We start from the raw sequence: 144,179 nt of genomic DNA on the forward strand, positions 1-144,179 counted from the left end.
GCATTTGTAATAGCGTAGTTAAAACTTTAAGAGTTTGTGAGTAGTTTGAAATTTATGCCATGTTTGTAACAAGTTTTTATCAACAAATGTGGAGTTTTGAAATGAGGTCATTCTTTTTGAAACACTCTATATACACAAGGTGACCAAAAGTCTCTTTACACACCACCAAATGCAGTCCCTGTGACATCATTACACAAATCCAAGAGGGGAAAAAAGAGCAGACATAGTGCAATAACATCACATGTATTTTCAGACTAAGTAAATCAATTGAGTCATTTGAATATGGTCGTGTAGGGTGTGACTGAATGGGGCCACAAGTTTAGGCATTTGATCAGACTGTTTATAGATGTTTCTTGTGCCCAGTCCCATGGTGGAAGAGTGATGTACTTAACTATGGCGGGCTGTTGAGAGAGGCAATAGAGATTGCCAAACATGAAAATATAATTTCAACCAGAAAGACTCCCAGTACTGAGGAAGAAGCACATCATTGTCCCACCTTTGTATGTTACTGGTAGTGTACACCACAACCAACAATGGCCAGCTGTGATCAAATCTCAGAAGCACAGTGAATCAGAAGGCTGATGGAAAAGGAAGACAAAAGTTACCAACAGACATTGGCAACACACGTAGTGGAGTCCTAGCAGCAAACATCAGCCTTCTTACTGTTATAGTTGGAGTCACGGACAATGGTGGTCGAGTTTAGGCTTGTTCTGCGCACCTAAATCACGCATTCTCTAAAAGCCAATGAGCATTCAGTAGCATTCTAAGTACTAAGCCATCAACGACATAGCTAATGCGACCATTAAACTTGATTGTAGTAGTTGTTTAGTGAATTTATATTCCATTTGTTGTGAGTTGTCATCGCTGATAGTGGTGGCATGGGGACAGTAAGACAGCAGCAAGCCACTGTGTGTAGTCAAATGAAGCTATGGCCTCCCTGAAGATACTCTCTACAAATGATGATGAAATAAATTTACCGAGAAAATACATTTGACCACTGCATAATACTTACCAAAAATGTTTAATATTTGCAATATATGGTAATGTCACACAAAATTTTTCTGTTTTTGGAAACAACAAGGTTTTGATGAAATATTAAGCAAAGAAAAAGAGTTTTCAAATAAAATAAATTATTGTATTGGTAAAATTTTATCTTCTCTCATGAATTACAATGATGAATGTACAAATATGGATCATGATTTGTTTTCCTTAGATACATACAACGCTTCAGTTTTGATCATCAAATCTTATGTGTTTTCCTAGTTCTCTCTCGACACGTTTCAGTAATTTGTCTCTTCCTCTCTGTTTCACTTTAATCTTCTGAGAGAATTTTTCTGCTCGGTCCTGTTTTATTTTATTCCAGTAGTTCATTTCCTCATCACCTGAAACAATTACATGAGTGTTACCAATGTTACCTTTTTTCATTGACTGGCATGAAAAATCACATCATGGAACTTGTGACAGTTCCCATAAGAACAAGCTGGACAATTAGTGCATTTTGATCATTTTATTGCGTGTAATATTAAACCTGGATATGAACTATGAAGTTTTGTGGTATGAGATGGCCGGCCATGGTGGCCGAGCAGTTCTAGGCGCTACAGTCTGGTGACGTCCTTAGGTTAGTTAGGTTTAAGTAGTTCTAGGGGACTGATGATCTCCGCAGTTAAGTCCCATAATGCTCAGAGCCATTTGAACCATTTGGTATGAGATGTGAGCAGGGCTGCAGCTGAGAGGCAGTAAGAGGCCTTTTCCACAGATAGCCGCACACAGGTGTCACCTGTTACTTTGAATGCCAGAAAAGGAATACTTTAATAACACAAATATTGAACAAAACAAGCGAGTGCCACAGATACGGACCAAGGGATCCCTCTCCTCTATTAATTCTACTGTTTATTACCTTAAAAATAAAAGTTTTATAAATACACTCCTGGAAATGGAAAAAAGAACACATTGACACCGGTGTGTCAGACCCACCATACTTGCTCCGGACACTGCGAGAGGGCTGTACAAGCAATGATCACACGCACGGCACAGCGGACACACCAGGAACCGCGGTGTTGGCCGTCGAATGGCGCTAGCTGCGCAGCATTTGTGCACCGCTGCCGTCAGTGTCAGCCAGTTTGCCGTGGCATACGGAGCTCCATCGCAGTCTTTAACACTGGTAGCATGCCGCGACAGCGTGGACGTGAACCATATGTGCAGTTGACGGACTTTGAGCGAGGGCGTATAGTGGGCATGCGGGAGGCCGGGTGGACGTACCGCCGAATTGCTCAACACGTGGGGCGTGAGGTCTCCACAGTACATCGATGTTGTCGCCAGTGGTCGGCGGAAGGTGCACGTGCCCGTCGACCTGGGACCGGACCGCAGCGATGCACGGATGCACGCCAAGACCGTAGGATCCTACGCAGTGCCGTAGGGGACCGCACCGCCACTTCCCAGCAAATTAGGGACACTGTTGCTCCTGGGGTATCGGCGAGGACCATTCGCAACCGTCTCCATGAAGCTGGGCTACGGTCCCGCACACCGTTAGGCCGTCTTCCGCTCACGCCCCAACATCGTGCAGCCCGCCTCCAGTGGTGTCGCGACAGGCGTGAATGGAGGGACGAATGGAGACGTGTCGTCTTCAGCGATGAGAGTCGCTTCTGCCTTGGTGCCAATGATGGTCGTATGCGTGTTTGGCGCCGTGCAGGTGAGCGCCACAATCAGGACTGCATACGACCGAGGCACACAGGGCCAACACCCAGCATCATGGTGTGGGGAGCGATCTCCTACACTGGCCGTACACCACTGGTGATCGTCGAGGGGACACTGAATAGTGCACGGTACATCCAAACCGTCATCGAACCCATCGTTCTACCATTCCTAGACCGGCAAGGGAACTTGCTGTTCCAACAGGACAATGCACGTCCGCATGTATCCCGTGCCACCCAACGTGCTCTAGAAGGTGTAAGTCAACTACCCTGGCCAGCAAGATCTCCGGATCTGTCCCCCATTGAGCATGTTTGGGACTGGATGAAGCGTCGTCTCACGCGGTCTGCACGTCCAGCACGAACGCTGGTCCAACTGAGGCGCCAGGTGGAAATGGCATGGCAAGCCGTTCCACAGGACTACATCCAGCATCTCTACGATCGTCTCCATGGGAGAATAGCAGCCTGCATTGCTGCGAAAGGTGGATATACACTGTACTAGTACCGACATTGTGCATGCTCTGTTGCCTGTGTCTATGTGCCTGTGGTTCTGTCAGTGTGATCATGTGATGTATCTGACCCCAGGAATGTGTCAATAAAGTTTCCCCTTCCTGGGACAATGAATTCACGGTGTTCTTATTTCAATTTCCAGGAGTGTAATTGCCTTCGTGTTGTCGCGCTGGAAACAGTCATTCATGAAGACTGTTGAAAATCTAATACTTAAATTTAGCATACCACATGGCCAGCCAAGGTTTGGGTTTGGTCTGAGAATAGTATCACCACTTAATGATGAAAGTGTGATTATATACTGACTGAAGGAGGGGGGGGGGGGGGGGGATCACTACACCAAGAAGGTGCTGTGTGACATAAACAAAAGCTGGTAGGAATGTTTCTACATGTGAAAGATGATGTCTATTCTAATTTCACATCAGTCGCATAAGAGTGGCACTAGTTGCACCACTATGAAGATACAAATCAGGTTTGCTTTAAATACACACTGTAACGATCTTGAATGTTAGTTACCTTTAAGACTGGACATAGTGAATTGCTGTTAGTCAAGAATGCCTTTAAGGCAGCAAAGATGCCATTATCAACACCTCACCGAGTTTGAACATTGTTGTGTAATAGGGCTAAGATTTCGTATGACAGCAGGAGCACTCTTGTGGTTAATCAACACATCCTGATTGGAAAACTGTGTCAGTCTGGTGATTTGAACTGTTGTGCTGCCATTCATGAACAGCATTCCAGGGGGTGTTTTCCAACAGGATAACTGTTGCCTACATATCAATGTTGTAACCCAACATGCTCTATAAAGTGTCAACATGTTGCCTTGGGCTGCTCAATCATCAGAATCTGTCTCCAATTGAGCACATATGGTCTGCTATCTGATGAGAACTCCAGCATCATCCACAAACAGCATTAACCATCCCTTTATTGACTGACCAAGTGCAACAGGTATAGAACTCCATCCCACAAATTGACGACCAAGTGCAACAGGTATAGAACTCCATCCCATTGTCACCAGTACAACACAATGCATGCATGTTTGCTTGCTTGCGTTCAACAGTCTGGCATATACAGCCTGGCAGATACAGCAGTTCTTAATGTACCAGCATTTCATGGTGCCAAATGTTTATCTCATACTTACATGAACCTGTGATCATGCAATGTTAATCACTAAAATATGACAAATGTATTCCTGGAATTCACTTAAGCAGACAAATGTATTCCTGAAATTTCATTACTCATTTTTTTTAGTGTTGCGATTTATTTTTTTTTCTGCTGGTGTACTTTGATGTTATGTGCCATTACATCGGTTGTTACTTGAGATAGAGAGATGGGACTAAAATTATGCCAAATTATGAGTGAATTTTGTACTATGTATCTAGTTAGCATAATGATCAGAGTACACAAAGGAATGAGAGTTCTGTACAAGTTTTGCCATGCATTTGGCTACCTCAAGTAAATATCAATTAATGACATCCATTTTTAATATACAAGTCACCTCCACCGTAACTCACCATAAAATATTAACCACATGCAACAAACATTATTTTCAGCCAATAAGTGCTAAATCTACAATGGGCAAGGAGTGGCAAACTGCTCCCTGTGCAATTAATCCACTAGAGTAACATCAATACAGCCTACCAAAAATGTGATAGGTGCACATTTGACCATGGAGGAAGCTTACAAATGGGACACATAAATGATCATTTACATTACACTTCTGTCTGGAAAGATTACCATATAATGGAAAGTAAAGGTAAATATTTAATGAATAGTTGACAGTGAGTGCTCATCAGGTAAATAAATTAGTGTGAAAGTTAGCTGTTGAACAGCAGGACGATGCAGTTTGCAGGGACAACGTATAGAGAGAGGGAGAGAGAGAGGGGGGGGGGGGGGCGTTCTCTCTATGGAGAAGAGTAAGTACTGCAACTGAACATGATGTTCATCCAGAATAACATTTCACATCTTCCTCACAAGCCAATGAAAGATGCTCAAGTAAAACCGTTATTTAATAAGTAGTATGTACAGAATTTCCCACTGTGAGTGCACAGGGCTGCTGTATTAGGTTGGTACATTAGTTCATTTTTTTTCCATATTGCTTTTCTGTTGTCATTGGTTTATCAACTGTCATTTTTATTTGTAATTCATTGTTGCTATCTGAGTTTATGTATTGTCATTTTGTGATTTGGAAATAGTGAGTGGAGCTGTGGACACTAGAAAATGGAGTGCTAAGTGGAGAAATCACATTTCCAACATATTCTTCTGTTTGAGTTCAGTGGAGGGGAGACAGCAGGGAGGCGCCAGAAATATGTGCTCCTGCCATTGGACAGAGCATGACAAGAAATTGGTTTTCTAGTTTTAAGGAGGATTGTTTTGACATTAGTGACTTTCCATTTTCAGGAAGACCTTCAGGGTTTGACAAAGATCGTTTAAACAATAATCCAAATCAGTGTACTCAAGAGCTGGCAAATGTGATGAACTGTGATCATTTCAACATAATGCAACATTTTCATGCAATGAGGAACATTAAAAAATCAGGTGTATGGGTACTGCATGTTCCAAGCCAAAAATCACAAAAATCAGTTGGTGGCCATATAATTATCTCTGCTTGCTCGTTGTCAATTGGATCGTGAACATCAACCATTCCTATCCTGTATTTACTAATGACGAGAATGGTGTCTCTGTCAGGGTGTATAAGTGGACAAGGAAAAAATATTCCTGGGTCTTTCCTGCATTTCCCAATTAAAAAGACACTTTTTCCTGAGTGAAAATACACTTTTCCATTTTAAGTGACAGTACCTTCCCTTGGAACTGGGAACTTCTCAATTCTTTGATTGGTCCAGGTTTTACACACCAGTGCAGAATGTCCTGGCACTTTACAAAACTAAGCTCAGCATAAAAAAAGATGCATTTTAGGAAGATCCTTGATCCACAGCAATATGTACACTGCATTTTTCGTATTAAGAATGTATAAATACGAAGTCCACAAAACACAGCATGTTAGTTTCTGAAGCACTGAGATAGAGTTAGCAATGTGTTTTTGTCAGCCAATCACAGCTGATATTCAGAGCATAGGGACATACAATGTAGTTAGCCCATAACAACATCACTGTTAAACAGTGTGAACACACAAATAGGAAAAGTTAATGTACATAGAGTCTACCAATAAGAAAAGCTACACTTTCACATATAATATCGATATTTTTTTGCATCCTCTAAGATATATCAAACACAAACGTGCCAGTAAAATTTTAAGTAATGATATAAATGTCTGGTATTATGGCTCCTCAAAGTGTTAAGTTCTGAATGAGATTCAAACACTCTGTAATTTAAGAAATTCATTGCACATTCTCACACAAAGCATAAGTCATCTTGCATAAAAGTAAATTTACTTTGAAAGTAACACTTCTCAAACCATCATTCACAATATTTTCCCACGACCTGTTAGAAATGTAAACAGTTGCAATGTCATGCTCATCGAAAGCAGTTTATCGTTATGAAGTACTGCATAGTCTTCGTCCTAAAGCCTTTGACACATTCTGCTGTCAGCAGATGTTTGTTTGTGCACTGTGTTCTGTTGCTGTAAATGGAGCAGTTTCTTTGCAACTTAAGTTTTATTTTGGTGTTTTTCTCTCATTTATGTTTTATTGCTAAATATTATTCTGTAGTGGGCTAAAGTGAAAATCTTCATTGGATTATCAGTTCTTACCAACCAAAATTACAAAAATTTAACTGAAAACTAAAACAATGAAAAATTCCCAGGGGTTTTTGCCAGTTTTCTCCCGGATGAAAAAGCTCCTGGATTGTTCCCTGATTTCCCAGTTGTCCCGGGGCATATACACCCTGCATTATGCTAATTTCTTTATGCTAACATAAGCAAGAGAAAACAATGGTTGAGCCCAAACAAAGCAGCAACTCCCCCTACAAAGATCTGTGTGCATCCACAAAAGTTAATGTTATGCATCTGGTGGCACAGCGATGGTATGGTGTGTTACGAATTGCTTTTCCAGGATGTGGCCATCACTGCTGACATTTATTGTCGACAACTGAAATGTATTGCAGGCACAATCCAAGAACAATGACCAGGAAGACTGCGTTAAGTGATGCTACTCCACAATAACACCCACCTGAATTCTGCTAGATTGATAAACACTACACTATAAAGGAATTGAGTTGGGAAGTCATTCCACACCCACTTTATTCACCTGATCTTGTGCCCTCACATTTTCACCTTTTCCACTACATATCGAACAACTTTCAAGGAACTTCCTCTCCAGATGTGAATGCACTCTGAAAACGGCTCGGCCAATTCTTCGCATCAAAACCAAGTCATTTCTAGTCATGAAATTGAAAATTTACCCCAGCATTGGCAGACTGTTGTAAACAGTGAAGAAGAATATATTCTGTTGTGTTTTATTTTATTATTATTTATTAAATTTATGGCTACGCACCAAGCCAATACATGCAGATTTGGAGAAAGTTGCGCCAGCACAGAACGTCACCAAGGCATGGCAGCAATTGAATGTCTACACCTGCTGTGATTGGGCTGCTTGGGCTTTGGCGCCACAGTCTGGCAGTGTATTGGAAATCAAGGAGCAGATGGGCAAGTGATAATGTCAATGCTCAATAAACAGTTGAAGAGATATATTGTAACATATCATTAAGTTTTAAGATTCTATTCAGAGTTGCTGCTCTAATCTATGAATTAATAAGAAATCTGGTTACCCAACATTGTAACTGTTATATACGAGCAACAAAACACAGAAGAGTTATTTACAAAGTGGATATGTCATAATGTAGCTTGCGCAGATCGGAGCTCTCTTACAGATGGAGAAGTGAAGTGGCATGGATCAGTGGCATTGCATAGCAGACTCACTACACCGAGGAACTTCAAAAAGGCGGCCATACAAACATAATTATAGTAAAAATTAGTGTCATATCATCAAGGTGACAGATCATTTGTGGAAGTAACACACCGTATTAGCTTCGGCCAACTACAGAAGATGGATCTTACATTCCAGCACACTTCTTATTAAACAATGGAAAATAGGGAATGGAATAACAACAATATGAAAAGGATAGATTGCTACTCACAACACAGATGGGGACACATAGAGGGGCAGGCAGACACATTGCAAAAGATTGCTAGATATTATTCACCTAAAGGACGCAGACCTTCATCAGATGTAGAAAAAACAGAATTCTCACGATTCACAAACCCCACACATATGTCCACTGCATTTCTGGGCAGTAAGACACGACTGCATCTAAGGTGGGAAATGACCTTCGCAGGAGTGGGTAGTGGGGGTACTGAGGTGGTACAGGGAGAGGGAGGAATAGCGAGACAGAGGTGGGGGAAGTTGCAAGAGGCCACATATGAGAGTTGTGAATGTGAATGGAGTTTTGTTTTGGCTAATTCTGATGAAGAACGAAGTCCGATAGCTGAATAATATCTAGCAATCTTTTTTAATGCAGCTGTTTGGGACTCAAAACTGCTTTTTATTTTCGATACAAACATATAATAACCGTAACTGATCTTGACCATACATTGGCCATATTTAAACCCATCACACTGTTCTGATATTGCCCCAAGGGGCACAGACGTCCCTCACCACACTCACAGACAGCTGTGGGTAGTGTTAGCTATCCACCAGGCAGCCCTACAGCACACATTATGTACATGCGCAAGCTGCTTTGTCACCACTACTTGCTTGCACTTGGCCAATCAGTATGGTACTCCACATTATGGCCTAGCTGCAGGACTGCCCTGTGTCAGCTGTTTGCCGACCTGTGCCTATGCCCATGCCCACTCGGGTGCATCTGTTTGCACATGTAAACTGCAACAGTGTACTATACATTGTAGACATCATTTGGCGATCAAAGCTTGACAATATCTATAATCAGACTAAATATACTCTTTAATACAGTATCTGAAGATGGCCAATGTATGGGTGTGATTGTTATCATATTATGTGATTGTACCTAAAATAAAAACAAGTGTACGTTTCTTGTAAGATTATTTTTAAAAAGAGACATGTTTTGAACACTCAGCAATATTTGTAATCTTATTTATTTGCTTGTCAATATCTAAAATATACGATGAGTGATAACTTTTACTGCTTCCATTATTTTTCAGTACCATATTGCAGATACCACAAAAAATGAAATTAATCAAGGTTCAGCTAGGATAATCAGCCAGGATTATGGTCTAAAGGTGAAACAGGACAAATGGGGCAGCAAACAAGAAATGAGCTATACTCCCTGACAGAAAAGGTGAAGCATCCAGAAGAGAAAGAGGAAACTAAGTGAAACTTCATGAGTTGAGATGCTAAGTGATGTTATAGCAATGACTGTAAAACTGAGTCAAATTTACAAAAAAACATGGCAATATTAGCCCACTTATCAATATGACATTACATCTCCTCTGGCCTGGATTCATTCACTGATTTGCTTCAGAAAGATGTCATAAAGTCATTGTTCTCTCCCCTGGGGCAAGCTAACTCACAACTGCTGTACTCGGTCCTCGATATCCGGGACACTGGCACTGGGATAGAGTTGACGTTCAAATTGGCCCCACCCTATCAGGGACACATCTGGGGATTTTGCTGGCAACAAGAGTGCCTCAGTGTCATGTAGACAGTTCATAAACACATCTGTTATATGTGGATGAGCATTGTCCTGTTGAAAAATGGCACCACGATACTGTCACATGAAAAAGAACACATGAGGAAACAGGCTGCCCATGAAGTACCACTGCACTCTCAAAGTTCCCCTCAATCACTACCAGCCATGGCCTGAAGTCATAGCCAATGGCTTTCCACATCATGATGCCAAGAGTAACACCACGGTGCTTATCCAAAACACTGGAAAAATGGGACCTCTTCCCAGGTTATCGACATACTCGCTGATGATGGTCATCCAGAGTAATGCAGAATCGTTCGTCGTCAATGAACACAATACGGTACCTTACATCAGTCCATGCTTCCCAGTTGCACCACTCCAAACACAGCCACTTTTGTTATTGTGTTAGTGACATTCTATGCATGGGATGGTAACTGCTGCTAGTCTTTGACCAATGGTGTGGAATGATACAGGATATTGCAGGGAGTCCAATACTTTTCTCTGACAGGAGGTGCACATGTCAAAGGATTGCAATGTGCTTGGTGCACAATAGGGTGATCCTCCTTTGTGGTCACACACGGTCAGCTGGAACCTTATGCGTATGCCTGCCAAGTTCCCATGCACTCCAACATCGGGCCACTATCACATCTGCATGCCCCTCAAATCTGGATACCGCATGGTTCGATCAGTTGTCCAAATGGAGAACCGCAATGAGACCACTTTCTTACTCTCTCAGGCACTAACAATGCTGTGTCACAAAATTATGTGGCATCTCTTGTGCTCTTCACAGAGACCCCCCAACATTGATTGCTGTCATGTTCCTTATATATTCTACCAGGCCAAGTAACAACACGCAACACAAACAATTCTAACACACCTTGTTGGCTACAGCAAATTGCAACTCTAACATACCCACTGATAGTCAATATTTGTATGAAGTTACACTGACAGTTGACCACGTCTTCTGGGTGGTTCACTGTTTTTGTCAGTGTATTTTGTTGCATACTTCCCTCTAGAGTTTTCCTCTTACTGCTTCCTTAATCTGCAATCCTATCTTGACTTTCCTAGTCAACCCATATTAGTCTTGCTCCCAAAAACCTTTTCCTTTCATTTGAGAAATGGAGTCCCTGGTTATGAAAGCTAGAATATTTTGGGACTGTGAGCGCATGCTTCTCATGCAATAAAAAAGCAAACATCTATAAGTATTACATTCTATTTTCATCAACATCTATAATTGCATACATACTCTGTAAGGCACTATACGATACATGGTGGAGCATACCTTGTACCATATCTGCCATTCCTTTTCAAGTCCCACTCACAAATGGAGTGAGAGAAAAATTATTGTCTATATGCTTCCATATGAACCTTAATGTCTCTTATCCTGTCTTCATGATCCTTAAATGCAATGTACAACGGTGGCACTAGAATCTTTCTGCAGTCAACCACAAACGCCAATTCTGTAAATTTTCTCACACAAAAATGTCGTCTTCCCAAAAGGGATTCCAATTTGAGTGCACAGAGCATTTCTATAATACTCACATGCAGGTCAAACATACTGGTAACAAATCAAGCAGCATACCTCTGAATTTAAGTTAATGTCTCTCTGTGATCCAACCTAGTGGGGCTCCGCAACCGTTCTAGCAGTATTCAAGAATGGGTGACAGTTGTGTTCTATACATGGTCTCCTTTATAGCTGAGCTACAATATCCTAGAGTTCTCCCAATAGACTGAAGTAAATAATATGCCTCTGCTATAACCAATCTTATGTGCTCAGTCATATCAATCAGCACATCACTAATATTGTATTCAAACACTTCAGAATCAAATTTCCTACTCATTTGCTAAAATTAAATTGCTGTTGTTCTCACACCAAATAGAAATTCTGTCTAACAAGGGGATCATCAGAAATGTAAATAACAGATTTTGATAGGTCTCGGATATGTTGTAGAGGGACATGCCCAAGTATGAGGCTATCCGCTTTTTTAGTGATGGGCCTTGTTTTTCGAGAAAATTGATTTTGAAGGTCACTGCGCGCTGTACTACGCATAACGTTAGCCATGTCCCAACCAAGTGAGCATGGCGCATTGATTAAGGTCTACAGCTTACACGCTGGAGGTACTGCGTTCGGGTCCTTTCCGTGTTTTTTTTTTTTTTTTTATTTTTTTTTTATTTTTTACAATAGTCCGACATTTTTCCATTTTATTTTACAGACTAACAATAAACAGTGTAAATTGTGTGACATTATTAAGAATTTTAAACTGTGTAGGCTCGATCAAACAGAAAAAGGACTGTCCGTGCAGACATCTCGTGCGAACTCTGTGTATTGTGACATTATATCATCCTGGTCATCGTCTTTTATTTGGTTATGGCAATATAATTTCATGATCCACAAAGTTTGCATGGACAGTCCTCTGTGCTTTATGAAAATGTATCATCATAGTCAAATAAACGACAAATGCCTAGCTCCTAAAGCACTAGTTTACATTTGTCTTCAATGTCCGTCGTTAGTGCTGTGCGTATTCGAAGAAAACAGTGAAATGGACGACCCAAATGTGTCTACGGAAGAGCAGCCAGAAGAAGATAAATCAGAGGTAGAGGAGTTGAATGAACAATTGAGAGGTGAAATCAGTAATGCCATCAAATATGCCGAAAAGTTGCTTCGTGATCTAAATCTTCTAACAAATACACCACCCAGCACAATCTCTGCTAATTCAATTGGAATTGGCAACGAGATATGTATTGCAATACAAGACCTGTTGGCCGAGACATGGATCATCAATGACAATGAGTTTATAAACATCAACGAACAAGGCAAGGTGCAGTAATATGAGGCGGTAAGTTTCACTTTTGTGTGGATGTTCTCTTCCTTGTGAACGAATCAACATAATATAAAGCTATTTACTTTGCAGTATACAGGAGTAGAGGGAGATGGCGATTTCATCGCCGATGAATGCACACATGAACCAGCAGATTACGTGCCTCTGTCATACAAAGAACGATCAGTCGCTCTTGCAGTAGTAGGCCTACATCTGAAATTGAGCCTAAAGAGTTTGCAGTCCCACAGCGTCTCTCGATTAATACATAAATCAATGCTATATTGATGGAAACAGGATGTGACATGAGGTGGAACTCGTTGTGATAAATTGAACAGTATTGATCATGAGATGTATGAATGGTTCATCGAAGCGAGACAGAATTTGGAACAGGTAAATCATATAAAAACATATGTCAAATACATTGTAAGAAAGAGACTGGCTTGTGAAAATAATATAATTTCTTCTGCGAGCATGTGACAACCAGAAATATAGCAATGGGCGATGAACACTGCTGTTCCACTTTTATTGGATACCTTTAATTTCGTAGCCAGCTCGACATGGGTCGAAAAATTTAAACAAAAGCATAAAATCAGGCAGAGGAAGATTGTTAAGTTCATCAGTTCCAAAGAATGTGCAACGATGGAAGAAGTATTAGTAGCTGCGGAAGAATTCCACACACAAATGAAAATACTTATTGGTAATTTTAACCTCAACTACATAATCAGCACCAATCAAACGGGCTGTCAGTATCGATCAACATACAATAGATCCCTCTCAGAGAAAGGGGCGAGAACCATTCTCATGCGGAGAAAAGATTTAAACAAGATAAGTCATTTGAACACAGCACAGTACACTCTAACTGCACCAGGAAAGGTGATCCTGTATGTTGTTTTATGTATGCAGGAACTGGTGGGAAAATTTGGCCCTAATGTTCAGAAAAGAGTGGATGAATTAGTCCTCAAATTTAAAACCGTAATTGTGTCCTGCACAAAATCAGGGAGGCTCAAGAAACTGGTGTATGAAGACTTTTTTAAAATCCGTGGTTTTCCATACGTCAGACACGAAACATTTCTGTAAATCATCGATACGTGTGGAGGGCAGACTGATCTGACTGAATACGATCACATCTTAGTGGATGAGAGGAAAGTGTGCACTTGCACCATAAAAGTTATTCCACCAAAGTGTATTGCACTTTGCCAGCCTTGCAATGTATACTTTTACTGACAGGTTAAAATTTTCATGAAGAAAATTCAGAATGCTCCTGATTTGTTGAAGACCAACACAGCAATCGTGTCCAGGGACAATTCATAAAACTACACTCATTAATTTTGCATCAATTCAGGGCACCTGCTTATTCAAATATGATCAAATACACATGGTTCGCATCAAAGTTAACAGATGAAAGAGAAACCTTTTTGAATGTAAATTAATAATGTTTTCCTGTATCGCTTTTAAAAACTCCATGTGCCTGCAAGACAGTAGCTTTTATGAAATGTGCTTGGTGCTGCAAAACATTGTGTTTTGGTTGCTTTTACGACAAATAACATCTGAATTTCTGTTGTGGCATAATAAGCGATGCAGGCGATAGCGAGTAAGATTTTGTAATAATGGCTCTGAGCACTATGGGACTTATTTTGTAATAATGATGTGAAAATTAAATTACTATGCAAACCTGAATATTTTTTAATAATTTCACACAATTTACACTGTTTGCTGATATTCTGTAAAATAAAACGGGCCTCACACTTGGGACATGCCCCTCTATAACATATCCAAGACCCATCAAAATCTGTTATACTTCAAATGGCTCTGAGCACTATGGGACTTAACTTCTGAGGTCATCAGTCCCCTAGAACTTAGAACTACTTAAACCTAACTAACCTAAGGACATCACACACACCCATGCCCGAGGCAGGATTCGAACCTGCGACCGTAGCGGTCGCGCGGTTCCAAAATCCGTTATTTACACTTCTGATGGTCCCCTTGTAAGTCATCCTGTATCATCCTACAGTCAATCAACAACAAAAAACTTTCCTGTACAACACAGTGTCATCCCCAAACTGTTGCGATTTGCTGCTCACACTGCCCATAAGATTGTTTATGTATACAAAGAACATGAGCACTCCTACCACACTTCCCTGGCGCACATCAGAAGATATCATTGTCCCTGATGAACACTCAATGTCCAGAACAAGGTACTGGTTTCTATTACTTGAGAAGTTTCCGAATCACTACCATATCTCAGAAACTATCTCATCAACATTCTGCAGCGGGGCACAGTGTCAAACTCTTTCTGGAAATTTAGGAAAATGGATTCTGCATGTTGCCCAAGATGATGTGGAAATTCATTCCAGACGTAGCAACTTACTTGTTTTCAACTTTTTCAGTTGCTTTTCAATGCCAGGCATATCTATTTATATGTCCTCCATAAGGAAATATGCATGGCAATGATAGTGTGACTGTACAACTTTGATGCATGAAAGATTTTTTTTTTAAATGCAAAATTTAAATTTTCAGCTTTCCTTTTATTATTCTCTGTTGCTACACCAGACTTATCGACGAGTGACTGAAATGAGCTGACCCACTTAGTTATTTTACATGGGGTCATAATTTCCTCAGATTATTGGCAAGATCCTTTGTTAACTTATAATGGTGGCAGCTGCATGCTTCACACATTCTGAAAATTTTGCCTCCTGAGATTCCCAATTATTTTTCCAAACCAAGAGTACAACAATCTCTACTTCCTCAGCATTTTCCAAATTTTATTATTAAACCAAGGTGGATCCTTTCATTTTTCAACCAACTAACTCAGCACACATTTCTTCTGGGCATGATTTACAATCAGTTTAAACTTTGTCCATAATTCCTCTACATCCATCATACTGGAACTAAATGGAAGCCATTCATTGTCTAACCAGGAAATATCACCCATATTTCAAAGTGAAAAGAGCGCACTTGCGAGATATCAGCCCTAGAAATCGATCCTGTGCTTTCTTTGGGCATGATTCTGACGTACGCAGTTACGAGCCTCTGAAGGTATAGCTTCTTAACTTTTCCATGCACCAATTGTTTGTCACTCATCCGCACCATTGCGGTCAGTTAATGCTGAACACAAAGTGCTGTACAGTGGAGTGAGTTAGAGGTTTGTGAAATACTGTTTCCATTTTGGTAACACACTCTGTTTATTGTATCAATGTGTGTGGTTTCTAACTGGTAGTTGTGTCAGAGATCTCCTTGCTCCGAAATTTTTTTGTTGAGATTTGTAAATGCAATCTAAATGAATAAAATGAGTCAGTGTGCCAATAAAGAGGTAGTGCAGCACTATTTAATTATCAACATCTCTGTTGTGCATTATTTTCTTTGGATTATATAGCTGGCATTGTTAAAGCAGAAGACATCTGCAGGAGATCTGCTATTCCTCAATGTGATAGGCATGATTAAACTGTAAACTGAATATCATTACCTTTATTTTATAATAATTCTTCAGTTACTTGGGTTTCTTAATTCTGATACTGAGGCATATATATATATCTGCAGAATATCAATACAAGAATACTGTTTCAATAATATTGAAGGTATATGTGTGTGTATGAGGTTGACGTATTATGTACTCATATTACTTTCGCGCAGATTTCAAAACAAGTTGATTAGATGTATCCAATTTCTCTCCTCCAATTCCCTCACCTTCAACATCCCATGAATAGGAGGGCTCTGTCGTCCACTGCACAGTACGTGGTGCGCAGGCATTAGGTGACAGCAGTAAGGTGGAATGAGTGACAAACAACCGGTGCACACGGGAGTTAAAAGCTGTACTTTCAGAAGGTCATAACTGCATACTATCAAAATTATGGCCCAAATTTTGGCACAGGATCGATTTGTGTGGCAGATTTCTTGCAAGTTTGCTTTTTTCTCCATAAAGTATGAGGTCAAGTTGATGATGTTTCTTTGTAAGTAGAGTTGCCAACAACTGCCCATCTGTTTCTTCCAGCATAAAGATTCTTCTAGCCTCTAGTGGCTTCATTAACTTCAGTACCCATCATCACAAAGATTAGTTCATGATCACTAATCCTAATCTCTATACCGAAGAGTCAAGGTCAGGCTTGATTGTAGCTACAAGATATAAAATGTAAGGGGGCAATAAAAAAGTTTCTGTTCGAAGGCCATACAGTCCAAAAACCGTGTGCCAATCAGGCAAAATTGCTGTGAGCACTGAGGTAATGATCCCACAGATAGCTGGTTGAAGATACTCATTTGGTAAAACACCATGTCCTGCTGTGTGAAGAAGTCTGTAACTGTCTGCTGCACATCCTCATCTGAGGAATTGTCAACCATTAAAGGCCTTTCTTAGGGGATTAAAGCCATGAGAGTCATATGAGGGGAGATCAGGGCTCTAGGGTAGGTGCTCGGTGTCTTCCACTTGAGTCCCGCACTTGAGGTTCGCTTCCCAGATTCACTGGCATCTTGTGTCTAATCGCAACCAGCACCAAACTCGACACCCCATTCCATAACTGTGCTTTTCAACAGGCATTCTGCACCACACCCATTCTTCATTCTATGACAGATGTCTACCAGTATTTATCAATGGAGTTGCACTATGTTGTACATACATTGAAGGAACACCCTCAAATAGAAACTTGATCACCCTTTATATTGCCGCCACTGCATGTGGATTGTCTAACTAGTTGCTCAAGACAGTTTTTAGAAAATGTGTTAAGAACTACTTCATAAGACTGTCTGTCTGTACTACCTAAAATGAATCTAATAGACGTCCCAATCTATACTCAGTAGTTAAAGTCACTCCCAACTAATACTGCATGTTCTGGGTATATCCACATTAGTACATGCAGACTTTCTTTGAATGATCCTACAAGTGTTACAGTGAAATCGGCTGGTGGGTATAAACATCCGATGATTACATTGAGTTCATTTAGACCGGGTAGTCGAGTCCAAGCAACTTCACAGACAGATTGACTTACAACCTTGATAGACACAATATTTTTGTTGACTGCAGTTTCATTTTGATGACAAATCTGTTCATGCATAAAGGTTGGCATGTTTAATGGAGAAATACAACAATCAGACTCTAATTTTGTACCAAATTTAGTGACAATCTTATTATTACAAGTAATACTGTGACTAAATTTAGCACACAATTCCTTACAGATACCCCCTTTTTTATCCACACATCTAATATCAAATAGGAACAACAATCTTACCTGGAATTCTGTGTTACATCATTACAGGCAACACTTACCAGAGAGGATCTCCATACTGCCAAAAGGCTTCTCTTGAACAAAATGTGCAGCAGATGATGGTGTAGAAAATCTCACATATGCTTCATTCGTCCCTTCTAAGATGTCAACGTACTGCACATCAGAATATCCTCTTACATCACTCTGTTCAGATAGAAATGAAAAAATATAAAAAAATGAAATAACAAGATTTATCATAATTTTGATGATTATAACTATGCAACATGACATGGTTTTGCCCCGCAGGTTTCAGAAGAAAGTATGGATACAAAACAAACTTACTTCTCTGTAGAGTGTACTGTTTTTTCCACAGGTGTATTAATACATTCTTTGGTTTTTCCCAACTTGTGCCAATACATTATGAGAAATGAGAGGTTTAGATAGTGGCAAACACGAGGTTTGGCCACAGTGTATCTTTGAAATGTATATAGAGATTTGGCCACAGTATCTTTGAAAGGTATGTGGCACTAAAATACTTTTTTTTTTATGAAAGTACAAGTTTTTCAGCTTGTACATATGACAAACATTGTAAAGCTTTGTATTAAACAATTAACCCAGACCTTGGTCAGATACTTGATCACTGATCAGACAATCAAACAAATATGAGGAGTCTTCTACTGAACGAATCCACCGGTTTGGACAGACACGATGAGATTATCCAGTCGAAGACACCATTCGGATACGGTGGGATGTCACATAGAGGACAAAGGTGAGTCGGAGCGTCTAGTGATGCACTGAATGAACAAACAAACATGAAACATCTCCCACATAAGAAGGTGCTAAAATTTAACAAACCAGGAAGATTTTTGTATTTTGCAACAGTAAATATTAATTCTTCAAGGAAAGTTGGTAAATTGAAACATTTAACAGATGTCTTAGATCAACAGAACATAGTTATCACAGCTCTTCAAGAGTTATGCAATACTGACCAGGACCCGATTGAATCAGGAGGATATCGACTTTATAAGTGACCACCAGGAGAAAGGGTAATAGAAAATGTTCCCCAATTCAGTGTGGGTTTCTTGGTACATAACAGAATATTGGATTACATTGAGAATTTTTCATCCAATTCCTCAAGAATGGCATTGTTAACAATTAAGGTGGAAAACACAAGATACACACTGATACATATTCATGCTCAAACTAATGTTAAAAACAGAACTGACAAGGATGCAACGGAAAAATTCTGGGATGAAGTTGATCAACTAGTAAGGACCATACCGGATACTAACATTAAAATTCTGCTTGGGGACTGTACTGTGAAGATAGGACGAGAGAAGAAATTTCGAGATGTGGTGGGGCGATGGCCAGCGCTAAACTTACAAACAAGAATGGGGGAACGGTTAATTGAATTTTGTACTACAAATGGATTGGTTTTGAAGACAACAAGGTTTAAGAGAAGACCACATAAGTTAATGACATGGAAGTGCCCTAACGTCAAGCTAGGAGAGTTCCAGATAGATCATGTGGCCATGGATCAGAAATTCCATAAGGAAATCTATAATGTTAAAGTGCTGCGTGGCATCAATGTTGATTTGGACCACTACATTTCAAAAACTAAAATCAAACTGACACCTAAAAGAAAAAGCTAACCTCAAAAGTTAGTTAGATACAAAGAGAACATATGACCCTAGTTATATTATTAATAATCAGATATATTACGAGAAATCAAGAATACCTTTAAGTGGCAATCTAGAAGCCACTGTCAACAGATTAAAAGCCTTGGCTGAAAAAGTAGCTCCTGTACGGAAATGCAAGAAACACGCTTGGTGGAATGAGAAATGTGATGTAGCAATTCAACATAGACATAAGGCCTGATTAAATGACCAACAAAAGAGAACTGAAAGCTACAGGGAGGAATTAATAAATGCTAGACGGTCCACTGCCAAAGAAATTACAAGGGTCAAAAGGCAATTTCATAAGACCTCGCTAAAATCTATCGAGGATGCTTTCTAATGCCACAAGACAAGAGATTACTATCAGACATTCAAACAGTACCAGTCAAAATACACTCCACCTACTCTTATGATGAAGGATACAAACTGAAAGGTAGCACATAACAATTATGACACTTCAATGACATAAGCTAAATATTTCAAACAGTTACTAAATAGCGGGGAACCTGAACATCATTTGGAATTTGACCCCTATCCAAGAAACAAAACGCATTTAGAAAGAGTTGTACCACCACATCCAGATGAAGTACAAGCAGCAATTAACTCACTTCGGAATTATAAAGCAGCTGGTGAGAACCAACTAGTGGAAGAACTTTGGATATATGCAAGTGTACAAACTATTCTGGACTTAGACAAACACCTTACTGACATTTGGAATACTGAGATGTTATGAATACTGAGAAGTTACCAGAGGAATGGAATGTTGTGATAATCCATCCACTACACAAAAAAGGAGATAGATTGGATCCAAATAATTATAGGGTTATATCCTGCTGGATATTACTAATAAATTTTTTTCCAAGGTTCTGAATTTCAGAATTCATTAACAGTTTGATGGTGAACTAGGCGAATATCAAGAAGGCTTTCGTCCAGGACAAAGCTGTCCTAATCAAATTATTAGTCTCAAATGGATAATGAAACATCAAAGGGCAGGATGCTAGTGATCACCTTTGTCGATTTTAAAAAAGCCTATGATAGTATCCATCATGAATATCTGCTGTCAATTCTTAAAGAATTTGGTTTACATCAGAAACTTGTCAACCTCACTGCAGTCACCCTTCGAAATACCAAAGCTACAGGGCTATTACAAATGATTGAAGCGATTTCATAAATTCACTGTAGCTCCATTCATTGACATATGGTCACGACACACTACAGATACGTAGAAAAACTCATAAAGTTTTGTTCGGCTGAAGCCGCACTTCAGGTTTCTGCTGCCAGAGCGCTCGAGAGCGCAGTGAGACAAAATGGCGACAGGAGCCGAGAAAGCGCAGTTTAAAGCTTCTGGATGCCTCTGTAAGGGGAAATCAACGGGTCGGTCTGCAGTGAGCGAAGAAACGGTTGAATGCGTGCGGGCAAGCTTCACGCGTAGCCCGCGGAAGTCGACGAATAAAGCAAGCAGGGAGCTAAACGTACCACAGCCGACGGTTTGGAAAATCTTACGGAAAAGGCTAAAGCAGAAGCCTTACCGTTTACAATTGCTACAAGCCCTGACACCCGATGACAAAGTCAAACGCTTTGAATTTTCGGCGCGGTTGCAACAGCTCATGGAAGAGGATGCGTTCAGTGCGAAACTTGTTTTCAGTGATGAAGCAACATTTTTTTCTTAATGGTGAAGTGAACAGACACAATGTGCGAATCTGGGCGGTAGAGAATCCTCACGCATTCGTGCAGCAAATTCGCAATTCACCAAAAGTTAACGTGTTTTGCAATCTCACGGTTTAAAGTTTACGGCCCCTTTTTCTTCTGCGAAAAAAACGTTACAGGACACGTGTATCTGGACATGCTGGAAAATTGGCTCATGCCACAACTGGAGACCGACAGCGCCGACTTCATCTTTCAACAGAATGGTGCTCCACCGCACTTCCATCATGATGTTCGGCATTTCTTAAACAGGAGATTGGAAAACCAATGGATCGGTCGTGGTGGAGATCATGATCAGCAATTCATGTCATGGCCTCCACGCTCTCCCGACTTAACCCCATGCGATTTCTTTCTGTGGGGTTATGTGAAAGATTCAGTGTTTAAACCTCCTCTACCAACAAACGTGCCAGAACTGCGAGCTCGCATCAACGATGCTTTCGAACTCATTGATGGGGACATGCTGCGCCGAGTGTGGGAGGAACTTGATTATCGGCTTGATGTCTGCCAAATCACTAAAGGGGCACATATCGAACATTTGTGAATGCCTAAAAAAACTTTTTGAGTTTTTGTATGTGTGTGCAAAGCATTGTGAAAATATCTCAAATAATAAAGTTATTGTAGAGCTGTGAAATCGCTTCAATCATTTGTAATAACCCTGTAGAGTAAGGTTCAGAAATGAATTCTCTGAACGTTTTGAGACACATACTGGCCTTCGACAAGGCGATGGATTGTCTCCATTATTCTTCAATTATGTGCTGGAGAAAATCATGCATGAATGGAACAAAATATGTCCACTATCTGTTAAGAGTGGAAAAAAGATTTGACTTAACTGCCTTGCATTTGCAGATGATTTGGCGCTGCTAGCAAACAATACTGATGAAGCAAAGGTTCAGATAGAACAACTAGAATGATTAGTGGCAAAGGTTGGATCGCAAATTTCATTTGAGAAAACTGAAATTATGCCCAGCTTCCCAGTTGATACATCCTGTATCATACTCCATAATGATCAAAATATTAAAGCAGTAAAAAAGTTTAAATAGCTTGGTGAGATTATTACCTGGAATGCTAATGAAACAGCATCAATAGAGAGTAGAACATTGAAACTACAGCAAGCACAGAGAATCACTTGGCCAACCTACAAAAAACAATTTCTCTCAATAAATGCTAAATTTCGACATTACTCCTCTGTCATTAAACCAGAAGCAACATATGCAAGTGAAACACTATTAAAACTAAATACTCAAGCAACAACTGACAAATTGCAGAAAGTTGATAAACAAACAATTACCAGTAAAAAGCATCAAGTTAATGGGCAATGGAGATTTCTGCCCAAATCAGTAGTGTATAAAGAAAGTGAATCCATTATTGATACGATGCGGAAAAGAAGGACTGCATTTTTCAGCCACACATCTGGCCTACCAAATACTAGAATCCTGAAGCAACTTTTTGACTACTTCTTCAACAGTAAAACCAAAAACACGTGGTTTAAAGAAGTACAAAGTGATCTGGACAAATTGAACATCACCACACACCAAATTAAACACAGAGAAGAGAAACTGCTTCTGAAGAACAAATACACACTGCTGACATTCAAACCACCAGAATGTAAGAAGTATGTCATATCTGCAAAAGATGTCTGGAGAGACGTCTACAGACGTTAAAGTAACCTCTGGCGTGCCACAGGGGAGTGTTATGGGACCATTGCTTTTCACAATATATATAAATGACCTAGTAGATAGTGTAGGAAGTTCCATGCGGCTTTTCGCGGATGATGCTGTAGTATACAGAGAAGTTGCAGCATTAGAAAATTGTAGCGAAATGCAGGAAGATCTGCAGTGGATAGGCACTTGGTGCAGGGAGTGGCAACTGTCCCTTAACATAGACAAATGTAATGTATTGCGAATACATAGAAAGAAGGATCCTTTATTGTATGATTATATGATAGCGGAACAAACACTGGTAGCAGTTACTTCTGTAAAATATCTGGGAGTATGCGTGCGGAACGATTTGAAGTGGAATGATCATATAAAATTAATTGTTGGTAAGGCGGGTACCAGGTTGAGATTCATTGGGAGAGTGCTTAGAAAATGTAGTCCATCAACAAAGGAGGTGGCTTACAAAACACTCGTTCGACCTATACTTGAGTATTGCTCATCAGTGTGGGATCCGTACCAGATCGGGTTGACGGAGGAGATAGAGAAGATCCAAAGAAGAGCGGCGCGTTTCGTCACAGGGTTATTTGGTAACCGTGATAGCGTTACGGAGATGTTTAATAAACTCAAGTGGCAGACTCTGCAAGAGAGGCGCTCTGCATCGCGGTGTAGCTTGCTCGCCAGGTTTCGAGAGGGTGCGTTTCTGGATGAGGTATCGAATATATTGCTTCCCCCTACTTATACCTCCCGAGGAGATCACGAATGTAAAATTAGAGAGATTAGAGTGCCCACGGAGGCTTTCAGACAGTCGTTCTTCCCGCGAACCATACGCGACTGGAACAGGAAAGGGAGGTAATGACAGTGGCACGTAAAGTGCCCTCCGCCACACACCGTTGGGTGGCTTGCAGAGTATAAATGTAGATGTAGATGAAAGAGCAGCCAGATCACAACGAATGAAGAAATTTTGGAAAACGAATAAATTGCTGACTACTAAGACCTAAACTTAATCATTGTAGACTCTATTGTATTATGTTTGATTTTAGTGCTACAATCTGGGCATAAACTATGTAAATAAATAAATAAACAAACAATTAAGTAGTCATGTCATACAAAACAATAAAGCAATCATTATCATTACAATAGCTATCATGTTTATATAAAGTATACCACCAAGTGAGAGAATGCTAGAGATGCAAAATAAATATCTAAAACCAAAATGTTTTTATTGATTTCTGCACTAAGTCGGATGCACAAATATAATAAATGAAAATTACAGTGCTTTCAAGAACACTGATGAGCAAAATTTAAGGATGAAAGTAACTTTAGCATGATGTGTAACTGCTAAGTAGTATAGCTCACTGAAACTTGGATCATACATGGAAAGAACTGCTACAGTATAGTGCAGAAGGTAACTGAAAGAAACACACAATGACACAAACAGAAATGACACTTAAACTGAAAGACAATAATTACACTTAAGCCACCACAATTTATGATGTTCCCCTGGACATTACAAAAGGCGGGACGTGGTTCTTAATAGGATTTGTGATCACCATGGGCAGCATTGTACCCTCATGCTGGCATAAAGTTGGTAAGTAGTTGTTACGATAGGGTGTTCCATTCCTCCACCATCGTGGCTGACAACTGGTGGATGGCAACTGATGTATGTGGTCATGTTGCAATATCTCTCTCTAATGTATCCCATATGCTCGAAGGGATTTAAGTTGGGGAAACAGGAGTTAATAGTATGCAATTAGCATTGATATTATGAACAGGAAATATCAAACAAGTGGAAGTCCATTTTATGATGAGGGGATTATGCGTTTCATAACACCATTTCAAATAGCTTTAGGATGACTACCAATGAACTGACTGACTTTTACATGAAAAATGTCTAAAGGTAATATTTGCGAGCTGAGGAACATTAATAATTCTATGTTATAAGAGCAAAATAAAATGTGACACTAATGTATGAGGGAGGTTCAGAGGAAAATGTATGAAACAATACTGTGGGTATAACTGGAGTCTTTATTCAGAAGTAATCACCAGAGAACTAAGAACAACTATCCCACGTTTCACGAGCCGAAATACTCCTTTTTCACACAATTCCTGTCGCCATAGCAGGAGCCAGTCCAGTGTGTCCTTCACTTTGTTGTCTGAAGTGAAGTGCTTCCCTCAGAGATGTTTTTCTAGCAGACCAAACTCACTGAAGTCGCAGGATGACAAGTCTGGGCTGTAGGACAGATGCTCAAGCTGCTGGAATGTTTCCTTAGGCTTTATTTCCCTAATTGGGCTGTTAGGAACAGGCCGCTGAAAAAGTCCAGTGATCGATCAGTAACTTCCGTATCTTGCTATATTTCATGCTTCTCTTCCTTCTTTCTTGCGGTCACCATTCAATACCAATGCTTCACAATGGCCCTGCTATTCAGTACCCTTGAACTGTGACACAGCTTCTCTCTATGGACTTTGATCTGTTGTGTCCAAGATGCTGAAAGAGACTTCTCTTGTTCCAAGGAAGTTAAACTCAATGTATTTCCTATCATGTATAACTAACTTCTCTTAATGAATTGACTACACATGCATTACATTCCAGCTACATGTTGTCATGTGTCCATCCCCTGCAAGTCTCAGAACATTAGGGTGATAAAATCTGAACACCAATGCTGTGATTATTTCTTTGGCATTATGGAGGTCACATGCACTCCATGTCTTTCCCTTGCGGCTCTACGGAGCAAGTGACTCACCCAGCATGTAGAAGTGCCAGTCTGTAGCCACAGGATTGGTACAATTCTGATCTGCACAAACCATCAAAAACTCTCACGAAAGTGGGTGCTTCCTGCTTACTAACTACCTTAATCCACGAATATCTTTTGTTGGCCAATGGATATCGAGGATGTGGAACAGGTCTTTCTATGAATGACATGTAACATCACTACTCCCACTCGAACTTGGTCATTATACATTGTGTTATCTTGGAGATATGTGGACATGCATTATCATGGAGTAGAATCACTCCCTCCATGAGCAGCACAGGCCATTTGCTTTTGATGGACTTGCACAGGCTATGGAGTGTCTCACAGTACACATCACTGTTAGTGGTTTTTCCATGCTCGAGGAATTCAATCAGTATCAGATCTCGAACGTAAAAAAAGACAGTTAGCATCACATTGTTTGCTGAGGGCACAGCTTTGACTCTTTTAGGGGGAAGTGACGACACTACCTTCGTGTCCTTAGATGTCTCACTGTATTACCCCGGAGTGGCGTGTAAATTTCAACTGGTCTAGTTAATGATGTATTGTATCTTTTCATTTGAACGCTCCTTATATTATCATACATTTTGATAATTCAACTTGTAGCTCTCAAAAATGATATTATGAAGGGCTAAAGGAGATAATAAAGAAATAAACAAAAGAGAACTGATTTTCAAGACTTATCCTATAAATGAAACCAAATTTTTATGCAAAGTAAAGCTGTTTGTGATGCAAAAGATCTATGAAGGTATTTTAACATATTCCAGGCACACCACAGTGACTGCTGCAATCCCACAAAGTCAGAAACTTTTTATGTGGCTCCCGCTTACAAGACAAAGGAAAGTAGATTACTGTGTGTTTCAGGAAAACTGTCATTGATTTCAAAACCGTTATCATCAATTTTGGAATCAAATTCTTCAAGCAGCCTCAGAATTTCTTCATCAGTCAAAATGTTCCCCATTTTATGATAAACTTTTGTGATCAAAATAATTATGGAAGTTCACTGCAACATCGAATGTGCGGGAACTGATTACGCCTGTAACATGTATTTCAAGTCACATAGCCCTTTATGGAAGCAGGAACATCCATTTAGTAGCACTCCAAAGTACTAAAAAGCAAATAACTGGCTTTAAGCAGTCACTGCTCCAAAATAATGCGTCATGAAGAAACAATCAGGAAAGCCGCACACACGTAATTCTCCGCTTACTGTTAGGGGAAATCACAACACACCTATAGTTTCTACTGGTAGTGACAGGAATGTGTTAAAGGTCTCCTGGAAAAGTAAGAGTGAAGTTACTGATTATGATGTGGGTCTAAGAAAATCTTAAGAACAAAAAGCATATATATAATTTGAAAGTGGGCTGTGCGTGAAGTGAAAATTATATTTTCAATAACATAAAACTATTTAACTGCATAACTAAATTTGTACAATATTGTAAATGTAGCATAAAACTCAATAACTGAGATACTCTGAATGCCAAACTAGTAAAGTTCAAGAAGACAGGAAAAGTGCATTTTCTTGGATTTAAGTAACAGTAATCTTTAGGAAAACAATTTTTTCAGCAAAAGTTAGTGTTGAAACTCTGCTAACAAACAAATATAAAGACACTGCATTCTTTGTGCTGAAGAACTGTAGTTCAAGTACAATGAACAACAAACCTCTTATGGACACTTCTCACAAATTCATCATATTCACACATGTGGTAGTCTTTAGCCCCCAACAACAGTTTACTTTCCAGCCTGGATTTAGACAACTCTGACCAGTTGGCAGTGAGGTGTCACTGTACACAGTTAAGTATGCTCTTTCACTTCTAAGTGAGTGACTCTCTTCATTTTAATGACTAATGACTACACATACATTTGGGTTGTAACCCAAATTTGTTTTTGCTGTAGATCTCCCTGCAACTAAACTAACTGATGAGATTGTCTCTTTACAATTATAGCACCTTGCCATTGCTTTTGGCTGACTACATTCAATATCAACCTGCATTCAGTATCTTAATTTATTAACCAATTCAGTAAGGATTCCTCAAAATTTACCTTGAACTTCGCTACATCTGTGATAGGCTCGTCAAGTGTAACATGTGCTATGACGCCCGGAGTAAACACAGTTCGAGGAGGGTCTGAAGATACAACTGCTTGCTGCTGTGCCACTTCATGGTGATTTTCACCATCCTCACTGTATGCACGGGGAGTCTGAGAAGCCCACCTCGCTCTCGCCAGATGCTGCTTCACTGCCTTCATTTTGCTACGCTGCAAGTCCAGGTATTTATTTCGGAGGCGTTTCCATTCTCGCCTGCAACACACATTCCAATTACAAAGGTCTGCAACATAAAAATTGTTTCAAATTTATTAAGTGATTTTTATATTGTTTTCAATGCTGTTTTCGAGAAAAATAGTGAAAGAATTCCATCACGTACAGTTATTTCACAAACTGCTTGTCTAGTTTTAGCTTTTTTCGATATTTCAGCACTCTAGTGAGTTTGAATTTTGGTTTTTAGGATCTCCATAAACTGTTACTTACCCATTTTTATACAAGATATAGGTAAAATAAAAAGTAATTTGGAAAAACCAGCAGTATTTTCATGTCAGTGCCTGTCTGTCATGCTAGCCCTTCCCCCACCATCACCAAGAAGTGAGCTGCTGCTATTGTCCTTCAGTTCACAGTACCTCTTCACTCTGTGCTGTTCACGTGTTGTTGTTACTACGGCTTTAAAGTAGTGACTGTTTTCTTGTGTTGTGAAGTTGTTTTATGGACAATGGTTACCAGAGGATGCATAAACTCGCCAGATTGCTTCTGCTACATTTGTGGTAACTATACTGTTAAAAAGCAACAAAGAAACATTTCCGATTTTGTTGAAAAAGTATATTTCGCCTATTTTGGTATAAAGTTAGGTGATCAAGATAAGTCTTGGGCCCCACACAAAGTTTGTTCAGTGTCTGTTGATGAACTGAGACAATGGTTTCAATGTAAAAAGCAGTCCTTACATTTTGGAATACCAATGGTTTGGAGGGAGCCCAAAAATCATAGTGATGACTGCTATTTTTGTTTTTGCAATGTATGAGGTTTCAATTTGAAAAACAAAAAGGATATCTCTTACCCTAACATTCAATCAGCCATTAGCTCCTGTTCCTCATGGACATGAAGTACCAATAACCTCTCCTCCAGATTCTTTGGGTGATATAGATGATCATGAGCCATGGGCTCAGCAAGGTGATAGTGAGGAAGACAGAGATTGCTACAATCCTGGCTCAACCGATCCCATTCCATTCTCACAATCTGAAATGAACAATCTAGTTAGATACCCAGGCCTTTCTAAAGAATTGGCAGAGGTTTTAGTATCTAGATTGAAAGATAAACATATGTTGGTTCCGGGTACATCCTTTTCTTGGTATCGATCAAGGGAAAAGGAGTTTGTGTCTTTCTTCTCTCAAGAAAGTGACCTGGTGTTTTGCAGTGATGTTCCTGGACTTATGGCACATTTCAAAATAGAATATGCTCCTGATGAGTGGAGACTTTTTATTGATTATTTAAAAAGAAGCCTTAAAGCAATACTTCTACAAAATGGCAATAAGTATACTTCTATACCAGTTGGACACTCGGTTCACTTAAAAGAATGTTACGAAAACCTTGAACTGGTTTTAAGCAAACTCTGCTATTCAGACCACAAATGGACACTGATTTAAAAGTGATTTCAATGCTGCTTGGTCAACAAAGTGGCTATACAAAATTCCCTTGCTTTCTCTGTGAATGGGACAGTAGAGACAGAAAGCAACACTACATAAAAAAAGCTTGGCCCTTGAGGAAAACCTTACAGGTAGGGGTTAAAAAAGTTGAGAGGAAAAGCCTCGTGGATCCCAAAAAGGTGTTACTTCCACCACTTCACATTAAGTTGGGGCTGATGAAACAATTTGTTAAGGCATTGCCAAAAGAAGGGGAGTGTTTCAGATATCTTTGTGAATAGTTTCCTGGTTTATCTGAGGCAAAGCTAAAAGAAGGAATCTTTGTCAGACCAGACATTATAAAACTATTGACATATCCAAACTTTGTGAACAAAATGGAAACAAAAGAAAAGGCAGCATGGACATCTTTTAAATTAATTGTTACCTGTTTCCTAGAAAACAAGAGAGATCCAAACTACATGACAATCATCGCAGAGATGCTTGACAACTTTAAGAAGCTGGGCTGTAACATGAGCATTAAAGTTCATTTTCTCCACTCACATCTTGACTACTTCCCTGCAAACCTTGGTGATGTAAGTGAAGAGCAGGGCAAAAGATTCCACCAAGACATCAAAGAAATGGAAAGAAGATATCAAGGAAGATGGAATGTCAACATCATAGCGGACTACTGCTAGATGATAAAAAGAGATGATTCTCAACGAGTCCACAGCTGCAAAAGCAATACAAGAAGCTTTGACAGAAAGTGAAACCATTATTATAAGGACTTATGAGCTTAAAGAGAAATGGAAGTGTACTGGAAATGCAGTTTAGAACATGATTTATAAATAAAATAAAATTTTATAACGTTGGAAAAAATGTGATAGACTGCTTAAATTTTGTTCTTATACCCCAAAATACTCCCCCTTTTTTTAAAAGAAAATCTGATGTGATAGAAAAAAAATGGATTGCATTTTTGAAATCAGTGCTGGGAAGTACATAAGTCAGTTATCAAACTTCAAACAACTTTCAAATAATATATTTTTGCAGACCTGTATTATCACTCGACAATACTTGCTCAGATCTATTATACTGAAATGACCATAGCAAGTATACCAAACACAGTAAGAGATCCTTCTTTAGCAGTTATCTGCATTTGTGTAACAGTGCATAGTTCACAGATATTTAAATATACAAATACATCTCAAAAGAAAGTTGTTTTTACATACTGGCAGTCAAAAGTCATAGTCCAATTAGTCCCATATTAATAACACTGGTAGGAATACGAGCACCATACATCATTGTCCTAAAAGAACTGGCCCTGCTCCGACCTACCCAAGTACAGTCATAAGGCACATTTGGCTGGGAGACCCCAATGGATAGGTTAAGCCATCTAATTGGGAAGATTTCTGATTCTTCATGCACAATGGCATCTTTCCTTCCATGAAGCATGTGAGTTGTGTCTTTAAGTGTGTGTGTGTGTGTGGGGGGGGGGGGGGGGGGGGGGGGTTTCCGGAGTGAAACTCAGACCCAGCACATAGCTTACACTTGAGCAGCGCGAAGAGGTGAGTAGTGCGGCCTCTAGCAGCAACATGATTTGAACCAGGTACCTCTGAGTCAAGTACCACTGCACAAGTTTGTTTCTGTGACCTGGGCTATGTATGAGGGGTAGTCAAAAAGCTTTATCACTACCTTGGTGAACAGATATGAATTTTTGCACTGCACTGCTCTGCTTTGCTTTATTGGCCTCAGATGCATCAACAAAAAATAATTTTATTCCCAATACAACTAGTCTTTGTCTCTAGCAAAAAAAATAAAAAAGATACAACATACGACAGCCAAATTCAATCATCAAATTTCTATTCTGCCACTTCAGTGTTCTGGTACTGTACCATATTTTTCATCTTTTTAATAGTTCCTAACATTACGTTAGTCTTACATTCAAGCTTACACTCACAGGTATTTCCTGTGCCTCCTTACACCAAAAGAACTCCATGTTTTATAACACTTACTTGGACAAAATCTTTAATCCAAGTCTGCTCGGATCATTTTCTTGTTTCACTTTCTTCTTTCGCTTTCTGTTCCTGTTCTTCTTCTTTTTTCTCCTTTCTTCACCTGTATTATCATCTTTGCCCTCTTCAGCAGCATCATCTGACTTCATTTCACATTCATCACCTGCAAAAATTTCTATTTTGACATTTGTTTTCTACTACTGACACACACAAATAACGTTGTGCATGTCCTGCTTAGTGTAGCAGTCATACATAGGTACCAAATATTTCACTAATGGAAATTTCTACTTCAAAAACTTGTAGAAATATGCAACTATACAATCATAGTACATGTAAAATAAATAAATAACAAGTATACATGATTAGTAATATTAATACCAGGTTACAAATATGGAGGAGCATATAGAGAGAAAATATTTACAGGCCACAAATAAAGAATACAAGAATAATTTTTAGTAAATTACTGCAAGGCAAAGCTAAAAGAAATGTTACTGTGGCGCAATGCGTTGTTACTTTCATCATCTCCATGAACCATGAGATAACACTGAGCATGAAGTCAAAATTGTCATCCATCCTTAGATTTACTCATTTTGCTTTTGATGTTCTTTGACTATCACAAGTCTTGATTAATTACAAACAAAGATATTATAAGCAACCAGTTAAATAAACAAGAGGTAAACATGAAAAAGCATTGTCCAGATGAGAGACAGCTTCCCTCTCTGTCCCACATCTAACTGGATTGTTTGTACCACACAAACTGAAGCCCAGAATTCCAGGTCTGGGGAGACTTAGTGGACAGAATGAGAAGGAAAAGTTACTTCTCATCTTGTTCGGCAAGTCTCCCCTGACCTGGGATTCTGGATGACTTTTCTAAACTGTACCCCTTTCCCAAAAACTCCCCAGTCCTTTTCCTTCATTGCTCTTCCTTCCCTTCTCTTCTGAGAAAAGGAGGAGCCAATGGCTCTGAAAGCTTGTAGAGGTTAAACCTTGTGTGTGTGTGTGTGTGTGTGTGTGTGTGTTTGTTTGTTTGTTTTCTCCTGCCACCACTTGGCAAGCAGATTTTTTATCTACCCATTTACATTATATAGTCAACAGCTGATTATCCTTGTTGTTATATCTTTCTAGAGTCACCCAATGACAATACTTCCAATATACTACAGCACCATCAGCAAACAGTCATAGATTGCTGCTCACCCTATCCGTCATGTCATTTATGTAGACAGAAAACAAGAGTGGTTCCATCACACTTCCCTGGTGCACTCCTGACAATACCCCTGCCTCTGTTGAACACTCACTCTCCAGGACATTGTACTGGGTTCTATCACTTAAGATGCCTTTGACCCATTCACATATCTGGGAACCTGTTCCATATGTTTGGAACTTTATTCGGTCAGAAGTAGAGCACTGTGTCAAACTGTTTCTGGAACTTTAGGAATATGGACTCTGCCTGCGGCCCTTCATTCTTGGTTCACAGGATATCAAATGAGAAAAGGGTAAGCTGAGTTTCACATGAGTATTGCTTTCCACATCAGTGCTAATTTGTGGACAGACACTTTCCTGTCCCAATGAAATTTACTACACTCGAACTGAAAATGTGTGCAAGAATTTTGTAGTAAACTGATGTTAAAGATATTGGTCTGCAATTTTGTGGGTCTGTTATATTACCCTTCTTATAGGAATTACTTTTACCTTTTTGCAGTTGCCAGGGACTCTGCACTGGCAACAGATCCATGATAAATGGAATCTAAGCAAAGGGCCAATGCTGAAGAGTACTCTCTGTACAAACAAACTGGGATTTTGTCTAGACCTTGTGACTTAATTTGTTTTCTACTCTTTCAGTTGTTTCTCAACATCAGGAATGTTTATTTCTATGTCCTCCATACACGTCTGTATGATCCTACTGTGTGAGAGATTTTTTAAATGTGAAATGTAAGACTTCAGCTTTCATTGGCTGTCTTCTATTGTCACACCAGTGAGTGACTGGATAGAAGCATTCAACTCGCTTTGTGATTTTATGTAGGACAAGAAATTTTTTTTAATCCCAGCAAGATTCTTTGCTAAGGTATGATGGTGTAAGCTGTATGCTTCGTGCATCGATTTCTCCTACCATTTGCCTGTTGACACTTCCACAGTTTCTTTTGCTGAGAGAGTCCAGCAATATATTTTTCCTCAGCATTTTCCGAATTTTGTTATTTAACTGTGTGTCTTTTCCACCCTTAATTGACTTACTTGCACATACTTCTCCAGAGCATGCTCTTGTTTATTTTTTGTAGTTATCATTCATGGACAACTCCAACAATATTTCTGTCAGTGCCTGAGATGTATTTGTGCTTGTATATATAATTCAATTTTATACATACTGACACTTGTTGGAGCCTTTATACTGTATGAATATAGATCAGTCCTGGCTATAGATCAGTCCTGGCTTCAACAATATGCACTACAGATAAAAATGAAGAGCAGGTAGTTTCTTAGACAAGATACAGTACGAAGATTATCAAGTATATACAACAATTATAAAAACCATACATTATACATATACACTAAAGGAGATACATTAGTGTTTCTTCCACAGATTCTAAGTGAAATAATTCTCATGGATCTGAAAGAAATTAGACAAATATTTGTAACATATTTTCATCTATGATGTAACAACAAACTTGTCACAAAAAAGTACATGAATAATGCACTGAGGGACACATAATTGTTCTTAGGCTATTATAGTACAAGTCATCAAAAGGAAAGGAGTTTATAACACTTATTTATACTGACCACATTACTGTACTAGAGATGTGCAGAAGTCAGATTTTACATAACAGTCCATTGTTTGATATTACCAATAATATATGCAAAAAATGTCTCCACTAAGAAATTTGTCAGTGGAGTAGGAGGAGCTGGCCACCAGCAAATTCTTTAGGGTCTACTTAAACTAAATTTTATTAGCTGAAAACCATTTATGGCTGCTGCCAAGATACGCATAATGTGTGTTCTTGAATAATGGAAACCTTTCTGGCCAAAAAAAGTTACTTTAAATTTGATGTAAAATAAGGGAAAGGCAACTGCTTACCTATGGAGGACTGGTGTGTGACACACAGAAACACACATAGAAAACAGTTAATACGAGCTTTCCAGCTCTTGCTCCTTTTCTAGTAAGAGTACACAAATTCGCACACACAGTGTGTGGTTGTGTGAGTGAATGTGTGTACTCTTGCTACAAAAAGAGCAAGAGCTCGAAACCTAATATTAACTGTTTTCTATTGCATGTTTGTGTGTGCCATGCACCAATCCTCTATAGGTAAGTGGCTGCCTTTCCCCTAGGTTGGTTTGTGGGATTAAAGGGACCAGACTGCTACGGTCATCGGTCCCTGCCTTTCCCCTATTTTATGCATTTTTCCAAACAGGAATTTCAATTTTTGACTTTTGAGTTTTATGAATACTATTCTATTTCTAGTACTCATTCCACACACCGAGCAGTTTGTTTGAGGGGAAAAAAAGTTGTTGCCATTTATGACAAAGTTCATTAGAAAAAAAATATACTGGAAAGCAATATTTAGTATCCCCAGTTCCTCAAATGGGCACCTGCAGCATGTTCTTGAGTTCACACCACAAATAACTAAGATTACCCTCTTTTGGACTCTGAAAATTGAAGTTTGGCTTTATGAGTTACTCCACCAAATGATCCAGTATGACATCATAGAATTTTTATTTTTACATCATCAATGTCTGACATCATCTGCACTTCATATAGAGATTTGTTTAGACACTTCAGCAGTTCTGTCATATGCTCCTCCTAGTTGAATTTATTATTAAGCTGTAATCCCAAATACTTTTTATATCTGCTTGTCATCATATGTTAGGCATGTATTGGGGAAAAACCTCTTACAAGTTCTGAACTGAGACTGTACTTGATATGCTATGCACTTCAATATTTGTATCATCTGCAAACAGAACAAGTATGGCATCTGGCAACGTTACTGATGAAAGGTCATTGATATACACAAGAGAAAGTAAGGGCCCTAAGATGGAACCTCGTGGGACATGACATGTAATTAGTTCCCAGTTCGATGATGACTGATAGATTAATAAAGGACTCTTTCCAACTTCCACCCACAGTTTTCTGTGAGAGTTATACAATTCGAACCATTTTCAGGAATGCTGAAAATAGCGAGCATGGAGGAAAGTTTGAGGGTATAACTTCACCATATTTCAGCCAAGTGGTAAACAACTTAATATATTAATGTATTACAAACAGACTGACAAACAACTGAGCTTTTGGCCAAACGGCCTTTGTCTGAAGTGCACAAAAAACACACACAAATATCACACACTCACCCCGAAAGTGTAGGTATATCGATAGAGACAATAAACAAAATGGTTCAAATGGCTCTGAGCACTATGCGAATCAACTTCTGAGGTCATCAGTCGCCTAGAACTTAGAACTAATTAAACCTAACTAACCTAAGGACATCACACACATCCATGCCCGAGGCAGGATTCGAACCTGCGACCGTAGCAGTCATGGGGTTCCAGACTGAAGCGCCTTTAACCGCACAGCCACACCGGCCGGCACAATAAACACACAAACACAAATTTCAAGCTTTCGCAACCCAAGGTTGCTTCATCAGGAAAGAGGGAAGGAGAGGGACAGATGAAAGGATGTGGGTTTTAAGGGAGAGGGTAAGGAGTCATTCCAATCCCGGGAGCAGGAAAGACTTACCTTAGGCGGACAGGTATACACTCGCACACTTTACGTATGTCTGCCGGTGTCTGTATATGTGCGGATGGGTGTGTGTGTGTGTGTGTGTGTGTGTGTGTGTGTGTGTGTGTGTGTGTGTGTGTGTGTGCGCGCGTGCGCACGCGAGTGTATACCTGTCCTTTTTTCCCTCCAAGGTAAGTCTTTCCGCTCCCAGGATTGGAATGACTCCTTACCCTCTCCCTTAAAACCCTCATCCTTTCGTCTTTCCCTCTCCTTCCCTCTTTCCTGATGAAGCAACCGTGGGTTGCGAAAGCTTGAGATTTGTGTGTGTGTTTGTGTTAGTTATTGTCTCCATCAACGTACCAACGCTTTCGTTTGGTAAGTTACAGAATCTTTGTTTTTAGATATATTTTTCCCACGTGGAATGTTTCCCTCTATTATATTCATATCATTAATTTGAACCCAACAATTATGTTTGTTATTGTCACTGTTGCATTTCGAAATCTTTTCTGTCATCTTACTTTCTCTTTTTGTTTATGCAAGAAGTTTCACTTTGTATTCACCTTCTCCTTTTAAAAGTAATCTACCATACAATTTTATCCTGCAAATATATACTCAATAACAAGTAACTTACTAAAAAAAAAAAAAATTCCGCTTTCAACACTACCGCTGCTATAAAATCCACCGTTCCCAGTTCACAAACAGTTCCTTTCACCTATTAAACAACCATTTCGGCTAGTTCTAACAACTTTCGCTATATTTCCATTTCCGTTTTTCCCACATCACTGATCATTTTTTAGCCACTTCCCACAGGTTTACACGTCATTATTTCTCTGTCAGACAATTGTTAGCCTCATTTTTATAATCTGCCACCACAAAACCACTCCTTTTAATACATTTACACGCAGTTTTTTCGAAATTTTTTCCGAATTTCTCCACCCTTTAATGTGTTTTGGAGGCAACACAACCACCTAACCTTTGTGCACATCGTTGTTAACCAACCTAAGTTCACCACAGGATCAACATAGCTCAGCTTTAACCAACACTTTTTCAACTTTTTTCACACCAGATCTCCAGTTAGTTCACCTTTATCTCTCCCCATATATTTTTATTTTTATTTTCATTTGAGCCTCATGTTACACTTTCCACATTCTAATAACATGTCACCCTCACAACATCCCCACAACAACCCCATTAAGTTTTATTTACATTCCCTCCGCAAACATGCCTTCACCTTAGCCAGATTACGCTCCCATATTTTATTTACTCAGGCTTGTCTGACATTTGGCATTACCCTCAAAGGCCTCACACTTAAAGTTCCCATCTCTGGCTGTAACCCATCTTTCCATCAGTCCCTACACCAGTTCCAAACTGAACAATCCATAGCCCTCACCCGCCTTATCCTTCACCTACACATCAACTCAGCCAATGAACACACCCGTCAGCTCCTACCCTTAAAAAAAGTCCTTAATCTTTCCTCTCCCACATCCACACCAGCTGTTCAGAGCATCCTTCTACAGGCCAACAGCCAATTAGAACAGCATGCCACCCTCTACCTCAAAAAACTATCCAATCTCCTGGTTTCTCACCTCCAGAAACGCAACTCACTCACCCTCCACAACCTTTCCAGTAAACCTCAACCTCCTCTCATTGCACACAGACCCAGTCTCTCCCATCTACTCAATCTCCCACTTCCAGTTCCACTATCCCGAAAACCTCAAAATTCTGATCAACACAATCTAGAACCACAACACCCTAGTTCAGTAGTTAACCTTTCCTCTAAACCTCTCTCCCAATCCGAAACCTCTGTCCTATCCAAAGGCCTCTCCTTCAGCCCTACTCCCAGATTCAACCAAACAGCCCTCGTCAAAGATTTACTGTCCTACACTCATACTCTCTGCTGGAAATATCACTTTGCCACGAAGAAAAATAATCCTGATCCTACTCCTAATGATCCAACTCCCAAGACACTATCCAAATTGAACCCTGCCTGGAACAGTTCCATCCTCCGTCACAGCGGGACCCACCTCCTCTTCCTCAAAATCACCCTCTCCAAACCTTCCAGGAATTTCTCACTTCCAGCCTTGCCTCTCAATCCTTCTTGAAAAACCTTAATCCTACTCCCAACATCACCACAGCTGAAGCCCAAGCTATCCGTGATCTGAAGGCTGACCGATCAATCGTCATTCTTCCGGCGGACAATGGTTCCACGACCGTGGTACTTGATCGTCGGGAGCATGTGGCTGAGGGACTGTGTCAGCTTTCAGACAACACTACATACAAAGTTTGCCAAGGTAATCCCATTCCTGATGTCCAGGCGGAGCTTCAAGGAATCCTCAGAACCTTAGACCCCCTACAAAACCTTTCACCTGACTCCATCAACCTCCTGACCCCACCGACACCCCACACCACTTTCCTAAAATTCACAAACCCAATCATCCCGGTCGCCCCATTGTAGCTGGTTACCAAGCCCCCACAGAACATATCTCTGCCTACATAGATCAACACCTTCAACCCATTACATGCAGTCTCCCTTCCTTCATAAAAGACACCAACCACTTTCTCGAACGCCTGGAATCCTTACCCAATCTGTTACCTCCGGGAACCACTTCCTTATTCACAAATATCCCACACGTCCAGGGCCTCGCTGCGATGGAGCACTTCCTTTCACGCCAATCACCTGCCACCCTACCTAAAACCTCTTTCCTCATTACCTTAGCCAGCTTCATCCTAACTCACAACTTCTTCACTTTCGAAGGTCAGACATACCAACAATTAAAGGGAACAGCTATTGGTACCAGGATGGCCCCCTCGTACGCCAACCTATTTATGGGTCACTCAGAGGAAGCCTTCTTGGTTACCCAGGCCTGCCAAGCCAAAGTTTGGTACTGATTTATGATGACATCTTCATGATCTTGAAGCACAGTGAGAAGAACTCCAGAATTTCCACTCCAAACTCAACTCCTTTGGTTCCATCAGATTCCTCTTGTCCTACTCCAAATCCCATGCCACTTTCCTCGACATTGACCTCCATCTGTCCAATGGCCACCTTCACACATCCGTCCACATCAAACCCACCAACAAGCAACAGTACCTCCATTATGACAGCTGCCACCCATTCCACATCAAATGGTCCCTTCCCTACAGCCTAGGTCTTCGTGGCAAACGAATCTGATCCAGTCCTGAATCCCTGAACCATTACACCAACAACCTGAAAACAGCTTTTGCATCCCGCAACTACCCCCCCGACCTGGTACAGAAGCAAATAACCAGAGCCACTTCCTCTTCCCCCCAAACCCAGAACCTCCCACAGAAGCACCCCAAAAGTGCCCCACTTGTGACAGGATACTTTCCGGGACTGGATCAGACTCTGAATGTGGCTCTCCAGCAGGGATACGACTTCCTCAAATCCTGCCCCGAAATGCGATCTATCCTTCATTAAATCCTCCCCACCCCACCAAGAGTGTCTTTCCGCCGTCCACCTAACCTTCGTAACCTCTTAGTTCATCCCTATGAAATCCCCAAATCACCTTCCCTACCCTCTGGCTCCTACCCTTGTAACCACCCCCGGTGTAAAACCTGTCCCATGCACCCTCCCATCACCACCTACTCCAGTCCTGTGAAGCTTTCTATGTGCGAATGACCAGCAACAAACTGTCCATTCGCATGAACGGACACAGGCAGACAGTGTTTGTTGGTTATGAGGATCACCCTGTGGCTAAACATGCCTTGGTGCACGGCCAGCACATCTTGGCACAGTGTTACACCGTCTGGGTTATCTGGATACTTCCCACTGACACCAACCTATCAGAACTCAGGAGATGGGAACTTGCCCTTCAATATATCCTCTCTTCCCGTTACCCACCAGACCTCAACCTCCGCTAATTTCAAGTTGCTGCTGCTCATACCTCACCTGTCATTCAATAACATCTTTGCCTCTGTACTTCCGCCTCGACTGACATCTCTGCCCAAACTCTTTGCCTTTACATATGTCTGCTTGTGTCTGTATATGTGTGGATGGATATTTATGTGTGTGTGTGCGCGAGTGTATACGTGTCCCTTTTTCCCCCTAAGGTAAATCTTTCCGCTCCCGGGATTGGAATGACTCCTTACCCTCTCCCTTAAAACCCACATCCTTTCGTCTTTCCCTCTCCTTCCCTCTTTCCTGATGAAGCAACCGTGGGTTGCGAAAGCTTGAAATTTGTGTGTGTGTTTGTGTTTGTTATTGTCTCTATCAACATACCAACGCTTTTGTTTGGTAAGTTACATCATGTTTGTTTTTAGATATATATATATCTGTGTGCGACTCAACATGTGTGTTATACGGTGAGCAGCACTATCCTTTTCGTAACACTGTCATTATTACATCTCAGATTTTACTCTGTTTAATATGTTACTAAACTCATAAAAGCAATCTTTAATTAAATTTCTTGGTATTTTATCATAACCATTAAATTTCTCTGATTGCAAAAATGTTATTGTGGATATTACTTTTTCTGGTATATCATCTGCAACATTCATATTATTGAAATTAATTATAATGGATGGTTGGATATACTCCATGGCATCATCTACACTGAGTTTGTCAAGTGCACCACTGCACACATTTGTTCTGCATCTAGCTCCTGTGTGTCTCATAAGCTAGTGTGTTATGCTATATGAGCAGGTCAATCACTGTTGATTATACCTTCTCATATGATTATAAACACAGGGTTGAAACAATAAATAAACTGGTAAAGTAATTATCACCTGACCTGACCAATACTATAGCTTACAAAGGTATCAGAATTTCTGTTTGAAATGTCAATGAAAAATTATATTATAGGAAATGAAAATATTATGATAGTTGCTACACATCATGTAGAGGTTCCTCTATATAGCAAACAGCAACCTATCCTTGTGGTGAGTAGCAATCTATCATTTTCACAGCACTTTTGTTAGGTATTCCAACCTGGACTTTACATTGTTTGAAATGAAAATGAAGGTACATGAAACTGCTGTAACAATCAACAAATGTGTACACATTAGCAACAGAATGTTCACTGGGTGCCAAACTTCCAGATTCACTGTTCCCTTCTTAGATTACGTGGGCAAAAAAGGCAAAAGTACAAAACATGGTAACCCACAGTACATGTTCAATGTATAGGTACAAAGTATGCTTCAAATCAAATTGTCTGAAGAACTGGTGAACTAGTATCAGTAACAAGTACAGTGTTTTCTAGAAGCTCGGATTTGTATTTATAACAGGTTTGGTAGTGTGAATCTCTGTTTAAAAAACAGCTTGACACAGTAACACTGATTAAATATCTAGGTGTAACATTACAAAGTGATATGAAATGGAATGGAATGAGCACATAAGGTCAGTAGTAGGGAAGATAAATGACTGACACTGGTTTATTGGGAGAATTCTAGTAAAATGTAACTCATCTATAAAGGAGACGACATATAAAACTCTAGTTTGAACCATTCTTGAGTACTGCTTAAGTGTTGGGGATTCACATCGGATTAGAATAAAGGAAGACCAGCCGAGGCATGCTGCTAGATTTGTTACCAGTAGGTTCGATCAACCCGCAAGTATTACTGAGATACTGTGTGAACTCAAATGGGAAACCCTGGAGGGACAATGACATTCTTTTTGGGAAAAATTATTGAGAGAATTTAGAGACTGGCATCTGTGGCTAACTGCAGTTCTTCCGCCATCCATGTATACTTCGTGGAAGGATTGCAAGCCAGAGGCATATAGTGAGTCATTTGTCCCTCACTTCAACTGCAAGTGGAACAGGAAAGAATGACCTCCACCATACACCTTACAGCATTCTGCACAGTATATTTGTAGACGTACACTATGAGATCAAAAGTATCCACACATCTCCCCCAAAAATATATGTTTTTCATATTAGGGGCATTGCGCTGCCATCTACTGCCAGGTACTCCATATCAGCAACCTCAGTAGTCATTAGACATCATGAGAGAGCAGAATGGGGCACTCCGTGGAACTCAAGGACTTCGAACGTGGTCAGGTGATTGGGTGTCACTTGTGTCATACATCTGTATGCAAGACTGCCACACTCCTAAACATCCCTAGGTCCACTGTTTCCAATAAGATAGTGCAGTGGAAATATGAAGGGACACGTACAGCACAAAAGCGTACAGGCCGCCCTCATCTGTTGACTGACAGAGACCGCTGACAGTTGAAGAGGGTTGTAATGTGCAATAGGCAGACATCTATCCACACCATCAAACAGGAATTGAGAACTGCATCAGGATCCACTGCAAGTACTATGACACTTAGACCTGAAGTGAGAAAACTTGGATTTCATAGTCGAGCGGCTGCTCATAAACCACACACCATGCCGGTAAAAGCCAAACGACGCCTCGCTTGGTGTAAGGAGCATAAACATTGGACGATTTAACAGTGAAAAAACATTGTGTGGAGGGACGAATCATGGTACACAATGCGGCGATCCGATGGCAGGGTATGTGTACGGTGACTGCCTGGTAAACGTCATCTGCCAGCGTGCGTAGTGCCAACAGTCAAATTTGGAGGCGGTGGTGTTATAGTGTGGTCATGGTTTTCATGGAGGGTTGTTTTGCATGGCACTATCACAGCACAGGCCTACATTGATGTTTAAGCAACTTCTTGCTTCCCACTGTTGAAGAGTGATTCGGGGATGGTGATTGCATCTTTCAATGTGATGAAGCACCTGTTCATAATGCACACCCTGTGGCGGAGTGGTTACATGATAATAACATCCCTGTAATGGACTGGCCTGCAGAGAGTCCTGACCTGAATCCTATAGAACACCTTTGGGATGTTTTGGAACGCCGACTTCTTGCCAGGCATCACCGACCGACATCGATACCTCTCCTCAGTGCAGCACTCCCTGAATAATGGGCTATCATTCCCCAAGAAACATTTCAGGACCTGGTTGAACATATGCCTGCAAGAGTGGAAGCTGTCATCAAGGCCAAGAGTGGGTCAACACCATACTGAATTCCAACATTACCAATGGAGGGCACCACAAACTTTTAAGTATTTTCAGCAGGTGTCTGGATACTCTTTTGATCACATAGTGTAGGTGCATGAACACAGTTCTCCAACGTCCTCCCCCCTCATCCTCTCTCTCTCTCTCTCTCTCTCTCTCTCTCTCTCTCTCTCTCCCCCCTCCCCACCAATTACCAAACTGATAATTCTTTGATACTTCAGGCTGTGTATTAGCAACCAATCCCTTCTTTTATTCCATTTTAGCTATTAATTTCTTTTCTTGCTAATTTCATTCACTACCTCTTCATTATTTATGCAATATCCCCACACAATCTTCAGCATTCTTCTGTAGCACCTTGTTTCTCTTACTGTATGTGCTGTTCACCATCCATGTTTTACATCCATATTAAAGTACACTCCAAACTAATGCTTTCAGAAAGAGACTTCTTAACAATTAAATGTAATTTAGATGTTACAATATTTCTTTTTACTTTAAAAGCTTTAATGCTGTTGTCAGCCTGCATTTTATACTCCTTGTACTCATCCCACAATCAGTTATTTTGCCATTCAAATAGCAAAATTCATCAACTACCTTTAGTATCCCAATAGTTTATCAAACACCATCACCTGACTTAATTTGACTACACCCCATCAACCTTGTTTTACTTTTATCGATGTTGATCTTAAGCCAACTTTTCAAGACAGTATCTAATCCATTCAACAGACCTTCCAAGTTCTTTGCCACCTCTGACAAAATTATGTCACCAGCAAACCTTAATGTTGTTATCTCTTCTCCTTGAGTTTTTGCTGTTTTCTCTTTAGTTTCCTTCTGCTTGATGCAAGTACAAAATGAACAACATGGGGATAAGGTAATTATTCACTATAACAATAAAAATAGTTTTTTGTCATGATATGCAGCTGAAATTACAATTTGAACTGCTCAATAAATGTAGCCAATCTTATTCTCAGATCACATTTGTTGGCTTTGGGCTATGCCACAAATCATTCGATCACTACAGTACTCCTGTCGAAATGACAACTTCAGCTGCCGACAAGAAGAAGAACACAATTAAATCTGTCGCCGCACACGCTCTTCTAGATGGACCCGCAGTGTTCTGTGGATGTAAATTGAACTTCAGTATTGATCTGAACGATACATTTTCACATGGTAATGGCTGGCTTACTGTTGCCATTGTTCGTGGAGGCACAGGTGTTCCTAACGGCGACGTGGAAGACAAACAATATACAAAACTATCGAAGACGTCGAAATGACAACTTCAGCTGCAGACAAGAAGAAGAACACAATTAAATCTGTCGCCGCACACACTCTTCTAGATGGACCCGCAGTGTTCTGTGGATGTAAATTGAACTTCAGTATTGATCTGAACGATACATTTTCACATGGTAATGGCTGGCTTACTGTTGCCATTGTTCGTGGAGGCACAGGTGTTCCTAACGTGTCCGGACTTGAAACGTGTGCGGCGACAGATTTAATTGTGTTCTTCTTCTTGTCTGCAGCTGAAGTTGTCATTTCGACGTCTTCGATAGTTTTGTACATTGTTTGTCTTGCACGTCGCCGTTGTCGTCGGTAAATCTGTCGTCGCACACGCTCTTCTAGATGGACCCGCAGTGTTCTGTGGATGTAAATTGAACTTCAGTATTGATCTGAACGATACATTTTCACATGGTAATGGCTGGCTTACTGTTGCCATTGTTCGTGGAGGCACAGGTGTTCCTAACGTGTCCGGACTTGAAACGTTCGTTGACCGAGACATTATTGCCTACAAAACATATCATGTGACTGAAAATGCAAACAAAGACTTTGGAAAATCTAATTATATGTCACCCTCACCATTCTTCCTTTCTACCCGTAGTAGACGTAAGATTAATGTGTGTAAAGATGATGCGACCCACCGAACGAAAGCGCCGGCAGGCCGACAGAAACACAAACAAACACACGAAACTCCAGCCCTCGCAATCAACAGTCGCCCCGTCGCCCTCTTTCCTGACGGGGCGACCGTTGGTTGCGAGGGCTGGAGTTTCGTGTGTGTGTGTTTGTGTTTGTTTGTGTTTCTGTCGGCCTGCCGGTGCTTTCGTTCGGTGGGTCGCATCATCTTTGTTTTTAGATGTATTTTTCCCACGTGGAACGTTTCCCTCTATTTTATATATATATATTGTAATAGAGGGAAACATTCCACGTAGGAAAAATATATCTAAAAACAAAGATGATGTGACTTACCAAATGAAAGTGCTGGCAGGTCGACAGACACACAAACAAACACAAACATACACACAAAATTCTAGCTTTCGCAACAAACGGTTGCTTCGTCAGGAAAGAGGGAAGGAGAGGGAAAGACGAAAGGAAGTGGGTTTTAAGGGAGAGGGTAAGGAGTCATTCCAATCCTGGGAGCAGAAAGACTTACCTTAGGGGGAAAAAAGGACGGGTATACACTTGCACACACACACATATCCATCCACACATATACAGACACAAGCAGACATATTTCTTTAAATCCTTTTTTCCCCCTAAGGTAAGTCTTTCCGCTCCCGGGATTGGAATGACTCCTTACCTTCTCCCTTAAAACCCACATCCTTTCGTCTTTCCCTCTCCTTCCCTCTTTCCTGATGAGGCAACAGTTTGTTGCGAAAGCTTGAATTTTGTGTGTGTGTTTGTGTTTCTATCGACCTGCCAGCACTTTCGTTCGGTAAGTCACACCATCTTTGTTTTTAGATATATATATATATATAAACAAAGATGATGTGACTTACCAAATGAAAGTGCTGGCAGGTCGACAGACACATAAACAAACACAAACATACACACAAAATTCAAGCTTTCGCAACAAACTGTTGCCTCATCAGGAAAGAGGGAAGGAGAGGGAAAGACGAAAGGATGTGGGTTTTAAGGGAGAGGGTAAGGAGTCATTCCAATCCCGGGAGCGGAAAGACCTACCTTAGGGGGAAAAAAGGACGGGTATACACTCGCACACACACACACATCCATCCACACATACACAGACACAAGCAGACATCTGTGTATGTGTGGATGGATGTGTGTGTGTGTGTGTGCGAGTGTATACCCGTCCTTTTTTCCCCCTAAGGTAGGTCTTTCCGCTCCCGGGATTGGAATGACTCCTTACCCTCTCCCTTAAAACCCACATCCTTTCGTCTTTCCCTCTCCTTCCCTCTTTCCTGATGAGGCAACAGTTTGTTGCGATAGCTTGAATTTTGTGTGTATGTTTGTGTTTGTTTGTGTGTCTGTCGACCTGCCAGCACTTTCATTTGGTAAGTCACATCATCTTTGTTTTTAGATATATTTTTCCTACGTGGAATGTTTCCCTATATATAGGGTGTTTCACAACACCTATTACAGGCCTCTATATTTGCACAGAGGACTTAGTATATAATGTTTTGATAAGGGATCCATGTCCGGATATGTACCGTTTGGATATTAAATAAGTTTGAAGATCAGATCACTTTCTAATCTCTTTCTTCGCCTTCCTGTACATAATTGTGGAGCTGCATAATGGATGTATTGAAAACTTTTTCAAGATAGCCTCAGACCCTCACATACCATTTTTGTCCTACAACAACAGCTGAGAAAAAATGATATGTTCGTATCTAGGAAGTGTGGTGCTCCATGAATGCGCATTAGGATTTGTGGACTGTGTGAAAGAATGTTTCACAGATACGCCTTGTGCTATGAACCGCAGGGTCGCCATACAGAGTAGCTCTAGTAGAGCACAAAGGTCAGAACTGTGCATATTTGAAGCAGGAGATTTGAAAGTGATCCAATTTTCAAACTTATTTTACACCCAAACATTACATTTCCAGATATGGATGCCTTATCAGAACTTTATCTATTAAGTCCCCTCTGCAATCCCTAGTAGCATGTAATAGGAGCCGTGAAACACCTGTAAAAAAGGCGTGTCACTGGCAATTCAAGGCAATCTTTCATGATCCAAAGTAACTACAAATAATCTACAAGAGTACTGATGCTTTCAATTTAAGCACTCAAAATTTCTTATCTCTTTACTGGTCACTCACTGGTTACCCATAGCCTTCTCTCCACTCTGCCCTGGCTGGCACTGCCATTGTTCTACATTTCAGGCCTGTCTCACCATAGGAGCATTTTTTTGTGTTTTGCATGTAGCATTCCCACACAACTATATGTGAAGTGTGGAAAGCCTGGCCGTCATGATCAATAGTCTTCATTCCTACTGATTTCTGCATCACAAGAAGAAACTAACAAAATAAGCCCCCATTCCAGAAGATTTTCACATTACAGAAAAACAATTAACAAAACTTGTATGAACAAATAGTCTGGCAAATGCACCACTACTTCATAGAAATTAAGGTGTTCTAATACTTCCTTGTAGTCATCTTGGCTGTGGACAAAAAAATGTAATTGCGAAACAACAAGTTTTCCACTAGATTAATTCTCAGATCAAAAACTTTTTAAAGAATCTGCCATTTTCTGTAGTGATGCTGTTTACAATATACAATTTACTGCAATATGCAATTTACTCTCAACAAAAATAATATGAACTCACCGCTGTCAGCTTCCGTTTCTTGTTCCCGCCTTTGTTTCTTTGACTTTGCTTCTTCTGTTGCCACACTTTCAGACTCATTATCAACTTCAGCATGGCTAGTTTCATTTTCTGTATCAGCATCCTGCATTTGTGGATTTGAGTCTCTGGATTTCCTTTTCCTCACAGTCTTGCCACTTCCAGCATTCTCCACTGTAGATTTTGATGGAGGAACCTCCTCTTTTTCAGCTTCTTGAGAAGTCAACTCGCCTTCATTGCTCTTCTGCTTTTTCTTCTTTCTCTTTCTGCTCGGACCAGTATCTGCACCGGTTTCACTATCGATGCTAGAATCTGGATTTTCCAGTTTTCTTTTCTTCTGGTTGGTTGGTTGCTCAGAATCAGATTTCTCTACAGTTTCTGTAGTCATTGTGGTTTCCTCTCCATTTTTATCTTCCTCAGATGTTTGCTCAAATGTTGCTATGCTGCAAAGGTTATCTGGTGGCATCTGAGCTGGTAACCGACAACCCATGGCACCAAAAGCCTATAAAATTATTTTAAGTTGTACAATCTGGTGTTGCTACTATTACACAACTTAACTGTATGTACAGTTGAGAAACAGTGTCAGAATACAAATAATGGAAGGAGAAAAGGTAACCATTCATCTTACACTGTGTGGTCAACATGTATGGGATAGCAATATGCACACTTATAGATGGTTTAAAGGGCAGTGCACGGGTGGAGCTGTCATTTGTACTCAGGTGACTCAAGTGAAAAGGTTTCCGATATGACAATGGCCACAAGACAGGAATTAACAGACTCTGAACGTGGGATGGTGGAATTCAGTATTCCAAGATCCACAGTGTCATGGGTGTGCTGAGAATACCAAATTTCAGGCATGATTTCTCAACAGGACAACTCAGTTGCCAATGGCCTTCACTTAACAACTGAGGGCAGCAGCCTTTGCATAGAGATGTCAATGCTAACAGACAAGCAACAATGTGTGAAATAATCACAGAAATCAACGTGGAACATACAGTGAATGTATCTCTTAGCAAAATGTGGGAAAATCTGGCATTAATGGGCTGTGGCAGCACATGACCGATGTGAGTGCCTTTGCTAACAGAGCAACATTGCCTGTGGGACCTCTCCTGAGCTTGGGACAATGTTAATTGGACCCTAGATGACTGTAAAACCGTGACCTGGTCAGATGAGTCCCGATTTCATTTGGAAAGAGCTGATTGGAGAGTTCAAGTGTGGCACAGGCCCTGCGAAGTCCTGGATCCAGGTTGCCAACAAGCTATTGTGTGTTGTGGGCTGTGTTTACAAAGAATGGACTGGGATCTTTGTTCCAACTGAACCAATCATTGACTGGATATGGTTATGTTCAACTACTTGGAGACCAAACAATGATGGAATTTTTAGAGATGTACAATGTGCCATGTTACCAGCCACAGTTGTTCACAATTGGTTTGAAAATTCTGGACAATTTGAGCAAATGGTTTGGTCATCGAGGTCTTCTGCTGTGAATCCCATTGAACATTTATGGGATGTAAGTCAGACATCAGTTTGTGCACAAACCCTTCACTGACACAACTTTTGCAATTATGGATGGCTACAGAGGCAGCGTGGCTCAGTATTTCTGCAGGGGCTTCCCATGACTCCTTGAATCCACAACACGTTGAGTTGCTGCACTACACTGGGCAAAAGGAGGCGTGACATGATATCAGGAACTATCCCACGACTTCTGTCACATCAGTGTAAATAGAACTGAAAACATTGATGAGCTGTCCAGCAACATCCTTCTTCAGAGTTATTAAACAACCCCCATTCACATGTGTGCCTACATTGTCTCGGCACTACAGTCTGACTAGGGTCACTGGTTGTGTCCGACAGAATGGTTGAGAGAAGCACGGAGGGCAGGCCCAGTGGTACCACATCCCCATCCAACTCCCATGCTGCTGCTTCTCCTAGCCGCCAGCCTCCCTTTCATTCCACAACATCTCGCTCCAAGAATCGCTGTGGCTACAGAAGTGTGTGTTTGGGTGTCTCTGTGGCTATGTGAGCGAATATGTATACTTTTACTGGAAAAAGAGCCAGAGCTTGAAAGCTAGTGTGAATAGTATTTCCAGTTATGTGGGCCTATGGCCCAAATACCAAACTGCTATAGGTGAATGGTTGCCTTTACCTTGTTTCACATATCTGAAAAAGGCATGTGCATTTCTCGGGCTAAAATAGAGTGTAAACAGTCAATGTCACTATTAGTTCGATTCTGAAAATCTGTATGAACCAGTAAAGTAAGCACTGATATGTCTAAAACTATGTTCTAATAGAAGGAGCACAAAGACCAGGAATAAGTAGTGCATAAAACTAAAACAGTCCATTCACTGCCAAGTCTCTCTTAGTATAGTTGGTAGGACTGCAGTCAGTGTTGCAAGTGTGGCTAGGTTGTACTTAGGCAAGTTTAAGTCCTAAGCCCATGCCCCAATGTAATATTTTTTTACAATGGAAAAATTAAGCATGACCAATCAAAATGAAACCAACACCTCATTACAGGTACATTTGTATCTCTGTGAATTTGTAACACTATATCTATAAATACTGGTATTATTTTATGTCTTGCAAACTATGTTTGCTGCATTGCACAGATGCCTCTTGACAGACTTAAGGTGCCATCTATTGGCTGTTTATTTAACTTGTTTATGTTTTTCATAAGTTTACATTTTTGTAAGCTGTCACATTCAAATTTGTTTAATGTGTATACACATGGAACCATGTGTCATCTTATAATTGAAAGCTGTTACACTGCAAAATTTCTGTAAACAACACATATTTTGTGAGTGGTCAACAGGGCACTGTAACTGATATGAAGTAACTGCTCACTGTGTGATCCACACACTGCAAGTAGAAATCTGCCTAGTGAGGAATGTGAGCTGATACATGACAAGAGTGCTGAGCACTGGGAAATGGGCAATATCAAGAGAATGATTTATATTTGTGGAAAATATGGCCATAATATTACTTGAGGAGATGCTCACTGACAAAGCTGAAAGAAGCCTCTTCTTATGTCAGCAGCTATGGTAACATACTAAAAAACTTGCTATACTTCAGTTAGGCCCCAATCAGTTTTGTAAATTGACCAGTAATTCCTAACGCAATGTAATTGAGAATATAGTATTCCAAACAAAACTTTGTCACATTTTTGTCCATGTGAAATATTTTATCCTAAACTAATGTCATGGAGTACAGGCATGAGCCATACAGCATGACTGTTTCAGTAATTAAACATCTGAATAATACATCAAAAATACATTTTCATAACTATGTGCTTAAAACTGCATTCCATATGGCAACTTGTAGAGTAGAATCAAATTTCTTGGCATTACAATGCACCATGTAGATGGCACTGTTCCAATTATTTATGATTAATGTAGTACAATAGCAAGTATTTGAATACACTGTGATTATTCTGAAACGTGTAACAGTGAATGTCATTCTGTTCCTTTGGTCTTACTGTTACATGTCATTTCTTGTGATATTGCTGCATTGTGAATATATCAGCGTTGTGGATCAGCATTGCAAAGACTTCTGTTCATTTAAATTACATTTTTGGGAAAACACACACACATTCATACAAGTGCAAAACACACACACACACACACACACACACACACACACACACACACACACACACACATTAGTGCTGCCTGTGGGAGCATGCAGGAACATGATAGGTACAGAACAGGGCTGCTTGGTGCAGCATTAGGAGGTTGTTCTTCAGGAGAGGAGAGGGGGGGGGGATATAGAGGGGGGGGAAAAGGACTATGGAGGTACACTGGCAAGACAGAAGGTGTGTAGTACTGGAGTAGTAACAAGTGACTACCATCTATATTCTTGCCATTAAAACCAACTTTTCTGAATTATGCACGTCAGAACTCTCCTTGTAAAATATCCTTCAATCCCGTAACACTCCCTGGCCTCATCCTTCACTAGTCTCTACCCTCCGGTGTCTACCTCATTTCCTGCTCCCACTACGTGCCTTTGATCCTGCCAAACCACCTCCACTGTCCTTTTTCCTTATCTACTGCCCCCCCCCCCCCTGCCCTTCCATCTCAGCCTCAAAACTCTGCACCTAGCAGCCCTATCCTGTCCTTACCACATCCCAGAGGCAGCAATAGTATCTTCCCTCATTCCTAACCTGCTATACCTCCTGCTCCCCAACACATGCCTCTTCTGTACCCCTATTACCTACTCCAACAAAGATGGCTGCTCACTTCAGATAAGTCATAGTCAGGCCTCAGAGTGGTGCGAACAGAAGAAGTGTGAGTGTGCACGATTCGCAGTGGAAAGGACCAGTGTACCATGTAGCACTCCAGCCAAATAGCGTCACTCTGTCATGTCTGTCTGCAGCAAGCGCATCAGGGTCCATTTAGCATTAATTTTCATGTTATTCTGGATATGGTGAGGTTACGTAGCTACTATAGTGCTCATTATGGGTGAAATAAAGCACACATAACAAGTATTAGGTTAAGAAGTGACAATGATAGCTTTCCAAGCATATAAATTCTGCTAAGTGGAGTCACGAGCAGAAGCAGAGGCTGTGGCCAGGTGTAGTGCTCACCCCCGCATTGCCAGTAACCAGGGTAGGTAACAGCTAGAGCATGAGGTGAGGTGTATACAGAGAGAGCACACTGGCGCCGCCACAAAATATTCTCTGGCTCTCTCTGCGCAGAACGCACTGTGCTGCTGCCTTCTTAGGTCCACACCACTACAGGGCCTGGAGGCGACAGTGGCCATGCGTGTGGGAGTTGCACTTGTGTGGATTTCCTACATCTGATGAACGACGTCAGCTACAGCTCTATACATATTTTTTCCTGTGGAATTTGGGGTGGAAAAAACATGTCAGAAATTCCAGCTAGTGTGATGGCTGCACAGAGCAGGAAAAATTGCTGAGCAGTGTCCATCAGACAAGCAAGTACATATGCCAGAGAAGCAATGTCATGAGAATAATAATGGATAGTGCTTCCTTGGATAACAATTCAATTTTCACAATGTGTTTGTTAGTCAAACATTGTCGTCGCCATTGTGGAAGAAAGTAGATGAAACGGCAGATCCACTCTGTACTAAGTGACAGGTCAATGATGGAAAAGTTTGTTCTCTTACTCAACGAACTACAGGAATATCCATACAAATTTTTTTGAGTATCGTCGATTGTCAGGTAATTCATTTGAAAAACTCTTATCTCAGATGGAAAGCAACATTTCCATAGTGCAGAATAAGACTAAGGTAACTTTTATTAACAAACAGAATTAAATGAATATAATCCCAATCTTTATCACAATGACATGTATCATATTATGGTTATAAATTGACAAATTATATGAAAGAATCTTCAGCATCCCACACTGCTTTCAGCTAGGGATTGTTCTGTTACTGCAGTTTGGTTGGAGCATGATAAAAGTTTAATAAGGGTGGCATCAAGTGAAACTGTATTAGATTGTGCTGGTGGACGTATCACTCTTTCTGAATAAGAGTGCACTAACTGTAGAAAATTCACTTGAAAATCAAGTTTATCTCTTTGGCTGAATTTCTTCATCACTGGAATCTGGGACAATAAAAATATTTCATCAGGACCTGGATTCTGAGGTGGTCATCTTACATTATTTTTAATTACACTGAAATTTCCAATGCTAATGGTCTTTAGTAAATTTCCTTTTTCTCAGCAGTCTCAGAGCCACTGAAACAGGTGCAGCTGATGAAACATTTGGTGATGAAGCAAGTGTCCTCACTGCTTCCTGTTGCCCTGCAAACACTTGTTTTTTTATTGCATTGATTAAAAGTGATAGAATATTCAATATAAATTTTTAATATGTCTCAATAACTCGCTCTCTTAACTGAAAACATGACTGAACAAAGGACATTTGCCTGCTACACAGATAAAGCTTCCTATTCTTTGCTGCATCTCCACTTCTGCCTTCCAGAAATTTTAAGTTTCTCAGGTAGATATCCTTTAAGCTTTTTAACTGTTTCTACATCTCACTACCTAAAAGAAAATTTATATACATTATAATATGCTGATTATAATTTTCAGTTAACTAGGACCAAGAAACTCATTCCGTTCACTTCGAATTTCTTCTTGGTCGTTCTTCGACTGCATGCATTATTCGTGATACGAGTGTGGCTATGTGCAAAGACACTTAGGAAAGAGTTCCTGAAACAACCCTCAACTGGAGGTTGGCTGTAAATCGGTCAGAAGTATGAGTCCGCCGTTCGGTGAAACCTGTTGCTCAGCTCTAGCATGAGTGAGTCACATCTGCAGGCAGTCTTCCCACCTTTCATCATCATTGGTTCTCCACTGCCTTTTCTTTTTTTGAGGTGTGCACCAGTACCCAGCTACGAGCGGAGATAGCAACTGGCAACGAGGAAAAAGAAAGTTATTTCACAGCATGGAAGCTAAAATTAGTTAGCCTGCTCTAGTAACAGCAGCAGCTGATGTACCAGCAGCAGATATAGACAGACTTGTAAAAAAGTTGCTTCAGCTCTTGGTGGACCAACTTTGTATGAATGAGGCTGCTGTGCCCCAGGGACCAGCGCCCCCCACACTTGACACCACATTCTGCCCTCCATTGTTTCCCCCTTTCGTTGCTGCTACGGAGGACTGAGTCAGATATTTACATTGACTGAAGCAACATTTCACAGCATTTCAAGTCATGTACAATTCACTGCAGAAATCAGTCTTTCTGTCTTGGACATCGTCGGACACGTTTTTTCTCCTCCAAAAATTGGCACCTCTGTCTAAACCCGTCATGCTCTCCTTTCACGAGCTGTGTGTTCTGCTAACTGATAATTATTCTCAGCGGTACCATGTGGTGCCTCCAGGCTAGAATTACATCAATAACATAAATAGCTGGGAAATAATACCACTCATGGGTAACTGACTTTCAAGGACTCAGCCAAAAATCTGATTTTAATGCACCAATCATGGCTGTAAGGCTTCCTACACCAATTCCTTGATTCGTGATGTAGTGGTTTGAGTTGGGCCTGACCCGGACGTTTGTACGACAGTGTTGAAACTGGATAACTGGTCATTAGAGACATCTTGCGCATCGCTCATTCATTTGAAATTGCACAGGTGGCTAACAAATTACTCATAGCAAGGCAGCAAGTGGCAGCACTTCACACATGCCCCCAGCATTGTAAACATAGGATGGCCACCAGGTTGCAGCAACATCATGATTTGTCTTTTTCCAATATCTCTATGACCTCTTAGCCTCCAGTCACCCGTTGACGAAGGCTACAGTGGCTGCTACCTTTATGCCAAAATGTTTTTCCTCTCACTCCCAAGCAGACTGTCCAGATCGCTGGGGTCCTGTACATGCTGTGGCAAGGAGGGGCACCTCTGCTCAGTATGTCGCAGTTGCACGACCCGCCTCCACCCAGCACTGTGGCCACACCGGGACACGGTGCAAGTGCTGCAGATGGTAGTCCCCCAGGGTGGCCCCTTCATGCAGAAATTGTTTCTCATCTTTCACAAGTCCCACCAGAACATCCGTTGTCAGGTGGACACTGGGGCCACCTTCTCTTTGATCAAACAGGCGACTTATAGTCAGCCGTGTTCACATGACCTGTCCCTGCAGTCAAAATTTGGTGGCCTATGCAGATGGTGTGATTCCTCTTCACGGGCAGTTCTTGACTGTGGCAACTTACGAACATGTTAATCTGCTTTTAATGTCATTTGTCATCGACCATTCGGCGTCTAACAACAATTTTGGTCTCAAAGTCTTCATGATGTCTGGATTTTCTACCTCAGGTGGTTTCCACTGTGGTCCCTTTACAGGAACTGGATGACTTCTGCACGACATTTTTCTCTCTCTTTCAATCAGATTTGGGGCATGCTTCAAACTTTCAGGCACACATCACCCTCCGGTCATACGTCACTCCTCATTTTTACCATGCCAGACTGATTCCAGTGGCCTTACAGGCTGCCATGATGCAGGAATTCTATCGTACGCAGACAGCTGGGGTTGTCGAACCTGTAAAATCTAGTGCATGGGCTATGGCCCTACTCATCATCCGAAAGCCGAATGGGTCTCCTCGCTTGTGTGGGGATTTAGAGGCAACCATCAATGACCAATCACAGGTAGAAACCTATTCTATTCCCTGGCACGATGATCTCCTCATCAAACTGGTTGGTAGGGGAGGGGGAATATTTTTCCAAGATCAACCTCATTGCTGCATACCTCCACAGCTACCCTCCGATGAGGCATCTTAGAACACTGTTAACCTTAACACGCCGTTTGGGTTGTATAAGTACAAGAGACTCCCCTCTGGCATTTCCTTAGCCCCTGCAATATTCCAGCGATTTCTGAAAGAGCATATTCCAGCTTGCATCAATTACTTGGATGAACTTTTTGTCACAGGGTCCTCCCGCCAAGAGCATTTGTAAAACATCTGCATGACCCTGCAGGACACAGGCCTGCATTGTCGTTTGGAGAAGTACAGATTTTTTGCCAGATGTGGAGTACTTGTGGGGCATTGGCTCTTTAAAGAGGGAATCCAGTCTACTAATCAGAACATTGCCACTATCACTTCTTGACCTCGCCTGACAAACTTGCCTGAATTACAAATGTTTTTTGTCATGCTCTACTATTATGCTTAGTTCTTACCCCATGCAGCCCACATTGCACCACCTCTCAATCAGTTGTATAAAAATGGGGGTCCCTTATAATTGCGCCTGTGCCTGCAACCAGGCCTTTGTCAAAATGACAACCATGCCAAGATCTGACCCTGAGTCAAGGCCTTGTCTCCCTGTCACCCGTTGGTTGCGGCAGCTGATGTGTCTGTCTATGGCATTTGAGCTTTCTTGGTACCTGAGCAGCCTACAGCATACGCATCAAAGACCCTGACCCTGGCACAGCGCAACTATTCCAAGATTAGAAAGGAGACCTTGGCAATGTATTCACAGTCAAAAAATTTAGTGCCTACCTGTTTGGGACTCAGTTCTCATTAATTATGGATCACAATCCATTGCTGATGTTATTCAGGCCACATTCCAACTCCCTGAATGAACAGCCCAATGCCTCCAGTGCTGGGCGTTGCTCCTCAGTGCCTACAATTATACTATCCGGTACAAGAAGACAGTCCAGCATTCTAATTCCGATGTGTTGTCCCATCTGGCAGCTGGCCCAGACCCCAATTTCGACCAACAGGAGGTCTTCTGCTTCCATATCGATGCCCAATGACAACACACACTCAACGGTTTTCCCCTTATGGCCACATGTGTTGCTGATGCAACATGCTGGGACCCCACCCTGTGACAGAGCTCCGTGCTTCGAAACAGCTTTCTCAATGACTCTCGGTTGTGAATGATGTCATCCTTTTGAATACTGATACAGATGCATATCTACTGCACGCTGCTATATGTATTGGCCCAGGATCAACAGCGACACCGAAAAGACGGTCCGTAGTTGCGCAGAATGCACCTGGCCTACTCCTCACCTCCCTTGGGACCACATCCACCTTGATTTTGCGGGCCCCTTCTTGGGTTCTATGTGGCTGATCATTGTGGATACTTATTCAAATTACCCCTATGCCCATATGCAGCTCATCCAACATGGCCGAGGACACCCTTACTGCCTTAGCCTAAGTCTTGTTCATCGAAGGGTTGCCTCACACATTTGTCTCTGACAATGGTCCATAACTCACAACCACTACCTTCAAGGATTTCTGTGCCACCAATGGCAGCAAACACATCTACAGCCCATCATTCCATCCTCCCTCCAATGATGAATCTGAACGTCTGGTCAAGAGTTTTAAGCAGCAGATGGGGAAGGCTATCGAATCCACCACCACTGTGGCAGACCCTACGTTGTTTCTGAGCACTTACCGCATGACACTGATTAACAATCATAGCCTCACGCAGCTCCTCCATGGTCACCAGCCTCGGACCTAGCTTCATTTGCTGACACTGTCACCATCGGAACCTCGCTCCCATCCTTCCCGGCATTACACCCCTGGAATAGTGGTGTGGGTGCGCTCCCACGCAAGTCTAAGGCTTGGATGCCAGTACCAGTAGTGTCAACCTATGGGCAGTGAGTTGCGTCAGTCCAAATACAGAAGGAACTTGAGCATTGTCAATAAAACCAGCTTCAGGTGCAAACACAAGCATTCCCTCCACAGTCCCCTCTTCCACTGCTTTCTGGTGACAATGTGACACAACGGCCAGAATCCGTGAGGGCTACCATGGATGTCCCATTGTTGCACTGGTCCTCTCCGCTGGCTCCCTGTGGATCAGTGGTTCCCCTGGCACGCCCATCTCCAGTGCCGTTGCAATGGACACTGGGAGTGTAATTCCTCTCCACAGACTACAGTTGACAAGACCGCACCTTTGCCTGTAGTTTCATTCCCCCTTTCACAGAAAAGTTCGGGGCATTTTCGTCCGCCCGTATGCTCTGGTTTCAGGGGGGAGATCTGGTATCAGGCTGTGCGGAAGCTGAATGCCTGCCAGAGCAAATGGACTCGATGGGCGATAGGAAGCAGTGTCGCTGCAGTGCTGCACTCGCCTATTAGTGACTGCACAACCATCTCACCATGGGAATACTCTGGCTAATAGCGTCCCATGGGAGCCAGCAAAAATACTGCCACTCCTCAACTGCACAGTCAGTCGTGTACTTTGTCTGATAGTGTTCATTACTATCTCCACCATACTACTGACCACCCATCAAAAACTTCACTTTGGTATTAGTTTTCCTCTTTGGTCTCAATTTGGATTGTGGCTCATACTTGACATGTTGACAGTGTTGTGTCAACAGTTTGTTGCACTTCGTTGCTGCATACGTTGCTACTGACTTGCTCTTGTTGTGTCGAGTCCAAAGTTCTGTCAGCCCTGTTGCTCAACTCTGGCATGGGTTCGAGTACCGTCCACAGGCGGTCTCCCGCTGAGATCATCGGTCCCTAAAAAAACCAGTGGAGATAAACGTTGATTGCATTGGACAATTAACTTTTGGGGTGGAAACAGAATCAAATCTGCGTTGTTGCATTGCAATAATTGGTGTTTTCAACAACAATCATGTCTATAGGCTGGTGCAGAATCTACAATTTAGGTATTTGCTAAAATGCCAAATGCACTTTCAGCAACATGTCTGGCTCTTGATAATTTGTAATTGAAAATTTGTTTTTGAGGTATCAAGCTTTTTTGCTGGATAAGGTCTTAACCTTTCACACAGGACAGATGCCTCATCAGCCATGAATACAAATGGAAGAGGCGCGCCAGTTGTGCTACATCCTTGAGTAGCTGGATACTGCTGCAAATGACAGAAAACAGGACAGAAACCATGATATAATTGCAGTTACCCATTATCAGAAACACATGGTGATGTTACAGTAAACAAGTACAGTGATGACCAAGGAAAACATGTAGCACTGTCAATGTCTCCAGGTCAGAAGTGCATATATTACCAACCGCTATTATGCGCACTTACAAAAAAGAGCCGTCACTTCCAGATGCAATAAAATTTTGGTCGACTAATATACAGTTCTGTTACTGCTCTATGGAAAAGCTAGAAAACATGTTTTTGATATGTAGTGCAGCATAAAAATGTAATCTGGATGGATATCATTCAACAGCTGTTACTTTTATGTTTAAGAATGTGGAATGTCATCTATGTGAGTGACATTCCCATACTCAAGTCCTGTTCACTACAATATAGTAGATCATGTACCTTCCCATCTGAACTTCTAGTAAGCCTCGTGAATAGCTGGTAGACCACAATAATACAATATATCTGATTAGTATCTGTATGCAATTCCAGTTGTAATGAAAGGGTATTTGAATTTGTGACAATTTTATGAGTTCATTTTGTTTCCAACATTGAACTAAAAATAGCAATGATGAATTCTGAGTGAAACTTGTACCATCTTCCTGCATGCAACTCATTCATCTTGTATTACCTTGCTCTCTTATGAATGGAATATGTTGATAGTATACCTACAAATGATGGGCTGCATAAAACTAGGTTGAAACAGTAGGATGGTTCACTTACTCTGTATATGTGGATAATGAATAAATATAAAAAACAAAGATGCTGTAACTTACCAAACGAGAAAGCGTTGGTATGTTGATAGACACAAAAAACACACACACAAATATTCAAGTTTTTGCAACCCAAGGTTGCTTCATCAGGAAAGAGGGAAGGAGAAGGAAAGACGAAAGAATGTGGGTTTTAAGGGAGAGGGTAAGGAATCATTCCAATCCCAGGTGCGGAAAGACTTACCTTAGGGGGAAAAAAGGACAGGCGCACACACACACACACACACACACACACACACACACACACACACACACACACACACACACACACACATATATATATATATATATATATATATATATATATATATCCATCCGCACATATACAGACACAGGCAAACACATGTAAATGCAAAGAGGTTGGGCAGAGATGTCAGTCGAGGCAGAAGTACAGAGGCAAAGATGTTGTTGAATGACAGGTGAGGTACGAGGGGCGGCAACTTGAAATTATCGGAGGTTGAGGCCTGGTGGGTAACGGGATGAGAGAATATATTGAAGGGCAAGTTCCCATCTCTGGAGTTCTGACAGGTTGGTGTCAGTGTGAATTATCCAGATAACCCGGACGGTGTAACACAATGCCAAGATGTGCTGGCCGTGCACCAAGGCATGTTTAGCCACAGGGTGATCCTCATTACCAACAAACACTGTCTACCTGTGTCCGTTCATGCGAATGGACAGTTTGTTGCTGGTCATTCCCACATAGAAGGCTTCACAGTGTAGGCATGTCACTGTCGATGGATTATGAATAGTGTACCAAAAATGGTTCAAATGGCTCTGAGCACTATGGGACTTAACATCTGAGGTCATCAGTCCCTTAGAGCTTAGAACTACTTAAACCTAACTAACCTAAGGACATAACACACATCCATGCCTGAGGCAGGATTCGAACCTGCGACCGTAGTGGTCGCGCGGTTCCAGACTGTAGCACCTACAAACGCCCGGCCACCCCGGCCGGCGAATAGCATACACAACAACATATTAGTCACACCTCTCCCACTTACAAAGATAGGGAAGGGGAGCGACAAGATACAGTTTCTGCCTGCCCTTACCCCTCAAAAAAATTTACTCAAAGATACTGACGACCTACAGCAGGTCCAGTCATAAAAGTTATGAAGTTATGTTACATCTCAGAACATATGACCTTGGTGTTTTTGTTGACAGTAAATTTTGGTTATGACTTAACGAAACTGTGCATCCTTGAAGCTATTGCCAGTCAGGTAACTCCAAAAATCTGACAGCTCAAGGTAGATTGTCCCCCCCCCCCTCCCCCCGCTGTGTGTGTGTGTGTGTGTGTGTGTGTGTGTGTGTGTGTGTGTGTGCACGCACGCGCGCGTGTTAGTGGGACATGTGTGCCTCTTGACTAGCACAAGGAAAAGTGTTCAGTATGTATCACAACATCATGAAGACTTTCTTATCAAAAGATCATACTGAGATTTCCATGCCGAATTTCAAGTTTCCCTGAACCAATTTTCATTATTTGTGAGAGGTCACAAATGAATTTTGAGTTGCCACATACTGATTAGTAATTGTTCCAAGTTCAGTTAGAAACTGATGACAAGATATACAAGAAAACAGTGATACTGTTGTTCAATTGCAATGTTTTCTGAAACAGTTACTTGGATAAATTTAAAATGAAAATTACATCATTACCATTGCTGTGACCTCGAGTCACAATCCTATCAAACAGACTATCCTTCAGTCACAACAGATGAAAGGGACTGCACATATGCCAGGCGAAACTCGTCTATCAGTATTCCAGTGGCCCTGTGCGGAGGTCGTCTACAGTGAAGGCTACATTGCATGCCACTCATCACATGCAGGCAACAGAAAATAACAGTAGTATCCCTCCAGACTATTACTTAAGCCATGTCCAGTGGCTCGGCTGGCAATGAGTTTCATCCAGCAGAGAGATATCCAGCAGTGGGAATCTTCAAGTGTGTCCACAGTGGTAACCACTGCAGCTATGGCTGCATCAGACCAAAAAGGAACTGACACTCAACAGAAGTGTTTGCAACAGTATAGACATAGCATTGTGTTGGGCATGCACTGTATACTTATCTGGAAGTTGAATATTTGTGTTCATTAACAAAATTAGGTTTTTGGAACTTTGTACCGTAACCATTTCAATGTTTTCATAATGTGTTCATGATGTGAATTTGAGTGTGGTGCCCAACTTACACTGGCATCAGCAGCACTTCAGTCTATTGTCAATATTCTAACAGACAGCAGATACACTTCAGAAGCTGACAACGAAGATAATTGGACAATAAGTTTCATCCCAGCAGAAATAGATGACATGAACAAACAGAACTGTACTTCTACATCCGGCAATGAGGATACATGGGCAACTCCAGTTCTACGGTTTGGTGTAATTATAACAGTCTATGTACAGTGGTGTGGATTTTAAGGTTTCGGATGCCACAATATCAGGAACTATGGAACATGTTTATGAGTTGTCTCTCCTTTTTGAGTTTTCACTCTACCCTGTCACCAACTGTGCTGTCTTTATTCATTTATTTATATATTTGTTGTTGTTGTTGTTGTGGTCTTCAGTCCAGTGACTGGTTTGATGCAGCTCTCCATGCTACTCTATCCTGTGCAAGCTTCTTCATCTCCCAGTACCAACTGCAACCTACATCCTTCTGAATCTGTTTACTAAATTGGTGATCCCTCGATGCCTCAGAATATGCCCTACCCACCGATCCCTTCTAGTCAAGTTGTGCCACAAATTTCTCTTCTCCCCAATTCTATTCAATACCTCCTTATTAGTTACGTGATCTACCCATCTACTCTTCAGCATTCTTCTGTACCACCACATTTCAAAAGCTTCTATTCTCTTTTTGTCTAAACTATTTATCGTCCAAGTTTCACTTCCGTACACTCCATTGAAATACTTTCAGAAACGACTTCTGGACACTTCTATCTATACTCATTGTTAACAAATTTCTCTTCTTCAGAAACGCTTTCCTTGCCATTGCCAGTCTACACTTTACATCACCATTTATTTATTTATTTATTTATTTTTCTTCAGGAATCTTAGTTAAGAACAACAATTTGTGTTGAGTTAAATTGCAGATGACACAACAAATGTAACTTACAGCACAAATACTACACCTCCAGCAGTCCATAAGCAACATGCAGAAAAAGTTGCTACAAGGACTGGATGAAAGGGACCACTGACAAAAGGAAGCTGGAAGGCATCCCAGCGACCCATCCTTTTGACGCGATTAAGGAAAACTGGACAAGTTACATAACCCAGATGGAGAAACACTTCATGGTGCACAGAACAACAAGTGATGTCATGTAACAAGCCTTTTTGCTATCCAATACTGGGGCAAACATTTATGGGTTAATGCAGCAGTTGATTCAAGATAAGGATCCAAATGTATTAGGTTATACAGAGATTAAGGACAAATTGTCTGAAATTTTGAATAAAATTCTCACAGGTTATACAAACTTTACAAGAAACTTGGTCAGACTTTCAAGGAATTGGTTGCTGTGCATCAGGGTCTAACCAGAGACTGTAAATTTAAATATAATCTTTCATGTAGAGATGGCAATAACGACCATGCTCTTAGACCAGGCTCCTGATGCGAGTTTAAAGAAAGACCTCATTAGATTAAATAATCTCACGCTCGAAGAATGTTTATCTGTTATTGTGGCATTTGAGCAGATGAAACAGACAGAACGTGCTCTCATCATGGATAACCGATGTGTTCCAAACAGATCATCATAGCCTCAGCAAAATTCCAGTAAACTACAGCAGGCAGAATTGAAAAACCTTCCATAAAGAAGGTGGAAAATGTGAATTCATTGGGCATGCAGATCACAATCAGCAAAATAGTGTTGAAGTCTTGTGTTAACTTCTTAATTACCTAAAAGAGAATCTTGTTATTACAAAGCCACAAAGTGTTTGCATGTTGGAAAAAGGGGCACAAAGCAGAAGTATCCCTGCAAAAACAATGTAGGAATATTCAGGACACAATATTCAAGGGAAGGCACTGAAAATACTGAAGACGACTTCAAAAATAGACTTTACAAAGTAATGTCATGTGGTACTAAAGCAGTTCTGGTGGACATCAGACTTAACGGCAAGAACATGCGGTTCCCAGTTGATACAGGTTCTTTTAACACTATTATCAACAGTGCTACTCATCACTTTATTGGCTCCACATGGTCAAACAAATTTCAGGTTACACCGACAAACTACAGTGATCAACCAACAGATGGCAAATAACTGTAAACTAACTGCTCAGTAGAAAAATAAGACAGTGTAAGCAGCAGTACTGGTGACACAGTCTCCAACAGCTGCCAAATTATGGGACTAGACTTTTTGAGCAACTAGGGTTCGGAGTCCAGGACTCAGCAAATCAAACACACATAACAGACGAGAAAGTGGAATGTGCACAATTCTGTCAAAACTACAGACAAGTTTTTCTGTGTCACTCCAGGGAAGGTCAAAGATTACCAAATACATATCACTTTCAAGCCCAAAGTTATTTTGCAATTCTACAAGGTTAGACCCACCCCTTGCACATTGCATGATTAGGCCAAGTAGGAGGAACTAGATAGAATAGAAGGTAATGGCATAATTGAACCCATTTTGAGCAGTCTCTGGGCCACACCAATGTAGTAATGGAAAAACCAAATGGGAAGCTACAGTTGTGTGGGGACTTCAAATCAATCATAAATGCACAGTTTATTGTCAGTACCCATTAAACCCCACGAGCCAATGAGATAATGGCGAAGTTAGGCCGTGGACAGTATTACTAACACACTGATTGGACTGACACTTACCTGCAATGGCCTCTCGAAGAGGAAAGTCAAAAAGTTATGGGTGTTACAAGACTTTTGGTAAAATTTCGACCCCAGCATTGTTCCAACACTATCTTGAGCAGTTAATCAAGAAGGCTTTGGGAACTGTAAATTCCCTTGACAACACAGTAGTCTCAGGGAATAACATGCAAGAACCCTTACACAACTTGGTCAAGCTGTTTAAAAAATACTCCAGATGGGACTTTGTGTTAACAAGGACAAATGCTCATTCATTCTAACCAAAATAGAGTAGCCGTGACACATTCTATCAGAAGACTGAATCCTGATGACCATCAAACTTTTACAGCCCTTTTCCAGGCTTTCAGCACCCACTAATGTAAAGCAACTGCAATCAGTCTCGGGTAAACTTCGTTATTATAGTAAATTCATTCTGGTGCGGCCAAATTTGACAAACCAGTCCACAAACTGTGGCAGTGGGGTGGGGGGAGAGGAAGGGGGCGGGTTGTGGGCCTCAAGTCGCAACCCCTGCCACATAAACTACTCTTCGACCACAGAAGGCAGCCAGGAGTGCATATACGCCAGTCGAAACAAGTATGTCAGTATTCCAGCAGCCCTCTGTAGAAGTTGCCTACTGTGAGGGACTACACCATACCAATCATCACGTTGAGCTAATAGTATGGAGTGGTAGAATCACTCTGCACTATGACTTACGTCGCATCCTGTGATGTAGCTGGCAATGTGTGCTATGCAGCGAAGAATTATCCAGCAGTGGGAGTCTTCGAGTCTGTACAAGGCAGTAGCCACTACAACTCCAGACACACTGTGCATCAGACCATAAAGGAAATTACACTCTTCAAAACTGTTTAAAACAGAATAGAGACAGCATTATGTAGCTGGACACAGACAGAGACAGGATTTTTACAGACTGGAACCTGTGTTCTTTGATAAAAGTGTGCCTTTGGAACTTTGTGCTGTAATTATTTCAGGGGTTATATTTTTAAAATGCGAGCCTGATGTCAATTTGGGAGTAACCTCCAACTTATTACACCAGCGGCACCTCAGAGTCTATTGTCAATATTCTACTTAGCAGTAGATAAACTTCAACCATAGTTTGCAATTTTCCAGACAAGTCAGTCCTCAATAAATTTTGGAAACTACTTTTACTAAAGGACTGTGCAGTAGTACAGGGAGAGAGAGCTAATAGTGCAACAAGCACTGAGTTACTCAGGCACAAGATATGGGAGGGTAATGGCTATGTCCTAGTTCATGGTGTCATCCTAGCATTTATCTAAAATGCAATCAAATATCAGGATGGCAATACAGACATCTAAACTCTTGTCCTCCATAATATGGGACCAACACCTTATCAGTTATTTAACAGCCTGTCACTTGCTTCCCCAGAGCAAACAAGAAAACTCTGTTGACACTTGGCTGTTTCAGCACTATTTCCCCAACTATCTGCCACACAGGAATAGCTGTAGGTACCAACCTATCCCTCATAGCTGCTCCTAGGAGTCACCGCCCATAACTATCTGGGTCCACTTGTGGCTGACAAAAACGAATATCAACCTGCTATAAGGTGGTAGGAATTGACATCCATCTTCTGGGGTGGCAAATGTTATTTGTTGAGGTCGATCCATCAAACATGTGCTCTCAGTCACCTCTGCTACTGCTGCCCAAAGGGAGGAATTTGCAAGCGACCCAGAATTTGTTGATGTGCAAAACTAACACTGCCCGTCACGTCTAGGCTGGCTTCCTGACACATCACAGCCAACATAACCTGTAACAACTCTGTCCAACCAATAGCTTTGTCAGATCAAACACCTTTTCTTCTTCCCACAATGAACCTTTCACTCTGCAGCACAGTGTGTATTGCTTTGAAACTTCCTGGCAGATTAAAACTCTGTCAGACCTCGACTTGAACCCAGAATGCGCAACTCTCTTACCGACTGAGCTATCCAGGCACGACTCACAACCCAAACTCACACTTATATTCCTGCCAGTACCTCTGTTAGGAGGTGAGGTACTATATTCCAGTCCTGGTCCAGCATACTGCTTTAATCTGGCAGGAATGTCTCTTTGTATTATTATTATTATTATTATTACTATTGAAGTTTCTTTTTTTAACAAAATTCAAACACTTCCACTGATATTTCTGCCAGATACTTCAAGCCATCCTTGGCATGAACCAAGAAAATGACAATGTGATGCTATAAGTGGCCTTGTATGCTCCACCGCGACAGAAGGACCCTTTATTGTATGATTATATGATAGCGGAACAAACACTGGTAGCAGTTACTTCTGTAAAATATCTGGGAGTATGCGTGCGGAACGATTTGAAGTGGAATGATTATATAAAATTAATTGTTGGTAAGGCGGGTACCAGGTTGAGATTCATTGGGAAAATGTAGTCCATCAACAAAGGAGGTGGCTTACAAAACACTCATTCGACCTATACTTGAGTATTGCTCATCAGTGTGGGATCCGTACCAGATCGGGTTGACGGAGGAGATAGAGAAGATCCAAAGAAGAGTGGCGTGTTTCGTCACAGGGTTATTTGGTAACCATGATAGCATTACGGAGATGTTTAGCAAACTCAAGTGGCAGACTCTGCAAGAGAGGCGCTCTGCATCGCGGTGTAGCTTGCTCGCCAGGTTTCGAGAGGGTGCGTTTCTGGGTGAGGTATCGAATATATTGCTTTCCCCTACTTATACCTCCCGAGGAGATCACGAATGTAAAATTAGAGAGATTCGAGCGTGCATGGAGGCTTTCCGACAGTCGTTCTTCCCGCGAACCATACGCGACTGGAACAGAAAAGGGAGGTAATGACAGTGGCACGTAAAGTGCCCTCCGCCACACACCGTTGGGTGGCTTGTGGAGTATAAATGCAGATGTAGATGTAGCACTGTACATCCTAGAATGTGCCACAGACACTGGTCAATAGCACAGAGGTATCCTTGCTTCACATTGTATAACAAATAGGATTGGAACTACTAAATAATATTAATTAAGTCTGGTGGCCTATGTAAGGGGCTACTCACAAGTACCTCAATGGTTTCAGAAAATGACTACACGAAAGTTACAAGACATACAGAAAAATGGCACTTATCAGTGGTCAGAGCATCTCTCAAGCTTCGTTTAATAATATGTGGCATGGCATAGTTGCACTACGAGGCAGGCATTTCAGAATGTGTAAACAATTCATCCACTCTGTGGTGCTGCACTGAATTAGTTCACACCTGTATGTAGGCAACACAAGGAATATATTTCCATAGCGGACTGCTGTCTCACCTACTCAGGTTATTTATGTCAACCACTTGACTGAATTGGATGCACATACTGCCAATTCACAAACAGTGCTCATACTGAGCACGTATAATGCGAGTTGAAAGCTTGGAGAGATGCTCTATCCACCAGTATTTGTCTATTATAAATACACTGCGTAATTTTCGTACAGTCGTCCTCTGAAACCCTGAAGGTACTTATTCATAACACTGCATAAATTGACAACAGATCACTACAGAAATGAAAAACAAAACTATTTAAATCTGTGTAGAAAGAAATGCACCTTATCATCCCTGTATTTGGTACTTCACCTATAATTTGAATTGCAAGCACCTGCTTTCACCCTCAATGGCAATCTCTGTATCATACCCTGACATTGGTAAATGCTGCTTATAATACGATCACAACAGAACTTTATGCTCTCTCTGCTGGTGCAGTCAATGAACATGGCTAAAACTGCAGACATATATTTCTCATGTGAAAATACACTGCTTGAAAAAAAGAAGCACCCAGAAGGAGAAAAGGCAACGAAATGAAACTTCATGGGTTGAGAAGTTATGTGGTGTTATACAGCGATTAAGAAACAAAGTTTGGCAGTATGAGCCCACATATCAGTATGATGTTGCACCCCTCTGGTCTGGATGCACTCACTGATTTGGTTGGGAAAGGTGTCATAAAGCCACTCTATGCTCTCCTGCGACAAGCTGTCCGAGAACTGCTACAACTTGTTCTTGATGTCCTGGATACTGTCACTAAGACGGAGCTGATGTTTGAGCTGGTCCCACCCTTCTGCTGGAGACAGGTTTGGGGATCTTACTGGCCACAGGAATTCCTCAACGACATGCAAGCAGTTCATGGAGACACATCCCATGTGTAAACGAGCATTGTCCTGCTGAAAAATGGCATCACGATACTATCACATGAGAGGTAACATGTGGGGACACAAAATGTCTGTTACATACCACTGTGCTGCCCTCAATCAATACCAGCTGTAGCCTGACATCACACTTGATGGTGCCCACACTATGATGCCAGGAGTAACACTACTGCGTTTCTTCAAAACATTGGAAGAATGGGACCTTTCCCCAAGTCACACACTCTTCAATGATGGTCATCCAGGATAGTGCAGAACCACAATTCATCACTGAACACAATGTGATGCCATTCACCAGTAGTACACAGATCACAGTCATGGCACCACTCCAAATACAGTCATTCGCACTGTAGTGTTAATGGCAGACTATGCAATTCCCTAGTCCACCTGCTGCTGACCTCCAACCAATTGTGCAAGATGGTACAGAACATTGCAGGGAGTCCAGTATTAGATCACAGACAACAGGCACAGATGTGAAGAGGTTACAATGAGCTTGGTGTACAATATGGATATCCTCCCAAGTGGTGGTCAGGTGGGGTCAGCTGGAAACTTGACAACGAGTATGGCCTGCGCCCCATGTTCCCATGCAGTCCAACATCAGACCACTCTGTCAGGTGCTGATAACGTTTTCTTACACAAGCAAGTAGTATCTTCATGTCCTTCACAGTGATCACTCAACATCTGATGGTATTCATGCTCCTTGTATACCCTATCAGGCTTAATAACAACACTGAACACAAAAGGACACTCATGCACTCTGGTGGCTATTCTACCTCTCACAGAGAATTGCAATTCTACTCATTTACATACCCATTGATCGTTTGTATGTATATGAAGTTACATTGACATTTGACCATGGCTTCTGCATGCTTCACTTTTTTTGTCTGGTTGTGTACTTTTCTGTATTTACTTAACCATTCATTTACCAAACGCTTGGATGAAGAGCAATTATTCTAGATGTTGTGCCCCATCACTGACAACTAATTCCGAATTTTATCTGTACCAGATCCCTGACAATGACTTTGTACATGATCTACAATTTTATTTCAATCAGTAGGCAAAATTATCCCTATTTTTAGACCATACGAGCATTATTGTTAAGCTGAGTAAGGACGCGCCAACAGGGAAAACAGTAAATGATGTTTTTGTGATAGTTACTGACTGGATTAGTAAAAAAGGGCACGCTTAGAAAAAACACAGCTCTTTCAGTTCTACAAAATTGTTAAGGCTTTCGTGGCCACTTGTTGACAAACTGCCTATTGGCTTCTGTCTCGGGTTCTTCGGCCGAGGTTCATCTAATGATTTTTCTGACGTTTCGCCAGCACGAGTGGCTGGCATTGTCAAAGCTTCACCCTCCATTCGTTCACCACCGGCAATGGAGGGTGAAGCTTTGACAATGCCAGCCACTCGTGCTGGCGAAACGTCAGAAAAATCATTAGATGAACGTCGGCCGAAGAACCCGAGACAGAAGCCAATCTTTCAGTTCTGTTCTGTGAAAAATATCCCACCTCCTATTACCCAAGAAACCAACAAGAAACGATAAGGAGGGTTGAATGTTCTAAATTCATAAATACATGCACACTGATGTAAACTTAAACTGGAAAAAACATACACAGATCAGCCACAATGTTATGACAATATAAACCTGTCCAGGTGATAGCAGCATCACCTGGAGAGGAATGACTGCTAGTCAGACACATGCACAGTGAATGTACTTTCAATGAGCATGCTACTGGTGTGTACATTGGGGAAGGTGTGTGATCTATCTGAGTTTGACTGACGGCAGACCGTGATGGCCCGGATGCTCAGTATGAACACTCTGGAAACTGCACGATTTTTCGGGTTTTTGTTGAGTGCTGTGGTGTGTGTCTTCAAAATCTGGCAAAACCATGGTGAAAACATGTCCAGGCATCGTGGGGTTGGATGGCCACACCTCATTACAGGTGTCAGACATTATAGGCTGGTAAAACTGGACTAGTGGCAAACTGTGGTGGAACTATCATCAGACTGTGTCAAGTGTGTCTGAACGCACAGTGCACCTAACACTCCTAATGATGGGCCTCCGCAGCCTATAACCCATGCACATTCCGATGTTAACACCACGACATCGGCAACTATGATGGAAATGAGCATGTGACCATCAGGACTGGACATTCACGCGCAATGGCAGAGCACTGGGTGGTCTGACGAATACCAATACCTCCTTAATCATGCCAATGAGAGGGCACATATCCATCTTCTTCCAGGGGAACAGCTCCTTGACCCCTGCAATGTGGGATGGAGACAAGTTTTTGGTGGCTCCATTATGCTCAGGGGAACATTCATGTGGGTATCGATGAAGCGCATGCAAGGCACCATGACAGCCATGGAGTATCACACAATGGTTGCAGACCACGTACACCCCTTCATGACGATCATGCTTCCCAACAGCAGTGGCATTTTTCAACAAGATAATGCTCCATGTCACAAGGCCAGGAGTGTGATGGAGTGGTTCGAGGAACACAGTGAGAAGTTCCAAATAATATATTGGTTCCCCAACTCACCAGATCTGAACCTCTCGAACACATCTGGGATGTGATTGAACATGGTGTCAGAGCTCATCAGTGGAGTGGAACACAACGTACTAAAACTGTTGATACTAAAAGGTTCAATAAGAAGGGTAATAAAATGCAGACAGTGGCAGAGATTCCCAATATATTGTCATATACTGTTATGATCTACAAGAAATTCACATCAAACATGCATCCGAAAGACTACCACTATGGACCTCTGCTGTCCATCAAAGTCTCTGAAGCATAAACTGCCATAGAATATTAATATGGTTCTTCACAAACTTTTTGTATACACTCTGGATGGAAATTCATCAAATTGACATTTGAGGCAGAGTTGAAGTAATCTATTAGAGACCAAAGTTCATCCCTGAGAAGTCATGGCAGGTGACGAGACACCCGACGTGCTATATTTGGTTAAGATAACAGGTATGGCTTCACAAAGATGTTCCACCATTTGTCTGTCTTCTTCATGCCGACTGTAATGTTACAACTCATATTTTCCAAGATGACAATTTTCATGTCAATTGTGCTAAAACTGTGGTTGCTTGCCATGGTAAAAATTCTGGAGTACCCATTGCTGTCAAATGACCCACAAATGTATTCAATTTGAATGTGATCAAAAACTTTGGAACTACCTGAATGTGTCAAAAGTTAGGTGCTGCATCTACACAATCTGGCAGGCATGCACATAACCAAGTCTCCAACATCAAGAATTGAGTCACTCATTCACACCAAGTCGAATCACAGTAGTTATCTAGGCTTGCAAAGGATATCTTGCTATTCTGCTATTAGAATGAAAGTGACTTTTTGTACAGAGAGAGAGAGAGAGAGAGAGAGAGAGAGTTCAACAAACCTCCAGTGTTTTGTTGGCTGCCTCTGGGGTGTCAAATTCCACAAATGCAAAACCTTTTATTTTGTTACTTGGTTTATACTTCGGTATTGAAACATATACTACTTCACCATAAGATGAAAATACTCTCTTGAGCCACTCATGATCAGCATCAGGTGGGAGCTGCTCCTGAAAGAGACAGATGATGAATAAACCATTGTTTGCAAAAATTACTATTCTTTATACAAAGACCTGAATTTCAAGATTTGTTGAACTTAAGCAAATAACACAGAAGTCTTCACTGCTTACCACATATATGGTACAATCTTCCTCATTTTCCTTGATGTGTATTGGTGTTGTACGGTACACTTTTGTCCCATCCTCGGTGACTGACAGAATCTCAGAGTCTCTTAATGCTTTTGCAATATCTTCTATATTTGAAGTTAATGCTCGTATCTTGTTGAAGCGCAAAAAAATTGCAAGATCCACATCTGTAATCATAGACAAAAAGCAGTTCTGCTTTAAGAGATTTCAAATCATATTTTCACAATAATGCACTTATAAGTCTATCACAGGACAGTGAGTGAAAATAAGGATGCGGGTTATTAGTATGCCAGGTCAGCACTGGTACTGCTTGCGACTCGCTACTTCACCTTCAGAGGGCATCAGGTTCGTGTCCGACACCAACAGGGATGCAGCTGTTTGCTGGCAGGAGTCTTGTTGGCACACTTGAGGTGGCGCACAAAGTGTGAAACGAGGTGAAGAGAGTGGTGAGATAGTACGCCTCGATCTCAATTACCGTGGTGCCATGGAGGAACTCTGTTCATATTTGACAGCAACTGGGTTGGAGCTTGCATTGTTGATTACGTGCCGAAGCTGTGATTATGTTCAAGGCAATAGGCACTGCCACCGAGGTTGCTAAGTGTTTCTGATATCGGAGATTGGAATTGCCGTGGTTTCATAGTAAACCACTTATAATACTTATCATGCTTCCAATGAAGTGGAATTTGGATTGCTGTAGAATTGACTACCTTTTTACATTGACCCTGCAAGTTATTAACTCAAGTTTGTTACAGGTGGCATTTTATTGCACTATGTTGTTCCACAAGCATTAAAGTAGGTGTGTATGAGTGTTATTTTTGATGGAAGATGCAAGAACCAAGAAGAAAGATTGACATTGTACATAAGGATTTGATTCCACAGCAACACACTGATAGACAGAAAGACACATTGCTTAATTTCATAAATTGTTGTAGAATACTGTCTTTATATATATGCCCACTTGCAAGATTTCTTTTGTTCAATGCTAATGACACTGTTTCTCTTGAAGAACTTATTTTAATGCACCATATTTACAAGCTATTCTGTCTTTCATGTAGTGCTGTTAATGGTGCCATTGAGCGGACATACAGTGGGTGACTCTAGAATAAGAAGCTGTTCCTCTGTCACGTTTTGTACTGTTATTACGTTTGATTATACAGAAGTCGCCAAATCATTTCAGGGAGGACTTTGCGTAAATTTTCTTATTGCCAGCTGACGATCTTTCATGAAATACCAGTTTACACTTGATAGTTGGGATATTTTCTTATTTAACATTTGTGTATGTAGAGGAGCCTAAGGGCTGCAAGTCTATTGTTTAACAGAGATGTGTTTACTGTTGTGTTTTTCAACAATTATGGATAACTTTTGTTAATGAATGATTTCAGACATTACTGCATGTTGAATTTTATAAATTTATGGAGTGTGATTTCTAATGTTAAGCAGTGGATACCTATTATTTTGTATTTTCCAAAATGCCTGGTGTTGTCGAGGATCCGGTTTGTCTGAGTCAAGGTGAGCTTGTATATGAACTGAGGTGATGTAGGATAGAACCAAAGGGTACTGTACAGGTGTTGACTGAATACATATGCCTGCATAGTCATCTGCTGGTGACACACTGGTAGAAATCATAGAAATTATTCACGATATGAACCATGGACCTTGCCGTTGGTGGGGAGGCTTGCGTGCCTCAGCAATACAGATGGCCATACCGTAAGTGCAACCACAACGGACGGGTTTCTGTTGAGAGGCCAGACAAACGTGTGGTTCCTGAAGAGGGGCAGCAGCCTTTTCAGTAGTTGCAGGGGCAACTGTGGTGTCACCGCTAGACACCACACTTGCTAGGTGGTAACTTAAATCGGCCGCGGTCCTGTAGTACATGTCGGACCCGCGTGTCGCCACTGTGTAATCGCAAACCTAGCGCCACCACATGGCAGGTCACAAGACACGGACATGACCTCGCCCCAGTTGTACGGACGACATAGCTTGCGACCAGACCTACCAAGTCTTCCTCTCATTTGCCGAGAGACTGATAGAATAGCCTTCAGCTTATTCCATAGCTACTACCTAGCAAGGCGCCATTTGTATCAGTGCTTATAGCTTACTACTATTCAAGAGATGTATTCCAACAAGAGAATAAAGTTAAGTATATTATTCCAGCTACGTACTTTTCTTCTTATTCATTAATAAGTCTCATGTTCCAGTACTTCACGCCCGTCTGCGTTAGTTTAGCGTGCACTTTCAGCCACTTCGATCTACAAGGTGTTGGCCCCGCTACCGACACATCACATGGCGACGAGCGAAAGCGTTTTTTCTGCTTTGGACTGATTTGTTCTTTTTCCCTTTTTGTGCTCTGAATTGCTTGTGTCATGGCTTCGCCACAATCTCCAGATGTACTGTCCGAATTTTTTCGCTTGCAGAATCAGCAGACGCAGGCGTTATTGGAAGCCCTTGGACAGCTCGTCCAGGGTCAACGTGCGCTGCAAACCGATGCGGCAGCCGCCGCTTCATCGCTACCGCAGCCACACAACGCTGTCGCACCGCCATTTAGGCCCTTTGAGGCCGAGTGCGAAACCTGGACTGAGTGGGCCAGCCAGTTCCAGTTTCATCTCGCCGCGTACAGAATACAAGGTAACGAGCGGCAGCCGTTTTTGCTTTCTTGTGTCGGTGTGTCTACCTACCGTGTGATAGTGAAATTGTTTCCCCGACGCGACGTAGCAACTCTGACCTACGAGGAAATTTTGTCGGCTTTAGATGCCTATTTCAAAGAAACAGTAAATGTAGTTGCAAAACGGTATACGTTCTTTCGTACAAAAAGTACGGCCGGTCAGACTAATAGGGAGTGGGTTGCAACTTTGCAAGGCCTTACTAGAGACTGCGCGTTTGCCTGTGAATGTGGCCTCCCATATTCCGATACAATGGTGCGTGATGCAATAGCACAGAACGTTTCTGATGTTCGCATACGGGAACAGATTTTGAAACTCGTAAATCCCTCCCTTCAACAAGTGATAGACATATTGGATAGGCAAGACACACTTGACTTTGCTCAGGACTCATTTGAAACTTCGCCAGCAGTGTGTCACATTAATCAGCCCGCCGGGCCCGCTGCACGGGACGCTAAGCGGCCCTCGCGCCCGTCGCAGCCGCGCTCGCAAACACGTGCGCCGCGTAAGCAAGCAACTGCAGTGAAATCATGCCCGCGGTGTGCATCTAGACATTCGCGTGAAAATTGCCCGTCACGCCAAGCTATTTGCTTTTACTGTCAAAAGAAGGGACATGTTCAAAGTGTTTGCCAGAAAAAGCTTAGATCAGACAATCGCAATAATTCCAGGCCTTTTGCTTCGCGCCGGAATCGAACCCAGGACAATCAGGCTCGTGGACCTTCGCCCATGGACATTAATGTAGTTCATTCCCACCCGTCCAGTGACACTTTAGCTAACAGTGACTGTGTTCGTCCCACCCAAAGTGTGTGTCGACGTCGCAGGAAATCCCGTAAAGTCGCAAGTGCTTCTGTACCTGTATCAGTTCAAATTGCACGTGACAGTCGCTCTTGTCGTCAGCAGGACAATAAACTTTTTGTGGACTTAGACTTTGAAGGCAAAGTGATACCATTCCAGCTCGATACCGGAGCTGCAGTTTCATTGCTCAATCACGACACGTACAAACAACTGGGCAAACCGCCATTGCGTGCCGCAAATGTTAAGTTAACTAGTTACTCAGGACAGCCGATCCCTGTGTTCGGACAGTGCAGCCTTATTGCAACATACAAGGGACAAACAAAACTTGTATCATTTTACGTTCTTCGTTCTTCTAGTGCAGTGAACTTGTTTGGCTTAGATTTGTTTCAATTGTTTAATTTGTCTATAGTAAATCAGGTCCTATCAGTGAATCAGACTGTGCCTTCCGCCAGTGTTTCTAGTCTTTGTGAAGAATTTGCAGACATTTTTGCACCGGGCCTTGGTTGCGCTAAGAACTATCAAGCACATTTGGAATTGAAAGACAACGCGCAACCGAAATTTTTCAGAGCGCGCAATGTTCCCCACGCATTGCGTGATGAGGTCGCAAGAACATTGGCCGATTTAGAATCTCAAGGTGTAATTGAACGTGTGCAGGCTTCTCTCTGGGCCTCACCCTTAGTAATTTTGCCAAAACCTTCCGGAAAATTGAGACTTTGTGTGGACTTCAAGGCAACTGTGAATCCACAACTTGTGACTGCAACTTTTCCTTTGCCCCGCCCGGAAGATCTTTTTGACAAACTGTGCCCGGGAAAATATTTTTCCAAATTGGACCTTGCAGATGCGTACTTGCAAATACCTGTGGACGACGAATCACAGCGCGTCTTGGTGGTAAACACGCATCTTGGCTTGTATCGCTTCAAAAGACTGCCATTCGGGTGTGCATCCGCCCCTGCTTTGTTTCAGCAATATTTACAAACTGTGTGTGCGTCGGTCCCTACTGCTGCGAACTATCTGGACGATATTGTGATCTCAGGAAAGACAGAAGCAGAACATTTGCAAAATCTCCGAACATTATTTCAGGTCTTGCGTCAGAATGGTCTTCGCTTGAGAAAGGACAAATGTGTGTTCTTTGCTCGGGACTTACCCTACCTGGGGCATGTCATAAATGCCCAAGGTATACATCCGAGTCCAGAGCACCTCCGTGCCATACAGGACTTACCTGCTCCGCAGAATTTGAAACAGCTACAGAGTGTGTTGGGTAAAATAAATTATTATCATAAATTTTTGCGCAATGCTTCTTCCATTTCAGCTCCGCTTCATCGCTTACGCCGTAAAGGTGTTCCGTTCGTCTGGACGACGGAATGCGAACGCGCCTTTCGCCAGTTGAAATCGGCGTTACTTTCAAATACTTGCCTTACGCCGTTCGATCCCCGAAAACCCCTTTTGTTGATGGTAGATGCATCGGATTTCGGGATCGGTGCTGTGCTTGCGCACAAAGATGGCTCGCATGATCGCCCTATTGCCTTTGCGTCCAAATTGCTCTCATCTGCGCAAAGAAATTATTCACAAATAGAGAAAGAAGCTTTAGCTCTCGTGTTTGGTGTTACCAAGTTCCATGACTTCTTGTATGGTCGTCACTTTACCATCATCACGGACCACAAACCTTTGACATCGCTTTTTCATCCGACCAAGCCTGTACCTCCACGTACAGCGCAGAAATTCATTCGCTGGTCTCTTTTCCTCTCGCAGTACCGCTACGATATCTTGTATCGGTCCACTGCTAAGCACGGAAACGCTGATGCGTTGTCCCGTTTGCCTGTTGCTGAGGATAAAGCATTCGATTCTTCCGAACTTGCTTGCATGTTCATTGATTCGGAAACCGATGACGTGGTCGCATCGTTTCCGATTGATTTTCGTCGTGTAGCTACAGCCACAGCTGCTGACCCTGTCCTTGCTACTGTTTTGCGTTTTGTTGCTACGCAATGGCCCTTGTCAAAGTCACGGATCGAAGATCCTTTGGTTCGCCGTTTTTTTGCTCACAAGGAGAGACTTTTTGTACGACGTGGTGTTTTGTTGTTGCGTTCTGATAATGATCAATCCCGAGTCGTGGTCCCACGTTCGTTGCCGTCCTCTGTCTTAAAGCTTCTTCACCAAGGACATTGGGGTATAGTGCGTACGAAACACCTTGCTCGTCAGCACTGTACTTGGTTCGGAATCGATGCTGCGATTACGAATATGTGCTCCTCTTGCGTGGCGTGTGCCGAACACCAATCCGCACCGCCGCGTAAATTCTTTGCATGGCCGAACGCCACTTCCCCTTGGCAACGCTTGCACATCGATTTTGCTGGTCCATTCTGGAATGCTCGATGGTTGGTTGTGGTCGATGCTTTCAGTAATTTTCCTTTTGTTGTCCGGATGTCTTCCACGACGTCTTCTGCCACAATCCAAGCCTTGTCTGCTATCTTTTGCATTGAAGGTCTTCCGCAGACTATTGTTTCCGACAATGGCCCACAATTCATGTCCGCAGACTTTCAGTCATTCTGCAAGGCCAATGGTATTCAACATCTGACATCCGCGCCGTTTTCGCCTCAGTCCAACGGTGCCGCGGAACGATTGGTCCGGACTTTCAAGTCACAGATGTTGAAATTGAAAGAATCGCATTCTCGGGAGGACGCTTTGTTACTCTTTTTGTCATCGTATCGCTCTCAGCCCCGCGATGGTCGCTCGCCGGCTGAATTGCTCCATGGTCGATCTCATCGCACCCTGATGTCTTTGCTACATCCGCCGCATCAGGTTCCTGTGCGGCGGCAGGCTCCTGCTTTTGCTCTTGGCGACGTTGTCTATTATCGCAATTATCGCGGTTCACGGCGTTGGCTCGCAGGGCGCATTCTTCGCTGCCTCGGCCGCGCGATGTATTTGGTTTTGGGGGCCTCTGGTGAGGTGCGTCGGCATCTCAATCAGCTGCGCCTCTGTCGTCGCCTGGGTTCTGCCGCTCCCCGTCTGCTTTCAGCGACGGAGCCGTCAGGTCAGCGCCTTGGGGACCCATCTACTGGCTCGCCTCATCCCCAGGTGTTGCCGACGCTGCCTTCCATTTTGCCCCATGGCGTCGCGCCGCCGCCGCAGCCGCCGCCGGCGCCGCCCGCAGTGGACGCGTCGCTGCAACCGCCTGGCGCCTCCCTGGGTCACGCGCCGCCGCTCGCTTCCCGTGACCAGCCGTCCTCCGCCATCCTCCGCCATGGACCTCTTGCCCGCTCCGGACCAGATGTCGTCTTCGCCCGTCGGGTGCTCCGACCACATGGAGGTCGACCCTTCTGTCTCATTACGTGCGCATACACCTCATGTTGACGTGCACCCTGGACTAGGTTTGCAGGCGTTTCCTAGCTCCCCTCGGACCGAATGGCCGGGTGCGGGTGGCACAGCCTCGCCTGTTGTTAGGCTCCCCACCTCATCGCATACGTCAACATGGGGTCCTCCCCACGGCGGGCGGAAGCCTTATCTCACGACCGTTCGCCGATTTGCGGGGGAGGAATGTGGTGTCACCGCTAGACACCACACTTGCTAGGTGGTAACTTAAATCGGCCGCGGTCCTGTAGTACATGTCGGACCCGCGTGTCGCCACTGTGTAATCGCAAACCTAGCGCCACCACATGGCAGGTCACAAGACACGGACATGACCTCGCCCCAGTTGTACGGACGACATAGCTTGCGACCAGACCTACCAAGTCTTCCTCTCATTTGCCGAGAGACTGATAGAATAGCCTTCAGCTTATTCCATAGCTACTACCTAGCAAGGCGCCATTTGTATCAGTGCTTATAGCTTACTACTATTCAAGAGATGTATTCCAACAAGAGAATAAAGTTAAGTATATTATTCCAGCTATGTACTTTTCTTCTTATTCATTAATAAGTCTCATGTTCCAGTACTTCACGCCCGTCTGCGTTAGTTTAGCGTGCACTTTCAGCCACTTCGATCTACAAGGTGTTGGCCCCGCTACCGACACATCAGCAACAGTCCGGATGATTGACTGATCCTGGCCTTGTAACACTAACCAAAACGGCCTTGCTGTGCTGGTACTGCGAACGGCTGAAAGCAAGGGGAAACTACGGCCGTAATGTTTCTCTAGGGCATGCAGGTTTACTGTATGGTTAAATGATGATGGCGTCCTCTTGGGTAAAATATTCCGGAGGTAAAATAGTCCCCCATTCGGATCTCCAGGCGGGGGCTACTCAAGAGGACGTCGTTATCAGGAGAAAGAAAACTGGCATTCTACGGATCGGACCGTGGAATGTCAGATCCCTTAATCAGGCAGGTAGGTTAGAAAATTTAAAAAGGGAAATGGATAGGTTAAAGTTAGATATAGTGGGAATTAGTGAAGTTCGGTGGCAGGAGGAACAAGACTTTTGGTCAGGTGAATACAGGGTTATAAATACAAAATAAAATAGGAGTAATGCAGGAGTAGGTTTAATAATGAATAAAAAAAATAGGAGTGCGGGTAAGCTACTACAAACAGCATAGTGAACGCATTATTGTGGCCAAGATAGACACGAAGCCAACGCCTACTACAGTAGTTCAAGTTTATATGCCAACTAGCTCTGCAGATGACGAAGAAATTGATGAAATGTATGATGAGATAACAGAAATTATTCAGGTAGTGAAGGGAGACGAAAATTTAATAGTCATGGGTGACTGGAATTCGAGAGTAGGAAAAGGGAGAGAAGGAAACATAGTAGGTGAATATGGATTGGGGGTCAGAAATGAAAGAGGACGCCGTCTGGTAGAATTTTGCACAGAGCATAACTTAAATCATAGCTAACACTTGGTTCAAGAATCATAAAAGAAGGTTGTATACATGGAAGATCCTGGAGATACTAGAAGGTATCAGATAGATTACATAATGGTAAGACAGAGAGATTTAGGAACCAGGTTTTAAATTGTAAGACATTTCCAGGGGCAGATGTGGACTCTGACCACAATCTATTGGTTATGAACTGTAGATTAAAACTGAAGAAACTGCAAAAAGGTGGGAAATTAAGGAGATGGGACCTGGATAAACTGAAAGAACCAGAGGTTGTACAGAGTTTCAAGGAGAGCATAAGGGAACAATTGACAGGAATGGGGGAAAGAAATCAGTAGAAGGAGAATGGGTAGCTCTGAGGGATGAAGTAGTGAAGGCAGCAGAGGATCAAGTACGTAAAAAGATGAGGGCTAGTAGAAATCCTTGGGTAACAGAAGAAATATTGAATTTAATTGATGAAAGGAGAAAATGTAAAAATGCAATAAATGAAGCAGGCAGAAAGGAATACAAACGTCTCAAAAATGAGATCAACAGGAAGTGCAAAATGGCTAAGCAGGGATGGCTAGAGGACAAATGTAAGGATGTAGAGGCTTATCTCACTAGGGGTAAGATAGATACTGCCTACAGGAAAATTAAAGAGACCTTTGGAGAAAAGAGAGCCACTTGTATGAATATCAAGAGCTCAGATGGAAACCCAGTTCTAAGCAAAGACGGGAAAGCAGAAAGGGTCTATACAAGGGCAATGTACTTGAGGACAATATTATGGAAATGGAAGAGGATGTAGATGAAGATGAAATGGGAGATATGATACTGCGTGAAGAGTGTGACAGAGCACTGAAAGACCTGAGTCGAAACAAGGCCCCGGGAGTAGACAACATTCCATTGGAACTACTGACGGCCTTGGGAGGGCCAGTCCTGACAAAACTCTACCATCTGGTGAATCCCAAAGAAAGCAGGTGTTGACAGATGTGAAAATTACCAAACTATCAGTTTAATAAGTCACAGCTGCAAAATACAAACGCGAATTCTTCACAGACGAATGGAAAAACTGGTAGAAGCTGAACTCGGTGAAGATCAGTTTGAATTCCGCAGAAATGTTGGAACACGCGAGGCAATACTGACCCTACGACTTAGCTTAGAAAATAGATTAAGGAAAGGCAAACCTACATTTCTAGCATTTGTAGACTTAGAGAAAGCTTTTGACAATGTTGACTGGAATACTCTCTTTCAAATTCTGAAGGTGGCAGGGGTAAAATACAGGGAGCGAAAGGCTATTTACAATTTGTACAGAAACCAGATGGCAGTTATAGGAGTCGAGGGGCATGAAAGGGAAGCAGCGGTTGGGAAGGGAGTGAGACAGGGTTGTAGCCTGTCCCTGATGTCATTCAATCTGTATATTGAGCAAGCAGTAAAGGAAACAAAAGAAAAATTCGGAGTAGGTATTAAAGTTCATGGAGAAGAAATAAAAATGTTGAGGTTCGCCGATGACATTGTAATTCTGTCAGAGACAGCAAAGGACTTGGAAGAGCAGTTGAACGGAATGGACAGTGTCTTGAAAGGAGGATATAAGATGAAAATCAACAAAAGAAAAACAAGGATAATGGAATGTAGTCAAATTAAGTCGGGTGATGCTGAGGGAATTAGATTAGGAAATGAGACACTTAAAGTAGTATAGGAGTTTTGCTATTTGGGAAGCAAAATAACTGATGATGGTCGAAGTAGAGAGGATATAAAATGTAGACTGGCAATGGCAAGGAAAGCGTTTCTGAAGAAGAGAAATTTGTTAACATTGAGTATAGATTTAAGTGTCAGGAAATCATTTCTGAAAGTATTTGTATGGAGTGTAACCATGTATGGAAGTGAAACATGGACGATAAATAGTGTGGACAAGAAGAGAATAGAAGCTTTTGAAATGTGGTGCTACAGAAGAATGCTGAAGATTAGATGGGTAGATCACATAACTAATGAGGAGGTATTGAATAGAATTGGGGAGAAGAGGAGTTTGTGGCACAACTTGACAAGAAGAAGCGACCAGTTGGTGTTCTGAGGCATCAAGGGATCATAAATTTAGCATTGGAGGGCAGCGTGGAGGGTAAAAATCGTAGAGAGAGACCAAGAGATGAATACATTAAGCAGATTCAGAAGGATGTAGGTTGCAGTAAGTACTGGGAGATGAAGAACATTGCACAGGATAGAGTAGCATGGAGAGCTGCATCAAACCAGTCTCAGGATTGAAGACCACCACAACAACAACAACAGTATTCCACTAGTCAAGTGCGTTGGGTGCAGGCTCAGACTGAATGACTTGGTTTGTGTTGATGTGCAACAGGCGAGGGAAATACAGGATAATAGTGTGACGATTAAAGAATGGTTTAAGAAAAATGATAGCATCACAGGTGTGAATTCGGATAGTAAATTAGTAGTCCATGATGGGGGCAAGGAGCAAACAATTAGGGACACTATGTTTACCAGGCTGCAAAATCCGCTGGAAGCTGTTGTGGGTCAGTATGCTTGCAGTTTGCTAGATTAAGTCAATTCAATTGTGGAATTTTTGTAATTTTTGTTAGAATTTGATCAGAAAGTCTTAGCGATGCAAATAAGTGGTATGGAGGCATTTAGGTTACCAGCTATTATGGTAAAACATCGGATGTGCGAGGAAAATTTGAAAGCCATTCAACATAAGGAATCCTGGCAGGAATGCAGGCTCCAAATAATTAAGGTCATTCCACCTCGAGCATTGAGGGAAGTAATGTATAACCACTATGAAATGGAGCAAGCTTTCAAAGAATCCTTAATTGATTATGTTTATCATACTAAAAGGAGTGTAAGTGCATGGGCTCTTAATAACACGCAGGAACAGGCTGTAAGACATCTGTTAGAAAAATTGAATCTTGAACATAGGCAGAGGGCATTATTTTGCCAGGTATCTGGTACGTTTTGGAACTGGATGAACTTGTAAGACAGATTCAAGCTAGGCAGTATGTTGATCAAGAAACATGCAGGGAAAAATTTGCTAACTAAGAACGCTTGCACTTCCGAAAAACCCGAGCAGGCAAGGGTATGATCAGCTAGTACACAGGAGACCAGCTCATTGAAAGACCATAACTCAGCATTGAAGTGATGTAATTGTAATAAACAGGTCATATGAAAAGAGACGGTATGGGGAAGACCTTGGAACCTGAGTTATAACAATTACTGTACCAGGGACAGGACAAGCTCATATGTGCCGTTTGGCTGTATCGCCTTGAATAATGAACCGGTTTGTGCATTATTGGATTTAGGCAGTACTATGTCAGCAATTGATTATGACTTTTTCACCAAAATGGGAAAGACTGTCGGTGGACAGTGGGCTGTTTATCACAGCAGGTAAATCTACTTTAACAGTCAAAGGAAGCTAGCTAGTGGAAGAGGTTTTGGGGATTTTACATAGAAAATTGATATGAAAATTGTGAGAAATCTGGCAATCACTGATGATATAAAGAAAGTGGGTTTGATCCCAGATTGGGCTAGAGGGAGTTGTCATTTTAAATTTAAACCACAGATCCTCTTCAGGTTCTGCCAGCATGGTGAAGGTGTTACCATAGCTGTGGGTAAAGAGGAACCATATTGAAGTGGGAATCAGTGACGAACTGTTATATCACTTAATATCTTTGTCAGGAAAAAAACTAAAGCTCTCTGTTCCAAATTTCCTGCTGTGTTAACAAGAGAACTGGGGATCACACAGATGCTGGAATATGGCCCTGAGTTGGTGGATGACATACTGGTTAAGGCTATGCCACACAGGATGCCCCCCCCCCCCCCTTCATGAAGAAGATAGTAAGGGAAAACATAGGAAAAATGTTGTAGCAAGGAGTCACTTAACCTTCTAAATCACCCTATGCTGCACTTGTATTTCTAGCATCAAAAGCTGGTGGAGAATATCATCCAGTAGTGGACTATAGGAAGTTAAATAAAAAAGATCTTTACCGTTGCTGGACTTGCACACACACTCTGGGTCGTTTGAAGGAGCCTGGGTTTTTACCACATTGGATACCAACTAAGCTTACAGTCAGATAACATTGGATGAAAGATCCAAACCAATCACTGAACTTATCATTAATTTGAATTTATTCAAATTCAATAGAATGCTGTTCGGTTGAGCGGCAAGGACTGATGTCCTATTGCAATTAATACTTGTCATATTTTCTGATGTTAGATTCAAGTTTGTGTACCACTATTTAGATGACTTATTTGTACATCATAAAACCATTCAAGAACATCTGGTACACACGCAAGAGGTCCTTAGACAATTACGAAAGGCAGGCCTAAGAGTAAACCCCGAGAATGTGGTTTTTACTTCTCCATTGATGAAGTTTATGGGGCATATTGTGTCTGGGGAACATATCCATATTGATCCTGATAGGGTAGAAGTTGTCAACAAAGTGTCCCAGCCACGAAATGTGAAGCACGTCGAACAGTTCATAGAAATGTCTAATTTCTTCTGAAAATTCATTAATGGTGTTACTGACAAAGTGCCCCCTCTCAATGAATTGTGTCAGAATGGAGCCAAATTTATTTGAGGTCATTCTCAGGAGGCTACAGTTTTAGCTCTTAAATAAGCATTGCAATCAGCATCAGTGTCAATCCTGTCTGATTTTAATGAGGAGCCCACTTTGCAGACTGATGCTTCCGGACAAGGAACTGACAGAGTCCTCCTATAGGAAAGAGGTGGGGATCAGAGGTTTATTGCCTATGCATCTAGGGGCTCGAATGAAATGGAAAAGAAGAACTCCACATATGAAGTAGAAACACTCAGTTTTGTTGGGGATGGAGAAGTATAGGTATTATTCAAAACATGGGAAATTCATTTGGAAACAGATAATCAGGCACTGAGCTGGATCTCGGATAGGCCACACAAAATGGATGAATCACAAGATAGGTGACTAGGATTCTTACATTCTGGTTTGATGTTCGCAACATTAAGGGGACAGAGAATGTGTTGGCAGATGGATTGAGCCGCATATTTGAGCGGGGAGAGGATAATTGCACTGATCATTCCCCACAGGGCGAGTGGGAGCAGGCTGGGCAGGTTACTTCCATCCTTACCCAGATCCCCAGTCTGTTTAAGGATATGAGAGAATTCCAAGACCGAGGCCCGCATTTGAGGAATATAAAGCAAAGGATTAAAAATGGCGAGGAGGTTAACCCGTACATACTCGAGGGGAAAGCCCTCTGTTGTAAGATGCAGGGACAGACACAACCAAAGAGTGTGGCACCTAAGGAAAAGGTGCCTTTGTTGTTCAAATATCATCACAAATCCCCAGTGGGGAGGGAGGTGGCACATTTAGAGAATTTGTAAGAGGGTAGCCTGCTGTCAGGTATGTGCAATGAGCAAGCCAGCTCAGGATACCAGGGTTGGTTACTCGGTGTAAAAATCCATAGAGAAAGCTTTTCAATGAATGTATATCCAGAATGAGATTTTCACTCTGCAGTGGAGTGTGCGCTGAAATGAAACTTCCTAGCAGATTAAAACTGTGTGCTGGACCGAGACTTGAACTCGATTTCGTTGGCCTGTTACAAAGTTCTAAGGAGGAGAATACATATATTTAGGTGTGTATTGATGTGTGTACTAGATTTACATGGTTGCTGCCAACCAGAGGTGTGACGAGCTGAGCAGTCACCCAGAATTTAACCATCATTTTTGGGATCTTCGGGCTGCCACAATCCATAGTCCCAAATAACGTGAGCTCCTTTACTGCTGAGGTGTTTAGGCAATTCTGGTAACGGACGGGGATACAACATACTACCAAAACTCCACATTACCTAGCCCTTCTTATGCTGATAGCCCAAACTGCAATCTTACATCTGCACTGATTGCTTATCATCACAAGAATAAGAGTAACTGGAATCATTCTCTAGCATGGTTGGCTGCAGCATTCAATATGGCATGCACAAAATGCGTAAGTCAACACCTACGTAGCAGTCAGACGTACGTGAATCTGTCGGCGCGGTTTCAGACATGTCCACTTCTCGCGTTGGATGCCGCATTCGTCTGCCGAGCCAGTATGAAGATTTTGTGTTGAAGTGCGAAAGCTTCACTCTGCCATGCTCCGCATTGCCGGGGGTGGGGGGTGGCAGGGTGGGCTCTGTGGTGCCTCTGGTGTTAAGTGCCATATCTTTGAACTCGATCATCTTTGATTTATCTTTGGCACACTACATTTGTACTGCCATGTTGTATACGCTTACCTCTGTGCCTAATAAAAGTATATTCGATGTCTAAAGTGTTTTATTACCAACCTACAAAACATGATGTCCAGAAGCTAATGCTAAATTCCTCTTCACCTGCAAAAATCATGAAGAGAGACAGATTTAGGTCAATTTACTTTATGCATCATGTGAGTAACAATGATATTTACGTACAAAGGGGTCAACCAAACCATGATCTACACACAAAATCTGATCTATTTTTGATAACTTTGTACTTAAAAGCAAGAACAGTTCTTATCCTGGTGGGAATCTCATAGTTGATGAAGGTTTATGTCCATTCAAAGGGAGAATTCGATTTCAAGTATATATCAAGAACAAACCGAGCAGGTATGGTATAAAATTTTTCATTGCAGGTGTGATATAAAATTTTTCATACTAAGTGATTCCGCACCAGGACATGTTTTGAACTGTTAAGTGTACAATGATGCAGGTGAAAAAGACAACAGTCGGATTCAGTGGTGTTACATCTGTGCAACAGTTATCTATGTAAAGGTCACACACTGTACATGGATCGGTTTTATACTTCTGTAAAATTATTTGAAAGATTGTTTGATGAGTGCACATCTGCTGTCTCCACAATAATGAGAAGCAGAAGAGGCCTATTACAGAAATTCAAACAGAATAAGCTAAGAAGAGGTGAAATAGTATTCAACAGAAAAAATTCCATGCTAGCACTTCACTGGAAAGATACTAGGGATGTATTTGCCCTTTTTTACTAAACAATGACAAGTAGTGTTACAAAGACAAAATCCAAGGCTGGAATGGTAGAAAAACTGAAGCCTGATCTCATACTTGATTATAATAAAAATAAAACTGGTGTTGATCATGGAGATCAGCTAGTGACCTACTATTATTTTCAACGACGAACAATGAAATGGTGGAAAAATGTATTTTTTCATGTATTTATGACGTGCGTGGTCAGTTCTTACATTCTCTAGAAGAAACTTCAGCCTGTCTCTCACAAACAAACCAGCTTGTTTACTTTTTTGGTGGACCTGGGAAAACACATACTCGAGAAATCAGGTGAAGCTTTCAACAAAGACGGAAAGCAGGGTTCAGTAGCAAACAGGCTAACAGCAAGGTATTTCCCCACTTGCATCCCATCGGCAACAAGCAAGAAGTATGCATAAAGATACTGCACTGCTTGATCTCTGAAGGGCGCACGCAGTACTGGCAAACAAGTGAGAAGGGAAACCAGATGGTGGTGTGAATAATGTAATGTAGGATTGTGTCTATCTGACTATTTCAAGCAATATACACAAAGACAAATTTTGCTCAATGAAAAGAGTTGTATAAATTCAATGAAATAGTTTTGTACATTTATTTTATAATAAATTCTGATTCATTGCAATTACAAACTTTTTTTCTACCTCTGAATCTTCTAATTTTCAAAATATAATGATTCTGTAAATATGTGATATCTTTAAAAAAAACTTTAAACTAATGTTGAGATGGAAGATCATAATAAATACATCAGTTAAAAGGTTTTGCTTTTCTTCATTATCTTTTGGTCAGGAGCCATGCAAAAAAGGTGCAAGCAGGTTGCAGCAGTCCCTGTGGCCCGACTGCAATGTGTTAATATACAATATGAGCAGCAAGGGCCCCAACTAAGTTTCCTGATGATGACTCCCCATCCCAGATAACAAGCTGTGTCCTCCCTACCAAAAAGTCCCCAATCCAGTCACAAATTTCAGTTGACACCTCGTCTGATCCTACTTTTGACAAAACGCACAGGTGTGGCACTGAGTCAAATGCTTTTCAGAAATCAAGAAATACTGCATCTACCCGGCTGCCAGGATCCAAAACTTTCAGCAGGTCATGTGGAAAAACTGTGAGCTGGGTTTTACATGATCAATGGTTTCAGAATCCATGCTGACTGGCACTGAGGAAGCGATTCTGTTCAAGATATCTCGTTATGTTTGAGCTCAGAATATGTTTTAAGATTCTACAACAAATCATTGTCAAGGATATTGGACGGGAGTTTTGTGGATCAATTCTACTACCCTTCTTGTAAACCAGGGCTTAACAACTCGCCGGTTTTGAGCGCGGGTACTCGCGTCTGCTCAGGCAAGTGCTCGCGAGCAGCTGCAAGGTCGCGGAGTAGGGAGGGAGGGGAAATGCGCGCGCACGTTTGAATAGGGCCGCAGCGTGCCTATTGAATTCGCGCCGACTGTGTAACGTTTAAAGTACTACGATCAGCTCTTAAGTCACTTCGCTGGTTAAGAATCATGTGAAGTCGCCGTTGTGTAACCCCAACCATGTTTACACAGTTCAACCCCCATTGGGAGGAATTGTATCTGTTTACTGAAAAAGATGGTGTTGCAAAATGTTTAGTATGTCACAAAACGCTGAATTCTTTTACGAAATTTAATTTGCAGCGACATTATATGTCGTACCACGCGAAAGACTATGGAAGTGGAAAATTGTGATGGACCAGATCGTGCCCAGGAAGTTATTAAACTTAAAAGGAAGCTATCCGAAGAAGACCTGGACGACGAAGAAAAATCAGCTGAGGCAGCTCTGAGTGGGTTACAAAATTGCTTTGCTTTTAGCAAAATCCCTGCGCCCCTTAACTGATGGCGATTTAATAAAAGAATGTTTGGTAGTTGCAGCGGAACATTTTGAGTCCCATAGTGCTCAGAGCCATTTTTGCAGCGGAACATTTGTGTCCATCTCAAGTTGAACAGTTTCGGATTGTGCCATTATCTAACATGACCATTATGCGTCGCATACAGGACATGGCAGACGACGTCCAGAGCCAGCTTGCAAATATCTGTAAAGATTTTATGGCATATTCTCTAGCTCTGGACGAAAGTGTTGATATCACTGGAACAGCGCAGCTTGCCATATTTATTACAGGTGCTAATAGAGATCATCAGGTGAGTGAGGAGCTCCTCGATGTAGTAGCCATGAAGAACACTACAACCGGAGGTGATATTTTAAGTAGTGTTGAAGAAAGTGTTGAAAATATAGGATTGTCGTGGAATTCTTTAGTTTCAGTGTCTGGAGATGGTAGAAGCATACACTAAGCTAATAAAATTATGTGGCACGTGTACATTCTCCTTTATTTGTTTCATTTGTCGCAGTAATAATTTGTGAGTGATATCCCTGCAGGTGGCCGCGGATTTACAGCGACTGGCGGCAGCTGTTGTGTACCCCACGTGACTCTCCCCACTCTCCGCTCTGGTCCGGTAGTCGGGGTAGCGTGCTCGCGCTGCTCCGTGCTCGTGCCTTGCTGCTCACAGCTTGCTCCGCGAGCACGTATAACAGATGTGACCTGTGCCTTTTTCCAAGAACTGGGGACGATTTTTTGTTTGAGGGATCTACGATAGATCATAATTAGAAGAGCAGCTAACATAGCCATAAATTCTGTATAGAATATGACAGGGATTCCATTGGGGCCTGGAACTTTGTTCAATTTCAATGATTTCAGCTGTTTCTCAACAAGACTGACACTATTATTTATTTCATTCATCTTTTCAGTGGTCTGAGGATTAAATTGGGGCAATTCTCTTGGGTTTTCTTTTGTAAAGGAACATCTGAAAACATGGCTAAGCATTTCAGCTTTTGCTTTGCTACCCTCAATTTCAGTTTCTGTCTCACTCGCTCAGGACTGGAAACGAACTTTGGTGCCACTGACAGCCCTTACATACAACTGGAATTTCATCTCCCTGTACATGGATAGGTGCTGATAGATAGCATTATTTGTCCTCCACGCTACGTCAATTATATAAAAAACTGAACTTTAAACTTTCTGTATTCACATTTCCTTTTAAAATAACACAATATCATCTACTTGGTGGACTGACAGGTCATCTTATACACGTAAAAATGCAAGACAAGAAGTAAGTTTTTCATTTGTTGCAGCACCTATTGCGGTCATGAGCTTTTCTCCTTGCCTTCTAAACACCTCCAAAGCCTCCCACAAAGGAACAAGCAACCCCACACAGTAGGTGGAGACACACATTCACTGACTCACATTGCAGCAGTGATGGGGTCAATCCATTCTTCCGTTTGCACATATCATAATAATATCTCCCACAGCGGGATATCCTGACACTTACCTATTACTTAATGTCATTAACATCTTTTGTCGCCACGTAAGCTTCAAAATGGGACATGCCACTCTAAGAATGTCATGTCGCACTTCATCCTGCACCAGATATAAGCAGCTGTTCCAACGCTTAAATTAATTCTCCTCACAGAAGTGTTGAAATGAGGTAGGTAATGGCATCTAAGAGCAAAACTCCACACTGACATGCCTGGATGCTGATGCAATCTTTACAAGGTCAGATTCTACACTGTACCCAGGATCTTTGTCAAAACTATCTAGCAAGACAACTACCAAACAACAAAAATTTCTTTTTCTTTATTGGCTTACTTTTCTGATTACTGTTGCATGTTCTTTGTGCCTTGCCTACATCTACACCTGCCTGCAGCTCACCAACTGGTCAAACTTATTTTCCAATTCCTTGTGTTACCTGTTGCCACTTCCCACCCCTCTCTACCATTCTCCATCCACAATCCATTCAAGTCTTTCCCTGCCTTGTCTAATTCAGCCTGAAGGGCAACAATTTTCCCTCCTGTTCCCCTCATTTACTTCCCCAATCCCCATGCCATTACAGTCACCCCAATGGAAAAAAGTAACGCATCTAACAGAACATACGCTGGTAGTTTTACAGCACATCAGGTACTTTTCATTCATTGTAAAATAATACTTTAGTAAGGATAAGAATCAGGGAGAACGTAAGGGAACAATTGACAGGAATGGGGGAAAGAAATACAGTAGAAGAAGAATGGGTAGCTCTGAGGGATGAAGTAGTGAAGGCAGCAGAGGATCAAGTACGTAAAAAGATGAGGGCTAGTAGAAATCCTTGGGTAACAGAAGAAATATTGAATTTAATTGATGAAAGGAGAACATATAAAAACGCAGTGAATGAAGCAGGCAAAAGGGAATACAAATGTCTCAAAAATGAGATCAACAGGAAGTGCAAAATGGCTAAGCAGGGATGGGTCTATACAAGGGCGATGTACTTGAGGACAATATTATGGAAATGGAAGAGGATGTAGATGAAGATGAAATGGGAGATATGATACTGCGTGAAGAGTGTGACAGAGTACTGAAAGACCTGAGTCGAAACAAGGCCCCGGGAGTAGACAACATTCCACTGGAACTACTGACGACCTTGAGAGAGCCAGTCCTGACAAAACTCTACCATCTGGTGAATCCCAAAGAAAGCAGGTGTTGACAGATGTGAAAATTACTGAACTATCAGTTTAATAAGTCACAGCTGCAAAATAAAAACGTGAATTCTTTACAGACGAATGGAAAAACTGGTAGAAGCTGACCTCGGTGAAGATCAGTTTGGATTCCGTAGAAATGTTGGAACACGTGAGGCAATACTGACCCTACGACTTATCTTAGAAAATAGATTAAGGAAAGGCAAACCTACATTTCTAGCATTTGTAGACTCAGAGAAAGCTTTTGACAATGTTGACTGGAATACTCTCTTTCAAATTCTGAAGGTGGCAGGGGTAAAATACAGGGAGCGAAAGGCTATTTACAATTTGTACAGAAACCAGATGGCAGTTATAGGAGTCGAGGGGCATGAAAGGGAAGCAGCGGTTGGGAAGGGAGTGAGACAGCATCTCCCCATCAGAGTTACTGTGAATTATAGAAACGCACCCAATTGCAAGATACATGTTGAAAATCTTACCAGAAAACTACAAATTACAAGAAGACAGGACTATAAGAAACACCACACAATTGATTCAGTACATAAAAGACATACAAGTTCCAGACACAGCCACCCTCCTATCATTTGATGTATGTATTCCAATATACCAATAAGTGAAACAACAAACATTACAGAACAAACTTCCAAGACACACAGTACACTTCCACAAGAATACATCAAAGAAACAGTCAGGTTTCTAGGGCTAATAACAGTAAAGAATTATTTTCAGATCAATAATGAATTCTATTTACAAAGTGAATGATTACCAATGGGATCTCCAGTGTCTGGAACCATAGCAAACATATTTACGAACCATGTAGAACAGATTATATTTAACAAAATAGTGCCAAATAGGTATAACATCCTATACTGGATTAGATATATGGATGAGATCTTGTGCCTGATAGATGAAGCAAAAAATAAAATTGAACAGTTACACACAGATATACATTCTGTTCATGATAAGATACATTTTACAATAGAGAAAGAGCAAAATAGACAGTTAAATTTCTTGGACATCACCATAAAGATTCAAAACAACCAACACACATTTGCCATTTACAAAAAAGTGACAACAACAGACACAATTATAAATAAGACATCACAGCACCCCACTTCTCAAAAGCAGGCAGCACTTAGATACATGCTCCACAGAATAAACACAATACCATTAGATACAGACAATTACCGTAAGCAGCTTGCAGACTAACTTAATTAAGAAAACACTGTTTTTAAAATAAAAGGATAAAAAGAAAAATGTGCAAACGTGTGTATCCAATTTACAGAATACCACAGGAGATGCTTTGTAAATAAAAGTGAAACATGTCTGGTGTAATTCTTTTTAATTACATTGCAGTCAGCTCAAGACATAACCTATAATAACAGATGTTAACAGCTGCTGCGGAAGATGTCCACACAAATAAACGTAACAACAAGATCTGTTTGTAGATGGATGGAGAGCCAACAGCTATGCAGAAGACACTGCTCCTGTCGCTGTCACAAAAAACACTGCCACTAACTCAACCAGTGCGCACTATATCACTGAAATTTTTCTCAGCTCTGCTGGAAGCCTATTGAAAATTAGGCCTGCTGAAAACTGCAAACTTTTTTATACAACTCCTGGCACATTCCTGTAGGATCACGATGACTGCTGCAGTCCACAGAAGTCAAAATATTTTTACTTCTGTGGCTCTTGGTTATAATATGAAGGAAAAAAGGAAATTACTGGCTGTTTCAAAAATACTATCATCAACTTCAAAACCACATTCTTCTAGCAGCTCCAGAATTTCTTCATCAGTTGAACTGTCCCTCATTTTACAACACACTTTTGTAATCAAGACTGTGGCTTCTTCTGTCATCGTCCAGTGCTGTGACATACGCGGGTGTTTGAAAGTACAGTGCCGTGAAACTTTCCCGCTGGACGCCAGAGACGCTATACACAAGCGACATTTGTCCTGTGATTTATTCTTTGATCATCGATTTCCGTTCCACGTTCTACTCCGTGGCGAAAGCGTGAATCCAAGTGTGTTGGATACGGAATAATTTACCGTACCAAACTTTTCTCACACCTTCACACGAGTTATCGGTTGCAGCGTATTATTGTCTGTTCCGACTGCATGGTTTCGTTAATAAATTATTCCATCAAGCTGAGACAAGCCTACTTCTCTTATTCTGCCTACAAGCACATGCAGATGTTAAACCATCGATCTCAGTAATTCAAACCCGTACCGACAAGGTGGTGACCCAGACATTATCTCCAGCGTGCATGCTGAATTTACGGGCAGTCCTTGCAAGAAATTGAGATTGTGAATCCACCAGAGCCAACAAATACTTCTGTGGTGCATCTAGCGGTGCGACTGCACCCTTCTGGCCGCACAATCTATCCCTGTGGTTTGTGCAAGTCGAAGCAAATTTTTCCTATGCAGGTATCACGGTCGACGCCACGAAATTCGCGCTGGTGGTCAGCCAACTAGATCACCAGTACGCCGCTGAGGTTCAAGACATCATAATTAGTCCGCCGGGAACGAACAGCTATGACCGATTGAAAGCAGAACTAATTCGGCGTGTGTCCACTTCGCAAGAAGAACGAATCCGGCAGGTGCTTACCCAAGACATCAATGATAAGAAACCTTCACAGTACCTACATCATCTGCGGAGTAAAGTAGACACTGGTACAGTCCCGGACAGCTTACTGCGCACGATCTGGAGCAGCCGGTTACCACCACCAGTGAAGACAATCGTGGTGTCACAGACTGACGTGTCTTTAGATGCACTGGCCAAATTAGCCGATAAGATCCAAGAGGCAATGACACCGTCAATAGTTAGCTCCGACACCTCGGCATGTGCCTGCGCGGTGACAACTGTCTCGCAAGCGGATTACCATGTTCTCGCCAACAAAGTGGACTTCTTATAATGGCAAATCAGCAAGCTGTTACATTGACGCGACACGGATAACAGGAGCCGACATCGATTCCGTCGTCGCTCATGCAGCCGATCATCAACAGCCTCGACTACGACAGGGACAGAACAAACAGTCTGTTGGTACCATTGCAAGTTTGGTGAGCAAGCACGTAAGTGTACAACGTCCTGTGCCTACCCAAACGGCAGCGGCAATCGGAAATGAGTGCCTTCTCTGGATTATGTCTGTCATCCAGGCGCCTGTTTGTAAGTGACCGACGTTCCACTTGGAAGTACTTAGTAGACACTGGTTCCAATCTGTCAATCTTTCCTCAAACCATGCTATGACAGAAGCAACCGTCTACGCCCATAAGCCTCACAGCTGCTAATAACTCCTGGATTACGACGTATGGCACGATGCACTTGGAACTTGACCTCGGGTTGCGGCGCGCTTTCGTGTGGGACTTTACCATCGCGGACATCGCCGAACCAATCATCGGAGCAGACTTCCTAGCCCACTACAACCTGCTGCCTGACATAAGGAACTCTCGCCTGGTCGACCACACCACCGGCCTAACCACTTCCGGATTCCATTGAGATGCCGCTGTCCATACCGCCAAGGTAATCCAGGTAGTGGATGGCGAGTACACGGATCTGCTGCGACCACCAAGAGCACCTAAGGAGGTAAGACATGATACCGTCCATCATATTGAAACTACTGATGGACCCCCTACCTCTTGCAGGCCACGACGTTTAGCCCCAGATCACTTCAAAATAGCAAAGACAGAATTTGACTGTAAGTTGCGCGAAGGTGTAATCCGGCCTTCCAACAGCCGTTGGTCCTCACCATAACATCTAGTGCCAAAGAAGGAGGGTGCATGGAGGCTGTGCAGCGATTATAGAGCCCTGAACGCCCGGACAATACCCGATCGTTATCCCGTACCCTTGTTGCGCGATTACAATTACGCATTGAGTGTTTCAGTAGTGTTCACTGTGTTAGACTGTGCAAAGGCCTACACACAGATACCTGTAGCCGAACATGACATTCCAAAGACAGTCATCATCACTCCGTTTGGTTTATTCAAGAGCATATTCATGACTGAGGAATGACACACAGACATGGCAGTGCTTCATAGATTCTGCGCTACAGGGTTTACCTTTTGCGTTTGCATACCTGGACGACATTTTGGTTTTTTCATTGTTGCCTGAGGAACATCGCCACCTTCTAATCAAAGTATACAAGCGATTGGAACACTACGGAATCGTGCTCAATACCTCAAAATGTGTCTTTGGTCAACCTGAAGTAGACTTTCTCGGACTTAGAATTTCTGCGGCAGGATCGCTACCACTACCTGAGAAGGTGGAAGACATTTCGCGCATTCTGAGACCCGCTACAGCCAACGAACTACGGCATTTCCTAGGGACGTTAAATTTTTTCCGCCGCCATTTGCCACACTCTGCTGAGCTACAGGAACCTTTGATCACAGCACTAACTGGTCCGAAAGCCAAGGGTAACGTACCCATAACGTGGACTCACGAAATAACTGTCGCATTTGACGCGGCCAAGAAAAGCATCGCCAACGCAGCCCTGCAGGCACATCCAGATCCTACCGCCACGTTAGCTCTGGTAGTCGACACTAGCCAGACCGCAGTCGGCACTGTGTTGCAACAACAATGTAGTGACACGTGGCAGCCACTCACATTTTTTTCACACAAGTTGACAACCTCACAAAGACTTTGGAGCGCAAACAACAGAAAACTTCTGGCCATTTACGAATCTGTCAAGTACTTCAGACCGCAACTAGAAGCACGTGACTTTGTTATCTTTACGGATCACAAGCGACTAACATATGCATTCTGTCAGAACAAAATGAACTGTTCCCCCAGACAACACAACCAGCTAATGTTTATTTCTCAGTTTACCACTGATATACGTCATGTGTCTGGGATCGACAACGTAGTGGCCAACTGTTTGTCCAGAGTCAGCAGCATTGCCAATACGATCGATTATGCCAACCTCACTGCAGCACAGCAAGCTGATGCAGAATTACAAGCGATTCTGTCAAATGGTGAATCATCGCTGGACCTGCAGCTGGTAGGCATTCCTGGAAGCAACGTAAAGCTATATTGTGACATGTTCACATCGAAGCCGAGACCCTTCCTACCTCTGGAATTTCGGAAGGACACTTTCCATTTGCTACACAACGTATGTCACTCAGGCATACGAGCTACAACACGCTTAGTAACAATGCATTACATGTGGCCTGGAATGCAAACGGACTGCTGCGAATGGGTGAGATGCTGCTTGAAATGCCAGTGTAGCAACATAAATCGCCACGTCCACTCACCTGTAGGAAGCTTTCCAATCACAACAGCACGATTCACGCATGTCCACCTTGACATTGTTGGCCCACTGTCATCATCCGATGGTCACCGTTATGTACTTACGATGATTGATTGGTACACTCGATAGCCAGAAGCTGCACCAGTGGACAATGTTACGGCAGAAACTATCGCATTCACCTTCATCACACACTGGGTGTCACGTTTTGGTTGCCCGCTGCACATTACTACGGACAGGGGACATCAATTAGAGTCAGACTTGTTTCGAGAGTTGACCACACTTCACCACCAGACGACGAGCTATCACCCTGCCAGCAATGGTTTAATAGAGCGATGGCACCATACCCTAAAAGCTGCCCTTTAATGTGTCATGACACCGGATGGACCAAAGCATTTCCTGTGGTATTACTTGGACTCCCAAGCACATTGAAGCCAGACCTGGATGCTTCTTCAGCCGAATTGGTTTATGGTGAAGCATTACGCCTGCTGGGAGAATTCGTGTCTACCGACGCTCTGCCAAACCCTACAGGTGACCAGCTGGAATTTCTCCGCCAACTGCGCTAACATGTGGCTCGCCTCCGTCCACAGCAACCTCACCGACATGGGACTCCTGCCATGTTTGCCCATCAGGATCTATCCTCTTGCACACACATCATGTTATGAACTGAAGGTATTAAACCCTCGCTCCAACTACCATATTCCGGCCCACACCATGTCATAACCAGAGGAAGCAAGACCATGGACATATTGATCAATGGGAAACCGACTACAGTCTCCAATGACCGCGTGAAACCGGCGAACGTCTTTCTGGAAGCAATGACGCCTGACCTACCACGACTTCCGCCTCACTCAACAACCACTCCGTCAACATCGTCGCCGACACAGACGCAGCTGGGGGGCCGCAGTTGACCCGCCACCATGCACCTCAAGATACAGGCGACATGTCAATTTTCCAGCACGCTATTTGGAATGACACTCCGCTTTCACCATGGGGGCTGATGTGGCGTCTTCTGTCATCGTCCAGTGCCGTGACATGCGTGGGTGTTTGAAAGTACAGCGCTGTGAAACTTTCCCGCTGGATGCCATGGACGCTACACACAAGCGACATTTGTTCTGTGATTTATTCTTTGATTGTTGATTTCTGTTCCACGTTCTACTCCGTCGCAAAAATGTGAATCCAAGTGTGTTAGATATGGAATAATTTACTGTACTGAAGTTTTCTCACGCATTCGCACGAGTTATCAGTTGCAGTGTATTATTGTCCGTTACGGCTGCAGGGTTTCGTTAATAAATTATTCCATCAAGCTGAGACAAGCCTACTTCTCTTATTAAGCCTACAAGCACACGCAGATGTTAAACTGTTGATCACGGTAATTCAAACAGGTACCGAAAAAGACAATTACCGCAGCACACTGCAAAAACAAATGTGTGGGAACAGATCATACCTGTAATATGTTTGTCAAGTTACGTAGTACTTTGAGGAAGAAGTAACATCCATCTTGGGGCTCTCTGAAGTACTAGAAGGGTCAACAACTGACTTCAAGCTGTCACCGCTCAGTAATACTGCATCATGAAGTAACAATCAGGTAACCCATGCTCAGAGATTCTTCAAGCGCTGACTGTTAGGGAAATCACAATGCACCCGTAATTTCTATGGGCAGTGACCAGGGTTTGTTAAGGAAGTGGTATCCAAGAGCATATTGTTTTTCTGTCAATTGTTCGCTGAGTGAGTCAATACAGCCAGCAACAAATTCATGTACAGTGATGGCAGAGTTAGAATTTCAAGACATCTGAACAACAGTATACACAAAATTCACAAAGTGACACATCAAATCAGTTTGACTGCAATTTTCTGCACTCAGCATATTCTTCATGAATGCACAGAGCTGCCCCAAAATAAAACAACAAATGATATAATAAAAGTGGAAGCAACCATAGCAAGTAAGCCTTTGTGTTTCCCTGTCAGTGACACCAGAGATCATTCTCACAGTGTATATAGCAGTATTTAGTTTCTGCACATCATCTTGATCATGATACTTCAGTGCTAAGAATTTAAAATGGTCTACTTGACTGATTGACCACCTTAAGACAACAGAACTTAGGTTTCTGCAGAGTTGTGTGTCAGAAACTGTATGCATACTGTATTACCTAAAAATAAAACTTTCTGGTTGTTCTTTCACGCCTTTCCGAAGTAGTGAAGACCTGGGGAAATACCTGTTGCTATGTTTTCTCCCCTTCTTATTTATTCTCTTTATCAAGTGACTGGAGTAGCTAGCAGTTACTGCAGCTCTCTAGAGTATAGGTTTTATTGAGATTTTTGCTTCCTCATTTGCCTCTTTCAACAAAAATTTAATGGCACTGTGTATCAACAAACATATCTGATTATGAAGAACTTTCACTGTACCGATGATGTGAGAACACTTGCGGCTTATATTATGTAGTAGAGAGATAGCAACAAGAATGTTCTAAGTGAGCAGGTCAACAGATGACAGTCAACTGCAGCAGTCACATCTTCTGAACAACAGGCTGGTGTCCACAGCACTTACAATGAAAATGCGTTCCTGCACTGGTGCCACATTTTGTTGTGAGAGATCTAAACCTTTAGACAGTTTTTTCAATATTTTCCTCTATTAAGGCATTAATACAGACAAGCTTACAGTTATATACCACTTTATTCTTTGTCCGGACAGAAATAAAATGGAATGAAGAAATTAGGAATGGATGAATGAAATGCATTTAAACTGATTTGTTTTCTTCCTTGATCATCAACATGAACATCAATTTCGATAGGGATTACTGGAGGCGGGGATATCACCTGTCTGCTTTGACCAATGTCAGTAGCATGCTGAAAACCCGTTTTCAGCATACCCAACATGCCGATCAAAACATTGATCATAACACCCACAAAAATACAAATACCGTGCGAACCAATACAATGATTAAACTGAATGAAATTACTGGGACAACTGTGGAAAAAAAGGGCGGTTTTGGGCAGGGACAAACTAAAAATTCAACAATAAAAACAACACTGTTCAAGACACAACACTCCGCAACACTCAAAACTGCCAAAAAATAACAGTAAAACCATACAAAACACATCATAATATCATGGTCACTCAATCTCCAATTAACCTACATAGCTCAACCCTAGACCGGGATACCAACAAAACCTTAACCCCCCCCCCCCCACACACACACACAACTAAAAAAGACTCCATCTCAACAACATAGGTCAACCCTAGACCAGGATACCAATATCACCCTCCCCCAACTACAAAAGCCGGTATCTCAATCTCCAGTACACATATACAGTTCAACCCTATAGTAAAAGCGCACTTAACGTACTGGCACTTTAATGTTGCATGTGTGCAGTTGGCAACTGTGTATGCGGTGAATGATGGATCAGATAGAACAAGAAGGCAGAACCCATCAGAAGAGAGTTTATGATAATTATTGAATTGGATCACTGATTTTTCATTAAATCATGAGAGAAGTTACGTGGGTCAATGTTTATTAATAATAAGAGTCACACATTTGATATATTAATAAACATTGAACCACCTACCTTCTCCCATGAGTTAATTAAAACACTGATCTACTTACTTCGTGGTTATGCAGGCACCTAAGAAAATAGCTTAAATTTTACGACATATTCTGTTTTATATGACAACACTCTAAACAATACATACCATTCTTCCGGGTCGACAGAAGCATCCGATCCCACGCGTCGGCTTTGACCCGTGATGTACGGGTGTTGTCGTGTGTGACGTCATGACGGCGCGGAGTATGTCTTGTGAGTGTGGCGTGTTTGTTGATGTAGTCGTGTTGTGGTTTGTTGTGCTCTCTGGTGGTATGTTCAGGGTTTTCGTTTGTGTGGCGTAATGGGCTCAGTTTGCTTTTGCTCATTATCCAGAATTGTTCGAGTGTCGGCTGTGTTTGTAGTGGAATTCCTTTCACTGAGTTAACGATTTTGTGTGAAGATTAATTTTGTGTGAAGGTTAATTTTGTGTTGTTCGCTGTAGATCGTGTGGTAATTTTAGTAACATTAATCGGTTGTTGTTTTTGTTCAGGAATGGAAATGACGGATAAAATTAACAGTGTGCAGGTCAAGGGAAGTGTTCGATCCCAATGTGTGGCTGTGTATGTTGATATTGGTATCAGGAGATGTTTTTGTGCTATATAGGCCAAGGGAAGTGTTTGATCCTAATTTATGGGATCGGGAGCTGCTGTTGAGCTATATAGGTCAAGGGAAGTGTCCGATTCCAGATGATATTGTGTTTAGTGGTATTTGGGGAGTTTTGTGATGTCATTTTTTTTCGTCATTTTGTGTGGTTTTGTATGGGGGTGCGTGTCTAAATTTGTTTATATTTAGTTTGCCGCCACCCAAAAACACCCCATTTCCCGCGCTTGTCCCATTAGTGTCATTAGGCTTTTTGTGGAAAGTGTGCGTGTTTGTTTTTCGATGTATTTTCATCCTCATAATGTGTATGTACCGACTTTATATGCGCCATATTGGAATCGTGGTTTATGGTCGTTTCAGCCATATTTGTGACGTCATGGGTCAAAGCAGACGGGCGGGATCGGACGCTTCCGTATTTCCCATTCTTCCACCTCGTAATGTCATACACTCCACATCATGATGACTTTAGCACACTAAATGACAAAAACATACCCCTCAAACACATAGTCACCACATCATTAAACTGGCACTACTTCATACACCACACCCTCTACAGCAACATTTCACCTCCACTCCAAAACAAACACACCGTGGCTCGATGGTCACACAACTGAACATCATGAATTCAGGAGTTGTATATGTGTTTCATTGGTGCTCGTTTCACTTGCAACAATTTAAGCTGTGTTATTACGTCCAAACTAACTCATAACCTCAGAAACTGACATAATCAGAAAAAAAGCAAATGTTTATGATAACCATGATACAAGATTGAGCAACTCTCGCTGGCTGCTGCATATTACCACCAATTGGCTATGACCAATGATGATAAACTGCCATGGTAGCACACAAAACAGCAACTGGTACACCATAAACGCAGTTAGTACATTATCTCTATAGGATGTTAAATTCCTGGGTGTACCTCAAGCCTGCTATTACATGTCTCAACACAATACTTTGATCACTGACTTCATTCTCTTCATCAGGTAGAGTCTAGTTTGAATCCAGGTGCTGAGTACATCTAAAATCACCATAATATCTTTGCCTCCACTTTTCTTCACAAAATATGGGACCCTAGAATCTAAGTGGTCTGAGAAACTCTATGCTGATAAGATGAACAGCAGTGTAAATCAATTATTTCACATGTGCAATCAATGTGACCATCTATAATACCTGACAGTTGTTCACCATTTTTCACACACTGTACTTTTTTTTTGACACTGGGTATGTTCTCTGAGAACATCAATGTGCTCATCAAAGAAGATAACATACACAAACATGTAAACAAGAAATGACAGTGGTATTAAATTACGCTTGTACTGTAGAAATGTGGATATACATACTGCTTACATTTATCTTTTTCTATTAAATCAATGAGAAATTTGTCTTTTGTTAGATTAGCGTCACCAAAATAAAATTCCATTTGGTTCTTCAGTGCTTTGTATATACGCTTCTTTCTGCGTCGAACTTCATCTTCAGGCTTCCGACGGTGTTCTTCTTCAACTGTTACTGTCATGTTATCATCTATGTCTGCCTGTAGACAAAAGAAACAACAAAGGTGAAGAGCATTGCAACATACACAGCAATGGAGATAAGTAACTTTCACAAAAAGTTTGTGTAGGCTTTATTGATGATTAACTGTCATAATTACCTAAGGCAGTTGCAATTAATACCACCAAATGTTAGTTTCCAAGATATCAATAACGCTCTACTAAATGTAAGGCATTAACAAAGCCTGCAAAACACAAACAGGATAACATTACCCATCAAGCTCTGTCAGAACTTCCTTAGAGAAGTAATGTATGGTGATCTCACTCTACTATGCCTTTACTTTCCTTCTTCACAACCCAAACTGAGAGGATACTACTAGAAAATAAAGAGGGAAGGAGGTAAACAGACTTGGAGAAATAGTGCTTAGCTTCTCTTCCCTTTTTAAAGTCAGGAGTAAAAAATTGTTTAGGCCAGATCTGAAAGACTACTCCATGAAAGCTAAACAACAACCACAACAACATAAAGATTCTGACGCTCCACTAGTCACATTGCCACATCAGAAATACTACTTTCTTGATCTGCTGATTTTTTAAAATTTATTTAGTGGAAACAATATTTAGCAATATATCTAGTGATGTAATCTGTGTTTGACAGTAAAGGAAATGTAATGTAACGATAAGTACCTATGCTTGCTGAGTCTTACGGAGCAAGCAATGAATATAGTTGCCAATGATATTAACTTGTATTAGTGAGCCGCCAGCTATTGCCTGGTAACATAATAACCTGACTCACTATTAAAGCTGTAAAGTGACAAAATATTTTATTCAAAACCAAAATAAGTTGCATAAAAGTAATGTTCTCTTTCCGACACAGAGCATTTTAATTTGAGACGTGAAGCTGGAGAAAGCCCTACAGAATATACAATAATTGTTAGGTAATCTAAAAAGTTAAGACTAGTCCTACTCATTACCATTTTCGAGAAGAGACAACTACTCAAACGAACGGAGGCTGAGTACAATTTAATTACTAAAAACGCTATTTCTTTTTCTCGGCAGCTAATGCAAGATGATATCAGGACACGCAAGTTTATTACATAAATGAGATCGGTAGGGTAATAGGACATATCACTTTGTGACAACTTGGAATGCAGCTTCAAAAGAATGTACAGGGAACTGTAAGTACATTCTGGAGTATAACTATGAGCAGTTGAGAAGAGCCCAAACTTCTCTCCGCGACGCAATCATGGAAATTTCTGAATTTCATATTACAGCCGTTACATTCTCCCGCGTCTCTAAAGAACACCACGACAATCTCACATTGTGCACAACATTTTAAAACCCCGAATGTTATCAACGAACACCACATACACAATACACGGCCCAGTGTTATACTCCTCTTTACACAACGAATCAGAAACGAAGAAAATTTGCTCAGTAACATCTCACACAACATGTTAATTTCCCGATGTTACACTCATCGTTAAGGATATATAATTATAGCTGAACCCATGGGAACATAGCAGTTTGGCCTCTAAGTTCTTTAATTTGCATGGACTAGTAGGCAATAAATTAGAAAAAACTACGAACTATATTACACATACCATCACTTTGATTCCTCAATACCGGGAACAACACTACGATACCACAGTCTTTATGTTAGACTGTGACGATACGCCACACGGTGCACAGTGTTTACTAACATAAAACAAGTAGCAACTAGCAACGAACTTGTCGCTAAAACGTCGGACTGACCAAAGACGTTAGAATCCTTGGTGCCGAAAACAATATACATTGAAAAATTGCACAAGTTTGTATATCCGTACCTCTAGCATAATACCCTAGTGTTTGACAACTTGAGTAATATGTGAGCCTAGGCTTGAGCGGTCGTTGTCACTGTCAATTAAATTCTTCTGGGCTGTTGACAGCATTGTCAGGGCTTCGTGCTGAGCTGACAGGTAAATGAGAAGACTTTAAATCTTATATAGTAGCGGAGGCAGCTGTCTACGTAATTTGATAGGGTATTTAGGACGGGGAGAAGGGTGTTGAGCTTTCTTTATTGGCTTTCATATTATTTCTTGTCATTGGCGGATAAAGAAGCGCTTGATTGGTGTATACATTATTTCTTGCCTTTGGTGGATATAGGCGAATTAGAAACAGGCGGTAACTGTGCCATAGTGCTGTTTACTTGTAGCCAGGTGCGGGCTGCAGCGTGCCAATGCTCTGGGTACGTACGACTGCCGCAGTCTCCCACGCGCAAGTGTGAGTTGGGTTGTGTGCACTGTCCGCCCATAGTGTTGCCACTGCTGGCAACCAGGACCCAAGAAGCCTACACCCGTCCTTTCTGTTCATGCTGGCGGCTTGGTTAGCTATTTATATCGCCTATCTAATCTTTCACCTCGCTATAAACGGCCGTTTCGGCAGTATGCGGGTTTCACGGAATATTGTCTCTTTATAGCACTCATCCTAGCATTACGCCACAGCTTATCTGGTGCGTCGTCCCAGACGGATACAGCTTTCATGCTCTGTAACTCATGTGCTGATCGGACGCCTCATTCCACCTATTTACACCAGTCCACATTCTCAACCAATTTCGTAGACTCCTGCAGTGTTTAGATTGCTCTGCAATTCATGTGCTGATTGGCCACCTCATCTCACCTACAGACATCAGTCTACATTCACAATCAATTTCGTAGACTCCTACGGTGTTTAGCTTGTCGACCACATCTTTCAATAAGCGTAGAACTTGTTTTGTTTTGTTATTGCTTCAAAAGATTAGCTTGATGCCGGGTTTGCAGAGAATTTGCCCACATGTTCAGTGACCCCTTGTACATATAGTAATAGGACTATGTCCTGTGCTTCCTTGCGCTCTTCCCTATTGCCTTCATCCTTTATCATCATAATTTTATATACCATATTCTAATAAATTCTGCGAACAGTTTCCTCCACTACTACAATAATAATAATAATGATAATAATAATAATAATATAAGTTTTATTGTCATTGAACTTTTACAAGCAATAGACAAAGTCAATATTAATAAGTAAAAGACTGTATACAGGGTGTTACAAAAAGGTACGGCCAAACTTTCAGGAAACATTCCTCACTCACAAATAAAGAAAAGATGTTATGTGGACATGTGTCCGGAAACGCTTAATTTCCATGTTAGAGCTCATTTTAGTTTCGTCAGTATGTACTGTACTTCCTCGATTCACCGCCAGTTGGCCCAATTGAAGGAAAGTAATGTTGACTTCGGTGCTCGTGTTGACATGCGACCCATTGCTCTACAGTACTAGCATCAAGCACATCAGTACGTAGCATCAACAGGTTAGTGTTCATCACGAACGTGGTTTTGCAGTCAGTGCAATGTTTACAAATGCGGAGTTGGCAGATGCCCATTTGATGTATGGATTAGCACGGGGCAATAGCCGTGGCGCGGTACGTTTGTATCGAGACAGATTTCCAGAACGAAGGTGTCCCGACAGGAAGACGTTCGAAGCAATTGATCGGCGTCTTAGGGAGCACGGGACATTCCAGCCTATGACTCGCGACTGGGGAAGACCTAGAACGACGAGGACATCTGCAATGGACGAGGCAATTCTTCGTGCATTTGACGATAACCCTAATGTCAGCGTCAGAGAAGTTGCTGCCGTACAAGGTAACGTTGACCACGTCACTGTATAGAGAGTGCTACGGGAGAACCAGTTGTTCCCGTACCATGTACAGCGTGTGCAGGCACTATCAGCAGCTCATTGGCCTCCACGGGTACACTTCTGCGAATGGTTCATCCAACAATGTGTCAATCCTCATTTCAGTGCAAATATTCTCTTTATGGATGAGGCTTCATTCCAACGTGATCAAATTGTAAATTTTCACAATCAACATGTGTGGGCTGAAGAGAATCCGCATGCAATTGTGCAATCACGTCATCAACACAGATTTTCTGTGAACGTTTGGGCAGGCATTGTTGGTGATGTCTTGATTGGGCCCCATGTTCTTCCAACTACGCTCAATGGAGCACGTTATCATGATTTCATACGGGATACTCTACCTGTGCTGCTAGAACATGTGCCTTTACAAGTACGACACAACATGTGGGTCATGCCCGATGGAGCTCCTGCACATTTCTCAACAACAGATTCGGTGACTGATGGATTGGTAGAGGAGGAACAATTCCATGGCCTCCACGCTCTCCTGACCTCAACCCTCTTGACTTTCATTTATGGGGGCATTTGAAAGCTCTTGTCTACGCAACCCCGGTACCAAATGTAGAGACTCTTCGTGCTCTTATTGTGGACAGCTGTGATACAATACGCCATTCTCCAGGGCTGCACCAGCGCAACAGGGATTCCATGTGATGGAGGGTGGATGCATGTATCCTCGCTAACGGAAGACATTTTGAACATTTCCTGTAACAAAGTATTTGAAGTCACACTGGTACGTTCTGTTGCTGTGTGTTTCCATTCCGTGATTAATATGATTTGAAGAGAAGTAATAAAATGAGCTCTAACATGGAAAGTAAGCGTTTCCAGACACATGTCCACATAACATATTTTCTTTCTTTGTTTGTGAGGAATGTTTCCTGAAAGTTTGGCCGTACCTTTTTGTAACACCCTGTATTTAAGTTTGTACACTAAGTTGTGCTGGATATACTTTCTTAACATATCGACAGGTATCTCTCATATTATTTAAAGGCAAGAAAACATTTTATTAACTTTGTAATTAAACCCTGGATACGAAAAAAACACATTTACTGTAAGAAAATACACAGAAGTTACACACAAGCCAAGAATAAAGATATTGACAGCAGAGTCATGGAGCAGCACATAAATATAGACGTCAAGGAATTTTTTCTTTTCTTTTAACACTTCCTCCAAAAGAAAAAATCATGAAATTATTGCTTTGTCTCTTGCATGCCAATTTCTGAACACAGAAAATTAAATCGAACTCGTTCAAGAGGTTTCGTCAAAATATCTGCCAACTGGTTGTGTCCATCAATGTGTTCCAAGAAAATCTCACCGTTCAGATATCTTTCATGAACATAGAAATGTCGGACCTCTATATGTTTAGAACGTCGATGATATTCTGGATTTTTTGCCAACTTCAATGCACTAGCATTGTCAATGTAAAGAACTGGAGGCTGCCCCGACATTTCCACTAATTCTGATAGCAGACGACGTAACCAAACTAACTCTTTTGCTCCTTCACTAGCTGCAATTATTTCCGCCTCGGTGTTGGATGTGGCCACTACTTTTTGCAACTGACTTGTCCATGACACTGCACCACCTGAGTACTTTGCAAGAATTCCAGTTGTTGAGCGCCTTGTCCGGTTATCACCTGCGAAATCTGCATCAGCGTAAATCTTTAACTCTTCTTTTTTATTATATACAATTCCAAAATTTAAGGTCCCTTTCACATACCGGAAAATGCGCTTTACTCTATTCCAGTCTTCAGTGGTTGGTTTCTCCATAGCTCGAGCAGCTTTATTGACTGCAAAAGTGATGTCTGGACGAGTTACTGTTGAAAGGTACATGAGACAACCAATTACTTCACGGTAGGGTACAGATGACGAAACTTCTTCGTTTTCATTATTGTCCTCACGTCCAATAGGAGTTGAGATTATATTGCATTCTGCCATTCGAAATCTTTGCAGAATTTCTTCTGTGTATTTCTCTTGACTTATCATTATTGCTCCATCTTCATATTGATTTATTTTTATGCCAAGAAAATTGTCAAGACTGCCAGTTGTTATTTCGAATTCATGTTGTAAAACATCCATAAAAACAGCAATTTCTTTCTTGTTACTGCCGACAATCAGGCCATCATCAACGTAGATTGCCACATAAAGGCTATTTCCATTTTGTCTACGATAAAATAGGCATGGGTCTGCATCACTGTTTGAAAAACCAGCTTTCTACATGAACTCAACAAAACGTTTGTTCCAGCAACGTGGCGCTTGCTTCAACCCATAAAGACCTTTTTTTAAGAAACATACTCGGCCTGTACCATCTTCGAAACCTTCTGGTTGTTCCATATATACTTCATCTTCAAGTATTCCATTCAAAAAAGCTGTCTTTACATCGAATTGTTCTAGCAGCATCTTCTTTGAAGCAGCTACAGCCAACAGAGTTGGTATGGTGTCATAACATGCCACAGGGCTAAAGGCGTCGTCATAATCAATTCCTGCTTTCTGAATACAGCCTTTTTCAACCAATCTGGCTTTAAAGCGAGTACCTCCATTGACTGCGACCTTTCGCCGTAGAACCCAGCGGTTTTGCAATACTTTGGCATTCTTCGGACGGTCAACCAGCACCCAGGTATTGTTTTCCTTAAGTGATTGAAGTTCTTCACTAATAGCTTGCATCCATTCTTCCTTCTCGTTTGACTGCAATATTTCTGAAAAACAGTTTGGATCTTTGTATCCAAGTGCATCAACTTTTGTTGCCATACAAAATTCACCACTTTCCATCCAGGTTGGTTTTCTTCGTTGTCTTTTATTCTTCTGTTTCTCTTCATTAGAAGATTCAGCAGCTTCTGCTTTTAGAAATTCTGTTAATTCTTTATTTTCGTCAGATTCACTCGACTCTTGACTTTCTCTAGAATCGAGAGTGCCAATTTTTTCTTGAGTTTGGCTTCCTCCAGAAGTGTACAGCCTAGGAGATTTACATTGGTCATCTTCAGATGAATTCGGATCATTAAATTCTTCCCAAGGGACTTCAAATTCAACATGATCACTATGTAAATCACAAACAATTTCTGGCTTAAATTTTACATCGTGACTCAACACCACTTTTCTTTTAGATGGAATCCAAACTCTGAACCGATCTTTGTCATTAACATATCCAACAAGTCGTCCAAACACTGCCTTATCATTAAACTTGGAACGTAATTGTTTGTTAATGTGAACATAGCAGCCTGTACCAAAGATTCTGAGATGATCAAGTCGTCCTACTGGTCGATTAAACCACAGTTCATAAGGGGTTTTATTTTCAACTGAAGATTTTCCAGTACGATTTATTAGGTAGACTGCTGTGTTACATGCCTCTGCCCACAACCCTTTAGGTAATTTACTCGGATTTAGCATTGACCGGGCAGCTTCAACAATGGTCCTATTTTCCCGTTCAGCCACACCATTTTGTTCAGGAGTGTAAGGAGGAGGAATCAGTAGCTCTATTCCCCTGTCTGCAAGCAATTCACTGACATTCTTATTGTTAAATTCTTTGCCACCATCACATCTAAATTGTTTGACAACATGTCCATTAGTTCGTGCTTCATTTAAAAACTGCTTAAGCACAGTACACACTTCACTTTTGTGTCTTAAAAAGAAAATTCGACGAAATTTACTAAAATCGTCTTTGAAACATACATAATAATGCTTGCCTCCAAAAGATTTCGTGCTCATTGGTCCACTTACATCCGCGTGGATTAACTCACCAGTACTGGTAGCGCGTATTGTTCGTGTTTTGAATGGCAGCCTATGCATCTTTCCAACCGCACAGCCGTCACAAAATTCACTCTTGGCATCTTCCACATTAATGTTCATTCCTTTTAAAATATTCTTCACATGTTGTTTATTCTGATGACCAAACCTTTCATGGTACACTTGCAATGTTTCGGATGAAGTCATCAAGCTCATACGATTCATTTTTGCATTTCTAACAACACGCATGTTCAACACATAAAGTCCATTTTTCACATAACCTGTCATAACAATATTACCACTGACTTGTTTTCGAACACAGACATTATTATAACTAAAATTAGTACTATAGCCTCTGCAGGCAATGGCTCTCACAGAGAACAGATTAGCACTTGCATCAGGGACGTATAAAACATTGTCCATTCTAGCATTGTACCATTTATTGTTTCGTCGGATTTGGATGTAAACTGTTCCTTGACCGTACGCACACATTTTCACATCTTGTTTTCCCAATGAAATTACTTGAGGAACATCAAATTCACTATACGAAACAAAATACTGTTTGTTGGGAGTGATATGATTTGTAGCGCCACTGTCGCAATACCATTTATTTGGGTCACTGTGATTACTGGTACACACACCCATTGCATATGAAGTAAATGCAGCGTGTTCACTGTCTCGCTTCTTCTCTTTTCTTTTATTGCTGTCACGAGTGTTCTGTGGACACTCTGCTGCCCAGTGACCTAATTGTTTGCATTTATTACACGGAAACTTCTGTTTTAATTGTGACTTCGTCATCTTTACTTGCTGATTACTTGTTTGCCGTTTTCTTGTTTTAGAAACGACAAAAGCTGCACTTCCATTAACGTCTTGTTCACGCAGTTCAATAGTACAGAGTTTTTCAATCAATAAATTCAAGCTTTGCTTTTCTGTCGGTATCGTATCCCAGAGATCTTTAAAATTGTCGTAGTCTTTTCCAGTGTAGACAAAATTCGACCATTTAAGATTCTTTCAGATAGCGTATTTTCTTCATGTTTTGATAATTCATCGTTCAGGTACACAAATAACTTTTGCAGTTTGGCCACATGTGCACTAATATCTTCCGATTCATCACGTTTAACACGGAAAAATGTTTCAATCAACATATTCAAACGCTGAGTACTGCTACGTTCAAATCGGGCGCGTAATTTGTCCCAGATTTCTTTAGCATTCTTGCACGTTAAGACGAGTTCTGCAACAGGTTTACTTAGCGCACTTGCTATAAGACTTGCTGCCTTTACGTCGTCCTTGAGCCATTCCACATACGCTTCTTTTTGTTCACTTGTCGCATCTTGCGGCAACTCTACACGTTCACGTGTACCGTTAATAATATCTTCTAGTCCATATGAACGTAGCACCATAGAAATATGCCATTTCCATTTGGCCCAGTCGTCAGGTCCTTCAAGCTTGTCAATGCTGACCTTATGATCGCCGCTAGCAGTCATGTTTCTTTACAGACATACGCTCATTTCAAATATTGTTTTAATTAAACTGTGTTGTTTGCCTTTACACGTGTACTGGGCCCATAACCTGATGAAAAATATTATTTAAAGGCAAGAAAACATTTTATTAACTTTGTAATTAAACCCTGGATACGAAAAAAACACATTTACTGTAAGAAAATACACAGAAGTTACACACAAGCCAAGAATAAAGATATTGACAGCAGAGTCATGGAGCAGCACATAAATATAGACGCCAAGGAATTTTTTCTTTTCTTTTAACACATTCCATGATTAATATGATTTGAAGAGAAGTAATAAAATGAGCTCTAACATGGAAAGTAAACGTTTCCAGACACATGTCCACATAACATATTTTCTTTCTTTGTGTGTGAGGAATGTTTCCTGAAAGTTTGGCCGTACCTTTTTGTAACACCCTGTATATAAGTTTGTACACTAAGTTGTGATGGATATACTTTCTTAACATATCGACAGGTATCTCCTCATTCATGCTTCATACTGCAATTTCACACAGAATTGCATTCAAAAAATTCAGTAACAGAATAAAACGGTAAACCAGCTAATCTGTTAATCAACTTGCATTTAAATAAATTTAAAGGTAAATTACTTATTTCTAAAGGTAACCTATTATACATTTTTAAGCCTAAATCATTATAACTATCTAAAGATTTTGACAATCTATGGAATTGCACATATACTTTCTTATCATTTCTGGTATTATAACAATAAATGTCTTGAAACTTCCTGGCAGATTAAAACTGTGTGCCCGACCGAGACTCGAACTCGGGACCTTTGCCTATCATGGGCAAGTGCTCTACCATCTGAGCTACCGAAGCACGACTCACGCCCGGTCCCCACAGCTTTACTTCTGCCAGTATCTCGTCTCCTACCTAGGCAAAGGTCCCGAGTTCGAGTCTCGGTCGGGCACACAGTTTTAATCTGCCAGGAAGTTTCATATCAGCGCACACTCCGCTGCAGAGTGAAAATCTCGTTCTGGAATGAATGTCTTCCTTTAAGAGCTGTCTAGATAAATTATTTTTTATGTAAATTAGAACATGATATATACAGGGTGGTCCATTGATAGTGACAGGGCCAAATATCTCACAAAATAAGCATCAAAGGAAAAAACTACAAAGAACGAAACTTGTCTAGCTTGAAGGAGGAAACCAGATGGTACTATGGTTGTACAGTATGCCCCACCGACATTTGTAAAAATATTGTCAAGACATGCTGATCCTCTTGTCATTCTGGAATTTAAAAAATTAGAATATATTGCCTTAATAGATTTTTAACGCATTCACACTTTGATTATCCTCAGATACATCAAATACAGAATTGACATCTCCCCCTATAGCAATGCTAAATTTTTCCCATTTTGACATACACAAAAAATTAAATAAATCATCAAGTTTGTCTAAAAAACAGAAGGACCTCCACCTGGAGATCTATAAAGTACAATTATTTGCAGCTTAGCATCTTCCAAACACAAATCTGAAACCTCAAAATCAAACTCATGACAAAGAAAATCGTGGTCCAATTTAAAACCATTACACAAAGAATGCTTTTTAATATACACTGCAGTACCTCCATTATTATGCTGTTCTCTACAAAAACTGCTAACTAATATTTAATCATCTAATAGTTCAAATGACAACTCTTCTCTCTTACACCAATGGTCACTTAAACACAAAATATCCAACAAATTATCAACAGCACAGTTATTTACTAGTACACATTTATGTCTGAGACATTGAACATTGGGATACCCTACTTTAAACTCAGATCTACCTGTTTTAAGTATGCCTACATCACCTTGGATATTTCTCTTTGTTTTATTAATTATATCTTCAAAATGGCAGGCTTATTAATTAAATCTCCCCAACTAGCAGGGTTAAGACCTAGACTTAATATCATACCATCATCTATACCTACTTGTGTCAAAGTAGGCCCCAGCAATTCCCTAAAAAACTATCACTAGTAAATGCCATCGTGGTTGGTTGACAACCATTTAAGTATGTAAGCATGTCTTTTACAATGTTTATAATTGTGCTACACAAACTAGCCTTGCCAGGGTTGTTGACATGTTACCCATGCCTAGTGAAAAGTCAGCAATTACAATTACCAACATCGACAATACTTACATTTCTAAAATGTTTACAGAAATGCCTATATTTTTCATTTGCCCTGAACATTTCCTCGTTAACACAAGACCAAGACTCAAGATCATGTCGCTGAGGGATATCTATCACCACTACATCTGTATGTGTAAGCAATGACAAAGTCTTCTTTAGTTCATTAACAGCATGTGAAGTATTCTTCCTGGCCACATCATTTGCTCCTGCCATCAGCACCACAGTGTCATTGGAAGAAAGATCCATGGCTTCATTTACAGCTGATGAAGCGATGTCACGAAAGCACGCCCACAGTTTCACAACTCCACATACTGTATAATTCTGAAGGTTCTCAGATTGGTTCAGTTGGAAAGAAAGACCTCTGCCATGATTGTCACCGAAAAGAAGTATTTTAGCTCTTTTTGTTTTGATTTTATTTTGGATTGAAACAAGTCTGGGTTTATCTGCAGATGGAATAGACCTAGTTTCTTCAGTACTGTCATCTGGAAGCAGGAGAGGTTCAAATCTATTCTTGATTGGAGGGAAACTGTTATCTTGGTCTACATTCTGCTTTGCTATTGTGGTTGATTGCTTACGAGACCTAACTGATTCCCAACTCCTAGGCATGTATAGATTATTTGTATCCCCATTTAGATTAGGCAAACCCTTCTCAGTCACATCTTTACTGGTTTCTTCCAGATTTTTTATTCTAGTTCTCAAAGCACAGTTCTCATTCTTCAAAACTTCGATGTCTTTTTGCAACATATTAATTATTTCTAAAGCACTGAAATACTCACTGTTTTCATTAACCACACCTCTGAGTTCGTCACAATGGGCGGAAGTAGCTCAAAACCAGTCCTTACTTACATCGGTTTCATTAAAATTTGGCAAATATCCACATTTATGATACTATCTCTCCATAAATCACAAAAGATACCGTTTTTCACTATTTTATTACATTTACGACACTTATCATTCAGTACAAGACTACTTTTCATAGGATCTGACACAGCATTACAACTACCACTTGCGACCATATTACGGCAAATATAAGATCTAAAGTCTCTTTCATTCAGAATTCAGCTCAGCACAAAGCCCTGAGGAAGCCACTTGCAATAGTAGCAAAAACACCAGACAATTTGTTCTATTGACAATGTAGTCAACATCTCAGAAGAATTTTATCGACAGCAACTTGAATCAACATACTAGCACTGTGTGCTGCCAGTTGTCACAAAGAAAATTAAGGCCAATACACACTGGCCATGAAGTCATGTAATGTCCCATCCTGTCAAAACATTCTGCTCTGTATTTCAAATATGGCATCCATAGTGGCCTTCCCGTCCTGTCACATCACATCATGGCACCATCAAGGTTTCTCGGGAATAAAGTTTTGACAGGTGACATCATCCGTCTGTTGTTGATCATGTGACCCCCAAGCTCTGTGGGTAGAATCAGACTGATTAGTAGGTAAAATTTATTTTAACATTGTCAGGCATTTGTTGCGTAAAGAAATGGAATGAAATATTCAGACACAGCAAGTTGTCTGTTTATATATGTGTTTGTGGTAGGCTTATTTATTGTTAAGTAGCGTTCTGAACTGTGTGTGAATCAGTTTTATAAGAATCATTGATCAATATTTATGTGGTTTCATTAGCTAATCCCAGTACAAATAAGGCATTAGAACTATTAACAGCCACATATAAGATGTAAAGAAAACCTATAAATCTTAAATGGAAAGGTATTGAATGGGATATGACTATTGCACAAAAAGCTGTACTGGACTAGGAATCACTCTTGACGTTAAAGCAATTTTTCACAGGATGTGATGGCAGCTCATAACACTTTGTTCCTTTTAATAATTCTGGTTTCAATTTGACGTAACACAATGAAAAAACTGATGCTTCGACTTCCTAAAATATAAAATGCAGATTCCTTTTCCTCAAGCTCGTTGTATAAAGAGTGAAATTCCGCTTCTGTACCAAATTTTTCGCACCCACACTATTTTTTTCGCGTTGTTTTGCACTTGCGCCTTCCTACTCTAACATCCAAGCTATCCCTGTAAGCTGCAAAACATTTGAGTCCAATGAATGTCATTTTCATACGGTACTAATGTGCACTCCATCATCCACATATATAAGCTACTATGTTGTATGAATGCAATCGGGCATAAGAACAATTGAAAATTATCTTGAGAATATCGCAGCTTCCGAAAAAAAAAGTTGAGGACAACCACGTAAGCTGGGATCATGTGACTTGAATCACCTTGATGTGACAGACAGTGAGAACACACCCTGACATGATGGTGCTGTGACGGCTATGTGAATTCGCCTTTACTTGTCAGTACTACAGATCATCCACAGTTGCCGTGAATTGTCACAAGGTAAATTTTTTCGTTTTCACTTTCGTTGAGCACTTGCACAGTTCTCCCTTCGAATATTTATTCACTTCAGCAGCTACCCACTGTTTCCCCCGCAAATATTCTGCTATATAATTTACGTGGAGATGGAAGGTAATTTTTATCCCCATTCTGCCAATGCTATTTCACCCTCTGAAAAGGTACACTTTTCAAAAGAACTATAAGTGTTAAAATAATGAAATTTGTACTGAATGTATATTATATACATGCCTGGATTTACAAGAAAATTGAACAAAATATCTGCTATTATTCTGAAAAAAATTTTTTGTTCTTACACTAGTAATATTTCCAGAATGAGAGTTTCATTCTGCAGTGGAGTGTGCGCTGATATGAAACTTCCTGGCAAATTAAAACAGTGTGCCCAACCGAGACTCGACCTCGGGACCTTTGCCTTTCTCGGGCAAGTGCTCTACCAACTGAGCTACCCAAGCACGACTCACGCCCCATCCTCACAGCTTTACTTCTGCCAGTACCTCGTCTCCTACCTTCCAAACTTTACAGAAGCTCTCCTGCGAACCTTGCAGAACTAGCACTCCTGAAAGAAAGGATATTGCGGAGACATGGCTTAGCCACAGCCTGGGGGATGTTTCCAGAATGAGATTTTCACTCTGCAGCGGAGTGTGCGCTGATATGAAACTTCCTGGCAGATTAAAACTGTGCGCCCGACCGAGACTCGAACTCGGGACCTTTGCCTTTCGCGGGCAAGTGCTCTACCAACTGAGCTACCCAAGCACGACTCATGCCCCATCCTCACAGCTTCACTTCTGCCAGTATCTCGTCTCCTAACTTCCAAACTTTACAGAAGCTCTCCTCACAGGAGGGTCTGGGTTGGAGTCCCGGCACTGTCGGTATGAGAGGCGTTTTCGTAGTGTGGAGTGTACTGTATCCCACCCCGTCTTCTTCCCTGCTCCTCCTGGTGGCTCGTCCGCGGTGGACGGGCGACATGGGCTGCAGTCCTCCAGCGTCGTCAGCTCACCCGGTTGTGACGGCGGATGCACAGGGCCTAGGCCCCGCACGATCTCGACAACGGCTCACTGATGTGGTCAGCATTGGCGGCGAGCGAGTCTGCCGCGATGTCTGCTAATCCTGGGTTAATGATTGACAGCGGCAGCAGAGAGGACCAGAGCTGGTACTGTCCCCTTTGTCTGCTGCTGGATGGGCCGCCCTTACCGCAACATCTCCTTAATAAAGATTAACATGTCGATCACCAAGCTGAGCGCTACGCAGCGACCCAGTATACTGCAAGTCTAACTGCGAGTGCCTTGTTGCTATCAAAGCTGGCTTATTTAAAGGAAGCACGAGTGACGTCCTAACGACATGTTCGTTTGTAATGAACGCATTCGTTCCACTTATACTGCTGATTTATCTGTCGTACTCGCCCCCTAGGTGTTCTTGTTACAGAGGTACGTCTTGTTACAGCAGATTAACACGAAGTTATGAAATGCAGTACAGCTGACACTATACCTCCGTTTTACACAAACCCGTGGCGTGCTAAGCAATTCTCTCTCGCCTGTTGTGTGTAACCAGGCCACTGCCCCTGCGTGACGACACATTCTGATACATGTGCAATCCTCTTACCTCTTGGCTAACCTACTGTCTCTGGCTCTCAGCATAGGCAACGAAACTCTGACAATATTCCACATTTCCAACTCTTTACTATTCTGTGACAGTACACATATTCCAATTTATTTCTGTAGACTTATTGAAGATGACAGCGATTTTGTTACGAATTAGCAACGATTTTGTTACAAACGAGTAATCTACCACATTCAAAAATTATTTCTGTGGACGTATTTAAGATGACAGTATTGAAAAATTGTCAATGCCTTTAAAAATACAGGTGTTTGCTTTACAAAACATAACACAGTTCTTTTTTATTTTATACGCAATCACACAATCATAAGGCCGCCTTTGGCTCTGAGCACTATGGGACTTAACATCTGTGGTCATCAGTCCCATATAACTTAGAACTACTTAAACCTAACTAACCTAAGGACATCACACACATCCATGCCCGAGGCAGGATTCGAACCTGCGACCGTAGGAGTCAAAAGGCCGCCTTTATATTCTATATATCACAGATGGCATTTGGTGAATGCTTTGTTCATTCAATTACGTCTTTTTTCTAAATGAGCTATAGATACATTTTTAGATTAGAAATACTGAATTCGGTCTTCTGACCTTTTTTCACCGCGGAAAATCGTAACACTGTCCCTCCTTTCAATCGTCGTTTGAACATCAAAACTGTAGATATTGAGATAACCGATCACGGTTAGTAGTGAAAAGGCTTCAAGACCAGATGAGGTGCCTATAAGATTCTATAAAGATTATATGAAAGAACTTGCTCCTCTTCCAGCAGTAATTTATTGTAGATTGCTTGAGCAACGAAAGGTACCTAACGACTGGAAAAAAGTGCAGGTCATTCCCTTTTTTAAGAAAAGCCGTAAGGCAGATCCACACAATTATAGACCTATATCGTTGACGTCAATCTGTTGTAAAATTATGGAACATGTTTTATGCTAAAAAATTATGACTTTTTGGAAAATTAACATCTCCTGTATAAAAATCAACATGGATTCCGCAAACAGAGATCCTGCGAAACTCAGCTCGCTCTGTTGCTCCATGAGACCCACAGCGCAGTGGACAACAGCGCTCAGGTTGATGCCGTGTTCCTAGATTTCAGTAAGGCGTTTGATACCGTCCCACATTGCCATTTAATGAAAAAAATACAAGCTTATGGAGTATCAGAGCACACCTGCGATTGGATTCAAGGCTTTCTTGCAGATAGAACTCAACATGTTGCTCTTAACGGAACTAAGACGACAGATGTAAAGGTAATATCCGGAGTACCACAGGGAAGTGTGATAGGACCGTTGCTGTTTGCAATATATATAAATGATCTAGTAGAAAGCATCAGATGCTCTTTAAGGCTATTCGCAGATGATGCAGTTGTTTATACCAAAGTAGCAACGCCAGAAGATAAGAATTTGCAGAACGATCAGCAGAGAATTGATGAATGGTACAGAATCTGGCAGTTCACCCTGAACCTAAATAAATGCAACATATTGCGTATACATAGGAAATGAAATCCACCGCTGTACAGCTACAGTATTGATGACAAACAGCTGGAGACAGCGTCTGTCATAAAATATCTAGGTGTAAATATCCAGAGCGACCTTATGTGGAATGACCATATAGAACAGATAGTGGGAAAATCAGGCACCAGACTAAGATTCATTGGAAGACTCTTAAGGAAATGTAACTAATCCATGAAAGAAGTTGCTTATAAGGCGCTTATTCGCCCGATTCTTGAGTATTGTTCATCTATCTGGGATGACTACCAGGTACGACTGATAGAGGAGATAGAGAAGATCCAACAAAGAGCAGCATGTTTCGTCACGGGATCGTTTAGCTGGCAAGAGAGCGTTACGGAGATGTTAAACAAACTTCACCAGCAGACGTTACAAGAGAGACTTTGTGCATCACGGAGAAATTTACTATTGAAATTTCGAGACAACACTTTTCAGGAGGAGTCAGACAACATATTACTTCCCACCACATACATGTCGCGTATTTCCCACATGGAGAAAATTCGAGAAATTAGAACCAATACAGAGGCTTACCGACAATCATTCTTCCCACACACTATTTGCTAGTGGAACAGGATTGGAGGGATCAGATAGTGGTCCCGAAAGTACCCTCCGCCACACACCATTAGGTGGCTTGCGGAGTATGATGTAGATGTAGATATGCACTCTTTTTTCAGAGATCCCTGGTGAGGAAATCCTCAAATATGTATAAAATTTAATAAAATAAGAATACATAACATCATAAAACAAAAATAAGTATACTTCCACTATTTGTATTTTGAGCCAGATAGCTTCAGACTGTGAAACATTGTAACCTGCTCTACATTCTCAAATACTTTTTTATCTATAGATTCTATGGTAGGTTTCTCTTTCTAGTGTCTATCTTCTGGAACCAGTCATAGAATCAGTATTACCCAGCGTATTCCTGTGGTTATGCAGAATGTAAATTCATCTTCCAGCAGGTCGATCTCTGCCTCTCATTCCTTCTTTTTCTAATTCATTTTAGTCTTTTGCAACCATGAGTAATTAAACTAATAGGTCAGTATCTGTCAAATGTATCAGTATTTATTTTCTTTGAATTGTTTTCCTTGCACTCATTTTGAAATTTGAGGTTATTTCAACTTTCTCATACAACCAACACACGAATTGGAACAATTATGTCCAGAAATCTTGTGAAGTGCATCACCCATGCTTGATTATAATTCCGCGAAGTTGGAAGTGAATTGCAGCAGTGCCAGCTGCATGCAAGTGCAGGTGTGTGCTTTACAAAACATAACACAGTTTTCACACTGTTGCAAAGCGAGTCGGCCTAGCAGGGAGTTTAAATAGTTGATGCAGCAGTATCCAAGTGGTAGATGCCATGAGTCTCTCCTCATCGGCGGCCGCCAAAACATTTAGTATACATACCACAAGGCGCGACAAAGTTCGAACAAGTGCAGATCAGAAGCATATAAATACCTAGCTGTTTATACTAAAATCACTTCCGTTAGTTCACAGCTCTATCATTGTGGGTCCGCGTTGCTCGGTCACTGTCTGTAATGCTGTTCGTGGACCACAGTTCGACTCTGCATCAGGGCAGTCCACCCTGAGACCACGGACTTGGAGCCACTGCAACAAGTGACCAGCACTGATCCAGGGAAGCAGCTCGCTGGCCACCATCACTGCTATTACACTGTCAGCCTGCCACCTTCTGAACAGCATGAGTGCATGAGTAGTACAACAATGCATGCAGTCGCAGTCACACCTAGCTGAGAATGCCCAGAGCTGGAATCGCCGCTGACGGAATCAGTTGCATTGCGGGCCACTGCTCACCAGCATTGTGATGTGATAACCTGCAGGAGGCTGCTGACTGCCTCTGCGAAGCTGCTGCTTCCTTTACAGAACTACGCTGCGGTGCCATACTAAAGCATTTGCAATTACAAGCTGTTTAATTGGCGGTATGCAGCTCCCCCCCCCCCCTCCCCTCCACCCCCTCCCCCCCCCCAACCCATCTCTGCAAGCCACTTGCAACTGGTGTCAAAGTACTGGCATCACCTTTTCAGTGCAACGCCTGAATTAATTTGATTAGTCATAGTTGCTAAACACTAAAATGATTTCTAGAGAGAAGGAATGATCGGCAGAGCTCGATTTGTGGGAAGTTGAATTCTCATTCTGCATAAACGTAGGAATACGCTAGGTAATATTGATCCTATGGCTGGTTTCGGGAGTTCAATAAACTTAATTGTTGTTGTCAGTGTGTCCTTGTCACGGAAAAGAAGCTTGAATCTTGTCCTTTTTGTAAGGTGAATTTCGTTAAGAGTGAGGAGGCGGTAGATTCATCACACTTTGGAGGTAATGAAGTACACAGTTGGCTAGTACCTGTCAGATAGATGCTGTGTAACTTGGAACGTCATTTAGCACGAGGTACAGAATCAGTAACAGTAGTGCGTTTCATGTGTAAGGATTATGGGCCGAGACCTAGACAGAGCTGGGAATAAAAATGGCTGACGGTTAGACATAATAATTAAGTTGATCCGTTCTATTTGGGCGTCCATACCCTGCCAAGTACAGTGTCGATGCTCTAATTGTATCATACGAACAATCCCCCAGTATCCTTGGTGAAGTAACTGCAACACTTCTTTTTGCAAAGATTTCTGGATCAAAGCACGTGACTGTCCTCTGTCATTCTGAACAAGAGTTACACCTTTCTGCTGAGAAAGGCTATGCCGACGTGCAAAGTCTCGGAGCGCTACAGGGTTCTGTATGCTATGCAAGGAACGAGGCCAAGACCTGCGAATATATGTTAGCAAAATGTTCAAATCTGAATCGCTTCCGTGGCCTGTGCAATTTGCCTAAAGTTCGGCGGAAAAGATTGAAGAAATTCAGAATCCTGAGCATCGATGTGGCAACAAGATGCAGCAGAAGCGTCAATGTCTCTATCAGGGCCCATTGGAAGACGTGAAAGTGCGTCCGCATTACCATGTTTAGCTGTCGGACGATACACAATCTCGTACATTTATTGAGACAACAACAAAGTCCATGTTTGCAATTTTTGGACAGTTCGTACAGGAACCGGTTTCGTTGGATGAAACAAGGACCGCAAAGGCCTGTGATCTGTTACTAAGCAGAACTTTCTGCCATACAAATAGTGGTAAAATTTGGTACCACCATACACAATAGCCTCTATTTCAATTTGTGAATAGTTACACTGAGCTTTGGACAATACTTTTGATGCGAAAGCAATAGGTCTGTCTTTGTCACCAATTCTGTGTGAAAGCACTGCACCGATTCCGTAAGAGCAAGCGTCAACTTGCAATACAAATGGTTTTTCAGGATCAAAGTGAACTAAGCATCGCTCACTGAGCAAAGCGTCTTTAAATTTTTGAAAAAGTATAAGGGGCGTTCAAAAAGAAATGAACTGGAATCTGGAATGCGCAAACTGGTGACCAGAGGGTAATATCGTGGCGTGTATAAAGAGGTGTAGTTCCGACCAGAGTGTGGAAGTTCACAGCCTGTCGATAGAGGGCATGCATGCACGTCACGTGACTATACAGAGCTAGCAGCAGCGTGCATCAATCGTCCAACACTGCCAGTCGCATTGCTAACAGTGACATGGAGGCGTCATCAGGAGAGCAAAGAGGTGTTGTTCGTTTTCTGACAGCAGAAGGAGTAGGAGGAACGGACATTCATCAACGAATGCCACTAGTGTACAGCGAACACTGCATGCCCCTTGCAAGGGTCAAGGCGTGGCGCAAGCGCTTCAGGGGAGGACGGGTGTTGTTAGCCGATGATGCACAGTCTGGAGCATCACACTGCATTACCGATGACATCGTCCAGCTGGTAGATGCACTCATTACCGCCGAGTGTCAGTGACAGCCATAGCCACCGTGGTCGGATTGAGCGTCAGAAGTGTTCACACCACCATGAAGGAACGACTGCACATGTGAAAAGTGTGTGCCCAATGGGTGCCCCACAGTCTACAACCACACCAGGGAGCATGTCGATTGGCCCACTGTCTTGCTCATCTGTAGCACTATGCTCGTGAAGGGAATGTGTTCTGGCATCCTGGCACAAGTGGTGCCTGGAGATGAGTCATGGTGTCATCACTTTGAACCAGAATCAAAATGACAAAGCCTCCAGTGGAAGCATCCGGGGCCAACACCACCAAAAAAAGCCAATGCCATCCACATGAGTGCAGGAAAGGTTATGCTGACATTCTTCTTTGACCAAGATGGCCCCCTTCTAATTCATTTCCTGCAGTATTGGACAACAGTGAATGCCCAGCATTACTGGCAAACCTTGACCACCCTTCACCTAGCGATCAAATCAAACGACCAGGCAATCTCACCCGGGGGGGGGGGGGGGGGGTCATTCTGCTCCACAACAATGTAAAGCGTCATACGGCCAACAGTCGTGGCACTCCTGCAGAAATTCAAATGAGAGGTTCTCGGCCACCATCCATACAGTCCGGACCTCTCCCCCTGTGATTACGCTATTTTTGTTCCCCTTAAAAAGGCTCTGAGGGGCAAACGATTCACCTTGGACGACGACGTCCAGCTTTACGTGCAGAACTGGTCAACTATCACAGCCCCGGGAATTTTATGAGACAGTCATTCACCGCCTTGCGTCACAGTGGGACAAGTGTCTCAACAGCCAAGGTCAATACTTCTAACATACAGGTACTAGTTTCTGTAGTAATGTCTCCAGCTCGTTTCTTTTTGAACACTCCTTATACTTGGCACTCATCTGTCCCAACAAAGGGAACATTCTTGCGATGCAAGCGATGCAATGGAGCTGCGATTTGTGCAGCATTCGGTACGAACCGAATATAATAGTTTATTTTCCCTAAATCTGACTGCAATTCTGTGATATTGTGAGGAGCTGGCAAGTCGCCTATGGCTAACAAACGCTACGGAAGAGGATGTACACCAAGATACTGCAACTCAGGTTATAAAAAATCACACTTGTCCAGTCTACACCTAAGTCCTGCATCAGATAACACACGAAACAAAGTACATAAATTATAAATTTGCAACATGTGCTTCACGTTTACGAACTGCTACTACCATATCGTCCAAATAAGCCGTCAGTTGCATGCTAGTTTTTAGACAGGCGTGGGGCGCCTAACAGTTCATATGTGTGACGATTGAGCAATGTGACAGAGGCACTGAAATTTCACGTTTCTCACAAAGAAGTAAATGAACAAAAAGTTCGTTCGACTGGTGTATCACTGATGAAACTGCACGCTTGCTAGGTGTGGTAACGCCTGTTGCAGACTTGAACTATACTGTATTAATGACATGGGCCTTGTGAATTGATTTGTGTGAATGGGCCGAATTCGAAAGTTTGTTCAGTTACAAACATATGTTGTTGTTGTTGTGGTCTTCAGTCCTGAGACTGGTTTGATGCAGCTCTCCATGCTACTCTATCCTGTGCAAGCTTCTTCATCTCCCAGTACCTACTGCAACCTACATCCTTCTGAATCTGCTTAGTGTATTGATCTCTTGGTCTCCCTCTACGATTTTTACCCTCCACGCTGCCCTCCAATGCTAAATATGTGATCCCTTGATGCCTCAAAACATGTCCTACCAACCGATCCCTTCTTCTAGTCAAGTTGTGCCACAAACTTCTCTTCTCCCCAATCCTATTCAATACCTCCTCATTAGTTACGTGATCTACCCACCTTATCTTCAGCATTCTTCTGTAGCACCACATTTCGAAAGCTTCTATTCTCTTCTTGTCCAAACTGGTTATCGTCCATGTTTCACTTCCATACATGGCTACACTCCATACAAATACTTTCAGAAACGACTTCCTGACACTTAAATCTATACTCGATGTTAACAAATTTCTCTTCTTCAGAAACGCTTTCCTTGCCATTGCCAGTCTACATTTTATATCCTCTCTACTTCGACCATCATCAGTTATTTTACTCCCTAAATAGCAAAACTCCTTTACTACTTTAAGTGTCTCATTTCCTAATCTAATCCCCTCAGCATCACCAGATTTAATTCCACTACATTCCATTATCCTCGTTTTGCTTTTGTTGATGTTCATCTTATATCCTCCTTTCAAGACACTGTCCATTCCGTTCAACTGCTCTTCCAAGTCCTTTGCTGTCTCTGACAGAATTACAATGTCATCGGCGAACCTCAAAGTTTTTACTTCTTCTCCATGAATTTTAATACCTACTCCGAATTTTTCTTTTGTTTCCTTTACTGCTTGCTCAATATACAGATTGAATAACATTGGGGAGAGGCTACAACCCTGTCTCACTCCTTTCCCAACCACTGCTTCCCTTTCATGCCCCTCGACTCTTATAACTTCCATCTGGTTTCTGTACAAATTGTAAATAGCCTTTCGCTCCCTGTATTTTACCCCTGCCACCTTCAGAATTTGAAAGAGAGTATTCCAGTTAACGTTGTCAAAAGCTTTCTCTAAGTCTACAAATGCTAGAAACGTAGGTTTGCCTTTTCTTAATCTTTCTTCTAAGATAAGTCGTAAGGTTAGTATTGCCTCACGTGTTCCAACATTTCTACGGAATCCAAACTGATCTTCCTCGAGGTCCGCTTCTACCAGTTTTTCCATTCGTCTGTAAAGAATTCGCGTTAGTATTTTGCAGCTGTGACTTATTAAACTGATAGTTCGGTAATTTTCACATCTGTCAACACCTGCTTTCTTTGGTATTGGAATTATTATATTCTTCTTGAAGTCTGTGGGTATTTCGCCTGTCTCATACATCTCGCTCACCAGATGGTAGAGTTTTGTCATGACTGGCTCTCCCAAGGCCATCAGTAGTTCTAATGGAATGTTGTCTACTCCCGGGGCCTAGTTTCGACTCAGGTCTTTCAGTGCTCTGTCAAACTCTTCACGCAGTATCTTATCTCCCATTTCATCTTCATCTACATCCTCTTCCATTTCCATAATATTGTCCTCAAGTACATCGCCCTTGTATAAACCCTCTATATACTCCTTCCACCTTTCTGCCTTCCCTTCTTTGCTTAGAACTGGGTTGCCATCTGAGCTCTTGATATTCATACAAGTGGTTCTCTTCTCTCCAAAGGTCTCTTTAATTTTCCTGTAGGCAGTATCTATCTTACCCCTAGTGAGACAAGCCTCTACATCCTTACATTTGTCCTCTAGCCATCCCTGCTTAGCCATTTTGCACTTTCTGTCGATCTCATTTTTGAGACGTTTGTATTCCCTTTTGCCTGCTTCATTTACTGCATTTTTATATTTTCTCCTTTCATCAATTAAATTCAATATTTCTTCTGTTACCCAAGGATTTCTATTAGCCCTCGTCTTTTTACCTACTTGATCCTCTGCTGCCTTCACTACTTCATCCCTCAAATCCACCCATTCTTCTTCTACTGTATTTCTTTCCCCCATTCCTGTCAATTGTTCCCTTATGCTCTCCCTGAAACTCTCTACAACCTCTGGTTCTTTCAGTTTATCCAGGTCCCATCTCCTTAAATTCCCACCTTTTTGCAGTTTCTTCAGTTTCAATCTGCAGTTCATAACCAAGAGATTGTGGTCAGAATCCACATCTGCCCCTGGAAATGTCTTACAATTTAAAACCTGGTTCCTAAATCTCTGTCTTACCATTATATAATCTATCTGATACCTATTAGTATCTCCAGGATTCTTCCAGGTATACAACCTTCTTTTATGATTCTTGAACCAAGTGTTAGCTATGATTAAGTTATGCTCTGTGCAAAATTCTACAAGGCGGCTTCCTCTTTCATTTCTTCCCCCCAATCCATATTCACCTACTATGTTTCCTTCTCTCCCTTTTCCTACTGACGAATTCCAGTCACCCATGACTATTAAATTTTTGTCTCCCTTCACTACCTGAATAATTTCTTTTATCTCGTCATACATTTCATCAATTTCTTCATCATCTGCAGAGCTAGTTGGCATATAAACTTGTACTACTGTAGTAGGCATGGGCTTTGTGTCTATCGTGGCCACAATAATGCGTTCACTATGCTGTTTGTAGTAGCTAACCCGCACTCCTATTTTTTTATTCATTATTAAACCTACTCCTGCATTACCCCTATTTGATTTTGTATTTATAACCCTGTAATCACCTGACCAAAAGTCTTGTTCCTCCTGCCACCGAACTTCACTAATTCCCACTATATCTAACTTTAACCTATCCATTTCCCTTTTTAAATTTTCTAACCTACCTGCCCGATTAAGGGATCTGACATTCCACGCTCCGATCCGTAGAATGCCAGTTTTCTTTCTCCTGATAACGACGTCCTCTTGAGTAGTCCCCGCCCGGAGATCCGAATGGGGGACTATTTTACCTCCGGAATATTTTACCCAAGAGGACGCCATCATCATTTAATCATACAGTAAAGCTGCATGTCCTCGGGAAAAATTACGGCTGTAGTTTCCCCTTGCTTTCAGCCGTTCGCAGTACCAGCACAGCAAGGCCGTTTTGGTTAATGTTACAAGGCCAGATCAGTCAATCATCCAGACTGTTGCCCCTGCAACTACTGAAAAGGCTGCTGCCCCTCTTCAGGAACCACACGTTTGTCTGGCCTCTAAACAGATACCCCTCCGTTGTGGTTGCACCTACGGTACGGCCATCTGTATCGCTGAGGCACGCAAGCCTCCCCACCAACGGCAAGTTCCATGGTTCATGGGGGAAGTACAAACATATGGTTTGTACATTTCCTTTCCTACCACAACGCCGGCCGTTGTGAATGAGCGGTTCTAGGCGCTTCAGTCTGGAACCGCGCGACCTCTACGGTCGCAGGTTCGAATCCTGCCTCGGGCGTGGATGTGTGTGATATCCTTAGCTTAGTTAGGTTTAAGTAGTTCTAAGTTCTATGGGACTGATGACCTCAGATGTTAAGTCCCATAGTGCTCAGAGCCATTTGAGCCAACCACAAGCATAACACTGAGCTTGTCGGGAGGGGCAGTCTTAGCGTTTGTGCCGTGAATAACACCTAGGGCATTCTGTTCGCCTGTGTAGCCGCCTGTTTAGCGAACTGCTTACGTGGCGTGCAGCGTTGTTGTTTACTTGGCTTGGCTTGCGCAAGCCGTCGTCGTGGAATGGGGTGATCGCAAGCAAGGGACTCAGCCCGACAAAGTGCCAGCTGCTCAAATTTAACGGCTGACAGGGCAACTGAATCGTACTGATCTAGTATTTGCACTACCTGCTCAAATGATTAATCGGACTGTTTCAAAATTTGTTCTCCGAGTTTGACATCAAGAACGTTGTACACGATCACATCACGCAACATACCGTCGGAATATAAAGCACCGCAAGCACATTTGAATTTGCATTTCCTTGTCATACCATGCAAATCTATTATCTCCTCGCGATACGTTTTTTCTGACCGTTTTTTGCAATTAAAGAATTGATACCTAGCTGCTACCACATTCACGTGTTGGTCATAATAGTTTGTTAGTGATGCTACCACGTCGTCGAAAGCGAGTTCACTCGGAGTGGCGTTAGGGAACAGTTTTTGTAGGAGCCTAAACGCTGCGCTTTCTACTGTTGATAGTAGATAGGGAAGTTTCACACTACCTGGTACATTGTAGGCGATGACGTGGGCTTAAAATTGCACTCGATCCATTCTTCTTCTGTTCACAAAACTGTCGAAAAGGTGGTATAGCAGCTGTAGTAGGCGGTGCTTGTTCCGTCGGGCGCACAACGTTGGCCAGTAGCTACTGTACCGTGTTGACTAATGCAGAAATCTGCTGTGTCTGGAACAGAAACATCTGCACTAGCTGTGTGACATCTAACGCTGGCGGCTGTGGCGCCTGAGCAGGGGGTGGGACAGGTGCCGTGGACACGTTGGAAGACACAAATGCAACAAACAGACAAAAAAAAGCAAAGAAAATTTCTGCAATGCTCACCTGTAAAACACGAATTAGCAAAAACTACACGAAACTGTTAAAGCAAATGAGCGCCCCTGCAAAATAATGACAAGTGAGAATTTAGGCGCCAGCAACAAAATACAAAAAAGTCCTTGGTCGTCAGGCACTGGATTCAGCGGATACTCGTCACCAAATGCGGGTCCTGCCCCCTCGCCATGTATAGGGTGCCTCAGGGATCATACTTTCTCAGAATGCCATACAAAAAGACAAGCAAATGACAAATGACAATACTTAACTTGTGTTTACAACAAGTGTCGCAAGTGATGGGTGATATGCAAACAATAATCTTCTTCGCTGTAGACAAAGTCCAAAAAAGCAATGGATACCGATCACCAATAACTGTTCTTTGAGTGACGATTTACAACTGTGCGAATAGTGTCCCGATACTAAGCGAATACTGAGTGGCAGAGGCTGGCAGGAGCGGCGCTTATATTCTCCTCTTGTAGAGGCCGCTCCTGCCGTGGTGCGGTCCTAATCAGAGCACAATTAGCCGACGTTCCACCGCCTTCTCCTCTCTTGCGTTCTTCAGCTTCGTTCCGGCGCTTGTGGTTACGCCAGAACATTCTGTCCATAGACGAATTCGTTAACGAGCAGGAGGGCCGATCCCCATGGAAACATCAATGCAGCATGGGGCTCAGTACTGGGATGTTGTGGTCTTCAGTCCAGAGTCTGGTGTCATGCAGCTCTCGATGCTACTCTATCGTGTACAACGTTCTTCATCTCCCAGTACCTACTGCAACCTACATCCTTCTGAATCTGTTTAGTGTATTCATCTCTTGGCCTCCCTCTACGGTTTTTACCCTCCACGCTGCCCTCCAATGCTAAATTGGTGATCCCTTGATGCCTCAGAACATGTCCTACCAACCGATCCCTTCTTGTTGTCAAGTTGTGCCACAACTTTCTCTTCTCTCCAGTTCTATTCAATACCTTTTCATTAGTTATGTGATCTACCCATCTAATCAAAAATCAAATGGCTCTGAGCACTATGGGACTTAACATCTATGGTCATCAGTCCCCTAGAACTTAGAACTACTTAAACCTAGACTTATAACCACAGCAGTTGAGTCCCATAGTGCTCAGAGCCATTTGAACTTAAACCTAACTATCCTAAGGACAGCACACAACACCCAGCCATCACGAGGCAGAGAAAATCCCTGACCCCGCCGGGAATCGAACCCGGGCGTGGGAAGCGAGAACGCTACCGCACGACCACTAGATGCGGGCATACCCATCTAATCTTCAGCATTGTTCAGTAGCACCACATTTCGAAACCTTCTATTCTCTTCTTGTCTAAACTATTTATCGTCCACGTTTCACTTCCATACATGGCTACACTCCATACAAATACTTTCAGAAACGACTTCCTGACACTTAAATCTATACTCGATGTTAACAAATTTCTCTTCTTCAGAAACGTTTTCCTTGCCATTGCCAGTCTACATTTTATATCATCTCTACTTCTACCATCATCAGTTATTTTGCTCCCCAAATAGCAAAACTCATTTACTACTTTAAGCGTCTCATTGCCTAATCTAATTCCCTGAGAATCACCCGATTTAGTTCGATTACATTCCATTATCCTCGTTTTGCTTTTGTTGATGTTCATCATATATCCCCCTTTCAAGACACTGTCCATTCTGTTCAGCTGCTCTTCCGGGTCCTTTGCTGTCTCTGACAGAATTACAATGTCATCAGCGAACCTCAAAGTTTTAATTTCTTCTCCATGGATTTTAATTCCTACTCCGAATTTTTCTTTTCTTTAATTTACTGCTTGCTCAATATACAGATTAAATAACATCGGGGATAAGCTAGAACCCTGTCACACTCCCTTCCCAGCCACTGCTTTCCTTTCATGCCCCTCGACTCTTTATAACTGCAATCTGGTTTCTGTACAAATTGTAAATAGCCTTTCGCTCCCTGTAGTTTACCCCTGCCACCTTCAGAATTTGAAATAGAGTATTCCAGTTAACATTGTCAAAAGCTTTCTCTAAGTCTACAAATGCTAGAAACGTAGGTTTGCCTTTTCTTAATCTTTCTTCTAAGCTAAGTCGTAAGGTTAGTATTGCCTCACGTGTTCCAACATTTTGCGGAATCCAAACTGATCTTCCCCGAGGTCCGCTTCTACCAGTTTTTCCATTCGTCTGTAAAGAATTCGCGTTAGTATTTTGCAGCTGTGACTTATTAAACTGATAGTTCGGTAATTTTCACATCTGTCAACACCTGCTTCTTTGGGATTGGAATTTTTATATTCTTCTTGAAGTCTGTGGGTATTTCGTCTCTCTCATACATCTTGCTCACCAGATAGAGTTTTGTCATGACTGGCTCTCCCAAGGCCGTCAGTAGTTCTAATGGCATGTTGTCTACTCCCGGGGCCTTGTTTCGACTCAGGTCTTTCAGTGCTCTGTCAAACTCTTCACGCAGTATTGTATCTCCCATTTCGTCTTCATCAACATTCTTTTCCATTTCCAGTACGTCGCCCTTGTATAGACCCTCTATATGCTCCTTCCACCTTTCTGCTTTCCCTTTCTTGCTTAGAACTGGGTTTCCATCTGAGCTCTTGATATTCATGCAAGTGGTTCTCTTTTATCTAAAGGTCTCTTAAATTTTCCTGTAGGCGGTATCTATCTTACACCTAGTGATATGCACCTCTACATCCTTACATTTGTCCTCTAGACGGCCCTGCTTAGCCATTTTGCACTTCCTCTCAATCTGATTTTCGAGACGCTTGTATTAATTATTGCCTGCTTTATTTACTCCATTTTTATATTTTCCCCTTTCATCAATTAAATTCAATATTTCTTCTGTTACCCAAGGATTTCTACTAGCCCTCGTCTTTTTACCTACTTGATCCTCTGCTGCCTTCACTACTTCATCCCTCAGAGCTACCCATTCTTCTTCTACTGTATTTCTTTCCCCCATTCCTGTCAATTGTTCCCTTATGATCTCCCTGAAACTGTGTACAACCAATGGTTAAGTCAGTTTAACCAGGTCTCATCTCCTTAAATTCCCACTTTTTGCAGTTTCTTCAGTATTAATCTACAGTTCATAACCAATAGATTGTGGTCAGAGTCCACATCTGCCTCTGGAAATGTCTTACAATTTAAAACCTGATTGCTAAATGTCTGTCTTACCATTATGTAATCTCTCTGATACCTTCTAGTATCTCCAAGCTTCTTCCATGTATAAAGCCTTCTTTTATGATTCTTGAACCAAGTGTTAGCTATGATTAAGTTATGCTCTGTGCAAAATTCTACCAGGCGGCTTCCTCTTTCATTTCTTCCTCTCAATCCATATTTACCTACTACGTTTCCTTCTCTCCCTTTTCCTACTATCGAATTCCAGTCACCCATGACTATTAAATTTTCCTCTCCCTTCACTATCTGAATAATTTCTTTTATCTCATCATACATTTCGTCAGTCTCTTCATCATCTGCAGAGCTAGTTGGCATATAAACTTGCACTACTGTAGTAGGTGTGGGCTTCGTGTCTATCTTGGCCACAATAATGCGTTCATTATTCTGTTTGTAGTAGCTTACGCGCACTCCTATTTTTTTTATTCATTATGAAACCTACTCCTGCATTACCCCTATTTGATTTTGTATTTGTAACCCTGTAGTCACCTGACCAGAAGTCTTGTTTCTCCTGCCACCGAACTTCACTATTTCCCATTATATCTAACTTTAACCTATCCATTTCCCTTTTTAAATTTTCTAACCTACCTGCCCAATTAAGGGATCTGACAATCCAAGCTCCGATCCGTAGAACGCCAGCTTTCTTTCTTATTTCTTCATGAGAGACCAGAATATGTCGTGTTACTCCATTGCTGCTTTAGAAGTAAGGCAATTTAATTTGTTATGTGAACTGGTCCTTAGGATTCAGTGCTTAACCCTGTGGCAGGCGCGCTTAAGATTGTTGCGTCAGCTGGCGTGTGCAGCACTCAGTGCCGCCTACATTTAAATACATAAAAAAGCAGTTTTTTAATTTTTTGGTGGAATTAATCATTTATTGTTTATAACATCATTCTTAACAGCAACTTTTAATATGATCTGTATACATATATCCAAGATGCATGGGAAAATTAAAATTGTTACAGAATATCTCACATTCGTTTCCAGGATATTTCCTAAGCGCTACTTTAATAACAAATTCTAAATAAATTATAACCACAGATATGATTCTACTGTTTACCATTGTTAAAGCAAGTTTTACAAAAACGTGTTGTATGTATAAAAACTTTGTAGTAATAATAAAGAATAAGGCAGTCAGTAAATATATATTAAGAATCACACACTTTCTTCCTCTGGAGAAGCTCTGCAATCATTACATGTGACAACATTGTGGCAATGTTGCTTGCAAACGAATCTTTGCAGCTATTGCAAGTGACAGTAGTTTTATTATTTGTTTTTTTTTACCACCACAAAGATGGCACTTCCCACACCTTCTTACATTCTCATCGTGATTGGCGGGAATTGATTGATGAAGTGACAGAAATCCTTGAATATCTCATGGTAGAGTAGACAGCTGAGACCTTTCTTTCAAATGGCAGTCCATCAGAGCCAAGGCCAGGTTTGTGAGGTAGATTCTTCTTTTGAAACTTTTCTCTGGATTGTTAGCAAAACACAAGACCTGGGAATTTATCCCAGCAATATCCAGATAACGAAAAAACAATGCTAAGGGCCATCTTCTTGTGGTCCTTTTTGTACAGTATGATTACACATATAATCCACAGTATCAACTCCAGCTTTTGTGCATTGCAGTCCAAATTTACAACAGACTTGCCTGTAGCGGTGTCGATTTCAGCAGTTTCATGCATTGACGACAGGAAAAGCACAGCCTTGTTTCTTTTTGTTTGGGACGAAACAAGAGAGACGTCATTTTGAAATCCGAAAAGACAATTTCCAATTTCTCGCGATCTGTTGGGCAAAAATTCCGGAGGAAGTTACTTCTTGTTCTTTTTCAGTGTTCCAATGAACGTTAGCCCATTTTCTAAAAGATGCTGTGCTACAGGGTAACTACTGCAGTAGTCGTCCGTAGTTACATTCCTGTGAGTTCCCTTGATTGGTTCAACCAATCTCTTCATAATATCCACTGGCTGGTTAGATACAACATATGGTCCATGATTCTGTCTGCCGCAGTATACTTCAAAATTAAAAGTATAAAATGTCTTGCTATCGCACAATACATACAACTTCAATCCATACTTAGCGGGCTTATTGGGTATGTACTGAACAAAACCACAACGTCCGCGAAATGGGACAAGCATTTCGTCTTTGGTTGTGAACTCCCCTGGACTGTAGTTATTTCTGCAGTTGTTCAGAAATGCTGAGTGGAGATTGCGGATGGCAGTAAGTTTATCAGTTGCTAGTCGTTTTTCTGTTGTAGAAGTATCGTCAAACCTGAGTGACCGGAGCAAGAACAGAAAGCGCTTGTAGCTAAATGCTGTCCTTAGAATAATCATTCCTGTTCCATTTGATGCCCACAGTTCTAATATATTTGTGCGTCCTCCTTTTTGTACATCAATGAGAAACAGTGCTCCTAAAAAGAGCCGTTATTTCAGAAGCAGAAGTAGTTTCGCAATCTCTAGCCCCTGAGTAATTCACAGATCATCTCTTGTTATTTATGTACTTATTTGTGTTTGCAACGACATAATTAATTATCTCAGGATCAAAAAATTTGAGAAAACTTTCAATTTCAGTTTTAGCTTCTCTACCATTGCGTTTCGGGCCAGGTAGGACGTTGATTATATTCTTACGTTTTGGTTTCTTTGGTAGTGCTAACGGATTATTTATCAACAAAGTTTCTTGGTTCTTACCAATATAAAAATGGCAGTCATCCTGTGGCATTCCTATCACTTCATTCCTGTCAACGCATGACTGCTCAGATTCGCTGGAATGATCTGCAGTTTCAATTATTTCTGCTTCCTCATCACTGTCAGAGAAATTTATTTATGTAATCTTCTTCGTCAGCTGATTGCAGAAGAAGACGCTCAATTTCTTCTGGTGTTAGTCCTTTCCTTTGTGCGGACCTGGGAGACAATAAAATAATTCTAATACCAATGAAATGTTAATAACTAAATCATCATTCATCCACAGAGTTCTAAAACAAAGCTTCTAATCATCAAAACATTCGACAGTGGTAGGGCTACATGTACTTACATTATCGGGCGCGTGCGGTACGCAGTGCCGTCTCGGTGCAGTCGTCCACTTCACAGGTGAATCACAGCTGTTATTGTGGGTATAATGACGGCGCAGTAATGCAGTTTGGCCCGTGACTAAACAATCGAAGCATATCTAGCACCACTGTTGTGTGCTCGGCGCGCTGACGTAACTATTGAACGAATACAAAACTGGCGGCACTGTATGTCGCCCCGCGCTCGCCGCAGGGTTTAGGAACTGAATGAATTTTGCAGTGACTGTATTTCTTTATTGGTGCTGGGAGTTGCATTGCCCAATCGATTCGTAAAATTTTCCTAACAATAAGACAGAGTAAGCACACCGCTTGCACTTACAACACGCAACACGACAATTCGAGTTCTGTATCCATTCCACATTTCAGACTTCATTCTACATAATCGTAAAGTTCATTATTTCAGTCATTTTTAAAGAACGTTACACTTGGCGACAGCTCTTCCACTCGTTCACTTTGTGAAAATTACTGTATTAAAATTCTGTTCTCTCAACCACTCTGTAGCGATAATAGTAGTTAGATTTTTTGGCTCAACGTAGTTTACTAACTTGTATAAAACTTGGTGACATTTTATCTTTGGATTTCTGTATTTGATTTACGATTCCGTGCAAAAGTGTCAAAGTTCCGGAGCGTAATCTTACAATTAGAGATACTTAAATAGACGATTTTCCTATTAATGACAACAATGCTGAGAATAATAGAGACCACTCTGCGACGCAACCGTTCCAAAGCATCACAGAAAACGTGAGTTCCTTTTCCAAAAGTAATATACAGATTCCTGACACTATAATTTCACCAACTAATCTGACTAGTTATCAGACGCCATTTCACGGTATTGCGGAGGCCGCTGATCTGCTCATGGCTGATGTGCACAATTCAAAACTTGATTGTTTACCGAAAGAGGTCAGTTATTTACCTGCTTTTCACACAATTGTTCAGATTGCCAATAGTATGTCAGAGGAAACAATAGTGCTAAGTACTCAGTCCGTTTTAAAAAATCCGTCAGATTTCATAAACTGTAATGCATGCAGATAATGCAACAAACGAAACGTCCATGGTTGTAGATGATGTCTCCACGTCACAAAGGACAACACAGGTGACAGACGACACATCAGTTCAAAGCAATATGGAAGCGATATTTCAAAATGTCATGCACATGTTCAATGAACGATTTAATAAGACTGATGATGTGATGGTTAAGCAAAATACACAGTTCAAGGAACAATTTATCTGCATACGAGAAAAACAAGGTAACACCACCAGTCACTTCAATGAACAATTTTCCACCATACATGGTATCCTTAAATCATACACAGAAACTACTGATAACAGTTTCAAACAGGTAGATATTGACATTAAGGCCAATGAGAATCGTCTTTCCGGTATATTTGAAGTCATAGCCGGGCAATGCACTGACAGCACCGATCCTTTGAGAGATGACATGCTTTACATCAATGAACTGAAACATATAAAAAGCTACAGATGAAATCCAATCAGTTAATGAAAGAATAAATCAACAAGACACTCGATTAGATGTACGCCTTAAAGTTCTCGCTGAGACCTCAGAAAAGCGATACCAAGACTTTCTCCGTAAACACACTGACAAAAACAATCAGTTTTTGTAGTCATTAGCAGTACAAAGTTAGGAAGTAGAACAGCAGTTGCTCACTAGTCTTACAATCCATGTTGACGCTAGTATAAATTCCGTTACAGACGAGGTTATCAGAGTAAAACAATCACAGAACCAAATACCGACAGATGTAACTGATTTCAAAACCACTGTTGACACACGAATCCAAAGAGTTAAAGAAAAGCGTACGGAGACATTTAGTCGTTAAGCTCCGTTCTTACACCAATAGAGCTGGTGCAGGACCCTGACACAATTAAAGCAGAATTAAAAAAGATGAACAAAACTACTCGTAAACTACAGAAGCAAGTCTACGCTTTAGATTCAAACAATTCCACACACATTCTTACGCCCACAGAAAGATGTGATTAGCAATCAAACCAAAAATATATCAGACAACACAGCTCCCATACCGTTCACCGAATCTCAAGAATATCAGTACATGCAGCAAACATTAAACCAGCTGGGTGCACATAACAGTTCACTATATAGGAAAGTTAACAGTTTATATCACGAAGTAGACAACATCAGAAAATTTTCTCCACGTTACCTGATTCAAACTAACGTCGAACAGCAACAGTCACATACTTTTCAGTCTCACAATAATATGAGCAGACTACAAAGAGTGCCTGACTTTGATACAAGCCACTCATCTAACAATCAGTTCTTTTACACCGCTGAACCCTCTCAAAATCTACAACGCGAAGGATTCGACTATAAAGATTTCCTATCTGTAAAGAATTTCAAGGCCCAGATAGCACAGTAAGCCGGTTTCAAACTTGATTCCAGATGTAAAGTTCAAGTATATAAGCTTGATCAAAGCTGGAATATTCAGACCTGTTAGTTGGATTCAAGCTTGAAACAAACATCAAAGTTGGCAGAGTTCAAGCTATATTTCAAGCTTGACTTATCAAGTTTGGCTCCAGCTGTATCTACACACGTGGAATACAGCCTGGTACTTACAGCCTGTTTTAAGCTACATAATTATTAATCTGAATTTATTGAACCTAATAAATTAAATAAATATCACAATGGAAATGGTGTCAAAAAAATTATCAAGACATGTATGTTAAAATTTTTTTATTTTCAAAGTGTTTAAAATTGTTTTATTTTAAAATTTAATTATTCTGAAAGCCCCTCTGGCTCCAGCACACAGACCAGAGCAGGATCAAATATCGTTGACTTCTGCCGGTATAATGATCCTGTAACAGGTAAAAGAAAATGTTAGCCATACCTAAACATAAAAAATGTAAACAGTTGAAACTGATCAACCTAAATATAATTTATGGCCCAGATTAGCAAAATAACTTCAAACTCACTGATGTAGTAAGAATCATTAACTGATATAAACATCACTGAGTAAGCAGCTGCTTCTGGTGACTTCATTCCAAAGAGTTTTTAAAGTAATTTGAAATAACTTTTTGTTTGAAATTTTTAAAGCAAAGATGACATTTGCATAATTTTGCGATGACTTCGTGAAGAAGCCACACATCACTATTTCTAACAGTTTCAAGGCCATTTAATCTGAATTATAAAGAAACAATTACTTGGAATCATATACACCTCATACTGTAAGCTTGTGAGGAAACTACCGTTTAGAAAAATGTAGACGTTTTATTCTATCCACAATTATTTTTTGGCGAGTAAAACTGAATCAAAATGAAATAAAAGATGAAATCGAAATGAATTTAAGAAATTACCAGTTCAGTGGAACTGAAATGTAAAAGAACAAAAAATGTTCTCCTTGTCATGTTTTAATATTGCCTTTTATTAGATTTCAGCCACATTACAAATAACAATAAAAGTAAGACATACCAGTAGGCCTTGCAGTATTATTTCACCTAAGGAACAACAAAATTAAGAGCAATTGAAGACCAGTCAAAGCTACGCAAATAAAAAAGACTGACACCTATGTAGTGACTGATTCTTGATGCACTTTTTCCTGTTCACCATGTCATTACTATTTGTATTCGCAAATAAACTTTTCACACTTCACGATTATTCATTCATGGTGTGACACACGCGAGTATTTACAAGTAAACAAATGTAATAGGGTGATATATATAAAAAGGCGAGATTTTAAAAAGGTAAAATAACATTAAGTTTTAATTTATTGGTGCCACATACTAGAGAGCTAGTTTAAAATGACCTCTTTTTGCTGAACAACTTGTAATATGTTTTCTTAGCGGTAATCCATTTCACTTTCTTTACGTTACGTAATAATATTTAACATTTGTAATATTAACGTACCAGTAGAGAAAAATGCACCAGCGTACCTGTAATACACTATATATCTTCTTCAGACACGGTGTAGCAGTAATTAATTCAAGTTAAATTTTTACAGCTTGATGTAAACTGTGTAACAGGTTGATTTTTCAATCTTGAATTTTCAACTGAACCTAAACTCAATATCCACCTTGAAATAAGCTGTGTAACAGGTTGATTTTTCAATCTTGAATTTTCAACTGAACCTAAACTCAATATCCACCTTGAAATAAGCTTGAGTGCTAGCTGGGGGTATTTAGAAAAAACCTCAAATATCTGCATCCCCTTGATTGGGTGCAACAGTTTTCATTTTCGCTACCACCAAACATGCCAGTGACACACAAGCTCGAACTTTTATGTAACTTTTTAGAGGGAGAACCTTTGATGCGTATGAGACCCGTATCACTCCGTCGATGAGTTTCAAAATGCTTTTTTATCTGCGTATTGGTCGGAAAAGACTCAGCGAGGCATTAAAGATCAGCTAATCAGTTTACCCAATTTTGAACATTCCAATTTTCCCACTATCGCACAGTTTTTAGAAAAAATGGTTCAACAAAACCAGTACCTGACCGAAACGTACAGCCAATCTGCGCTCACACAATTATGCATCTCAAAACTTTCGCGCTCATTACGAGTTTCCTTTCTCGCCGGAGAGCAAAAGGAAAGCATTTCAGCTTTCAGAGATTTATTACAATTTTTAGAAATTCAGCAATCGGACTACTCATTTGTCAATAAGAACTTTAATGACAGCAAAGAAGGTATTAACTCATTCGATTACAACGAGCAAGCCCGCCCATACCATACCAAGAGAAATAAAAGATTTGATTCCGATAACGAATTTTATGGACGTGCTAGCAAGAGACAACCTTTTGATAACCATTCAGCAACAACTATATCAGAATTTCTACGCCAACAATCACAGTTTCCAGCCGCAATTCTTGCCGGCAGCTGCAGTAGCCCGGAAATATCCAACAACAATACGGTCGACAAGCACAACCGAATATCAATGTGCCACCGCCCAGCTTTGCCAGTACAGCCCACTCCAGTAACTTTACGTAACAACACGGGAATAACTTCTCCACAAAACCAATGGTCACAGTCACATCGAAACGATCAACAGCAAAGAAATTTTCACCACAAGCATGAAGCGAATAATCAACAATTTAAGCTTAAGTTTGGCAACAGCAACTTTCATCACAATCAGCCCCAGCAGTGTCAGTTCATTCTTAATGAACCTAATGTTCGTTTCCATCCACTGCGGCATTCTGCAGACCAAAACAAGCATGCAGTACATATAACTGTACCATCACAGCAATCTTCTGACACCAGTCAGTCCACTAGTAATGCATGACTAGAAATAACCGACGCTGTTCAATAGGAAAACGCACATTGCTATTCTGCTACTCATGATACCGTTCAACAAAACGTCATAACTTTTGACGACATTAGGGACACACTATTACAAGAGATCGATTACCTCAGCCGTTTGGTCCCATAAGTCCTTAACACGTCAGACTCAAAAGAATATTTCTCATCCCATAGTTGAAATTAGAATTGGCCTTAAACATTTCAAACATGTAACGGCGACAATACCTGTCCTACTTTTCCACTTGGTAAAATGAAAGCTCGAGGTGCAGTCTCCAACAAGGGAGTAGATGTGAAACTGCAAAAATGCCTGTATTCCTAAGGGACCAAAGTGCTAAGGTCATCGGTCCCTAGTCTTACACACTACTTAATCTAACTTATGCTAAGAACGACACACACATCCATGCCCGAGGGAGGACTCGAACGTCCGGCCGGGGGGGGGGGGGGCACACAGACCGTAACATGGCGCCTAAAACCACGCGGCGACCCCACACGTCTGTGAAACTGCAAACCCACCTATCTTTTATACTTGATGATCACACATTTCATGCCAATTTCAGTATCATTCCTCTCTTAACAACCGACGTCATCCTTGGTATGGATTTCCTTGTCGAACATGACACTGTTATCAACTTTCAAAAGTCATTGCTTATACTGAAATCCTGTCGCTTTTCAGAATACTTTGTCAGCTGAGGAGAAAGACATTAACAGAGTAGAGGACATTTCAACATCTAGGTATACTAATTGGTATACTACATTCTTTACAGACACGTATTTCCGTATTAACAATATCCCTGAGGAAGTAGATTACGACATTGTGCAGACATAAAATCTAGATTCTTGCAAATTCAACTGCATCTGAATTACAGAAAATACATTGCTTTCCTTTGTTTCGGTAGCTGCCTTTTGGTTTAACCGTTAGATCCGCTGATTTTCATCCGTGCGATGAATACTATTCTTCCAATGAATTAAAAGACAGAATCACCACATTGACGACATTCTAACTACAGAGCCTTCTTGGTCGGAACATAAGTTCTCTGCATGCTATTGCAAACTTTTCTTACAACAGGTATTACTGTGAACCTCAGTAAATGTCATTTTAGCGAGACTTCCATTAAATTTCTAGGTCGCGTAATTTCGGCTTACGGCATTACGCCCGACCCCGACAAACTACGAGCCATACGTGACATTACAATTCCGTCTACCAAAAAACAGCTTCGCAGCTTCCTCCGTTTGATCAATTTTTTTCGCCGTTTCATACACCACTCTGCACTAGATACGCCTAGATTGTGTCATGTTACTGGTATAAATACTATCTGGTCGTGGGACGACCAAGCACAGTCCGAGTTTCTCAATTAAAAAAAAATACTTTACTTAACGCTCCCCTTCTATCACATCCTGACCCGACAAAGAACTTTTCGTTTGCTACAGACAGTTCGAAGACTCCTCTTGGTGTCCATGTATTTCGGGAAATAGAGAAAAATGGCACAACAGTTAAGAAGAACATAGCGTTTGCTGGTCACATCCTCACATCGGCTGAAAAGTGTTTGCTAGTCACATCCGAACTCGAAACATTATGCGTTGTTTGGACTTTCACTAAATTTAGTTACTTTCTATACGGCAGACACAAAACAGAATACACAAATCATAGAGCTGTTCAATTTCTTTTATCAGCTAAATTCACACCTGACCGACTCAGTCGTTGGAAACTTTATTCACAAGAATTTGATTTTACAATTTTCCACATAGCAAGAACCCAGAATACTGTAGCAGATGCGCTTTCTCGCTCACTGTGCAGTAACCAGTAAGAAATCGCCGCTAATTTTTGTCAAATTTCAGCCTTCTCTATATCAAATAGGTAGCCTTCGAAAGTTTTATTTCAGCATAGTTAAAAGACTTCGCCATAGAGCAGAGCAAAGACGACGTCTGGAAAGAGATCAAATTTCTGTGTTGTGACATTAGCCAGCTTTACAATCAGAAATTACTATACCGTGCACAATAATACTCTGTTTCGCCGCGCTCGCCCCGACAGCGATAATTGGACTCTCTGCATACCTGAAGAACTTGTCAATAAGTTAATCTGGTGTACACACTTGAGTTACGCCCATTATGGTGCTTGCAAATGGTTTTTGATACTAGACAGAACTGTTATTTCACAAACATGGAAAAGTGTATTCGACGAGTCTTGGCGACTTGTAAAATTTGTCAAAAAGTTAAATCTTCCACAATATCTCACATTGCCCCTCTGTACCAGATTGTATCCATGAAATTAAGACATATGGCAGCCGTTGCTCTATTTGGACCCATTCGACGAACTAACAAAGGCTTCTGTTATATTTTCATTGCTGTAGAACTATAAATGAGAACATTTTTAGGTTAGGCTTTACCGTGACTGTTTCATTTAATTGCTGTAGAACTAACTTCGAAATTTGTATCTTTCTCTCCCTTGCGAAAAGCCTCTGCTACAATTCTTTCTAACACTTTTACTAAACATTTTTTGCCTCTTCTTGGACGTGTTCAGAAGGTAATCTCCGACAATGGACCGTAATCTCGATCAGTAATATGGAAACGCACATTGCAACCTAGAAATATATTGATTGGGACGAGCACATTTCAGATTTTCAGCACGTCTTCACTTCAATACCAAACGACTCCACCATGCTTTCACCGCATCTTGTGTTGAAAAATATAGATCCACCTAATAAAATTCGTGTAATTGTTTCTCTTTCTACTACAAGAAGATTACGTCATCATGAAATTATAGACATCGCCCTTAACAATATAACGCATGCAGCACAACGCCGCAAACGTCAACAAAAACAGGTGAGTAACCTCCAGGAATTTCGCATAGGACAAAAAGTATTGGTACCCACTCACTACCTATCCAACAGCGGAAAGCATCGTTGCAGTAAATTTGAACTTTTATATTCTGGACCTTTTAGGATACGTAATCTTTCCTATCCAAATGTGGTTCACTTTGAAACTTTACGAACGAGAAAATCGTGAGGCAATCATCACATCAGCAACGTCAAGCACTTTATAGAATAACTTTTGCTTTGGTTTATTTCACATAGCCAGTTAGAATTTTGATGATCACATACCACAACAATTTATTTTTTCGCCTTTTAGCTTTGTATATATCTTTTTTCCTATTTTCCAGGAACTCTGCTAACTACCCAAATTTTTTATAGATGTGCATATTTATATTTCCAGCTTTTATGTATGCTTATTCTGATTTACATATGAGTGTACATAATAATATGATGCAACACAGATCTTTTTATCTGATGCATTTCCCATGCTTATACAAATTCTATTGGTACCCTGTCTTCACGATTCCTTGATTATTCAGCATTTCATTGGGTGGCGATGTGCGCGTTAGGAAGAGTCTTGCATGTCGGATATCTTAACGTACTTTTAGACCTTGCAAATTTTTCTATTCTCATATCAGTGTACATGAAAACAACTGA

The 144,179-nt window shown here is 41.5% G+C and overlaps 1 protein-coding gene across 1 annotated transcript; it reads right to left on the reverse strand.

Moving 5' to 3' along the window:
* Positions 1-1,130: 1,130 nt before the first annotated feature.
* On the reverse strand, positions 1,131-104,619 carry LOC126244588 (la-related protein 7). Its single transcript, XM_049948252.1, has 9 exons — positions 104,456-104,619; positions 102,715-102,898; positions 72,201-72,382; positions 71,916-72,080; positions 47,515-48,031; positions 31,281-31,443; positions 27,649-27,904; positions 17,889-18,030; positions 1,131-1,382 (listed from the first exon to the last, which is right to left on the reverse strand). The coding sequence occupies exons 1-9, from the start codon at positions 104,456-104,458 to the stop codon at positions 1,228-1,230; spliced, it is 1,767 nt and encodes a 588-aa protein (XP_049804209.1). The 5' UTR covers positions 104,459-104,619; the 3' UTR covers positions 1,131-1,227.
* Positions 104,620-144,179: the final 39,560 nt, after the last annotated feature.

The sequence above is a fragment of the Schistocerca nitens genome, chromosome 1 (assembly GCF_023898315.1).
Source record: "Schistocerca nitens isolate TAMUIC-IGC-003100 chromosome 1, iqSchNite1.1, whole genome shotgun sequence".
NCBI lineage: Eukaryota > Metazoa > Arthropoda > Insecta > Orthoptera > Acrididae > Schistocerca > Schistocerca nitens.

Coding starts and splice junctions, on each gene's coding strand:
- LOC126244588 (XM_049948252.1), bottom strand. Junction 48,032..71,915: donor CAGCCAACAAAACACTGGAG/GTTTGTTGAACT, acceptor ATAATTTTATAG/GCTTTTGGTGCCATGGGTTG. Junction 1,383..17,888: donor CAGTATGGAGATCCTCTCTG/GTAAGTGTTGCC, acceptor TAATTGTTTCAG/GTGATGAGGAAATGAACTAC.